The 144,179-nt window shown below is 31.3% G+C and overlaps 4 protein-coding genes across 6 annotated transcripts; 3 read left to right on the forward strand and 1 right to left on the reverse strand.

The window, feature by feature from the left end:
- Positions 1 to 2,977: 2,977 nt before the first annotated feature.
- On the forward strand, positions 2,978 to 6,743 carry LOC116768042 (cytochrome P450 6k1-like). Of its 2 annotated transcripts, none has more exons than XM_032658660.2 (10): positions 2,978 to 3,181; positions 4,240 to 4,402; positions 4,567 to 4,767; positions 4,848 to 4,994; positions 5,068 to 5,252; positions 5,325 to 5,479; positions 5,551 to 5,669; positions 5,746 to 5,845; positions 5,937 to 6,185; positions 6,267 to 6,743. In XM_032658660.2, the coding sequence occupies exons 2-10, from the start codon at positions 4,241 to 4,243 to the stop codon at positions 6,452 to 6,454; spliced, it is 1,506 nt and encodes a 501-aa protein (XP_032514551.2). In that variant the 5' UTR covers positions 2,978 to 3,181; position 4,240; the 3' UTR covers positions 6,455 to 6,743. The 2 variants fall into 2 exon arrangements, with proteins under 2 accessions (XP_032514551.2, XP_032514550.2); XM_032658659.2 differs by lacking the exon at positions 2,978 to 3,181 and adding an exon at positions 3,696 to 3,823.
- Positions 6,744 to 16,320: 9,577 nt separating this feature from the next.
- On the forward strand, positions 16,321 to 20,042 carry LOC116768043 (cytochrome P450 6k1-like). The gene is made up of 10 exons (XM_032658661.2): positions 16,321 to 16,453; positions 16,559 to 16,721; positions 17,588 to 17,788; positions 18,044 to 18,190; positions 18,494 to 18,678; positions 18,746 to 18,900; positions 19,025 to 19,143; positions 19,212 to 19,314; positions 19,392 to 19,640; positions 19,861 to 20,042. The coding sequence occupies exons 2-10, from the start codon at positions 16,560 to 16,562 to the stop codon at positions 20,037 to 20,039; spliced, it is 1,500 nt and encodes a 499-aa protein (XP_032514552.2). The 5' UTR covers positions 16,321 to 16,453; position 16,559; the 3' UTR covers positions 20,040 to 20,042.
- Positions 20,043 to 22,717: 2,675 nt separating this feature from the next.
- On the forward strand, positions 22,718 to 28,986 carry LOC116768237 (uncharacterized WD repeat-containing protein alr3466-like). Of its 2 annotated transcripts, XM_061523639.1 has the most exons (12): positions 22,719 to 23,460; positions 24,064 to 24,444; positions 24,666 to 24,775; positions 24,846 to 24,994; positions 25,070 to 25,244; positions 25,363 to 25,538; positions 25,844 to 25,995; positions 26,733 to 27,278; positions 27,808 to 27,936; positions 28,012 to 28,115; positions 28,411 to 28,540; positions 28,639 to 28,986. In XM_061523639.1, exons 1-12 carry the CDS (start codon positions 22,932 to 22,934, stop codon positions 28,743 to 28,745), a joined length of 2,688 nt encoding a protein of 895 aa, XP_061379623.1. In that variant the 5' UTR covers positions 22,719 to 22,931; the 3' UTR covers positions 28,746 to 28,986. The 2 variants fall into 2 exon arrangements, with proteins under 2 accessions (XP_061379622.1, XP_061379623.1); XM_061523638.1 differs by having other exon boundaries at positions 22,718 to 23,460; positions 24,846 to 25,244.
- A 3,007-nt stretch (positions 28,987 to 31,993) lies between these two features.
- On the reverse strand, positions 31,994 to 117,843 carry LOC116767976 (lachesin-like). The gene is made up of 9 exons (XM_032658580.2): positions 117,609 to 117,843; positions 89,155 to 89,238; positions 34,506 to 34,642; positions 34,033 to 34,173; positions 33,868 to 33,961; positions 33,407 to 33,600; positions 33,215 to 33,320; positions 32,939 to 33,122; positions 31,994 to 32,863 (listed from the first exon to the last, which is right to left on the reverse strand). The coding sequence occupies exons 2-9, from the start codon at positions 89,222 to 89,224 to the stop codon at positions 32,830 to 32,832; spliced, it is 960 nt and encodes a 319-aa protein (XP_032514471.1). The 5' UTR covers positions 89,225 to 89,238; positions 117,609 to 117,843; the 3' UTR covers positions 31,994 to 32,829.
- Positions 117,844 to 144,179: the final 26,336 nt, after the last annotated feature.

The raw sequence follows: 144,179 nt of genomic DNA on the forward strand, positions 1-144,179 counted from the left end.
AGTTGGCAAACGAGCAGATGGCCTACTTGATGGGCAGTTGTCACCGATGCCCATGGACGTCTTCAACGTAGATGTTACGGATGCGTTGCCAACCTTAGTTGTTTAGGAAAAGGGAGGGGTGGGAATAAGGAAATGACAGGAAAGGGTGGGAACAGGGAAAGGGCAACCGGCTCTCTCACTCATCGGACGAAACACAGCCATTAATGACTACTTCACGCCGGTCTTGTGTGAAAGGGTAGTACTTCCCCGGTCGAGCCGGCCCATGTTTCAGCTGTAGTTATTTGACCACAGCTAGGCTCTACCGCCTGTGATAAAGTTTAATTAACTTATAAACGTGTATTGTTTGTTAATGATAAATATTTTGGGTTATGTCCTCAATACACTTTATGTAATCGCGGTAAATGCATTTATGTTAACGTAACTTAACATTTCTTAAAATAAAGTTTTTAACTCCTCAAACATTTTTTTCCTTTTCAGACAAATTATTATCGGAAAGTAAACCGTATGTTGATAATATTTTAAGAAAATTATTTGCTTTTGTTTTTCTTGAGTTATTTGTATAGAATAATTAATATTTTCATCGCTATTTTGATAATTTTCAATTGACTCCGTATGTTTAAATATCAATCTAGTGACATTATTAATTGACGAGCGCCAATACATGGAGAATACAAATTCATATCATCTTTTTATAAGCGGGATGCATGGTCTACTTTCAATTCCTCAATCTTTGCTTCAAGTATATTTTTAACAAAAACTACGGCACCATTTTTTTCGAATAGTGATCGATAAATAAGCTGAGGTATAGGTTTCTTGAAACTAATAGTGTTTTCTGTTAGAATCATTATTTCTGTGCAAAATTTTAAACCACATAATGTCGGTAAGAAGTTTATGAATTTGTAGTAAACTATTTGTATCGCAATTAAATTTTAATTAACATAAAATTTTGTACATTTAATAGAATATGATATTGTAATAGAAGGTAATTTACTAACATAGTGAATAGAATAATTCTTTGGAATATTGGCGGTGTGAAGATATTTTTTTTATTCTTTTAATTAACTAGCATTCAAGATTTGATTGACGAGAGTGTGTTCTATTATAATGACACACCCTGTATTAAGAATTACACTGATAAAGACATCAACATATACTTGTTATAATTAATTTGTTTACCTTGATAAATAATTAGTCCAAACAATGTAACTACTTATAAACGGAAATCTTGTATTACATAGAACTAACAATATTCTTCATTTACGCAATGATATGTCAGTAATACTATTAATAAATAAATCATTTTCAGAACACTTTAAGTTTTTGAATGTACTTCTCACATTTTGTTGTTGTAGAGTCGAGTGTTTGCCCTTTTTCAAAAAGAACTTACCATGTACAGGCCAAAAAAACTAGTACAATTTAGTTCGGGCTTGGTCTCGACAAATGAAATGTATTTTAGAACGTTTCGGCTCCAAGCGCCTTCATAAAAAGTCTGGTCTATCTTATGTTATCATAATACCGAAATACTGGCTGAATAATGTAGACTTGTGTTTCATATTCAAAGTTCTCAGTATTTTAACACACTCATACCTACTTTATAAAGACTGTGCTAGTTGCCGCAATAATTGGTTTATATTTTTCTTCTGATCTCTTTCCAGGGACCCTGTATAAGTACTATATGTCAGATAGTGCATTCTGTTGTTCGAGGTCTGAGCAAGATATCTCCATTAACTTACTTTAGGTACATTCTTAATTAAAAAGTCAATGTATTGATAAATTTTTCTTCGATTTTACGAATATATATATAATTATTATTCCCTACGATTTGTTGTGTTACTCACTAAATTTATTTTTGATTCTTCTTTTTGTTACCAAATTTTTCAATTGAAATTTTTACCGTGCGATTCTATGGCTATAAAATTTTTCATCTGACGTCATTTCTTGAAATATTTTATTTTTTTTACTATAAAATGGATTGTCCGCCTCGGTAAAGGATTTTTTTTTATTGATAATTCTATTTTGGAGTATCGGATAACCATGCAACGATGTTTAATTTTTCTGCTCAGTATATGCGTATATGTAAATAGGAGTGGCTTGCTCATCACCCAACTCATCACCCAACTGCTTAGAAGTACGGTCAGAGATCACTAAAGTTGACATCGCCTTATCGCTTCTTAAAGTGACGTAACTGGAAGCAACGTAACTTTTCAAAATTTTGTTGTAACAATTATATTTCTGTTTATTGAATATTGTTTAATAAAAAAGACAAGATTTTCAATACATTGTCACTTTGTAATAATCTGTTGGCAAGAAAATTTGAAATATCACTTTATAATTTAAGTATTTCTTTAATGCGGACTACTGTTGCTAATATGTGGGTAGTTCAAAAATAACATACATACTGAATATTTCTAACAGGTTTATATTATTTTTTCTGCCAAAGTCAGTGAATTTCAATAACGCGATATATAGTGACCAGTGGATTATGTTAAGATAAGGAAGTAATTTAATGTGTTATTATTTCATATGTAAGTAATTCTTTAAAGACGTTAACTAGGAATAAAATATATTCGGTGTCATATTCCTCAAACAACTTTATTAGCTTCAGATATATTTTATCGTTTCAATATTATATTCAGTCAGAAACACTATTGTTGAATCAAATTGTTATCTTATAAATTATATAACAAATAGTAGCATTCCGGAAATACTGCTATAATAAACAATTGGCTGGTTTGGGACGAAATCATTTATAGTGATAACGCTTCTAATAAATATCAGAATATAAGAAAATCATTTGTTAGTAAACAAGATGACTGATACATTTGATACTTATGAAGAATATTATATATCTTAAACAACAACAACCGGTCTCACGATAATACGAACATGTAATGGAGTAATGATGTTTTATTTTATAACTTATTACTGCACTCACGAGGTCAGGAGTGACTATATAAAGATCAAATAACAAGTATTTAGATTTACTCCGCCGCTTACATTTAAAGACAGCATCAATCATACAAATGTGTACTAAAACATAAACTTTACTGAGTGCTGAAAATAATCTTGATTTCTGGATTTATTATTGTCAAAAAAGTGTATTTTCGTACTCAAAATTGATGGTTACAATTTAAATTGAATTTGCTTTTCTATAAAAAAACATAATATTACATTATAAAACGTAAGTTAACCAATTTTATATTATAACAAATATATTTACTGTTTATGAATGTTATTAAATGAAAAATAAATAATAGTTTAAAAAATTAAAAAACTTTTAAAACGCTTTTATAGCTAACCGAACTAAAAAATAGAAAATAATTATCAATTGCAAAGACATTTGCATTTACATTACAGTAGTAGGAGGTCAAACAATCATTCATAGTTAATCACCTCCAAATAAAATTATAATGAAATTTAAGTTATTAACAGAATAATTTAATTCATAGTAAAAAGCGTGGGGTGCATTTGACTACATTAAATATCTTTCCTCTCATGGATAGTTGCCACTGGAGTGATTGTAGCGTTCAATATCAAGCAGTAATATAATTTCTTTGTAATTGAAAATTATTTACCATTTTTTAGTTCGGTTAGCTAAATCATAAGACTAGTTTAAAAGAACCTATTTGTTTATTTTTGAATGTGTTTTGTAATCTCTTTATTAACAAATGACGTAAAAAGAGGTTTATAACTTTATAAGTAATGCGTCAATGTCTGTGTGTGACTGTCCGTGGAATCGTAGCTATCAAGTGGATGGATCGATTTTGGTGCGGCTCTTTCGGTTGAAAGCCATTTTTCTTGTGGTAGTTCTGTGCTGTGTTTGGTTAATATCGGCTCAATAGGGTAGTATCAGATCTTTCCCAAAATATAAGGCATATTTGGCGTTTTTTTAATCGATTGAGTTCTTAATGATTGCAAGTGCTATTAATAAATATATTTTTTAAATTTAATAAAATATAGTTATTTTTACTGTTTTTATTAAATTGGTTTTATATTACTATATATTTAAGATCAGAAACATCAAACCTAGACATTATCTTGATATTAAATTAATGGAGTGAAACAGACACACAGACAGACATTTAAAATAATGATAAAACTAATTTCAATTTTTTTAGATAATTATTTTTAATACAAATATCACATTATTTGACCGTTCAAATGGAAAAGTACTGACAATTTATATACAAAGTGTTTATCTGTGATCATAAATGTCTATTATTTGTTTCCCTCTTCTAGGATGTCGGTTCTGTTTTTGTTATTCTCGTTACTGACATGTTTTTTGGCATATCTTATTTTGAGATGGAATAAAGTAAAGAATTATTGGGCCCAGCGCGGAGTACCACACTCCCCACCAAACCCATTCCTCGGCAGCCTTACCTTCATTCAAAGAAAAAATGTGGTAAGTATACAAAAATTTCAAAAAATAAATTATATTGTTGCAAAGAAAATTTTCAATGTTGTCAAAACATTGTGTTAATCCTTTGCATTTGAGTTCTAAGACTTAAGAAAGTTTAATTTATTGAACTCTATAAAGTATAAAATCGTTAACTATAAAATTTGCAGGGTGTATGGATACGTGACATGTATGAACATTTCAAATCTCCGTACATAGGGATCTGGTTAATATGGAAACCAGCTTTAATTATAAACGACCCAGAAATCGCTCGGCGAATATTAGTTAAGGATAGTTCGATTTTTAGAGACAGGTATTTGAGTTCTGGAAGCAGCGATCCTATCGGAGCACTTAATATATTTACCATGAATGTAAGAAAACTTCAGTTACTAGTGGAGGTATTTTTTATTATTAATTTTATATTATATTGTTATTTTTTCAATATCCTAAGGACCCCGATTGGTCAAATATACGACGCAAACTGACCAATCTGTTCACTGCAGCTAAACTTAGATTTGTTCAAAGTTTTGCCTTAGTAAAAGCTAAAGAACTCGTGCAGAGAGTGGATAGAGATCGCAATAAAGGTTTAGAACTCAAGGTATGTAACCATAAACCGTACGTTTGCTGTGAGCTCTAAAATCCTTTTAGTAAGATGATGTTTAATTTTTCAGACTCTCTTTGTTGATTACACGACAGATGTGATTGGAACGTTTGCCTTCGGACTTGAGAGTAACGCAACGCTCACTTCCGAGGGTCCCCTAAGAAAAGTTACAGATGATTTCATGAGGTTTAGCGTATATAGAGGGCTTTGTTGGTTTAGTATTTTTTTTTGGCCAGGTTTGGTCGATATATTTAGGTAACTTAACGCTAAGCCAAAAAAAATGTTTGATTTTATTTGCAAATATTAAGATATTTTATATCTTTGTAGGTTTAGCCTCTTTCCAAGGGACACAACTGATTTCTTTAAAAAGATTTACCTAAATATAATGGATCAACGTCACAAACATCCAGACGGCAAACAATACAAGGATTTAGTAGATGCTCTTATAGAAATTAAAAAAGAGAGCGAAGAAAAAAATCAAAGTAAATAAAATCAGCTTCATTTATTCAACTGCGATCTTTCACAAAGCATTGACATTACTTTGCTTTTACAGACTACCCCGATGACCTTTATCTAGCCCAAGCGGCCATTGTCCTCCTTGGAGGTTTTGACTCTACTGCCTCAGCGCTAACGTACATGACATATGAACTTGCCCATGACAGCGAGAGTCAGGTGAAAATATACACTTTAACCAAAATAAAAATATATTATATAATAAAACCTTATCGCTTTAACTTTGTCATGTCAGGAAAAATTATACAGAGAATTGAAGGAAGCCGAAAGAAATGGAGCAAATTTCGATGCGCAGACCTTGACAGAGTTGACATATCTCAACTGTGTCTTCAAAGGTGGAAATTTTTGATACTTCTATGATAGTGTTCTACACCTTGAGATAATCGTGTTCTTTACTCTTCAAATTAATTTATGATGTTTCTTTAGAGGTTCTGCGAAAATATGCACCAATGGGTTGGCTTGACCGAATAGCAGCTACCGATTATAATATTGATGAGAACCTGACTATCGCAGCAGGAACAGTGATTTATGTGAATGCTATCGGTATGCACTATGATCCCAAATACTTTCCTGAACCTTACAAATTTAATCCTGATAGGTTTTTACCAGAAAACGAAAGTAACATTGAACCGTATACATTTATGCCGTTCGGAGATGGTCCGAGGGTATGTATAGGTATGTACATAAATATTACAATTATTTTAAATACTCTTCCCTTAGACGTTCACACTATGTGTAATCAATTATTTATTTCAGGTCAAAGATTTGCTTATATGTCCGCCCGAACGGCTGCATCTCAGTTGTTCCTAAAATACAAGGTCCAACCTATTCCTGGTTCACCAAAACCTAAAGACGTGAAGATTGAATCGAAAGGATTGTTTTTAGGACCAGGAGAGCCAGTGCACGTTGAATTCATCCCGAGAACGGAGAACGGGCATGATTAAAAACAATGTGTGTTCTAAAATAATTATTAAGATATATATTTTTAAGAGCATCATGTATTTAAAATATAAAATTTAAAATATAAAATAAAATTTTAAAATTAAAATATAAAAAGCATCATGTATTTAAAATATAAAATTCTCTCAGATTTATGAAATTGCTCAGCATTTCACACAAACTTATATTTTACTAAATCTTTAACAGTTCTTTTCTGTGGAGACATGTATGGAAGAATGTAGTTTATTTTTAACACACATATTATTTAAAGTATAACTATAAATATAAAGAACATTTAAGTGTTTAATTTCTATTTTAATATAAATATGTTCGAGTCAAAGATTAGTTACTTATACTGTACAAAAATAAGTAACAGTTTTTCAACATATTTGTCCGTCTTACTGTCAGTGTACAAAGAAGTCAGTATGGCTTGGTATAGACTGTACAAATTGCGCTCAAAGCAATTAGGGCTTCGCACGTTTTATGAGAACAACAACTGCAGGTAGTTAGTTATATGTTATTGTCTAATCAAGGCAAATTATTAGGTACAAAGGACAATACCGTCGCATTTGAATATGCAGAATCATGTTTACGAACGTCAGATAAAGTAATTTAGAAAAAATCAATACTCATAAATATTATAACAACCAAAATGATAATTAGTATATCAATTTAATTGACTATTTAGTGCAAGTTATAATATGTATGAAAGCTATGCTTTGTATTGTATAAAACGTTATTGTTGGTAATAAAACACGTATCTTTTTACTCATCAAGCTAAACTATTTAAGATACAAGGAACCTTAACAAATTACTCTATGAAGTAAAATGATAAGAGATCAAGGTCTATTAATCTATTCAAAAATAATAATGAATGCTGATCTAAAGCTCTTAATTTGTAGCTGTTGAATTTGTGTTTACTAATTTAGATTAAAGAGATCTAGATCAGCTGCCATTAGAGAGACTTATGTCCAATAGTGAGTGATTGGCTCATGATGAATGTCACTCTCATACTGTATTTAGTTCACTTGAGACGAGTAAGTAACCAGACCAGAAAAAAAGGAAGGTAAAGGGGAGAAAAGCGAAGAAAATTCTTAGCGTATATGGTGTCATATCAGACGAGACTTATTCCTTTGTCATTTCAACACAACACTGTCTAAAATAGTAATATAACCTGACCTTTAAATAGTTATAATATTCTTTATAAATTTTGTATGATGATGCTTTTGGTAATTATATTAATTCAAATTAGCCATTATTTTGTACTCACATGAAGCTATATTCTTTTATATAAGTAATATTGTTATGGATTAATTCTAAATCAAAACAAGGAATACTCACATTTAAATTATTCTTCTTATTGTTAGTTGTTAAGTTAATCTTTAAATAAAATCTCTGCATGGTTTTATATAGGGTGTGCATACCGTTACCGCTCATCTTATAATCCTAACTTAATGAAATAAACTGTTACGTTTTAGTAAAACGTCAGTTAATATAGGCACAAGGTTTAAGGATCCCGGAAAACTTTATAATTTAATTTTATTAACTAAAATGTTTTCATTAAAAAGCTAATTTAAATTCTCCAAGAAACTCTCCAACTTAAATAGTTTCGCTATAATTTTTTTTTTTATAGAATTTTATGAACTTTTTACAACTTTATATTTTAGTTTCATTTTCTTTGAAATCTTTTTAATTTACTACAATCAAAAATTTCTTTTGATATGAAAGGCTGCCGTTTAGATAAAAAAATCACTGCCTTTGTAAAAGAATTGTTTCCGAATATAAAGTAATGAGAAATTTCTCTAAGAAATTTGATAACATCATTATACTTGTATTATGTGATAATATTATTTCAAAATATATCATAAAAACGCGCGAGTAATATGTAGGAAGAGGTTTTTCTTAATATAAGAAATACAGAAGTTACGAGATCCTTTTATAATAACCGTGCGTTTCTTTTACCTTTTTATTTTAATGACTTTCATAAAAAATCAATATTATCACACATAAAACTTAATGCGAAATTTAAAAACTTATAATAATAATAAGGTAAAGAGTATCTTCTGTTATATTTTTTGCTATTATATATATCGGCTCATAACGATCAGTCTTTCTCTTCTCAGGTGATCAGAGAATCTTAACCAAGTACGTCACATACTAAACCAGGTCGGCTACAAACGCAATATTAAAAAAAAAAAGAAAAATAAAATTGATTTAGGAATGCAGGATGGTGCAGAGCGCTCACCAACCGTCAGAATGGCCGTATAATTAAGTTTCTTTTAAGATTGGTTTAGACAAATACAGCCATATGTAACAATCCCTTAATTAATAGTATGAACCAATTAGTCACTAACAGTTTAATAAGACTGGCGATACATTGTGATTCAAACATTTAATTAACTCGCTTAATTAGTATATAAACAGAAACAACATAATATCACTAAGGACTAGTTTAAGATCATTTAAATGACAAATATTTGTAAAGCCAGCACGGATAAGATTTTAACAAACCTAAGTAGATCTATTTTATACTTCGCAAAAAAATACAATTTACTTACTTATAGTACGGAGTAAAAATAGCAAAACCTTAATGTTATTGAAGGTAGATTATAAAACTGAATCTCATAGATTGGTTGATCGATGCAGAGAAATAACTTTTATAAATGAGTCTTACAAATATTTATTTCCTCCTCTAAGTATTGTGTTTACGAATTATTGACACAATCTATTTTTAATATAACATTTCTTTTCAATGCTATTCCTAATTTTTGCAATAACTACATGGTATATACTTTACAATGTGCCTTTGTATTGAATGTATTTGCTTTTTGTTACGAAGCTGTGTCATTTATGTTTTATTGATATGTGTTTTCAAACTTAATTTTTGTTGAAAACATAGAAAACTGTATTTGGAGTTAATGTAAGTAAACATTTTTTGGTAATTTTGATTTTAACCAAAATGTTTTTATATTAACTGATAATAGGTCACTTTGTTTTTATTTAAATTTCGTTGTCAATCGAAACAAAGATGTCGCCTTCATTGATCTCTCTTTATTACTATTTGTTATCTGATATTTCTTTAAGTGCAGAGAGAAATATTTAAAGTTTGCTAAAATAATGATAGTGATGTTCAAGATTTTTATGAGTACTCATTTATGACGAGATAAAAATGCCTGACCCTTTCACCTCTCGTGTTCGTAATCATGTTTGCTGTTAATTAACGTAAACTTTGGGTTAAATGTTAAATTATATCATAAATCGCTTAGCACATCCGAAAATATAATCAGCAATGACCTCTATGTACAGTCTGCGTCACGTGACAACATACACACTACATGTACATGCTCGATCCTGCTGTAAACACTCGGAATTGTATGATAAATCATAGCTTTGTCTTGTTATGATGTCTAAGCTGTGTTTCTGTAAAGATTCAGCCAAATTCGTAAAGAAGTTGTTGCGTCAAATAGCGGTAATCATCCAGGAATCCATAAGTCCTAACAAACTTTCGCCTTTAACATTAGTAGGATGTTTAAATACACAGTAAAAATTAATTTGAAATCTGATCGTATCTCCTGTATAATTTCACAAATTGACTCTTACAAGTTAACCAATGGTACAAGTGGCAACTCAGCGACAAGGTACTTAACAAATTTACTCACAAGAACAGCTTGGAGTTTGGGAAACATTTCTAATTACGAACAAATATCTCAAGTTCGCGATTAACTTGTGAGAGTAAATTAAACGACGTCTATTAACTTAATACTAAGCTCAGCCGAGATAAGTTTCTACTGATTATTTTAGAGATTATTTCTGTTAACTAAAGAATAATAAGAATGAATATCACAGATTCTACGTTACGCGATACTTTGCACGTCTCCTGCCTTCTGTTATATTAGTAATTCTATTAGTTTGTTGAATTGTTTTCTTCTTTGTTTCATTTCAATTTGATTAAATTTCCATATAATACATATTTAGATAGTATGTATTGTAAGTATAACAAAATTAATATATTTTTAAAATGTTTGACTGACTGTTAGTTTGTTGTCATAGGCATTGATGCCGTTAGAACTTGCGCTGGCCGACAGCTGATATAATAAGAAATAATATTAGGTTAAACGGTTAGTAATGGGAAAGAACGAAGACGAAGGTTTGGGAATAGATTGCGATAGTTTTATAATAAAAAGTAAAGTAAATTGGAAAAAAAGGTTTGGCAAAATCAAATCAACTATTAATTAAGTATTATGTGTATATACTAGGTTTTTCCCGCAACTTCGCTCAACAAATGCCTACAAAATGATTCATTCACATCGATCCAGCTGTTTAGGAGTTAATAACAATGTATATAAATAAATAAAATATGAGTATTAGTTTGTCATATTGAAATAAACGGTTTTCACTACATGTATATATATACACAGTACATATATCAAAATATTCTTTTTACAATATTTCTGTCTGTCTGTTCAATTTTCGTCCAATCTTATTGGCAGGTAGCTGATGTAAAAAGTATTAATTTAAGCAACTTTTTGTTCCGATCTTGAACCTTAATCCGTTATCACGCACGAGAGGGAAGTGGGGTGCATGCGACGTTCAAAAGTTTTTTCATTGTTTTTTTTAGGCCGACTGAGTCGCCGGTAACAGCTAGTATATATATTATTTTATTATTTGATATATCTATATCTATATATACATAGGTGAGTAATTATGTCAACAATACAATGCTATTTCTTTATTCAAAATAATTATTCTAATGACAGTAAAAATATGTTACGACAACAATATTTTTATAATGTAAAGGACCTTGAGAGTACGAACAAAGAACTAAATCAATATGATACCTAACTTGTCACATGCTCACTTTATTTTGTATTGATATATCTTTTTTATTTTATAAATTTTATCAAGTATACATAATTTCTTTCAATACTTGCTGAGTTTTACTCTTGTAGTTTAAAAAAATCGTTTTCGGAAGTTGTATTCCATTCAAACTAGTTTTGTTTTAGTATAGCAGATGAATTTTAAGCATAAAGTAATACAGAAATAAATATGAGAAAAAGTTAAAAATCTTTTTATTAATAGAAAATTATAATATCTATTTCTTTTTCATCAGGAAATTATAATGTTTCAGATAATTAAAGGAGAGATTTATCGACATCAGTTTAGTTGTCGACCATATGTCCAATAAATTTTATATTTATATGGGGTTTTCCAATAGGGACGCTTGAACTTTGACAGCTGATTGCGGCCATGTTGTTTGAGTGACAGCTGTCAAATGCAGTGTGTTATATTCATTCCGTCCTCCCAAACCACCATGGCAGGTTACAGTGTCGAGCAGCACGTGCAAATCATAAAATTGTTTTATGAAAATGGGTCTTCAGTTCGAGCAACGTTCCGCGCACTTCGCCCGTTTTACGGTCGCGATGATCGTCCTGCCGAGTCGACTATCCGTCGATTGGTGGACAAATTCGAGTCAACCGGGTCAGTTAACAATCAGCCGGTTCCCGTGCGTCAACGTAACGCGAGATCTGCCGAGAATATCGCCGCTGTGCGCGACAGTGTCCTCGAAAACCCGCGGCAGTCAATTCCGCGTCGCGCACAGGAACTCGGCCTTTCGCAGACGACAACTTGGTGAATTTTGCGTTGTGACTTGAGCCTGCACCCGTACAAGATCTAGCTGACCCAAGAGCTCAAGGTTAATGACCATAGACAGCGCCGTGTGTTCGCTGACTGGGCATTAGAGCAGTTGAAAGTTGACGCCGATTTTGGCAAAAAAATCATCTTCAGCGACGAGGCGCATTTTTGGATGAATGGCTATGTCAACAAGCAAAATTGCCGTATTTGGGACGAGACCAATCCACACGAGGTTCACCAAGTGGCAATGCACCCGCAGAAAGTGACTGTTTGGTGCGGATTTTGGGCCGGAGGCGTGATTGGTCCGTATTTTTTCGAAAACGATAATGGTGTGGCCGTCACCGTCAATGGTGAGCGATACCGGTCGATGATAACCAACTTCTTTTGGCCTGAAATCGAGAATATGGATCTGGACAACATGTGGTTTCAACAGGACGGCGCTACGTGCCACACAGCACACGCTACGATGGAAGTTCTGCACGAGCAATTTCTGGACATGGTCATCTCGCGCGGAGGCGACGTGAACTGGCCACCGAGATCGTGCGATTTGACCCCGCTGGACTTTTTCTTGTGGGGTTTTCTTAAGTCGCAGGTCTATGCCAACAAGCCGCAAACCACCGATGCCCTCAAAGTCAACATACGCCACGCCATCGATCAAATACAGCCCGATTTGTGCGCCAGAGTCATCGAAAATTGGACCTTTCGTGTGCGCGCCATCAACCGAAGCCGTGGCGGTCATTTGAATGATGTCATATTTCATACATAATGGGGTCAATAGACCTTCCAAATAAAAAAAAAATTTCGCAAATATCTTTCCTACATGTATTTTTTCTTGCATTTCAAAGATCAAACGCCCTTAATGGAAAACCCTATAATATTTGTATGAAAATCTGGTGATTGGACATATGGGAGACCTTTATCGTATGTGTAAAATAGTGTCTTGTGACCAAAATATACGAAGCCTTTTGACAATATATTTTTGGGAAGGCTCTGAAATTCACTAGTTATAATACCATTTTTTGTCATGACGTCCTTTCAAATATCAGAGTAGTTTCTGCAGGATGACTTTCTTTTTATTCAATTTGACTGTTACTTTTAGCTTGAACAGTTTCTTGCGGAGATTGGTTCCGATGGTGTCTAGCTTTGAAATACGGGTCTGAAGCATCTGGGTGTACCAGCTCCAAGGGCACCTCCAAGAGACAGGACCTCAGCTTAGGACTTCATTGAAAGGAGGGTAGTATTGAGAGGTATGAACGCATGACCTGCTTCCACGGAAGAACGCCTGAGCGACGTACACGAAGCACGACTCCGTATTCACCAGCGAAGGCGGTGTTTGTGTTTCTCTTGCAATGGTGCATTTTCGGGGCAACCATGTATGTGTTGTCAATTGTTATTTAATCTACACAGTCTAAGATGACGTAATTTATAAACCTCTTATCTACAAGGGAGTCTGGGGACGGGGACGAATCTGACTCTTTGATGACAAGCAGTTTGGGATGTAAAATCGGGGTCTAGATAAATCTCGAATAAAAATCGACTAACGATAGCGTTGGCATTTTTTTACCGCTGGTTATACAAAAAACATAGCTAAATTAATAAAAATTGCACATAACCCACTGACTTCATTAATAAAATTACCTACCTAGTGCCCACGTACAATAGATAAATCTATATAGTTTTTTTCTGCATTTTTCATGTGTTCTAAAGTTGTTTCTAATTTAAAATGTTTCACAGTCTGTTATTTTTAAGTATTTTAAAAGTATATTATATCATATTGGGCAGCTGTGCCACCTGTGTTTACTGTGTCACCTGTGTTTAAGTAGTGTCGAATAAGAGTTAATGACTAGTAATAATTTATTACTGTAATTTGTTAATTGCATAACTTTGAATAGATTTTGACGGTCGGTGAAAGCACTTGACCTCATATCATTGATTTGATCTATTTAACAGAGATTGAGGATTTGGACGGTTAGATATTATGATAAATTTAAGAATTTTGCTTTAGACGTTGTGGCAAAATAAAAATATAACTGTACTGTAATGTTGAGTTGCTATAGATAGCAAAAATGTCATGATAATATTAAATCCTTTTCTTATTATTAGATTTTTTTCAAAATTAATAATTAAAATAACATTGCTATATTCTTGAGATTTAGAGAAACTATCAACGAATAGTAACCACCACATCATAATAAGTGATATAATAATAACTGCAGATTAATTATAAAGAAAGCAATATTGATTTTTAGTTGTGAGTAAAACTTTTATGTGCAAAAGCACTCTTGAACGGGTGTCAGCGCGGGAGCCGTTACTGTGTAGGTTACTTTATTTGAGTAATTATAACATATTGTTGTCGCAGGTTAATATTCCTGTAGTTACCAAGATATTTCAATTTCATTGTAATTGATATAACATAAAGTTTGTTTAACTTGAATTACCGTGTTTGAATTTTTACAATTAACAGCAAATTTGGGAAGCAAATATTTTTTTTTAAATGAAACTAATATTTTTCGGATATCATACGCGGATTTTATTATTTTAAGAAACTTCATAATCCCGAAGTTTCGGATACTTTTCAGCAACCGTGATCACGGGCAGACGAGATGTTCATTTAAATGAATAAAACTCGCGAAAATCTTAGATCTCATTAAATATTTTTGTTACTTAAGGCAAAAATGATTACGTAATCGTAAAATTTTGATATGCATTATTTATATATAATTGTCCTATATCGATTTTTATACCATACGAAATCTTATAACAGAAATGATGTTTAACTATTAGCCAAAATATATATTATTGTATTATATTTGCGAGGTCAAGGAGACATGTCAGTTGATAACACCGGATAAAATTATAATGGCGAGCGCTATCGAACGCATTTTAGTAAAATGGAGTTATAATCAGAATTTTTATTTTAAATATTACGAACTTTACATTTCACTGTGCCGATTAAAAAATACAACTCTTAGAATTAGTGAATTTACACTGGTTTTTTTATTTATTTATGAAAATTTTGTGAAATACGGATATTATTACAATCATCATCATCACCATCATCATCAGCCTATAGGAGCCCACTGCTGAGCAAAGGCCTCTTCTCACATGGAGAAGGTTAGAGCATTAATCACCACGCTAGCTGAAGACGGGTTGGCGATTTCATACTATAATTTGAAATTAAAAGACCAGGTTTCCGCACAATTTTTTCCTTCACCGTCCGTCAGTGGTGTCTAAATACTCTTAGAAAGCACATATGACTCGGAAAAGATCACATTGGTGCCTGCCAGGTTTCGAACCCGCGCCCTCACGTATGAGAGGCGGGCCTTTAACCTCCAGGCCACCACAACTTACCATTACAAACCATAATAAAAAAAACTCTTCTATGAAAAAATACCATGACCCAGAATAAAAAAATGCATTTTTTTATTGTTGGAAAAGGTTTCAAATTTATTCTCCCACTTCGCAGAAAAATGAGCGATGTTTGATCTACCAAATGATAATACCGTGGAAACTGTTTCCATTTGCAACAAAGCATATCACGATCTCGTAGTAAAAAATGTTTAAGTTAAAAATAGTTGCAAAAATAACTGTTCCACGTCTTGTCCTGGTCCGTTTTTAAAAGCTCATCAATAGTTCCATATTAAGAGGTTTCTCGCCATAAGGCGAAATCAGCCTATCTCCATTCTCTCTGAGAGTCAAGAGGTTTAACGGAGACGAAGTTTGAGCAACCAAAATACATGACCATCCTATGGATCTCTATTACTTATTAAGATCAGAGATCATTGACTTGGTTGCCTTCTCTCTTGCTTTCTTGCAAGTAATTGAACAAGCCCAGTATAGTCGCGGCTCCGTGTGAACTTTCTGCGACAGTATGAAACTGTCAGGTTCCAATATCACAAAACATTACATTTACGAGTACACGTCACAGCTGTTATTTCATACAAATTAATTTCACATAGTGTTCTTGCGAATGCCAATTCATTATTGTGACTCAGATCTCTGTTATTAATATAATAAAAGATTGAAAATTAATACATATTTTATGTTATATGTCGTTGGATGGGTTTATTTATTGAAAAATTTTAATAACTTAAAAAAGTTTTTTCAATTGAGTAAAATGTTTGAGAGGTTTTTATTTTAGTCAATGAATGTAAATACAAATTGTTACATAATTGATTTAAAAATAAATAATTTAAAGTTTGTAATTTTAAGAACGTCAGTAGCGAAATTGCAGATAAGAATATATCATTATATTGAGGTTATCTTGTTAAAAAATCATTTCTAGTTTGTATTTTAACTGTGCACTTGGTGTACACGAAACGAAATAAGAGCTTGGGGTCGTTAAATTGAATAATGATCATATTATTTTAAAAGTAAGTTCATTAGTAATAAAAAAAGTGAAGAATTGCATGAGACAATTGCAATTTTTTGGAATTGACCGTATATTTTGTCATTTAACTATGTATTTTAATTTACAGAATGCTAGTCTTGTATTTATTGTGTTCTGTGGTGGTTTGCTACATTGGTTATTTACTTTTAAAATGGAATCAAAGAAAGAATTATTGGGCTCAACGCGGAGTACCGTTCATACCACCGAATATATTTTTAGGGAGCCTTACTTTTATTCAAAGGAAGAATGTGGTAAGTCATTTGTGATTACTTTATCTGAAATCCTTTGATGAGAATCTGCTAGGTTTCTTTTATTTATACATTTAATAATATTTTTATAATATATGTATGTGAGTGACTTGTCTTGACTATTCCTTTATTTCCTTCTTTGTATATTTTTTTTAATTTTAAAAGAAGATGTTAGAAACATTTTGAAAAATTATATAATCTTTATTACTTTTTCTAATTTTATTGAAACAGTGTATTAAGTTTGTTGACTTTGCTATGAAGAAAATGGTAGAGAAGTAAAGAATGGTTGACATCTTATAAATCTATCCAAAACTGTCTTAAGTACAAGCGCACTCTCAATTCTTATCTGGCTGATATAAGACCCGTGCTAAAGTTTTTTAAATATAAACATCATTTTAGTCACGAGTATTGATGAATAATTTAAGCAATAATTAAAGAATTCCGATCATCGAAAACAATAAACAAACTTCTGACTCTAAGTTACGACATCCCAAACCACAGCTCACCCAACCTCACACCTGTGACTTCCCCACTTGCTTTATATTTTTTAATAGTAAGAACAGCGGAAGAATCACTCCTGGGTTTTTCTATTCCACAACAAAAATTCAATAAAACTTATGTTTAATCAAACTGTAATATTAGGGAAGACTAAGATCCGTTGTTATTTAAATACAATTTTAATGAAATATTCTATTTTAGAAGTCCTATGACGAGACGTGACCTATATGATATGTTGTCAAGTTCTATATTCATATTCTAATATAAATTAAACGGATATTACACCGTGTATGTATACACATGTAGACAGGGAACGACAGGACAATAAAAATAGCCCTCAATGAAGATAATTATGATAATATCGATTGCAGGGTGTATGGATGCGTGAAATGTATGAACATTTCAAATCTCCGTACATAGGGATCTGGTTAATATGGAAACCAGCTTTAATTATAAACGACCCAGAAATCGCTCGGCGAATATTAGTTAAGGATAGTTTGATTTTTAGAGACAGGTATTTGAGTTCTGGAAGCAGCGACCCTATCGGAGCACTTAATTTGTTTACTGTTAATGTAAGTGAATTCCACTTTATTGAAATGAAATCTGAAAAACATTATTTTAAATTTTTTATTGATATTTCTACATATCCTTGCATCTCCTTGCCTCTTGTCTCTTCTCGAATTTGGTTTATTATTCATCAAATTCACGTTTTGGGATACTTTTTAGATTAAATATAAAAAGCTTGTTTAACATACAATAAAAAATCAGAAATAAGATAATCTGCTTAAAGAGAAATAAAAAGAAAAATGTATTAAATTATTTTTAAGGATCCTGTGTGGACCAGCATTCGTCGTAAATTATCTAATGTATTCACTGTAGCTAAGCTCAAGGCCCTCCACCATTATACTTTGAGTAAAGTTGAAGAGCTGATGAGAAGAATCGAAAGAGATTGTGAAAAAAGTTTAGAACTTAAGGTACATTTTTTTAATAATTATATTTTATACAGTACAGATAACTTTTTGTCGGAAGGGGGAAATGTATTACGCAATCCCACCCACCGGATAGAAGTTATAAGACAGGTTATGTGGGGTCTGCCGGTGTGATGGTCATACCCACCAAATGCACATGGTGACCTTTCTCAACAGTACAGGAGAACTCTAAAGACGCATTTAGAATTCCACCGTGCTACATATCCCTCAGATAGCTGGGGCGCTGTTCCCGGAGATCTTTTATCTGTAATTCTTTACTTTAGTTGTAACGTCAATTTCATATTGCAGAGACTTTTCGTTGATTACACAACAGATGTTACTGGAACATTTTCTTTCGGTATTGAAAGTAATGCAACTCTTACATCTAAGGGCCCTTTGAGGGAAATCACCGCTGACTTTGGAAAATTCAGTATATATAGAGGAATATGTTGGTTCAGTATATTCTTTTGGCCAGACCTAGTTGACATATTTAGGTAATGGGTGTTGAATTCAATGTTAATTTCAGTAGTTATGAATATAATTTTTTAATTTCAATTTTAGATTTACAATGTTCCCAAAGAAATCGATGCATAGCTTTAAAAGAATATTTGAAACCACTTTAAATCGGCATAGCAACGACATCGGAAGCAAAGATTTCAAAGATATAGTCGATGGTCTTATAGAGTTTAAAAAAGAAAAAGAACAGAAGCATCAAGGTATTATTTAGTTTTAAAAGTAAATTTAAGATATTTTGATATTTTAAATTATTTTATTTCTATATTTTAACGATTAGAAAATTATAACAAATATTATGTTATATAATTAAATCTTTTATTATAGAAGTGTCCGACGAGTTTTTGATTGCACAAGCAGCAATCTTGTTATTTGGTGGTTTTGATACAACTGCAAGTAACTTAACGTATATGACGTATGAACTAGCTTTTAACAGCGAGTGCCAGGTGAAGTATAGTAAAGTATTAATTTAATATATGTAAATAGTACTTATTTCTTTTTTAATTTATTAAAGGAAAAGTTATATAATGAACTCAAGGAAGCTGAAGAAAGAAATGGAGGAAATTTCGACGCCGACACCGTGTCTGAATTAACTTATCTGAATTGTGTTTTAAAAGGTTTATTACTGTTTGATGTAAAATTGTCTTAGGTGGCATTATTAAAAGTATTTTTATATGTCGTTATAAAATTTTAGAATGCCTCAGAAAATATCCGCCAATGGGCTGGCTCGATAGAATAGCCGCTACGGACTATAAGATTGACGCTAAATTGACCATCAAAGCTGGTACAGTAGTCTATGTGAACTCTATTGGTTTTCATTATGATCCAAAATACTTCCCCGAGCCTACAAAATTTAATCCTGATAGATTTTTACCAGAAAATATCAACAAAATTAAGCCATATACGTTTTTACCGTTTGGAGACGGACCAAGAGTGTGCATAGGTAATGACAACTATTAATTTTAACTTTATTTAGTTTTTTAAATTTGTTTCTTCTTATAAACTTAAATAAAAACAAAAAAAATTAAGGGAAGATAACTTATGTCCATTGTGACTACAGAATCTAATAATTTAGATCAAACAAGTAAAGTAATTTAACTTGTGATTGTAATTTTTCACTTAATATATTATTAAAAATAACTATTAATTATTATTTTTTTCAGGTCAAAGATTTGCCATAATGACTGCACGAACAGCTGCGTCACAGCTGTTTCTAAAATACAAGGTTCGACCGCTCCCCAATACTCCTGCACCTAATGACGCCAAAATCGACTGTAAAGGCCTTTTGTTGCATCCCGGAGAACCAATGCGTGTTGAGTTTATTCCGAGATCGATAAAGTAAAAGGTGGAAGTTTTTTTACTTTTATATTGAGGGAATATATTTTAATATTATTTGTTACAACTAATACAGTTTTAGAAAAAAAGTTTTATCATATTGTTCAACGGACTAATTAAGGTATATATAAAAATTTAGGAGTATAATAAATGGGCTAGTAACAAAATTAAATTAACAAAAGAGGTTTCATTGACTTACAAACAGTGTACTTTATATTTGTATATTTTTTGTATCAAACACATGCACAAGTGCACATTCCCATTCACATAGTGAAATCAGTGCAAAAGATCATTGATATTTGGAAGTAATATAGAAATAACAATAACACGATTTGACACAATACTACATGAGAGTTGTGCATAAATTTGTTAGTTTTTAGGGTGCGGTTCACGACCAGCCACAGGTTCCTAAAAAACTACGAAATTTATTGAGAGATAAATTGTTTATAATAAAATTTGAGCGGTATAAGGAATCTTCTGGTTCACCCGACCAGGTAATCCGCCGTTTTGTAAACAGCGTGACTCGTGACATTATATTCTATGGATGCAACGGCGCTGTCCCGGCGTTTTTATTTCAATTTTTAATATATGTTTCGCTTACGTAAGAGTTTTCAAAAATAAAATATTATTAATAAAAAAATAAGATACTTTATTTCACAGTAATAATTACGTATCAAGCGGCATTACGCAGATATAATATTTGCTTTCGAAATGTAAATATTCGATGAAAATTTTCACATAGGTGTGGTTTATGATGTATGTATGTATGAATAAAATTTAAGGATGTTTTTTCAGTAACGATATTTGGTCATTTGCTCATTATTATGAACATGGTGTTGAAACATAACTTTTTATAAGATATTATGAAAGGAATATTAATACGTTCTTAATATTTAAAGTTTATATAAAAGTTTAACGTGTATTATGTGATGGAATAATCTTCAAAATGATATGAAACAATCACACATACACTTCAAAATACAAAAACACTAAAATTAAAATTTAGATCCGAAGTATTAAACTATTCAAGTGAGTTAAATCCTGTGTAAAAGTAGTTTATGCACTATTAATCTTTCGGGTAGATAGTAGAGAGATATGCTACAGGGATCTTTATCGCTTGGAAAATAACTTTATACTTTAAAACATGATATAATGGTAACTTACGGTGTACACTTATTATACACCAATATATCTACCTGTTAGTTACTGCAAATAGATTATGAAACGCGAATCAAATTATAGCAATGCAGGATAAAATAAACAAGCAAATACACAAGAAATAAATAAATTAACAATATGTGAAATCAAGCATTATTAACATTTAACGTGGAAAGACTAGTTATTTCTAGAATTTTAAGTGGTGTGTGATCTGAGCACCTTGAAGCTTTAACCGCTGTACAATCTTCTGCGATATACAGTTTTGTTATTTGGAAAATTTTGTAGCAACTAAAAGCATTTGAGATAGTGGGCTAAGTCGTCGTAAACTCGTCGTAGGACGAGGATATTTATGTTTATACAAAAAGATTTACTGACAAAATAGTTAATATTTTGAAGGCATTTTCATTCAAACTTTCTTTAAAACGTAATTTTTTTTAATAGTATAAAATGGACTACGGATGGCTTTTACATTTACTTAACAGAAAAGTAAAACGGTTCTCAAAATAATAATTTATGTAGAATTTTAAAAATAGAAATGGCAATAGTAATCAGTGGCAAGTAATTTAGTATAAAATATATCAGAATTAAATCGCTTTTGCTAATGAAATGTAAAGCAACTCCCTTATTGAACTGACGATATGGATTACAATCATCTAACCCCTGGAATCTTTGAAGAAAAATATTATATTCAATATATACGATAATGAAACCTGAAATTCAAAATGAATCCTAAACCTCAATGTCTAAAGTAAGGGTGTATCTGGCGTAATACCCGAGGAACCGTTGGCAGTACAGGACAATTAATATTACAGGACGACATGCTACAGTACAGTACAGACATCTTCATCTCGTCTCCCGGGAAAATGATTGCTGTATCATTCGGGAATTTCGATGTGTTTGCGTTGTTTTTTATTAATTTATCTTAAAATTTAATTTAAGAAGATATAAGTGTCTGCCAAGGATAAAGGCCTATTAAAAATCAAAGTTTCAACAAATACACCCCTAAATACTACATACATAAATATGATCAAGTAATTGTTTAGAATCACCCTCACTATAAATTATTTCATTTCAATTGGAGTCATCAATCATTAATAGCTTATATTGTGCAAAATATACATGTACTTATAACATGTATATACAGTCACGTCTTTACAAAAAATGGGGCATAAAACACAGTTCGACTTTAGTCCGACTTTGTATAGCTAGTTTAAATTAATATATCTGTATATTTGGATTTTATGGCTTTTGAAAAAAAAGATTTAACTTTTAAATATATACACTATATATGTATATATATTATAAAATAAAATATTGGTACATCATGGTTACATTTCCTTTAAAAACTATTTACTTTATTGTTTTTTATTTATGGACTCTCCAAATACCTTCTTTGGTTATAATTGTTGGATTTTACTAGGTGTTAGCTTTCACCACAATCATATTAGCATGTCAATAAAAATGTAATTACCCTTCGTCCCTAATGTGTTTGTCGTTGTATTGGAGGTCGAATCTGCAATCGATATCCATACGTCAACTGACCATCATTTCGAACTGCCACAACTAACGCAACCGCACGTTTTATTATTAATGTCATAATATTTTTTAATATTTATTTTTAAAGACACCATAAAAAATAAAACGCGCAAATTCCAAATGCAACTTAGGAAAACATAGTGATATTTGTATAATAACATTATGAATTGAGAGATACGAATAGGCTTTTAGTTCGAAAGTTGAAATGGAGGCGATGATTGACCCAGTGTTGGTGACGTCACTGCAAGTAGGTCGCCGCGAGGTGACCTGTTTGGACACTACTTGTGGGCGTCTGGTTGCGGGCATAGGAGATGGAACGCTAAAACTCTGGCGATGGAACCGATCCTCAGGCTGGTTACTGCTCGCTGAACAAAAGCGTGCACATCGATATGGTGTCACAGGAACACGCTTTGCCACTTCCGGAGTTCTACTTGCAACAGTTGGAATTGATGGTGCTGCAAGAATATGGTCTGCATATGATGGTCTGCTTGAGAAACGTACCTTGGCTGGTCCGGATACGGCAGCAGCGAGATCTTTGCAGTGGGCGTCGAGCGAACAATTGGCTGTTGGACACGATGACGGAGGGGTTCGGGTATGGGATGTCCGCGGTGGAGCGTTGCTAGCATACATACGACCTCATGAAGGGGCAGTTTACGCGCTAGCAACATTGGCTTATAATGCTCTCTTACTTACTTCTTGTTCTGATGGTGTTTTAAAAGTTTTTGATTTTCAAGGTAAATGAAACAGTTTAGGTATATTATTTCACAACCGAACAGATCTATTAGTCTATCTAATATAATATATAAATATTTCTTCAAGAAGATTGAAAGATAATTAGATAAGGTAATATCATTAAGTACAATTTTAGCTAAATGATAACTAGTAGTAAATTCCTCAAAGTGAATTCGTTTGTGGTCTTGAACGAGGACAATTTGTTACTATTTTTATAAAATGTGGTATATTTTATATTTATGTCGTAGAAAAACCATTAAAGTGGAACTTCTGTTTGATACATTATGAAGGTAAAAATTTAACTTTGTGTACTTGTTATTTTCTTGCAAGGAACAATAAAATTAAAATGTATCGCAGTAATCTTTTGTTCGTTTTAATAAACAAATAGTTATTTAGACTTTCTCTTCACATATATTTTATTTCACATTATTATTTCTGTTAGAAAATCACATCAAACAACAATATTTTTTGACTTTATTTGTGAAATATGATTACCTATTATTATTTGTACTAATGATTATGAAATCATTATCACAAACTAATTTTAATTGAGTTATATTTTCCGACTTTTAACTTTTATTCGTCTTCTGAATTTAATGTTTAAGAAGTAACTGCGCATGGAAACGACGGCACTGCAGGACCAACACCACTTTTTTGGGAAGATGGAGCTCATGATCTGGGAGCACAATGTAGTACGGAATGTGGTAGCGATGCAGCTACTGGCGGACACGACGGACGCGTGCGTATTTGGCGGGTTTTGGGTGTAGGACGACAGAGACGAGTCGAAGCAGATGTAACTTTGACTGGTCACACAGCTGCTGTCACATCCTTGAGATGGAAACGTGACCTTCTGACATCTGCGTCACTAGATCGCACTGCGAGGTTATGGTCTGTCAGCTCAACCGTTTGTCTCCGAGTTTTACATGCACATTCACGTTACCTTACATGTATTGCTTTATCAATGGATCTGAGATATATAATAACGGGTAACTTGATAGTTCTGTAAAATTGTATATAGTAAATAAGCTGAACTTACAGATATTTTTTATGGATATGATGCATGAAAGTGCATACATATTTTTTTGAGCTTATCACTTTTTTATAGTGAATACATATCATCCATTTACTGTTGCTTCCTAAATTCAAAACGAGCATTTTCATAAACAAGATGCATAGCTCGTTTCTTTATATTGAATGTATTTTTTAGGTTCAAACGATAAAACAATACGGACATGGTCTTTGGGCGTCTTCTCTATAGATGATGACATTCAACCGGAATGTAATCATATTGTACATTTCGGACTTGGTGACCTGGAGGTAAATTTAAATATAACAATCAATAAATCAATACTTTTTCTATGGGTTTTTTATTCACTTAAATATTTAGGGAATCGGTCCAGTAGATGACGATATTGAAGATGCTAATGACACAGTGGTATGTACTAGTATAGGAACACATCGCATCGACCGCGTGCATCATGCCTCAGCCATTAATTGCATTGCTGCTTCCCAGTCTTTAATCGCAACTGCCTCCAGGTATCCACGATTTTTAGTTATTAAAATAGTACAAAATCTCCAATATGTGCACTTATATACTGTGACATTTCTTAGTGATGGATCCGTAAAAATATTCAGATGGTTTTGGAAAGATGAAGGTTTTAAACTTAATCTAGAGTTGGAACTATCTGCTCACACTTATCCAGCTTTAGCCGTCGATTTTGGAGCAAATGATGCACTTTTACTAAGTGCTGGGCTTGATGGCTGTGCGCGGCTTTGGGATATTATGGTAAGTAATTACACAAAAAATACAAGACTGTTTTCCAACGAGAAGAGTATAATCACATAAGTGATCAAACCATTTTTTAATCACTTCATATATTAAATATAATTCGTTTTATTGACAGTCAGGCTGTGAGTTGCTTGTTTTGACGGCGGACAGCAGTCAGTGGCGCGGGGATGGCGGTGGTGGTGTAAGAGACGCTCGAGTGTCTCCTCACCGTCCACCGCTGATGCTGCTATCCAGTGATGATGGGTTCACAGCATTGTGGGGCATAGAACAAACAAGCCCGGACCCGATACAGTACTATAGCAATTCATAATATAGCAATCGATAAAAGGCATTGGGGGGATAATATATGACGCTAACTATATAAAAAATATATAATGGAGGCCACAAATAAATGGAATAAGAAATGATAGGAAGTTGACGATATGTTTTCGAAAAGTACAAATCCTATTGTTGGAATAATTAAGATCCTTACGAAAATCTTTGCAAGTATACTATAAAAAATGACAGCAGTGTCCTTTGGCATATTTAATTTTATTTTTTTAGGAACGGAAGAAAGGAAAAGAAAAGAAGTTTAAAGGGTTGTTGTTTTATTACAGAGTATATCCAGGTCTTGTAGAAGCAGCGTTATGTTGTGCATGGTCTGCAGACGGTGCACTCGCGGTTGCAGGAGGAGCAGCTGGTGAATTACAGCTGCTCGCTCCTCCGCGTCCAGACTGTTTGTATCAACAAAGTGACGCACATGATCTTGGTAAATTTGTATTCTAAATCATCCTTATGTTTCTCACGGCACAGTACTTTGCCTATAATGTCGTCACCACATTTTAAAACTCTTAAATGAAACTAAATTGTGATCTGTGTGTTGCATCTTAAATGTTGTGTGTTGAATCTTGAATGCAGCAACCGTGATCAGATCTCGTCTGTCCGTGATAACGGTTGCTGCAAAGGAACCTAGACGTCGGGAGTGTGTAGTTTTTTAAAATAATAAAATACACGTAGTAATCCGAAAAATATTAGTTATATTTAAATGAATACTCGCGAAAGTCTTAGATCTCAGTATTACAACTCTTTTCTTTAATTTTGTTTTATTGGAAAGTATAATAAATTACCAATAATTTATATGTTGTAAGGATTCTTTTATACGTGATGGGAAAGTCTAACAATGCTTACATCATCACCAGGGAGTGTTACATAATAACTCCTTAGAAATTTATCTGATTTTGAACATACATCTTGTATTCGATATCATTTAAATCCTAAGAATCACATATGGTAACTTAAATGTTCAATTTTTTTTTAAATGCCTTATGATTGTAATTTTCAATGGATTAGGGAACTTCACATGCATTGAGTATACTAAAAAAATAACATGTGATGAAAATATATGTTTTTTATGCCAAGGTATAGAGTACGTTATTTGTTATGATTGAATATCTTTTTAATCTTTGTAATGCTTTACTTTATATGATGTTGTAATATCTATTGCAGGAGTTCTTAGTTGTGATTTTGCACCCATTTCCCACAATCATGCGTCCGAAAGTGAAAATAAAACGTACCTTCTCGCAACGGGAGGCCGAGATGCTCTAATAAAATTGTGGCAAATAACTTCGGAAGTTGAAAACGAGCACATTGAATGTGTATCATTGAAGCTCGCAAGAGCTCTAGCAGCGCATGGCAGTGCAGTGCAATGTGTCCGTTGGGGTCAGTTTGGTCGATATGAGAATGAGTTGGCACTAGCCACAGGTGGTGCAGATCGTTGGGTTCGCGTGTGGCGTGTAACTGAAACTAAATCGGGTCTGGAAGCTATAGCGACAGTGTCAGTGCCTGCGGGAGCTGCAGGAGGCGCGCCAGCTGTGCGTCTTTTAGCCTACGAACGTACGTCACTGCTAGCCGTTGGATCATTATCCGGTACACTTGCTTTGTGGCAACTTCCAAATACCGATCTCATGGAAGAATGTGAGGGAGCAGAACCACGATTTTGGAGCATAAATGGTGTCTTGAGATGGTTATATGAATATATTACAAGGTCAAACGGTGAGTTTTTAGTGAGATTTATTACCGTTTATTCAAAATACTCATAGACCCTGCCTTATTAGTAAGTGTAAGTCTATTGAATATTTTAGAATCTGAATTATAAAGTAATTTACCTAAAAATATGTCAACTCATCCAATTTATGAATCTGTATACAGATATTATCACGATAGAAAAAAGATAACAAATTTTTAATTCAGTTTTACCAAAGTCATTATCATGATAGAACAAAATGTTAAAAAGTTGCCTCAGCGTTCTTTTATTTTGCAAAATAAAATAAAAACCAATTCATTAAGTTTTCTGTGTTCTCATTTAGCAAAACGCTTAGATCAACGAATTATTTTTGTGTAAGAATGGATGTCATAAGAAGAAATTTTTTTATAATTTATATAAGCTATAACTTAACTCTAGATTTATGAATGAATTCAGCCTCTATATATAAATATAATATTTTTTATTTCTATCTCAACATCTTAATGGAAATCGTGATTAACAATAAAACCTTATTATAATAAATAAACTATGTTACAGAGGATACAGATAATGTAGAAGTCATAGAAAAGCGTCTGACTGAAGCAGCACGAACCTCACAAATGACAGGCGCTCGACTACTGGATGACCCTCTTGAAGAGTTAATGAAGGCTTTTGGTTACGAAGATGGTTAGTTTTACATATATTATGTCATAACATATGTTAGAAAAACTCTATGACAATTAAATTTTTTTCTTTTATAAGAAAATGACGAAGAAAACACCGCAAACGATGAAAACACCGTCATACGTGACAGGCTAATTGATGAAATACTTTGGTTACGCAGGGAGCCCATGAACCTCGAGCTGGTAAGTTAAAGTAGATTTTGCACGTGGAAATTAAATACGACGAGTGGATTTTTATATGTATGTGACATGAATCATGCTAAATGTGACCAACAATGAATGAGTTTGATCTATGGAATAAATTTTTTACTCACTAAATTGTAAGCTTATTTAGAAAAAAAGCGCAAACCCTAATAGTGTTGTTTTTTTGGAACAGAATAGAGTAATTTGTAGTTTGTAAACTTTTATATTGCTAAAGTTTCTAAATATTGAATGAAGGTTAAGAGAAGAAAAATATTTCTAATTTAAATTTCTTCAGGAGTCATCGATCCCGCACGCACTACGATGTCCGATATCGCACGAAGTGATGACAGAACCAGCGCGAGCTGCTGATGGTTTCACCTACGAACGACAGACCTTCCTTGACTGGTGCCTGGCTACCGGACCAGGTATAGTAACTTGAAACATAGTACATTAATAACAGTGTATGAAGAGTCAAATATAATTTACTATTAAATAATATTTATGAGAAATTTTCTTTAAACAGAGGCGGTACGGTCACCGGTAACCGGTCGTCGCCTACGTAGTTCGGTTGTGGCCCCAAACAGAAAGTTGCGCGAGCGACTTCGAGAACACTGCGCTTGGAAACGGTAGTCATATTATTAAAAAATTATGTCGGATGAATATTTAAAAAAAAAAAATTTTTTTTGTGAATTTGTAAATTCAGATAATGCATATTTGTGTTTTATATAATGTTACAACTTTTCTCTTCTATATCTTTTTTGGAACACTCATTGATATTTAATATTTTCAAGCAAGGCTACTTATAATTTACGTATATAAATACAAGTGGCGGTTACTCTTGTAACACAAATATACCGTACAAATTGTTGTCGTCCTTTTATTTCTAAACATTCCTATAACAGAAGTAATAGTGGTGAATTTATGTTACTTAGACTTAAGTTCCTGGAAAAATAAAATAACACAGCTGTCTAATTCTGAAACAAAGTTGCACTAATATTATCTATTACGGAAGACTTTATTGAAGACAACATTATTTCAGTCCCACAGCGCTTTAAACACTGAGCATATTGATATGCAAATAAAAATGAATGAGTCATTTGCGTTGTACTTACCGAATACAAAATGATTTCATCTTATGTTGGACGACAAAGCAATATATTGTCGAAGGCATTTGGACCAAGATAATAGACTATTTGTGAAATCATGAATATATGATAGACTTGGTTCGGTTAAAAAAGCACGGTTTTTCTTAGCAAGAGACGAAAGCTTTTAGCATTCAATGGATTCACCGTGCGGGTGTCGGGTCCATTGCGTTGAAGGGTGAGGAGCTTCAACAGCACCTGGGACTTGTGACCTAGATGTAGGTTTAAGGGGCAACTATCTTAGGCACGTTAAAGGTTCCCCCACCCCCAATGGGTGGCAAAAAGGGGATGTCCCCTCCACCATCCAAGGTCCTCTTTCTAACTAACCAAATTTGAAAAGAACCTATTAGGGCTGCCTTCGCAGTACGTTCCAAAAATGATTTGATATTAGTTCTGGACAGGCCCAAGTCTTTAAGCAGCTTGTAGAGAGATTTGGCTGTTATACCTCTCGCTCCTACTTCTACCGCGTACAAATTTACAACGTATATATTCTCTCTAGTTCTAGCTACTGAAAGACTAACCATTCAGGTATGATTTCAAGAAACCTATCGTGACGAAGCGAGTATTGACCACTATCCAGGAGTACTTTACATCCCACCAGCAAATGCTTAGCAGTTCCAATTGCCTTTCCACAGATATAGCAAGTTTTTTCGTTACCTTTACCCCATCTTAATAAATTACTCTGACCTGAGAGAGTCATCTGGAACTCAATGGGATAAAATTTAGCAATGCTGGTGACTAATCATGAATTAAGGTTCGCCATTTCAGTGCTAATGGGATGCAAAAAACTCCTATGTCTAACCACTCTGCATCTCTAAACTTATTGCATAGATTTTATATTTAGCGTTCTCATCTTGCCGAATAAAGGACTTCAATATATCCGTATCTTGGGCTTTCTTACTTGATCCTAACCCGACTCTGTTCTTTTGTGCTCCTATCTTTATCTTTTTGGGAGCGATGTAATGAAGTCATCATGGGAACTGACCAGGATATATCTCTTGGAAACTCTTAGGTGCTTATAGAGCTCCGATGGCCTTTTCAGACTCATCCTAAAACTATTGCGATCCTTGAATAAAGCTGATGAATCAGCCGATTGCTCGAGCCCGAGCCACAATTTCAACACCTTTATAACGCTTGCATCTAACTTTGACAAAAGGGTTTTATTAAAATCATAGACGAGGAAAGACTAATACAAACGTGATATTTGATAATTATCGTAGATCCAAGCTTCACTAAAGTTACGAATCGTCTGGTTATCGACCTTGTTAAGATCGTTCAAAAAGCTATCACCTATTTTTTCTAACGATGGACGACGTCTATTATCTATCTTACGATCGAGAAATTTAAAAGAACATTTTCCGTATCAGTAGAAACGCATTTACCGCCTACCGATAATCCCGGATCGTATGGGGTATATTTTGTATTTCGCCTACCAAGACACAGACAGTGATTTTTATTTGGTTTTATCCTGAACCCATCCGTCCACTCACAAAATTTATCCACTTCATCTAATAAATAGTACTAAACAGTGTTTGGGGTTACGTGTCCGTATCGCGAGATCGTCAGCAGAGGCAAGAATGGATTCTGTGTATCTATTGTTAAAATGTAACCGATACCTCAATTTTTTCTCGTTGCTGATTAGTTTATCTACTAAGATATTAATTACAATATTAAATACTATTGGAGATAAATAACAACCTTGAAATAGTCCTACATTGTAACTAAAAGTTTTTGAAGGGCCTTCTTTAGTTATTATGGAAAAGTTTAATTTAAGTAATATGACGCGATCATATCATTAACTAGGGCTCCTTATCCTTAGTATGAAATTCAAACTTCCAGTCTTATCCTTTGTATGAAATCCAAACGAGTAAATCAGAGCAAACAAGTCGTCATGTTTAAAGGTCTCGAAAGAAAATTACATTTTTGAACTTACTATATAATATCATACTTCATATTGTTTAGATCACATAAATTGTAGCTTTCTTGTCTGTGAATTAAAAAGTAAAATAAATCTTTCGTCTTTCTGCATGTTTTTTTTAAGGAGGAAAATCGTCGAATGACCCCTCTTGTCCTGGGTGGACCAGGAGGGAGTGTCACACTCCTGCTGACTAAAAACCCCCCGTACCTTCTCCTGCTCCGAGCCAGATCTCTGCATGGTTAGAGTCCCAATGACAAGTTTAGAAAAGTTCACAGGCTAAGGTTGTGATGGTAATCCATAACTTATGGTTCGATATATTTGTTTGAATTTTTGCTCACAGATACAATTTTTCTATCCAAGAAAAGTTCCAAGGTATCTTTGTCCATCGATCACACCTCGTCTAATTTGTTAATTATTCATAATCACAATATTCAGATAACAAAATTTCAATAAATTCTCTGTATGAATTTTTTTATTTGATCTTAAGTTTCTGTTCTTTTAATCTGTTTTTCTTCATGTTTTTAAATATTTGAAAAATAAACTTTATATAAAAATATTTATCTTCACTTCATTGATATAATAAAGGAGAATATTCATTTGTTTAACTATTATATATATTGCATAACTCTTAAAATATGAGAACTATATAAAGTCCAACACATTTTATAAAAAAAAAAATATCTGTTTAATACTAATTGGACCTAATTATATAAAATATACAACACAATGACAATTAAATGTACAGATATCTATAAAAAATATAATATTCCATTTCATTTTAAACTGATATAGAAGTAAAAAAGGAAAATAATAGGCCATTTTAAATGTTTCAACGATCTCATTTTTATTTATGTTACTTACATAAATATATTTACAAGTGAGGCAGTAACAGTGTCAACGAATGAAACTTACTTTAACTCCGTCTCACTGCTCTTAACATAAAGTAACAAACACCGAGTTTAGTTCAGGCTCGCAACGTTCTTTGACGTCAAACGATCCTGTTATAGGTCGGTTAAAAAAATCTGAGGGCAAAGATTAATACTAATTTTATCGCTTGGCGATAAAATACATGAAAGCCCAGGACCGCAATAAAACGATTTCGATGTCAATTTAGTGCGTGACCGACTATGAGGGGCGGCCGTCGTGGGCTGGCGTTCCGGGATTTCAATATTACATGAAATTATACTTATGTTATAAAAAAAATCTATCACTAACGTAACGCTTCGATATAATGAACGGCACCGAATTTAAAACACCCATCCCGGAAAGAGCTCACTCGCCCTGGACTATTATTAGAGATTTATATAATATTTATTATTTATAATAATATTTACAAACTTTACAGAGGATCCCGAGACATGTCGGGAAATTATTATAGTTCAGAGAGCGCACTGTTGTCCGTTTATGGGACAAAGCACGCCTCTTCAATTAATCTATTCGACTGAACCACTCTCCCACGGTTATCAAAGTTCCTAGTGGACGAACACTTCAGTTTATACTCATTTACATCTGGAGTGATACACAATAATAAGATTATTTTCATATGATGTGAGTGAGAACCGAGGCTATCCAACTGTCATGGCTTCTGAGTATTGCTTTTTGTGTGGAGGATATCGGTCTCTCCGTGATGCGAGCCCGAGGGTCCGCCGCCTCGCTATTTTGGTGTATCATCATCATGGCACTGCAGTCTGAAACAAGTTAATATTTTTTAGAACACACCCATTACGTACCTATATTTAATATAACAATTAGTTTGTACTTACTGTATGAGCAAGGCAAGTGCGAACAGTGTTAGTACGCGTTCAGGACGAGGTGCAGCGCGGAACACCACCGACATCGTGCCCAATGTGGGCAGAGTATTCAGCAACAAAGGCAGCGCTACTAGCAAGGGCAGCGCTGACGGGGCAGGTGCGCTATTGCCGTGTTGCATCGCTGCGGGCTGTTCACCTGCAAAGTTGAGAACTCCTAGTTTATAAAACCATAACGGCTACTCACCACGAACGAGAAGTCGATGTCACAGTAAACATAAAGTTGCTGACCGCTCAGAACATGAAGTACAACGGAAGCGGAATCCAAGTTGGAAGGTGAACACGAGTAGTTGCCAGAATCCTCGCGCCGCGGATTGTAGATGATCAGATTTCCGATCTGCAATTATTAAAGTCTCTTAGTCTTCAATTCTTTAAGGTATTAAACAAAATTTATACAGGCATTATAATTTTCAAAATAATTACAGTAGTATCTGGTGCCAAACGTTCCATTCGAATTTCCACTAGGCTTCTATCATAATTTAGCACTCTCTCATCGTTGTGGTACCAGAAGATGTAAGCTGGCTCCTCGAGCGCCTGGGTGATGACGCACTTAAGGCTGACAGTGCTTCCGGCCTTTACATACAGGTCGGATTCACCGACAATCTCAATTTTTGGCACTGGAAATAAGAGCGAGTTGTGAGATTTTTTTAATTTTATTTGAAATTAACAAATATACAATTCAACAAATCGAACTGCAATTTAAGGTACTTTGTATAGTTATGGTGGAAAAAGTTATTGTTATAATACTGAAAGTACTGTTCTGATTTCGAATTCGTTAACTTTTAAGATGAAGAATATTTTATGACATGTAAGACATCACTGAATATGAATTCATGTGAACCACAAATGGCCAGAACGTTTCAGAATATCTAATGAGTCCTCACCGACGACGTTGAGTTGCACGAAGTGACTCATCTTGGGCTCGGTGCCAACCTGACACTCATATACTCCGGCGTCCCGCGCTTGCACGTATTTAACCTGCGATTGTTAGAAATTTTAATATCTATATTTTAAGTAACAGCTTAACTGGTATTGTAACATCTCTAAACCTGAAGTGTCCAAGTGTCCGTGGCCTCTACGAGGAAGGCCTGGAACCTCTCATCTGCGATGAAGGTGAACCGGTCCACGGTGAGGATGTGAGCATCACGACGTCTTATCCAGGATACAGATTTATTACTCAGTTGACGGACCTGAAACAGAAATACAGCAGGCCATAAAGACGAGTTTAACTATATGATGATTTTTGGTAAATGAAATATATTTATTTGTTCCCAAAATAAAAGTAATAAAGTTATTTTTCCTCCTCATAAAAAAGTTTTTAGAAATAATTGATGTGCCTTAAAAGATTTTTAGCTTAATTCTATATTTTTTTAAGTATTATTGCATTCTTATAGAATATAGATGATGCTTTAAATATAAATAACATGTTCCATGAAACTTAGCATTTCTTTAAAGAAGATTATTTACATATTTAGTAAATAATGTTATGGATTATATGTGTGTAATGTGAACTCTAGATTACCTTGCATGGTAGATATGCGTGGGTGCCAAGCTGAGCAGTAATGTTGTTCGGAGCTGCGGGGTCGAAGTAAGGTCCGGTATAGAGGCCCACATAGCGACGTGAGCGAGCTCCGCCGCCGGTCTCTCCACAAGATAGTACTGAAACAAGAGAAATGTCAACATATATGTTACTTTATACAGAATTTGATAACACTAGCCATATTAAAGTAATTCATCACAAACAACTAAGCACAGCTAGTTTAATTTATTGTCACTCTGGACAAATATAAATAATTTGTATGTGCTTAATATCGACTTAGTATTAAATAATGCTATATCAATACTGTAACGAGTACCATTCGACTGGATAGTTAAGAAATACAATGATAATCATTTATATTTTATTTATGTTAAAATATATTGATTAAGATCCGAGGATAGCAGAACTTGCGGCGCCCTGGGTGATTTACTTCAGCGGTTGTTGGCTTCATAAATTACAACCGCACTGGAGCTCGTACTTCTTGATAACTTTATGTTGCGATATACTATATATCATATCGGTGCTCCCAAGAGATGTCGGCTTATCTTAATGTTTTATGATTCATATTGTTAAATTGATAAAACTTCTATTTTGGAAATTACTTATTATTTAACTCGATAAAAGAACCTATAATCCAGAACCCCCTTAAAAGGGAACCAATATCATCATTATATTGCGTCACCAATCATGCATTTCATCAAAGCTAAAATTGTATAGAACTATTGCTTGGCTAATTATTTATATTTTTTCATCAATTGTTAATCAATTAAAGTAACATTAAAAACTTCAGATCGTGGTTTACATAGTTTTTTGTTAAATCAATTTTAAATGTTTGCTAGTTATCCAACTGTTAGCGCAGCACGCTAACTCCCAGCACAAAGTTTATGAAAACGTTCGCCCTTAGTATTCCGCGGATTATCCTCAGACGACGTATTCTTATAACTTTTAATATCGGCTGTATGCATAAAGTATCACTTCGCACCCTCGGGAGGCAGTCACGAAGCAATGCGGAGTTTACAACCACTTACCGAGTTCAGTAAAAAGTCGGAACTCATTTGCGTTTATTTCCCTTCGGCACTGTTGTTGTCTGCTGAGACCGAGATTTATGACGGTAAGAAGCAGTACTAGCTGTCTGTGTAGTTGGTGGTCGTTAATTAATTACGATAACAACTGACTCAGATGTTGTACGGATCCTTTACTTCATATACGATTCACGAGTGTTACCCAATGGTGAAAATATGTCAACCCAATGGTTGTCCTGAGAATATGGTGACTTAAAAAATCAAGTAGCTTTGAAGTAAAGTAACATTCGTGTATAAAACGATGCTACTTCTGCAACTCAGTTTTGTACTATAAAATAAACAATAATACACAACGTTTGAAGTATCTTAAATTATAGTTTCATGAGTGTTATAGCGTGTATGATTGCTGAGTCGCAGAGCGAGTGCTCGTTCCCCTTGGATTGAGTCTCGTTTATTTTGTATGTAATCTGTTTTCCAATTAATATTCCATGCAGAATACAAAAACACAGAATATAAAATAACGGGCTTAAGCGATAATTTTGGACCAAATTCTTCCATTATATTTAAAAAATTCTCTTGTAAAAATATTGGTGTATACCAACAGATTTTTAAACATATTTTTTATAATTAAATATAAAATGAAATATATGATTTAAATCCGCAAATAATGTATAAAATATTGTTGAAGTTGTAAAGTACAAAGTCTTAATTTGGTATAATAAGTGATGATAATTTAAAATTTATTGTAGCTTAAAAAATCTCTCAATCAGAACTTTGAAATGATGTCGTATATGTTGCCATGGCAATAAAATCTCTATATAAATATTGTCGGAAAAGAACACTTAAGATTGATTAGTTTTGAACAACATTGTCTAAAAATTTTAAGAAAAAGTTACTTGTCGATGTAAAATTTTGGTTTTAAAGTTATGTTAAGTTTAATGTTCTTTCTACAAAAACTGCCAGTAACTTAATAACCGATAAGTATTTTTGGAAGATATACAATAAATTTATTTATATAATTTTCAGTTCTTTATATAACCTTTTCCAATTTCCTTTTAATATATGTAATCTTACACACAAAATTATTTGTATTAAAATAAAACTAATATTTTTCGGATTTACTACACGATTATTATTATTATAAAAACTACATAATCCAAATATTTCGGTTACTTTTTAGCAACCGTGATCACGGGCAGACGAGATGTGAATGTCTGCCAGTCGGTCCTGTTATTTATCAACTACCAAGATAGATTTCTTAATTTTCTGGCGTACCGCTCTTGACGCCGGCTGAATGCGCTTACGATGTCATGAGGTCCTGCGGTGTGGTGACTGACATGGGATTTTATATTTTTAAGGAAGGGGTCCCAGGTGTTGGATAGATTCCAGCCATCTTCTCTATTGATATTAGGAGGTTTATTTAATAGCCTTAGTTCTCATTATTTTTTTCTAAGATTTTCTTTTGTACACTTTTAAATTAAACTAAGTTAATCGGATACTACAACTTTTTTATTATTTTTTAACATCATAAACCCGACGAGAAATCGTGATCAATCTCTATTGCCCCTGATCACAACAAAATAATTAAAAACTCGTAGTATACGAAAAACTAAGTTTCATTGACTCTATTTGAATGAAGCAGGTTTCTTCAATAATAGGTTAAGAGTTCACGTCAAAACTCAAAATACAAGCTATAGAAAGAATATTAGTATTAGTGGACAAAGTATATCAAAAAGCATCCCTTTTTGCTGTGAACACATCATCCAAAAGCTTAATTTTTGTGATTTCTGGAATCTTTTTTTAAGTCAAAATGACTTCATATGACACTGCGAACTCATCACCGCAAATGTTCTCACTAAACATATTCATGTCGGATAAAATGACGAACTTATATATTTTTTTATAATATGTATCCGATTTCATCTCTATTCATATATTAAAATTATTTGTATTTTGCTTAAGGTTTATAAAATATACACACCTATATATTTATTAATAAGAAATAAAGTCACTTATTCTGAGATATTCTTTGTTCAAAAGTGCATTTATGGCGCAATATTTAAAGGAGAATCGCAATTTGAGTGTCTAGAAGCTGCTTAATGAACTTAAAATATATATGAAACGCATTGCTCATTTAAATGAACTGTTTATATTATAGATATGGAGAATGAATTTCGCACTTCTGAGATATATGTGATGTAGCGAATGCAACTTATAAGTGCACCAAAAGACCGTATCGAAAGTCGACAAAGACCATAATCTAAGCACTTTATTTTACAACGTTAACCTCGTATGGCTTCATACAACTTTTATCATTCCACCTGTATTTATATGAGTGATATAACAATTTAGAGTGTTGGGTGTGTTATTGCTGGTTGGCTGGCCGACTGGCGGACTGGCCGACTGGCTGGCCCGCCGCCAGTGACCCACAAACCCGAGAATGGCGTGTAATAGGTACACTCCATTTCACTCTATAATGACCTCAATGATTACGTGTTTTGCTTATTTAATGGCTTTTCGCAGAACAAGACTCGTATATCTGTTCTTATAATATCATATTGTACCGTATTTTAATCTCGACGTTTAGCGCTATAATAAAAGTTAAAGTTATTAAACTTACGGAGTTGGTCGGAAGTATTTCGTGGTGAAATTTCAACATTTATAAAAGCGAGTTTAATTTCAGAGCTAAGTCGCGGCTTTTAAACTATGACGCTAACTTTCAAGTGGCATCCCGTATGCACGGAAGTGATTTATGCTCTTTAATTTTCTGAACACACATTAAAGATCCACGTCGGTCAATTCCTTTGAGAGAATATGTTTCAGTCATTTAAGTTATATATTTTTTTTATTTGATTTAAATTTATAAACTTTAAGGAAGTCATTGAAATTGTTAACGTGTTTCTATTTATCCCATAAAACAGAGAACAAAAAAGAGTATTTAAAAATACACCATTAAGTAAATGTATATCTAAACAACTTAACTAACAGCCGTGCCTACATAGAAACTCAAAATTTATACATTAAATATAAAAAATACAAAGTGTGATAATATGCAAGAACCCTATGATAAACTGTGAACTAAATTATATCTTAATTCTTCAATAATTGTCCAAGTAAACTTGTAACAGCGTGAAGATACGCAAGAAAAAATAAATAAACGGTCTTTCTGTATCGGAAAATTTTATCAGTCATTATGATTTGAAGGCTGGATATAATGATGAGGATGACGAAGCCGATCAACACGTACTGATCCCGTTATATGTATGGAACATTCACTTTCTTATACCAGTCACTCGGGATCCTAAACTATGTCAGTCGGGTTCAAGCTAATAGCATCCTTACTTGTAACCAGTTAAGAACTGCAATTCTGTGCTCCTCGATGGCCTACTATACGCCAACATGGACTCTGGCTACACGCCAACCCTGAATAGAGGTCCTACTTAGCATGTTCCATCAAAATCTATACACATTCATTTACTTACATTCTGTGCTCACATTAAGCTAGAATAATGGACTCGATGAATAACGTTATTGTTATTTATTACAATACTTAGAGAGTTTTTTTTTTTTTACAAACAAGTCAACAATATGTAAAAATGTAGTCATGATGGCGTTGAAAACGGCATATGTCATAATTGAGTAATGACTAACATTTCCTTACTCACAGAGAATATATAAAATGACTGTATTTTTATTGAAAACACGTTTCTTTTTAAATTTAAAGGCGGTATTTTGCTTCATATCCCGTATTTGATTACAACGTCAATACATTAACATTTGATTGACGGGGATAGCATAAAAATTGAGTACTCCGGGATGAGGGAGCTGGTATCTTTCCATCCATCACCGACATCCGGCGAGAGGTGAGTCGGTGGGGGGAGGGGGAGGAAGAGGAAGGCGGAAAAGGGAGAATTTGGGGGTGGTTATACCGGACACGATAAAAAGCAAATTTATCCGAATTCGAAGCTTTCTCTGACCTGCCCTTGATGCTAGCACCATTCAAAAATATTCGGGGCACTAAACAAACTTAATGTGTTCGTATAAACAGGAAAAAGCGAATATCGATGTAAATAGAACAAGCTGAAAAAAGAAACTAACGCCTGTTACAGTTTTAACGATAAATAATGAATTATTCAAGAGGTTGTCTACTATCGTATTTGTGTTTTTTATTCAATTCATAGAACGTTAACGGTCGGTCTCTATACCTATTACACCAGTGAGAATATTGTTTCATTTTAATTCTTATTTACCTTTTTTTGTAAAAGAATAAACGAAATTAAAGCTCTTTAAAGTATTGATAAAGAAATAACCTATTTTCTAAGGTAAATATAAGTTATACTCCAATGAGAATAAGCTAGTTGGGAAAGACCTGACATGATCTTCTGGCGAGGGTCCAACGATGATGGATGAGAGGCGACTTCACCGAGCTAATAGAATTGTATTAAAACATGTCTAACGTTTTTAAAATTGCTTCAAGAATATTAAGATACAAATATTTTTCTTATTCTTTGAGTATTAATGATTCATTATTAGTATTGAAAGCTATATTTAAATCGATAGATCAATTTTAAGTTGTGTTAAGAGTTACGAGACACAAAAAAGTTCTAAAATCTATGTTAATTTACTTTTAAATATAATAACACAGCGCAGTATATTAAACGTTTGTTATAGTTTTATATTGCGGCGAGAAACGCTGGGTCGTTGTTTAATACAAATAATACTCAATATTATTTGTACCTCAGACACTGTCCGTAATAAAAGAGGAAGTATTCCAGGAAATAGCGTGATTTGTTCTACCGCAGTCGTTTTATTAAGATGGCCGCCGCTATATTGTAGGAATCTGTTGATATATGGCACATTTATATTAATGGAAACAGCGTATAATATTTATAATACGATTTCACCTCTGCTACCTCTCATCCGTGAGATACAACTGGCAGCGAATAAAACATTCATATTGAATGCTTACATTTCCTAATTCTATTTAATATACAGTGGTGATATTTGTACGGTGAACTTTTTGATTGCATGTATGAGCATTCATTTGCGTTTATACAGACGAAATCATAGAATACAAATAAAAGTTGTTTAACCCTTATCAAAATTGAAAGCAATCTAACCTAAACTAGATAGATATTGTGCTTTTAAGAATTAAAATAACCGTCTGAAACTCAACCTCCATTGAAGTGGATGCAGAAATGGGGCAGAATAATGACTGTGAAATTGACCGAGAGTGTATCGAGGTAACGACAGCACTTACACGGCTCGTGGAACAGCGCCGCGTTCAAGATAATGTCCCAACACTAGCAGTTTGTTAACTCAATATAAATATATACATATGTATGTATGTTCTTGTTGTTTTCGAAAGCAACACAATATCTTATTCTGTATTCCTAGAAGCGTATTTCTATTTAAACTGTGAAAGAAGAAACTGACATTAAATGTCTTAAGTGTTTTTTTTCTTTTCGCTCGACTATTCTTCGTTCATTTCTTATTGACATTAGTTGAATGACTTAGATATTAAAAACTGCTTTAAGATTCAACTGTGTTAGAGGAAATATGATTTTTTTGTAGTTCTATTTCAATGGTAATATTACTTTAAAGCCTTCCATCCTTAATGGTTTCTCACAAATTAAAACCAGGTCTTTCGAAAAACACTATATCAGTTTATGTGTTGTATATTGTTTTATAAAATATTTATTTCTAACATCCCAGTAAATGGCAGGTGCATTTAACGAGGGGGTAGGGTCGCTGGCGGACAACACTGTAATAAACCGTAGAGTGCCTTCATTAAACACTCGCCACCGTGTATTTGATTACTTGGAGTGTTCTGAAGTATTTATGCTTTGCATTTTCATGAGCAAGCAATAACTCTACGATAATGGAGGCGCGCTAATGAATTGTGCTCGGTTCGACTGCGCCTGTTACCCGTTTCTCGTCAATCTTTGATTCAGTGTTTTAGACTTTCTTTCTTGACGTTGGAGAAATCACTGCCTATTTAACGTTTTAAAATAGTTTGTGGTAAAAATTTAACGTTTTCAGATTTCTAGAATTACAAGCTTAGGGGAAAACTTTTAAATCACCAGTCCTTTAACAGACTAAACAAACGTACTATATTGAAATACTTTGAAAAAATATTATCTGATGATTTATAAAGCTAATGTTTTCTTAAATAATTTTCTACAAATAAACTAGTAAAATATTCTGAGAGTCTGAGGCTGACGCTAAATTAGTTTATGATCATTAATTATAAATTCATATGTAACCTACATGTGTTCTCCGATCTAAACCGACGGCTGTATTATCTGCTCGTAATTAATCACTAGCAAAACGACTGATCGCAGATTTATCTCGACGAGTTATTGTTAGAGAATATCATACAACGATTGGTCTTCCATTTATAATAACTTTCGAGTGATAATATTAAAATCGATTGTACAAATTAATTTCAAACACAGCTCACAAACACATAGCTCTGTTAATTTTTAATTTCAAATAATTACTTTTTTATTTAACAATGTTTGCTTCCTACAAAGTTTTCGTTGCGATCTGAGGAAATGGAGTTACAATTTATATTGCATTACTATCATGATACAATCTGAATCAATCAAATACTTCATGCGTTCACCTTCGTATGTACCGATGTCACAATAATGTACCTTTCGTAACACGATACGTTTTCACACTAACTTGTTATTACAATGGTAAAGTTCAAAGCGAATAAAACGGATTTGCTTGGACCATAAATTGTCCCGAGTATCGCGTTGTGTTTCCCGCGACTCACAGCTGCGCAATATTTACTAATATTTGCTTGAATGCACTTCGGCCTCGTCTTCCCTTATTTATGAGTACAAATAACATACTTATGTATAAAAAAGCATATATTGCGACATATTGCAAATAAAAATCTAATTATAAAATAAAAAGATATTAAATAAAAAATACTACATACACTTCTTTTAAAATATAAGATACAATTTAATTTCTTCCAAAGGCTTTCACTATTGAGATAAGTATTATAACTCGGAATTTGATTGAATAGTTATTGATTTTGTTATAATGAAAACATTTATAAAATACATATCTGTTTGCTTTGTCCTAATCTGTATATTTATTTTAACAATAACAATTTTAATACAAGTCTGATGTAATAAATAAAGTCAGAATCGTTTATTCAGTATGTAATTAAGTCTTTAGAAAATTAAGGAACAATAAAAGTCTGGTATGTTATTTAATTAGCGAGGCCCGTCTAACTGAGTTTACTTGTTTGATATAAAAGCTAACAATAAAGAAAAAGGAAAATCGTACGTTTATCAAACACAACCCTTCACCCAGCCTCCTCGACCCCCGGGGTTCAGACGGAGCAAACATAGGAGAGAAACAAGAAGTGGACACCACTCAATTATAATGAGATTCTATTGGTATAATCTAAATAAAACAAAACACGAGGAACGTGGAATGAACATTTCATAAACAAACATATATAAAACGAATTGCAAAAAAAAAATTACCAAAATGACAATAACTTACAAATGTTAATGGCAAAATTTATTTTAAGCATTTTCCATTCTAAAACTAACTATAAAGAGTCAATTAAAAGCCTTCATAGAATCACAGTATAAATAAAATAAATTGTACTAAAAATGGTGATTATTAATTTTATTAAAATATATTATTCGATCTTCTATAAATATCTTGGATATTACATTACACGGATCGAAAGAACAAGCTACTTCAAAGGAAATTAAGAATATTGTTTGAAGCGATTATTAAATATATACCATAATACGGACGCTTCTTAAAGAACGCTAACAATAAAGCCTTCACGAAGAAAGAAAGTCTGTAACATTGAGAAAGGATTTTATTATCATGTTGTAAAAACGCCAGCGACACTTCTTGAAGATATTAAAGTGCTTTGGACAGATGAAAATCAATCAGTTGGAGGTTTCTTACGACATCGCTTGTTCAAAATAATGCAAATAATGAATAAAAAAAAATATATATAAGATTCTGCAATCGTTAAAAAATATTAAGTCATCAATAGACTTAAATGTAAATTAAGAAAATATATTTCATAATTTTTAAATAATTCCAACCGAGTGATTTCGATAAAGAGATTCATTTGTTGAGTTACTTCGACCAAATAAAATAGATAAATTTCTGTTTCAATTGAAAGCGTGTTCATTAAGAGACTGTTCAAAAACAATTTGGAAGTGATCTCGATCCGTAGCACGTAGTCTCGTAGCGTCGTAGCTCATAGCGACGTAGCAGATCTCGTAGCGGCCGTATGTGATCGGAGCGCAATAGCAATTTGATGTTTATACACCATAATTCATAATTATAATATTGTAATAAGTATTTACTATTCTCAAATAATATCATAATATAAAAGATTTGTATTAAAAAGAAATATATGTACGAGTAAGCTTCAAACAATTGTATTAGTAGAAAATGATTACATGACGGAATATAGACATATATATTGCTATAATCGAAAGACACTACTATATAATATGGAAGCAACCAAAACAAATTCTTTTATTCAAACAATTGTGTACGAAAATACAATAAAAATTTGTCACGAGGTGTCAGGACCGGAGTAAGCCGGGATTACGTGCGTCTTATATTAGTTAGTACGACCGGCGTGTTGTGCGACTATCGCGCGACAATAGCACGACTGTCGCAGGATTATCGCTCGAGAGTGACGTCACTAATGGACCTGTCACTGAGAGAAACAACATCAGCCCAACATTTCATATGAAACCACAAACCAACTGTCTTGAGGCATTCCTTCACAGGTACTGAATTAGGTAAGAATATGTAAGTCATTATTTGTGTAGCATCTCTTTCACATTTCTTAATCTTCCTATTCATTCATTCACATATTTATTTCATCACTAAAAAGATTTATTACATAGAGAAAACGTTTGTGATAAAGTTATAAATATTATTTAAAGAGATTGCTCAAAGAATTTGAAAAAGAAGCAAATTCAGCAAGACTGCAAAAAGGCAATTCCATATTATGTGGGAGCCGGGAACATGCACAAATCATTTGAAATTGAAAATTTCTCATCTCCAGTACAAGACCGTGCGCTCGAAGCGATTGTGTCGTGAGGCACGTGGATTGTGTCGGAGAGCTGTGTCGTGAGGCACATGGAGTGTATCGGAGAGCTGTGTCGTGAGGTTATGTCGTAAATTTTACAACGAGCACGTTATGGAGATCGAATCAGAGCGAGTGTAAAATTCACCCCGCCTTGATGTTCCCACTCCTAACTCGTCGCATGTTCATATTGATTTCGCTATTAGACTAATTTTACGTCTTGTTTATTTTGGGGCTTCTCGTATTTTGCACGGCGTTCGTTCCATAGTCTTTCTATATTAGTATTATCAAAACTTCTCCTTTATAATACTTGTCTTTATTCTCGTAGCGATTCTTATATCAGATTTGGTATTCCTATCAAATATATTTTTTTACTTCAATTAAATGAGAAAAGTTTTAAGAAATGCTTATACATTATTTCATATCAGGTTTTTAGTTTTAATCAACTTATGATTTGTTTCAATTAATATTACAACACGATTTCATTCTTACAACACGATATTTAACGGTATCTGCCATACGGTCATCTGTTATAAAAATAATTTCATACAAATAAAGGTCATATTTGTTATTAGTTCATAAGATTGGTTATAAAAATTTCGATAAAATTTAATTTAATTTTATTTTTTATTTGCCAATTCGGTCATACATAAGCATGGGAATTAAAAATATTTACGATCTTATACAAAAGCATAAATATATGCGTCGTAAATAAAATTCCAACCGAAAGCAATGTTAAAAGTATATTAATGCACCCTTTTGTTTGTCGAGGTTGCTATTTATTTCGAACCTAACTATAATTATCTTGTGTAATATATAACGACTCAATTATTAAAGAGGGTTATTTATTTATGAATATAAATCAGAAATCCCAATTGCTGGCTGTATTTAATTATCTAATATAATAAAAATTAATTTGTAAGCTCCACTTAACACAATAACCTTTAATTGCTGTCACAATAATTCATTTTGTAAACGATAAGCAGACATTTAGGAAATTCCAAAATCTGCTTCGGACGCTCCGTAGATGAGCAATTAAGGCGCAATATGAGAACACGACACGGTACTAGAAACAGATAAATCTACCAAAATTATGACGTAGCACGTTGTGATAAAGATTATTTTTGTATGAGCAAGAATATACGAAGGAGAGCAATTGTGCAGACTCCGCCACAGCTGTTCCAGCAGATCAACATGTCTTCTGACGATAACACATGCAGTGATTAAAATGTCCCATCATCTAGCACTACATACGTATATTCCTATCTATCTACACACATACATACTGTTAGCAAATAAATATTTATGCGCAGTAATGGTTCGAACAGTAATTATATCCTATTAGTGTAATTGGTGGCTATAGGATAACTATAAAATATTTGTTTCCGATACAAATGGTTGCTATTCATAAATTATAAATAAATCCAGCAATCTAAAACCTTGGCGCAAATATTTGCTTTAAATTAAACCGGTTCGAATTTGTCGAATTAACGCTAATCAAAAGTAATTAATTAACATAATTGGCGAGAAATTGCGGCATTGAAATGCTAAACAGTGTAACAGAAGTGGGCCGCCATTTGCATAGCGAAGAGATTCATCAAGACTGGCCGCGAGCCCTCCATAAAGCACATCGTTGGTATAAATTGTTCAGAATTACCTTACGGGTACAAAGACATTGTTGGCCAAAGAATACAATAACCTTGTTATTGTTTTATCATAGGACTTTTTGTTACGAAGTAAATCAAAAATAAAGAAAAATAACGCACACCGTGTCGGTACAGAATTTTAAAAAGCAGCATAGATGTTTAATAGAACGTTATTTTTTGGACGGGTTACCCTAACAGATAGGAAGGAGGCCAAGTTAAATGATTTACGTGAGATATCTTTTCGTGCATGACGTATCTATTGCTTCTAAGCCAATCTTTCATCCGCAGAACTGATCAATATTAAAGCAAAATAGCTTCTAGTTTAACTGGTTAAGGGTGATATCGGGTTGTTATATATTGTTAGCATTGCCTAGGTGTACTGGGAGCGCAAGGTTCTTCGAAACTTATAATACATACAAGAGCGTTTCTAGTCTCAGAACTGACGAGGCAAGGAAATTGTGTCGTATTTCAAACAGGTGCTATTGCACATTTGATCAGGGAAGCGAAACTGTGTTTTATATCTGTATCAAATTTCAAATGTTTCATTTTTGTACTTCTACTAGTTTCGTGACTGTGGAAAATTTATAAAGTACGAGTTTATAAACGTTAATCAAAATTTCATAAAAATCATTTATTGTTTAACGTCACTGCATTATAAAGCGTTAGATTTCAGATTGAATTGCACCAGTTCAAGCTCTAGATGTCGGCGGTAGTTTACTGTTGATGAATTGATGACCCTGTTAGGTGATTTCATTTTGTTCTGCCTTTTTAGTTCACACCTTTTACATTTCCATTAAATTCGTTTAAATTCAAATTGTTCCTTGTAATATAAATATTATTAACATTTTGTACATAAAATTGTGTTCTAAAAACAATACATTTTAATTTAATTTTAAATTAACTTTTTCCAGGCGGTAATAGAACGTCTCAACTCCCGTGCGGTTCAACTTTTCCAACTTCCTCTAGCTCCGAGTCGTGATAACACTCGCATATAGCGTTTTGAACATAACTATATAACACAACTATACAGAATCTCGTTCAACTTTAAGAATATCTTGCCAAAGAAGCTTCTTTTCGAATTATAACAAAATTTCACTTAATTGCAACCTGTAGTATGATAATTAACACTTAATATTTTTAAAGTACTGTAAATAATGATGTTCCTTATCCTAGTCGAGTTCTAAACACGATACTAAAAAAATTCAAACGTTACAATTTTATGCGGTAGTGGAATTTAATTAATTTTAATTGATTGCAATAAGAGCAAAAGAGAAAGAGTTAGATTTAATAAAAGTTGGGACAATAATTTTAGGAAATTTGTAGACACAATATAGAGTGGAGTAGCAAATGTTAAATTACAGTGCAGAAGCTTTGAGAAGCCTTTTGAAAACAAGAAAAAGGACTAGCTTTGAAATTTGAAAAAGTACTCAGTACCAGACATTTATAAAAGTTTAAGAAACGTGTATAATAAATGTTTCCCTTACAGAAAACTTTATTATAAGGTATTTATTAATTGCAAATGTAGACAAGTATTGGAAGAATTATGAGGTGAAATATTTTTGCAATTTATTATCTTTTTAACCTACTTATAACTTTATATTGTTTGATGTTGTTGATCTTTGGTCGAGTTGCTTGTTATTTAAGACCATCTAGATACCAAACACCTATTCTAATACATCCATTGTTCGGGCGACTGTGGTTTATAAGTTCAGGAATGAAATCTGATTGCTATATCTGTGAATATAAAAATTATCTCAATTGAAACCGTAACTGTGATGTTCATATTTATGAATAAATGAATAGAGGAATAAAAAAAGTCATAAAAGCCTCTTATTTTTACCAAAGATTAGATTAATATGTGCTAATTTTCATTGTGAGAGTAATAGACAGATTTATTTGGTTAGATATGATAGAAACAGATTTGTTTAAAATTTTCACTTCAACAAAGAAAAATAAGGAACAAGTGTTTTTAAATCAAGGATTTGTCGTGAATAAAAATATTCTCCGATATCTGATCTCTATAGAAAATCTGTTTTCTGTGTTCTCTTAGTAATTAATCCTCTGAGATGCTGTGATTATTGAGTTTGTTCAGTTCTCGCCTCAGAGCTTTCGATATTCCGATAATCCCGTTTGTACTTTTCAACTTTCCTCCTGATCTTTATTAATGTTGGGACAATTTTGGATTGCATTTGTCAATGCGATGTATATTGTATTCCAAGGCCAAAGAATTTTATTCAATTAATATTTGTTTTAAGAAACAGTTGCTATAATTGTTGCTGTGACAGATTTACAATTACAAATATTCATAAAATAGTTAGTTATCAAGTAATGAATAGCAGTTGGCAAGGAAGATATTATTTTTTAAAGTCATTGTGATTTTAAAGGAGTATTCAATAGAAAGAAGCTTGGAAGCCGAAGTTTTCTTATACTTATTTTAAAGGGAATTCGCTTAAAGATAAGTTTCAAAAGATTTTTTCCTTTAAGTGTCACACAGAATCAATTGATGAATTTGGACAAATGCTTTTGAATTTGTATTGTTTTGATGACAAAATACTCACAGCATAACTGAAACTGATTCCACTAGCAGCGATTAGGGTTAAAGTAAAAATAAAATATCATAACAGTTTAAAATAACAGACTGCTACCATAAATTATGTTCCGTTTCGCCTTTGTTATTAAACGGCTTGTTTGCAAATGTACCGCGTCGCATGCCAACAACTAATATTGTTAAGTATGACGAGGATAATTTTTAATTTGTGAAACTTTCTTTCCGTGACGATAATAGCACAGTTAGGCTAGGTACGGTTTAAGCGGGACTCCAAAATGATATTTCATTTAATTATTATAAGTGACGGTTTATTCGTACACCAATATATGTTGAATGTGAATTGTTTCGTCGTGCAATTTAAGCACAATTTTTGTATTTTAATGTTTAGAATTTATTTGCATATCACAATCATAATACACAACGCTAAAGGCTTCTATTCACATATATGTAAAATGTTTATGATATAAATGAAGGAATAAATAAAAAAAGGTAACTTTTAATTTAAATGTTCAGTTTATTTGTACATATATGTGTCGACTTATATAAAAGCTATGTAATGAATCTGCGAGCCATCGCACTGTATAAATTATATTGTCCCTTATCAAGTTAAACTGTTGTCTTATCATCAATAATAATTGATATCGAATGGATAACCATTAAACATTAAAATCCAATCGGAATAAATTGGAGCAAGCAAATAATAAGAGCATCGTTCATGCACCGGCTTGGACTCATGGCGATTTAATGCGCCATCAGATTGATGACTTATATTTTTACTGGACTCCAACTGTCCGTCGCTTTATATTCAACTAATATTAAGTTATTTTAATGTTCGAAATTAATTATATATTTATTGCTATTATATATTACGTATATACATGAACTAATTTGTATTCGAGGAGACATAAAATAGTTTTCAATAGTCTGAATATATACTGACATATATGTTAACATGTTTCCGAAATCGGAAATCAGATGTTTCGTTAAGTAAAATTTTAATAATAAATACTGTACGGCTCGCCGCGTCTCATAAAGAATGCCGTCCGACGGTGGCTGGTAATGGAGTTTAGCCGAGCGCGGTGAACTAATAACATAAATAATGCGAACTTAATCGCCGATGCGCTGCACCGATTATAAATACTTGCTGTAATTTACATTCCCCCGATACAGCTTAGTTACATCGAGTTCACGGCATTAGTTTTGATTAAGAACGCTGACAATGAAATTACTGAGTGTTCTGGGATATTTATATTCAACCTTTCCAGAGGCGGAGATATAAAACGAGCGCTTCAGCTATTCAACTTATCTCATCCGACACTCCGATGCTGTACAATTTAAAAATGCATTCCATAAATCTGTTGCAATTAATAAAAATAAAAGCACAGCGCATAATTATGATGAATGTAACGGCTGTGTTCTGTGAACGCGAATGTTATATTCCCCGTCCGCTTTACTTAAGTAAACAGTGAGTGGCGTCGTCGACGTTTTTGCCCGAGTATTAATAGCGGACTCTAGTTCTTGTAGTTTACATAGCATTAACAGCACTACAGCTAAATATTTTAATGTTGACACAAGATACGTCCACTGAAATTCTCATTTTAAAACCGCGACTGAATTTAATATTCGCTAGAGTGACTTGTTTTAGAAATGGCCATGTCGGCTTTCATACAAATATGACTGTGTTTTTGGTCACAATTTCTTAAATGAAATTCCTAATTATATACATTTTGTAACGTTTGTATAGTTTTCTCATAATATGAAAGTTGGCTTTGATTATATGTCCCATGTTCATCTTAATTACTATCGTCAAATACGACTTCTAAAATCTAAATTAATTCTGTATTCAAATGTTTATTTTACAGTTAATGTTAAAAAACAGAATTTTGAAGAAGACTATTGATTGTGATGTAAAAAAGAGATTATTAGGTATTTCACGTGTGCCACACATTTAAATGTAGCAATTTTATTGGATATGATTTGCGTAAATTTTAGCATGTTAATATTTAAGATTTTTTGCGTATACTCATTTAAATGAAATTAAAGTTTTCGGATGCTACGCGATATTTATTGTTCTATAACTACCTTATCCCGACTTTAGATTCCTTCTCAGCAACCATGATCATGGGCCGACAAGATAAAAGGGTTTATCAGTTAGTTGGTCTTGTTATTTGTCATCGCCAAGTATTTCTAATTTTCTCGCGTACTGCTCTGAATGCACGCAGAATACGCCTCTTGTATTTTCAGCTCTGGTACAGTGATCAAGCAAATGTTTCAATTTTTTTTTAGTATTTTCCAGGTGTTAAAAATAAAAGTAACATACTCACTAGTTATATTTGTTAAAGAACTCTTTTTGATGAAATGTTTGAAATCTGTTGACTTTTGAAAGCGATTTTAAGTGGTTATGAAGTATGTACAATCTTAAGCCAATAAAGAGATTTTTATTCTCGTTTAACTGATTATAACAATTTTAAACGGTATTAATTTCACAAAAGGCTTACGTACGGTTCTTAAAAAATAAAACTCAGTATAATTATTATGAGAAGTTCTTCCTCAAAAAGTAAGTAAATTCGTAACAACGCATATTATTCATAGCATTCATATAAAATGTCATATGAAATTCAGAAATCGTTTCAGATTCCGTAAACAAAGGATTGCATTTTTAATAAAAACGACCAAACACAAACAACAGCAAACAAGCGTGCAGTCGCCGTCGCTCGTTATCAAAATAAAAAACGAGTTAAGTATTAAAAAAAAAAAATAGTTTTTACGAAGCACGAAAAGTCCAGCAATGTGGCGCTGTTGATGACATCGTTATAGGTCAGTAATTTGAAGTCCAAATGAAATTACATCCCAAAAAGTTCCGCACGGTTAAAATCAATTTGGCGGCGCGAGGTAATTGCAGTCGTAGCGATTACTATCAGATATGCAAACCCAGCAAGACTTTTAATTTGCCGTTCTAATTAAAGACGCGGACACAGAAGCAAATTTTGTTAGAATGTTCCGTTATGCGGGGATTTTAACTGCAAGGGTAGTTAATGAGCGCCGACTTGCAGGAATCTGGTTGTTTCATCTTTTTCGTACAATTTTGTCCTTAGATTTTGTTCTAGGCATAATTTTTGTAAGCCCCTTTTGATGAAATCTTAGTAAGTTAAAAATTTTATTCAAGCACATTCTGTCTGACTTCAGAATGTAGAAAAATATCATAATGAGATCTAAAAGTAAATAAAATAGGTTTTTTTCTGTCATTGTGTTTCTGCATGAATATTTAGCGTACTAGAATGTACGTACAATTCAGAATGGTTAAGTTCAAAAGGCTTTTGTATTTACAAAATTTATTGAAGAGTTGTTGCGGCTCTTAAATGAGATTGTAATATTTAATGATATCTCAAAGCGAATCAAATCTGGAGACTAATCCTGTGGGATGTTTGAATTAACAATCATCTATTTCAATTGAAACTTCCAAAGCGTTTTGTAAAATTTATGTTTAATATGCTAATTAATCCCGAGTGTCGCTGGCCTCCGTCACTAATTAAATATAAAGTTATAACAAAAGCAGATCAGAAGTGATAATTTGAAAACATGGCTGACAAAACAATGTTCGGGACTCGTTTAAACGTATAATTATTTCATTTAAGAGTATGTTCCTTGAAATTCATTCATTGTAATGTAAGTGAAATCTAATTATAATATCGATGAACATACAACGCATTAACAGAAACCAAATTTATATATATCTATGTTATATCTATTGATATGAATGTTTACTCCACAATGGAAGTTAATTCATCAACCGAATTCAGCGAAAATTTGACATGAAAGTACTGGGATTTAGTAAAACAAGCCATAAACAGATTGACGTCAGGGAAATATTTATGGGTGGGTCTCGCGGCTGGCGGCGTGTCATACATCGACCAGGCGAAGGGTCAAAATGATGTTATAACGGCATTAACAACGTGTGAAAAATATTCAGTTTATAAAAGACGAATCTTGATTTAGCCCACTCATTAGCATTTCAATAGAACCTATTCTTCAATCCCTCTCCATTCGCAAACTGATGTTTTTTACTTTTTCTAGCATTTGGTAGTTTGTTTTTAAATTGATTTTAAAATATCGTTGAAAAACTTTATCCAACGAGTTAGTAACAAAGAAAAAATCCAATATAAATCTTAACAAAAATTTTATATTTTTAAGAAGCTCCGTCAAAGTTTTATAAAATCTAGACATTTATCTTGTTTCATAGTATTCCAGAAGTTTTTTAACCTAAATTCGTTTTCTATTTTTTATATTATTCAACCAAGGAGCCAAATACCTATAATCAAACGTTATTTTATATTCGTATAATTCATTCAGATAATTCTAAAGTTTTACAGTTTTCAAAAGTCTATTACTTCAAACTGGAACTTCATATTTTGCTAAGTGTATACAAAACTAATAAGTTATTACACAGTGATGGTAATAGTGGTATTATTATTAGATTATAATTATAAACTCCACCAATTTTTTTGTTTTTTCGTCACACTAACTCCGATCACTAACTCTTCAATATTACTAAGTATCCGATTTGCATATTTTTATATTAAAATAAAATTCACACTTGTATAGTTTCCTTAAGCGCCGTAACATCCACCGAGTGGGTCAGGGTGAAGTAGCTTGACTGCTGGCGATCTGTGGCGCTATAAAATGTCGATTCATTTACTAATTCAATATAAATTAAGCAGAAATTATATGGCGCCGTCTAGACAATTATTTCTGGTCAATAATAATTGTAAAACAGTAGTTAGCTTTCGAGAAATAAATAAAAATATAAAACAAGCGCTTTATTAAGTTCAATAAGTAGCCTGAGTTCTATGAATTTGCATTGATATGGAGCTGGATTAGTCTTGAGAGAATATCTAGGATTCCCCAACTGCTATAAAATTGAATTTGCTATGAAAAATGTCTTCCAATTCTCTAGTATTCAAAGGATCAAGTAAATAGTTTTGACGAGCTTGTTGCTTCAGCACTCCTATACACTGTGTTATTATAGCTACACACACTGTAACCGTTTCACTGCAAATCTCAATTGAAATTTACTATTCCAGTCCCCTTTAAGTTTCTTGAGTTGTAACTAAACATTACACTATTCCTAACAGTTTCTTTACATTTTGTAAAATAGAATAGATTTTTTAAGACGACGTGAACCCAATTACTTTATTTCCAATTTGAAATATAAGCGGAATATCCACAATCACACTCGTATAGAATTTGTGTCAATTTGAGCCTTTAGATGTTACGTAAACGGAGACTGCAGTGCGCTCTGGTTCAGGGGAGACGGAAACCGTAGCGTTAAGGAAATAAGGGTTGAAATCGCGTGGCATCGTGTCCGCTCAAACGGATTTTCTTTACAATATATTTCCACCGGTTGCGATCTCCCCACGGCCCACGAAACGGGAATGTACCGCGTGAAGGTAAATATTCCTAAGAAATATATATACTGGTAGAAAAAATCTCTCGTATCATAACAAGGATATGCCTTCAAATTGCGCTCAAGCTAATTACATTTAGATATTAACTTTCTGTTAGTTTTGATTTATATTATAAACAATCTGCCCCGATGAGCCCGGTTTGTGAGACAACGCTTCATGAACTTCCTTTTAATTGGTTTATTAATCAGCATAATAATCATATTTTTGTTTCACAGACAGTTCACAAATTATTCTAAATATGATTTAATATAAACTACAAACTCTGAGATGGAAACAAATGTAACATTTGTGAGGCAATTGTCATTATTTCTATATTAAATTCAGTGTATTGTATATATAATGAGTGTTGTCCACTCGTATGATCAAAGTGCTGTAACGCTGCCTCAATGTAACATGTCCACTACGAGTCCTCGGGCACTCGCTTCGTTAGAAGACCGCCCAAGGACTGAAAACTGCGCACTGTTTCAAAATACAAATTATAAACTTCACAAAGCTATAAAATTCAGACACAATATATTTGAATGTACGCTATTAAATTGTGCGACAAATTTAATGTCTATTGTGATGGGAACAATGTATTGTATGATTAAACTTATCTTCAATATTTTATTATCAAATGATATCAAGCGCTTTAAGAAACATTATTCGTTGTTTCGTTGAATCGTAAATTTAAAGTATACTATGTAATGAAGGAAATTGGTATTGACGAAGTCATATATAGTTCCTGGAAAGATATCCTTCGATACAGCCGAAGTGTTGAAACATTTTAAAGTTATTAGGTTGCATTACAGAGATTGCTATCGATACGTAAATCGTGGTAACATCTATTTCAAGGGTAATTTAGAATGTTAGAAGCATCGGGTTTTCTCCGACGCTAGGCCATTACGAGAACGGAGTTTATGTCCCGAATGCGATAATCGGCACAGCGCGGGAATTGATGCAAGTTTACCTAAATAGAAAAGGTCTGTGACTTTAAATTATATTACCGCTTACTTGTATTTGTGGTTTGATTATATACAATTTATTTATTATAAAGTTTTATACTCAATAAAAACTTTATAAATGGCAGTTTAAAAAAAAATTATTTAACCGCTGATACAAATTCTCAGTCATATTATTAAGATCACATATAATAGATTTAATCTCATAGATTGGTTCGATCTCATCAAGTTGGGGATATCACAAGGAAACTGACGTGTACAATTCACACTAAGCCCTGTTTGATTGATAAGCAGACGAGCGCCGATGAAGTGTGTAGAGTAGAGTAGAGTGTAGGAAGCGAAGTGTACGCTCTCTCAACATATAAATATTCTAAATCATGCACTTGACATCACTCCACATATAGTCAAGTGTAATTTATTTAAAATTATTCACCATTAGAACGCTCCGTCGCTCTTGTTATAGTCGTATGTAATGAATTGAAATTTACTATCAAAAGAATTTTATATTTTCGTATTTCATTTTAAATAATGACAGACAGACACACTGTAATGTATTCTTTTGCTTTTTTCTATGGCGTGATCCGATCGCGAGCGACTCCAGCGACCGCTATGAATATTTACGAATATTTTTTAACAAATGTTCAGTCAAAGGAAAATTTTTACGGGTTGTTGTTTATTCATCTTTCAAATTCGCAGCAAAAAGGAGCGCTCTTCGGATTGACGCTCGAATTACTTAGATTATTATGAGATCGCTGATTCCCTTTTGTTCTTATGCCCGAGAGCGAAGCGCAACACTCCTGTTTTACTGGGAAATTCCTTTTTTCATTATTTCGAAATAGCAAAAGTCTCATTCGTTTAATGGGTATTCAATTGTAAATGGTAATTTTGTTTTAAATGCTCTTTGTAATTGGACTGTCAGTAATTAAGAGCCACCAGCTTGCAAATGTTCATACGTTTCTGTTTTTTTTTTTCGATGACCAATTTTCGTCCGCGTTAACTTTTTGACGAAGTTACTTCAGCGATTGAAATTCAATGTAGATCGATTAATATTAATAGAACATATATATATTCGTATATTTTCTAAACTGTCTTATATTTGACAAGGGTACTTATTTTATTTTAATAGAAACATTAAAAATGAAACAACTGAAGTGAATGTGAAAGTAATCGATAAATTCTTAGGTCATAAAACCCGACGGTATAGTGTACAATACAATTAACAAGGCCATCACAGTAGTGTATATAAGTGGCGCCATTAGAATTAATGAAACATGTGGGGCGTGTCACTGTAAAGCAATTATACAATTATGTTCAAGCAGTACTGGCGGCTTATGGCTATGTGTGGAAGTGTTAGCTCATTCACTCCTCCAGCACTATACAAATATACGTCCTGAGAGGATTCAGTATTCAGTACACGTAAAACATATAAAAGTTATAAAGTAAACATTTGTCTGTTGGTAAACAAATACGAGGCTACATATAAAGAATTTACTTTAATTTATAGAGCCACAATTGTTACCTTTTTTAATTCTGTTTCATTAATATTTTTCTGTTCGTCATAAGCACAAAACTTTACAAAGTATCACAATCATACTATAATTTGGCTTTTTATAAAAAAAAAATTGTCTTTATAAATTATATTTCCTTTATTATTCCATCGTTCGAATACAAAAATATTTATCGACGGTTTATACTCTTCCGGTGTTCAAATTAAATTTTATAAAACAATCATAAAACAACAGAACAATATTTTTATTTCAATGAAATTACCAGGTGTATTGGAGTTGGAAGTGGTATTCTTGATTGAATAACAATATTGGAGCGGACTCTCTGACGGTGAGAGTGTACTCCTGTAATTCTGTTATATCTCTAAGCCGAGCTCCACGGTTTTTAACTATTCTTAAAACGTTCGACTGAAGAATAACACTGAAATATCAATAGTATAAAATAATATAAAATAGTATATTGGAAGTCAATTGAAACATATTCCATTCTAATCGGGTCAGTATATTGTAGCGTCACTATTGACAATCCAATTTTTTGTGTTAAACCCGTCCGCTTAGTCACGAAATAGTATGAAGTGCACTTTTATATCAACGTTGTAATATTCGCTGACGTTGGTAGGATTTTTTTTTATTAATTGCTCTAAACGTTGTATCTAAGAGGATATTGATTTATCAAAGTCGAACGTATGATAGATGTTGGTGAGTTGAGTACTTATTTATTAAACACCATTTTGAATCACATCCTCTTTGAAAACATTTAAAGCACTTGTATTCAGAACTATATTCACAATTTTAATTCGGATTCTAAAAGTACTGGTGTCTCTTTCGGGAATAAAATTCAAGTGAAAGATCAATTATGTTCTCTATTACGTGATATGCGAAACAATATACGTTGTGAGGCTTAGCACGAGAGTTCAAAAGAATTGAAACGTGTCTAATAACTAGCTTAAACAATTATTAGAATTAATCATATTAATAAAATGATTCGAGAATTTATTATAAATTCACCTGATGATAAATTTTGTTTCATTTAAAACTTACGACAGAAGGAAAAATCTTTAAAAATTCATGCAAACACCGCAATCAACAGATTGGTTTTACCAAAAAAGGATTTTTTTTAAAGTATAGTACTTTCCAGTGAAAAGCTGGAAGTACATTAAATATAAAATATTTGTTTATTGTCTGATTCTCGCCATATAATTATGAAAATATATCAATATACTAAGTCCTACAGATATTAAAAATAGAAAAATCTGATTACAATGAAACTTGGTTAGTGTATAAACTGAATAAATTAGCTATCAACATTCCCATAATAATTAATTGGTTTCTGTGTGAAATGATTGAATCTGAAATCAATGGCGAAGCTAGTCGATAATTATATTTGCGGTTTAATGTGATCCTAAATAGATTAGTATTGAACCCGGATAGTTAAAAATGAAACACAATCGCATCACTCTAGTGTTGTGATAGTTTATTCTGTTGTAAATATGTTTACTTTATATATCAATCAAATAATGGCAGACCTAAACTATGTTAGTGTTTAATTAATTCAATATAATACTTTATATAACACTTGAACGATGAGTATTATCGTTAAAATCTTACATTATTTTTTACGTAGTATTGCCTTTTAAATACATTTTAATATTATATATATTTTGAGTTAAAATAACGAGTAAGGTGATTATTTAGCCAGCTATAAAATTCGATAAGTAGTTATGTTACTAAGATTTGGATGATTTCCCAAATTGTTACTAGATCATAAACTTTTATGGATTTTTAGAAAGTTCTTAACCAACTTTTACCATTTTCTTGAACGCCACTAATATTATTTTAAATATTCACAACTCAGGTATTTATAAAGAGAATGTATTACATTTTTCAACGATTTGACAAGAGTGAGTATCTATAATATAACTGAAATTTTATTTTATTTTAACTAAATTTATCTGTTCATAACTTAATCAGCAAGTATGAAAGCATTTCAACGTCTGTTTGTCTTGTTTGTTATAGTCATAGAAGAAGTAAATAAGATTTATATCGAAGTCTCTATCGAAATTTAAGAAAGTAATTATGTGAAATATGTATGTTTGATAAATTGTAAACAGCTGAAAGATAAATTTCTATCTTTTCGAATAATTTTTCGAAGGTTTTGACTAACAACAAGCGATGGACCCGGCATCCATGGAATACTGAGAGGCCTCGTCTCTTTAATATTAATTTATGTTCAGACTACATGTAGTAGCTTCAGTATACACTGGATTAGCTAAACTCGAAGGCGTTCCTAAAAAACAAAAATTATAGACACGAATAGACTTTTACATATTTTAATCGGAATTAATATGAAATTTGTTTGTACAGAATGGTTTTCTATTTTAAGAATCATGTTTATAAAGCCGATTGAAATAATCTTAAACCTGGAAAAGTAATCCAGGGCTTACACAATGATACTCAAAACATTTATGAAATATTCAATGAAAAGGTTTTCATAACAATAGACTTGAAGGTCAAGTTATTTTTATATATTTCCCTCAGTTTTTCTCTTCTTTTAATACAACGTTTGAAACAAGTCCTTTTCGCCATTTTGACTATTATATGTAAGAAAGTATCATCAAATTTGACCTAGATTGTCTGTTATACCGCATTCTCCTTAAATTCAAAATTTGAAATCGCAATTTTAATTAATATTTTAACATGAAATTTTTCTTTCATAATTGTAAGTAGAAACAAACCTCCCCTATTCACTTGAACGCAAAGTTCTGGGTTATAAGTTAAGAGGAGCGCTGAGTTATTAAGTTTGCTAAATAAATGGTATAGCGACTTGCGGAGTTAGATTTGTATGTTAGAACAATCTTGACCGGTATTGTTTGCTACGCGCTACGGGTAAGCTACGCCGTAGTGCTGCGGGCTACAAGCTTGTTAGACTTTAGTTTCAGCAATTTCTCGTCTTTAATAAAGCGTGGAAATTAAAATCAAGTCAGCGCTAAAGTTTTATTATTATTTAAGACATTTTAAAATATAAGAAAGATTTGGTTTTATAGAAACTTATACAAGATATCGACAATCTAAACGTTACCTTACTAAGAGATCTTAACATTTTTTAAACTTCTGCCAGTGACTCATAATTACCTGAAACAGAAAAGTAAACGTCATTATATTATTTTATTTTACAATTACTGCGTTGTTTTTCGAAGTTCTAGATATTATATGAAGTGCGTGTCAGTGTGTTTATGACGGCTACGCTTGGCTACGCTTGGTCACGCTTAGGCACGCTCATACGCCTTCAAATAACCATCCAGCACTTGTCTACATATACAAACCCCTCGCCTTCCTCGCCCCCTGGTCTGTTATATTAAATTCAACCAGACTTTGAATGATATTGATTTTGTTAAAACTCTCACTCTATACGCCCATTCAATTCGATACTAGGAAAAGTCGGTTAAAAGGATAGTTTTGTACATTGTTTCATTGAAGAAAATAATTATTAATGATATTATAGTCGGTCAAGCTAACACTAAAACCTTCGTACCATGGATAATCGAATGCTAAATTTATCAGTGAAGTAATAAATCTAACTGCGAGTTTGATTAATTATTATAAACGAGGTATTACAATTTTTAATGATTAATGTTTGTAACCATCAATAAGTGTTTCAGTCATTTAATATGAAACGATATGGTAATAAGTCTGTAATGAATGCCACTATGGTAATTAATCGACACTCTGGAGTCTCGAACGTTACAATGAATCCCAATGACAACGACGTATGATGAATAATTAACGTGCTGAGGAAATTATTTGTTAAGTGATAATTGAGAAGAGAAATATTATGGCATTTTAATGATTCAGATCTTAAACGGCTGTGAACTGGCGTGTAACCTGCTTTTAGACCGATGAGGCACAAATTGTATCAAAAAATATAAAATTTTTGTAACGTGTCGTTTTCAAACATATACTCTTTTATATGAAACAGTTACATAAAAAAAAAATTGCTTATTGTAACAGTTTTTTTCGTGTTTTCATTTACGAGTAATTGAATGTTAATCCGATTTACGTTTTTTTTTTTTCAATTATATATTTTTTGTTGCGAAAAAAATATAAATAAAAGGCAAACGTAATGCTTAAAGCATTCTCCACCAATTATCTTTAAAGGAAACAACAGTGGTACAAAACAATTGGGTGGTATTTGAGAGATACAATTGAACTTAACTAAATCAAATTATTAACTTAATAAAAATATAACTTCGAATATACACACACATACTTAATTTAAATAAAAATACATTAATATAAAGAAACTATCTGTTGAACGTTTCTTGAACGTTTATCTGTTAGGAAAATGTCTGGTCAATTCTGGAAAGTCATTTCACTGAATTCCAGTGAACTGTGACGGTAACTGAGAGGTAACCAGTTCAAAATATGAGTCTTTATGAATATCGAATTCTAGATCGTGGGATTGTTCCTGTAACTGAGAATTTGTTTTGAAATACCGAGGAGAAAGTGTATTGTTTAGAATATAGAATAATTGACACAAATATATAGATAATTTTCGTTCAAGCATAAGCAGCCATTTAAGCTGAGAACAATATCCGGATAAATGTATGATCGTATTTCTGAAACCCAAAACTAAAGTGTCTAAAAGAATAAAGAACGTAATCCAACTTATTTAGATTATTTTTAGAAATATGTATTAGAGCAACAAACGTCAGCACAATCACTGACAGGTAGGATCAGTGATTGTACAGTGTACAATGTATTATAGTTTTGACACTAATGTATGAAAAATGCTTGTGTTGGTATAAATCACTAAGCAACCCTGTTTCCTTATTGCACATCTCATCCACATGAACTTCCCAATAACGGTCAATAAAAAGTCCGAGAGTTTTAACTGACAACGCATAAGAGATCTATGTGTTTTGTGAACTAACACTGCTATATCCATCTTCGCTGTCCCTGTCCCTGGCTTCCAATGAGAATAATCTGGCATTTATTAGAATTCACTGTAACCTCAAACTTACTACACTAATTGTGGATTTGCCGCAGATTTTAATTGGTGTCGTAATTTTAACATCAATACGGTCAGAGAAGTGTGTACGTCAATTTGGAGGTGAGCAGCAAAAAGTAATGAAATTGATAAATAGAGAGAAAAGGAGACGTGAAAGTATACCGACTTGAGGAACTCGTCACTCGAACCAGTAAAATTCTTTGGAACAAATATTTATATGAGGCAAAAGAGCGATTAGAATATCGTGGTCAGCTACGTTAAAAGCATTGTAAAAATCTATAAAAATTAACATAGTTGGCCGATTAGAAAAGGATAATAAGGGAGATTGTTGTATGTGGATCTGAGAGTATGGGAAGATGAGGAATCTTTTTAAAATGTTAGTGTTCAAGTCTCCCATTACTATGTAAGATACATGTTCTGATCTAAAACCCTCGAGAGGTTATCCTAAGTCATAGAAATAATCAGTGCTAGGAGGAAAGTTAGTGGCACTGGCTTAAGTTCCCTTAAAATCTTCTTCAAAAAATAAGTATTCCACTCCGACCAAAAACTGGATATTGATAAATTTGTAAAAGGATTGTTATGGCTTAAATAAATGGCAACGCCTCCTGCACCTTTAATAGTACGAACACAGCGGCTCCAGATAAAGTCAGTTTATAATAGTAGATGTTAAATGAGCTTTAATTCAAATTTCAGAAAGAGATTAGCATGAAACTTGTCAAAGAATCTTGATAGTGACGGGAAAAGCGTAAAAAATAATTATAGAAAAATATTAAAATGATCAGCATGAGATGATCTAAGCTCACTATGCATGTACTCACGAGGGGAGGGAGCTAGAGTATCTGAAGTATTAATGGAACAAAAGGAATAGGGACGGCATTCATTAGACATAAGATATGTATGAATTTAACAACTATTATATACTCGTTCATAAATATGACATAATAATAACACAGAAAAATAAAATAAAAATATAATAATATCAATTTAGAATTTAATTGTATAGTAGTTGACAATACAGAATTACAAAACCTATTCAGCTGTCTAGCTGTATTTTAATGAATTAATATGATATGCTTTGATATTCCTTGTTTTTATTTTGTAACGAGTAAATTCAATAATTTTCTGTTTCAATGAGAACTCATAGCAAATCATACTTGAGTGTTTGTGACTTGCTTATGGCGCTGGCATTGTTCTTTCACTTTCTTTTATTGTATTACGCGTGTCAGTCATTTATAAAGCGGATGGATAAGATATATAGGAATAGGATGGAAAAATTATTAATTAAAAAAAAGGTTGTATAGGAATACTACCCGAAGGTTTATTGTCTTATAATTTTATTATTCAAATGAAGTACGTACAACAACAGCAACATTTAATGAAATAAAATAGAAAGAAAAACAACAGCAGTTTTGTAATTCAAAAACCTAAACATTTAACTACAACTTTTATATGAATTTTATTAGACTCGGGGTTATTTTGGGATTCCATAAAACGTAACACAAAGCACCCAAAATATTTTATTTTATGATCTAGATTCTAGACATGTGTGCCAATTTCTTTGTGTGGAGTTTCTCAAATGGTGTACAAAACACTTTTATATGCGCCGCACCGAAAATAAACTTTCTTTTATCTTTTCATCATTTAATGTTTTCTTACTTTAGAATACTTTCATAGATACAACTATATCCTTATTTATAATCTACTTTGCTCTAAAATTGCTGATTAATATCAAATATATTAAAAAAATCTTTACACAGATGTAAATTGTAAAAATCATCAACGTTTTAACATGGATTGTAATTATTGTCATCATTTATGTTGGCTTTGTTATAAGAAGCGTGGTTTAAATAGATTTCCAGCGAGGATGCAAGTGACAGACAGACGGCTTCGCGGAAAAACATTTAAGCTTAGTGCACTTGACATGAGTAGTGGTTGTTGCAGCGAACTACCTTATTGTATCTCATTTATAAAACACTATGTCTCCTTTATTAATGGCTTTGTACATTACAGCGCGCTTAAATAATATGTCGCTCCGATTTGATCACAAATGTATATTGCGAATGTAATAATACAAATTCATTTTAATAAAAACTCCTTACGTCTCTTATCAGTAGATCAAATCTAGGAAAGTTTTGCTATTAAATCTAATCTTTCATTTGATGCCATAAAATAAATTAGATTTACACTCATTTTTACATGGCATTTATATGTAAAAAACATCGCTGGCTAAAATGGTTCTTTATAATTGAAAAAATGTATCACGAAAACTAAACCGCTCCAATAGATGTATCGGTTCAGGGAAAAATGCTAAATCCTTGGAATACGGAACGTAAAATGTTCCGTACATAAAAGCGGTACTTTAAGTCCAAGTATAATGCCGGAAGTCGATAGCAATCGTGCCGTAACTTCGAAGCCTAGTGCGGTCTATTTTAGAGTCTTTAGCTGCTACTTTGACGGATGTGGCCTATTTACGTCTGTCTTGCCTTATACTGGATAAGAAACTTTAACCTTACTCTTGAAGAACGAAAAATAAACAATAATTAAAGTTAGAATTACATAACCACACCTTAATATAACCTTCATATCATCAGATCCGATTAACAAATAAGAATTTCGTAGACCACCTAGACGTGTCATTATGAGAAATTGATTGCGAATTTAATTTCCAGTAATGTCCATTAATATCCAATTGGTCCATCATAATATTAGACTATCGAAACTGAGTGCCCCATAGAGCTTGAACGGTTCATACAAACGACGTAATTGCATCTAATAGCGTTGTAACCATTACAAAGAACGACGCAACTTGCACCATTACCGTGCTCCCGATATTAGATATTAATACTCGCAGACCGGCGATTAGGACACAAAGGTGGCCCGTCTCCAAATTAAATTCAAACGATAATATTTTAACCCAACATTACCTGTCGTTCATATCTGTGTTTGATTTTACTTTCCAACTTGTTGACTCGCTGGGATTCGCGTTTAACCGTACTATTTGTGTTGCTTTCATCAACGTTGCTTGTATTTTTTGTAAGCTTTATTATTTAATGAATTTCTAACCATATTATAATTTTTTGTTTCTCGGATAAAGCAATAAAAATTTCGTATTACATAAAAAATATTAGAGACAGTGAACAATTAAAAACATTTTTCATTAGAACTGTTTAAGTATTTCTTTATTATTTATATATAATATGTTGAATAAGATAAGTAATATTTTTTTTTCATATTATGTAAGTCAAATTGGAAAATTCCTAAAATATAAAATTTTGAGATTTGATAAAAAAGTTCTATGTTCCTTCATTTTATAATCAACGGTAATTTATCACTTAATGAAGCGATTAAATCTTTGCTATTGGAATTGGGCTCTTAAGTAGACCTTAGGAATAGTTCGGCTTAATTTTGACACTTTAAACTTGTTTTGAAACAAAACAATATTAGAATTATTATAAAGATTTTACACAATGTATTTATATTTATAAACATAAATACTATTAAGTTCACAACGCCTGTGCTTTTTATGGCAATTTGATTAATGCAAAAGTCGACAGGTGGGGAGTGATCGCCTTACTGATTTAAATAATACATTGATAGCATGCTGTTCCTTACAGTTGGAATAAGTACAGTTCAGTAACGCGATTTGTTGGATAAACATGAAATCACAAAAATATACTTACTCGTATATATGTACATAGAATGAAATCGGGTTATCTGTTTGTATTCTTGAAATGACTGTTTTTTACTAAATGTATATAATAAACATGCACGTCATGCATTGTCAAATAATATTATTTTAACTGTTGATTGTATGTCTGTGTGTTTGTTCCGAGTAATATCTTAAACCGGTAGACAGATTTTCAAAGAGCTCTCATTCGATAGTTTATGGAGTAGAAAGTACTATGCTACTTAAACTAAGAAAAATTAATACTCGTAGTAGGCTCTTACTAAGTCTTGAGCTCAGTTGGATTCGTAATAATACAAATATATTAATTTTAAATATACAAATACTTATTTCGTCACCATATTGTGATTATCATGTAAATATTTGTATAACATTAGATTGTAAGTGTCGGATTAAAGTTTTACCAACACTCACAAACGTCACATTTTTGGTTGGAATTTAAAATATCATTTCGATAATTTCATTCACTCCTTAGTGAGTATGAATAAAATGTGTACAGAGTATAATTATAAAAGCTGCCAGTCCTTGCTACATTAGCTTATAACAATGTACTTATTATTTATAAGAAACATCGCGATGTTATTGTCATATACATATTGTTCGGGCTCCGCTCTGATATTGACTGAGGTCAGACACAGCAGGCAAACAAAACCTTCTGTTTCACGAAGCTCAAACAATATCTGCGAGTGTACACTGCGGTGCTTGTTATGACTTACGACATCGGTTCACATTGTTTGGCTGTCAATAACGTACTGATTGCTATAAAATTAATAATAAAAACCACATCAAACTTGTATTTTATTAGCCAGTTGACTTTATTCTTAATTTTCATAGTCATATAGTTGATTTTAGTAATGTCACTACGACATAATATAATGGACAGTTAATAATTTAGGAATTTATCAGTATATTTAAAACATTGAAATTATTTTTGGTTTGGTATAAATATGAATTATTAAAACGATTCCTTGATATCACAGAAGCTTTCATATTTAATGAGGACTTAATGTATAGTTTTATGTTAGAGAACTACACATCTTATTCTTTTTTAATTATTACCTGTTTTTATAATAACCATAATTATGAACCTTTTTGTTTTCTTTTCATATAATGAAAGCAATTAAAGATTGGTGATGTAAGTATAATTTCTTCTATGTTTTAGCGATTCTCGGAAGCTCGTCTGAGTGGCCCTTTTAACCTCTCGCTACAGAAATCTTTGTTAATGAAAAAGTATTTCTTAATACTTTATAATTAATATAACCTTCAAACATTTTTCCATTCTGTAATTTTTGAATTTGAATGAAATAAATAAAATTTTTAATGAATAAATAAACTTTTATTAAATAATAATTATTATAAAGTTTGATTTAGTAGCTCGTTATGAGAGAAGAATGTGTTTTGAGAAGTATTATGAGGAATGAAAAAGTTACTGAGATTTAAATCGACGTGCCAGAGAAACAGGATTTTTTAACTTTTTAATGATCTTCATAAAATATGATGATGAGTGAGACCGCTTCCCTCACTAGCATGTAACTAGAGCAATTAAAACAGAACCGTTATCTCAGTCTGCAATATTATATAAAAGTAAGTCTGGAGTTTGCAAACCTGGTAATATAGTATACAGCTTTAACTAATTATAATTAGACGTATAGGTTATTGTAAAATTTGATTACACAAGGTTCAGTGATTCCAATGATTTACATGACTTAATAAACTCCAGCTGTCACAGATGTTTGTTATTAACGAATTGTTTTAACGCATAGATGTGAATGATGTAGAAACTGCAATTAAACGTAGGTGTAATAAGTCCGCTCGATTAAACTTGACTCTGGATGGACGGACGAATTGTTTGCTTAACGCATTAGTAGCGAGCTGGCGGCCCTCGTGTCTAATGACAATTAGGGAGGACAAAGAAAATAGAGAGAGTCAGGAAATTGCCTTCTTTTATGCCCGGGGACTCGGTACCGAGCCGGGATAAATGCTTTATAAACCCTGTATTTATAATTTTGTTTTATGTGAGTAATGGAAGCAAAACCTCCTTTACTAGCCCGGCATTAAACAATTTTTATGATGTTATATACGAAATTCTAAATGAAGCCTTATTGAATTCATGTAATTTAGAATACAGAATGAAACATTAAACGTCACCAGCAAGATTTGAACCTACGATCCTCGGAATATCGCCATCCACTTGTTTTGTAACATCATTTAAATAAAATAGGAAACCATTTTTTTTTAGTATTGTCTTCCATATGTTAGTTATAAATGTTAATTTAAAAAATCACCTTAGAAAACTCTCAGTTCATTTACTTTAAGATAATTTCAAACAAATTGACCGACGCGTACTGACGCGCTAAAAGCTTTGAGTAAAAAATCTGTTCTTTTTAGATTATTTATCCTTCTGTTTTCACTTTAAAATATATTTATAAAAATGTTTAATGGGTTCTATAAGAGTGAATGATAATTATTTGTAGGATTTATTTTAAAAGCCAGTGAAAATAGAGATTAATACTTTTAAGATCACTTCATAACGTCTGAATGTTAAAATTCCAAAGAATATTTGAAAGGCAACGACGTTTTTGGAAGCTTGAAAGGCAATAAACTGTAGCGTCCTTGACTCGTCTCATGTGGCACCCAAACAGGGCCTACAGCTTCTATAGTGTGATACTGTTTTCAGTTTCAATAACTTAATTTCCAAAGAAAGAGAAATTAAATGGAATTTGCATTTATATGTTTTTATTCACATGCTATAAGAGAGCACACAATAATTGAATGAACATACAACTTAACAGATTCTAATACAACAACGAATGTAAATCAAATTAGACTTAAATATCTTTAATATCTCTTCTTTCATTTCCTTATTTAAATCCCTTAAAAATTTTTTTTATGCATTTATCTCATAAATTTTATAAACAAAAGATATATACTTCAGTGGAATACTATGAGAAAAAATACAAATTTCAACTACATTGTAAGATAATAAAACATCTCACGGATGAAAACGCTGACTAAAGGTTCAAAGAAGGAATATCGAACTTTCATTGCAAATAAAGTGTCAAAAGAGAAACTTCTCAGAACGATCTGCTGTAAATAGGACACGTTTATCGAAGGTTAAATAAAGATTTGCAGACGGAAGCGTGGAAATTCACACATCAACACAATTCTACGGGAATGGCTACAATTTAAAGAATTTCATGTTTCACAGTTCTCGCTACATAACAACTTGAACGTTGAGATGTTTTTACGTTGAGGGGCGAGTAGGGAAAAATTACAAGCGAACGTTAGAAGAAATAAAATTGTCGACAATTCGTATAGTCGTGGAGAAACTTGGAAAACAATTCCGAATGCTATTTACCGTTTCTTGGTTGGCTTTGTTTTTATTCTTTGATATTAATTTACTCATAATAAGTTCCAGTTATTATGGTTAACTCAACATTATTATACATGAATATGAATATACAAGAATTTATTATAAATTACTAAGTAAACTTGTTACATCTAATTCAACATATACATATATGTATGTATATTCAATGTTTTGTAATCTGGATCAATTCCAATGTCAATTATAACAATTCAAACAGCTGAATTAATTGAAATAGGTTATCGAATTCTGTATTATTAACAAAGGAGGCATGATACGAGAGAGTCGGGGAACAGTATCTTCGAAGAGAATTCGGTCCTGCAATGCGGAACGCAGCTGCGTGTGAAAATGTCAACGAACGTTGTGTACATAAAACGACGTGAAAGGGCGTAATCCTTCGCCGCTGTAAAAGGTGACATGCACGAGCCAAACAAACCTTTCAAAAGTGAAACCAATTTCGAACGGTTACACTCGCAGCACATTGCGGCTTTGTACTGTATTGAATACGAAGGTAAGCCAGTGATCCGCTTGCGGTCCGTTTAAAAAGCGAACATCGAATTCATAATTGTTTTACTATAGTGCTTATATTGAAAGTATCAAAAAAATATCAACGATAGAGTGAGCACCCGCCTTTATAAAAAAAAAGTTATCAAAAACTCTAGATAATTTGAAGTATGTATAACTTTGATGTGACTCTTTAGGTATGTAATTAATGTATATACATTCCTCTTTAACAAATCACGTGTTTTATGTTAAGTCGATATTTGTGATAAGTTCACAAGAAAAAAGTTCAATCAAATAATAGATTAATTGATGTGATCGTTTAAACTGATCGACTATTAAAAACAATGATTTTTCAGACATTTTTTTAAAAAGTCTCAAGGTACATTTAAATAAATAACAAACCACTCAATAAATGCTTTATCCCAGTCTGGAAAGAGCATGAAACGGCTAATAAAGGAAAAAGAACTTGCACGCTCATTCAACTGCGCTTTGATCCTCAATTGCCATGAATAGTATTTCTAGTTGTTTGTTATCGATGATTTATCCATTAGGGAAAATAAAAATATGCATTTTATATCGTAACATATATTATAAGTGTGTCAAAAACTTAAAATATACTGTGTAATAAGCCCTTTGCTGATGATGGTTGAAATATTAACGTGAAATTATAATTTATACGTACTATGAATACAGAAATAAACTACCGATGTTTTGACTACTTATATATACTCATAGTATATATCAGTAGTCAGAAGATACATACAAAAGACACATTATATATTCGTAGTATATTTTTTGTTAAAATATTAATTGCGCAAAATTTCTCGCTGTGAGTTCTTTTAATTAATAATTGCCAAAGAAGAAGAGCTTTATAAGTTACTCCAAAAAACTGGGATACAAATATTTTATATTTAATTAATTAAGCAAGTGAGACGTCAAAAAAAGTTTCATAATACTTTGAAGTTTAATTAATACGAACCAATTTGGAACAGTTGAAAAAAATTCGATTTATCATTCTTATTTTCAATGATTAAAGTATTACAAAAAGAAATTATTTTTTTTAACTGTTGTAGTATAGTGGAAAAAACTTTCACATATAAAAAAATTAAATTAGTTTGGATTAAATTTCAACAAGTCCTTTTATGTCATATAATGATAACGAAAGAGACCATAGAGATTAACAAAGTGAAAGATAAGAATAACTTAAGTAGGTAAGTACCTACTATAGATACTTTACCTTCAAATAAAGTTATTTCAATACAAAAACGGACATTTCACCATTTTAATATAACACAATTGTTATAAGGTTTTACATCATTATGTTTTCTGTAGAAGCCACTTCTATCAAACACTAATTCTTGTACGTGGCGAAGTTCAGTAAACAACAACCAAAGCCAATTAAAACATACTATTTGATATAATTTTTTTTTATTATTTAAAGACTAAAAATTTTACCTTGCAGTCGGTGTTATTAAAAGTAAGCACCGAACAAGCTAGTTAGGATCTTGTCTCGACTTTAAAGGACCGTATCTTGAAGGCTCGCGGCCCTTCAACTGTAGTTAAGTTTTTCTTTTGTCTTTTTCCTTTTGCAATGTCTCATTTGAGATAAAAGAATCTCACCACGAAGCGATATTAAATGTGCTGCAAAGTCGTAACTGCCACAAGACTCTATCATTGTAATGGTCCCAACGAATGCGATTCTTAATTTTTGCCAGTCAATAATAAGGCTGCTGCTTTCATACTCGTTGAATATATGCAAATTAATAACGCGCGACATCTTTATGAGCTATCTTGCAAATAACACACTTGTAAGTTACAGACCCTGTATAAGATACAGTCGGAGAACATTCCTCAACAAATGTGATGCCTTGCAATAGCAAAACTAAGATATCTCATTCCTTGCAACTGGACCGTGTGAGGCGATAGGACAAACGACCGCCCCGAGCTCTTAATTCAGATCGGATGTTACGGTTACTGCCGTCTCGTCCACCCTCCCCCCTAGCTATACAAACCCCTCTCTCACCCCCTCCGGCGCCCATTACACAGAGAATCCCTAGTTATCTCGGCTTAGCTCGAGGCACTGACTATTGTGGACACGATCAAGATTCAAGATTCTATTTCTTGTACCGCAAGGCCTTTACTTTGAAGTTGTTCTCGTTTTCCATCTTTAATATTATTTTAATAATAATATTTTTCTGGTATCTCCTGTAGTATTTCAAGCGTATAAAAATGTGATGAAATATTCAATATATCGATATGATCCATTCACAGATCAGAGAACATCTGTTTCGAGATCCGGATATAAATTGAGTGAAAGCATTTATCGTGAACACATCTAAGGGAGCTCTTAAACGTTCCAATGTTCTTTGGTGAACAATATTCATGATTTTTTCATAGGGAGATGTAATAGAATAAAACATGAAATGTCACAGAAACCTTCAGTTTTATGATTGTGTAATTAATATATATACGTGTTTACACATATATATCCTTTATGAAATCCTTTCATGTTTATATTATTAATAAAAAAGGCTAACTGTCATTTGTTTGAGAGTATAAATTCCACAACGGATCGTCATTTCAGGTGTGCGGACAGCCTAAACCAATAAAACCGAAATGAACCCAATATACAAGCCGCTACATTCTGCTACGTGAGGACAATGGCAGGTTTTCGTTACGTGACGCCACATAATATAATAATAACTTCATGATATACGTATAACATGACATTACATAATACTAGCCCTTTATAAACTATGTATGCATAATAATTGATTGCATACTATACATAATAGAGATCAAAGAAAGAGTAAAACATATCTCAAATTACGGTATGATATTCGTAATATGTTAGTTAGATTAAGTAAACAAAAATATTTTTTTATTATCAGTGTGTTGAAAGAAAACAATCAACGACCATCATTAAAGGCGAGTGGAATTCTTATGAAAGTGATGAATCGTTGTCATGTAATGCAGTGTAAGCTTCTAGCTCTGCACGCACGGAATAAAGGCGACCGTTCATTGTATACGTGTTCCATGTTTGTCGTTAAGGCCAGTGGAGTTACTACCGCCCGCGCCGTCCAAGTTACGTCACAAACACCGCATTATTGTTTTATTCAGGATTTTATTCACCTGTGTATATCGCTCTATAGATTGCATGAATAACACACATCCCGGCTAACTGCGCCCTATAATAAATTCGCTTTTATTGCTCGATATATTTTATTCTTTATTTAGTGATTGTGACGCCATTTGAACCGTCCCTTCGATACTGTTTGATCGTTCCTGTTTGGCGCTGATTGAAGTGAGTGTTTTATGTCGTTTGAATACAATCAAATTTTATCATGATAAATCATAATACTCTTTATGAATTAATGTGATTTTGATTGCTGGCTTCAGGTTCAGTTGAATATCAATTTGATGTTCGTTCATTGATTTTCATTAGATATACTTTATATAGTAAATTAATATATATATGTGGAGGAACAATTTTTCTATTTACACTAAAAAGTTCAAAACAAACGATTAAAGACACGCTTCAAGTGACAGCAAGAGATTAATTCTTTCATTCTGTAAGGATCAGATTTTTTTATCAAAATGTAATATTGTCTGGTATTGACTAGTAACGAATTTAATAAATAATCAAATGTTTTGAAATTTTTTGCGTACTATTTAGTATTGTACAAAGAATATGTTATTCGTTCAGTCTTGACTATGGTATTTTATTATAAAGATGAATAGTAATCCTAATAATAACTTATATTGATATAATCATATCTAAGATTTTCAAGTGCCCACATTTAAATGAAAATATAATTAGGGCACGGCCAAAAACAAATCGAAACGTCGGAAAAATGTAGAACTCATTTAAAATCCGAATAATTGAGTTTTATTTACTAATCTTCATGTTTGAAAATAAGATGTTACTGCATTAAATATCTGAATACGTCATATAGAGTGAGAGTCGCGGCCTGCCAGCGGGTGAACGAAAACTAGGAAACTTACATAGACTTATAGCTTAATAAGAATTTTTATCTATTCCAAAGGCAACATGGTAGCCATGATTTTTTGTTAGCTGTATCTGCTGGAGTGGTGTGAGGAATCCTCTGGTTCTTGCTGCCAGTTGTTCGTCTCACGGAGTCGGCAGTTCCACTCGTTATATGATATTCTATCCATACGCCAGTGCTGCCTTAGCGATTTTTCTTCAATTTTTCATGTATGTTTCGCGTACGTGACATAATAATATTCGTTTGATATCTTCAAAAACGAACGTTATTTTTCTAAGAAATATTTCTTCTCTTAAGTAACACTGAAAAATTTGCATACTTTATTATAACTCGGTTATTTACGACCCTTTTCTGTTGCCTTTTATTTGATCGCTTGTTTTATAGTTGTCAATATTTTAAGATTTGTTTCATAATATTTTTTTAACTCTTTTTATGTAGCTCTACAGCGCCTGTAATAAAATGGGATATAACTTGTACAGAAAATAAAAAAACATGGAAAATTTATGTAGTTCCTGACGTATATAACACTTTTTCTATGGACAAATATACATATATGCCCACATTTAATTTTTTAATTTATTTATATAAATTGTACCAGTTTTTTTTCAATTCCCATAATTAAAACATTTACAGTTTGTGTTCTAAGTGATTGCGTCGTAAAAAAAAGTTATAAAAATGCAACATTTAATAAGCGTGCATAAATAACATGCACGAAATGCAAGTTCACACATGCTCAAAGTTCGCCCACTTTGTTTGACAGCTCGTTTTTTATTTTTATGCAAACTACAGAATACATGCTCATTAATATCAAAGATCTAACACACTTGTACTTCTAGTATTAACACATTTGAGGCATGTGCCGGATGATTTTATTAGTTCATTATTAGTTTTAAATCTCATTTCATAATATTTTAGAAAAGTAACATTTTTTGTTGATGCAAACTACAAAATAGGCTGTATATATTGTGATGAGGATTAATTTTTATTCAATAAAAAATTAAACAAGCATAATAAAAATAAACAGTTCGAATTCAACTTCAAAATTAAAATATCACTGAAAAGAATCGGTAAATATCTCCCCGAGGGCCATCGAGCTGGCAATCTTCCACCAATTCTAGAAGATCGAGTCATTAGTGCATTTGTCGGTGTATAACTCAATGGCGACAAGAAAGAGACTAATTAATGTTCATGATAGCGAGCTTCATATCTGATGTAAAGATATTAAATGCTTCTGTTTCATTAGCTTAAAATAACGAGAACTGTATGAAAATCTTCTTATTCCATACATCTATTAGGTTGCAATTTTCCTCGACATAGTCTTTATTTAGTTGTCACATATTTTGTTAAGGTAAAAATGACATATTGAATTAAAGTAAAAAAACTTAATTATATATTTCCCTCTACGTTTTAAACGTCCGCTTGTTCAGAACAGAAGACTTACCAGAATTATATTCACAAGTTAAGCTCTGGTTGGTGGTTGAATTTTAAAACAGATGAGATTTACCATTTAGGAGCGACATGCGACACTTTTAAATAATTTTATTGAAGTCAACTTTGGAATTAACTTTACCTAACTATACGGATTTGCCGGATACATTTTTATTTATATCCGACATTTGAAATGATGTTAAGTATCCGTGTTAAGTTTAAATAGAACCGTTAATTTATTTTATTAATACATTTAGAAGAAAATTAAAAACATCAATTTACCGCGTTGTGTTTGGTTCAATTATATTGAAATGAAATTTGTTTAAAATGAAATCTAAACAGAATTTCAATAAAATAAACGTTTTAATAAATAAAGCTCTCTTGAAAATAAGGTCGATTTGAATCTTCAACATGTTCTTATTTAAATATGATTTGTAGGTCAAAATTGTTTACGGTTTCATTTGTTTGTATCGGATTAATATTGCAGGATGTTTGTAAGTTTACAGGCGGCTGACTTAAATTGAATATTATCTGAATTCGAGTCACGCCCCCGCGGATTCATTCCGCCGACCTTTTTATAATTTAATCTTACGCCTTGTTACAATCAAAATGATAAAACTGCGCTCACTCTGAACGCTTTTAATCCCCTTCACGTAAGAGCCCTGTCACGAATTGAAGTAACGAGAAAACAGACGTGCGTTTAGCATAAAAATAATTAAACTCTGTACAATTTTTTTTATTCAAAAAAATAAATATTTACTGAATGAAATATGCGACAAAATTTGTTTTCTGTTATTAATTCTGGCGTTATATTAAAAATATAATATTTTTATTTACACCGTATAAAAAATACAAGTTATGAACTAGTTGATAGTTCGCTGGACGTTTTAATTTCAAACAAGCGCGCTTCAGACGTCCCAGACGATGATAAGGACACTAGCTCGACACCTTTTCACTGAACTAATTCAAAGGAAACTAAACGACGATCTGAGAACGTCTAAAGAGGCATTTGACTACAAATATCAATGAAAGTAGATTTCGAGCAGATTTTAAGAGAACATCATTTGTTAAAAATGCTTTCTAACGTTTTTATTACACTCTGAAAAGACACGAACTTGTCTAAATAGATTAAACAAATAAGGCTACAGGAAAGCAAGATAAAGTAGGGGTCAATCTAATTATTGACGTATTCGGAACGGCAAGAGCCGCTGTGGCTCCCACTACTGTAATAACTGTAACTATATTGTGTAAAGTTTGGATTACGTGCAGGGCTTAGGAAGTTAGTTTGAAAGTTGTGAGTGTGTGGCGACAGGTGTTTCACAAAGTTAACCGTTAATAGCTTTGAATAGTTCCAACACATTGTACTGTTGCAGAGATTTATAATAAAAGAATGCTCTATTAAAGAGACTGTGTTTTTTTTAATTTAAATAACTTGTCCGTTGCCGTATCTTCTTCCGGCAGAAATCTGACAAGTAGCTCCTAATAGTTTTGAACTTTTTGTCCGAACTACGTGGTATTAAAAACCTTTTTGTCAATAAATCTATAATTTTCCAAGCGAGACAGTAACTGCTCTTACATAACGAAATAGGTTAATGAAAACGATGATTTATAAAGTCATTACTTACGGTGCTTAAATATTATAAGCAAGCAAAGATATAGATACCAAATAGGCCTATAAAGGAGAGGACAATATTAATAAACATAAATTTGATTACGGCCATCATTGATAAGTCATGCCTATTTGGCGAGACTCAGATGAATAAATATGCATAATTCATTATGAATTTGGAACTAAATATATGATAGTATTTATATCAGTAGTCGTAACATTATATTAATTCTAGCTGACCAAGAACCGAAAACAATACAAACTCAATAAATTAAAGTGTATCCTATAGATAAAACTGGTGCTTATTATAAAATTGTATTAGTGGGTCGGTTGTGGTTTACAAAGCTAACCTCATATAATATAGATCAAAACGAGTTAACATCATGGAAAGAGCATTAGCGGGGATTGATGAGTGTATTGATAATGCATGAGATGAAAGCCGGAAGCTCTTTCTAATTTACATAAATCGTAGTATGCGTTCTCAATAGTGTGTTTATGCCAATATTACTTATATTCATCATATCTATATAATGATTAAATATATGAGTCTTTGTTTTTAATAATATATTATATATAATGTGGTTAATATCGGTTGGAAATATAAATAGTTCCAGGTGTATTCATTAACATTAATTCTGGATTATCTGGATCGTTATTAATTTTCTTTTCAAACTTCGAGTGTAATTTGAAGCGGTTTATATTAAATAAATATTTAACAGTTATAAACGACGGATGCATGCCAATTCTTAAAATATATAGGATCACGTTAATTAAAATATTTCACTCAGTTACTTTAATGGATAATACGATTTATTTCCGACAAATTTTGAATACGAAATCTTTCATTCTGTTATAGGAAAAAACTCTTTATGACTAAAATAACATGAGAATAAAAAGCCCGGAGTTACCTTCGAGGGTCAGAGGGCTAACGAAGGGTAACACGGGAGTTGATTTCATTATGTAATTGCCAGCTCGCAATGATTCACGAATAATGTAAATGTGCTAAGAAACTGCTACAGACATTCCAACGTGAAGTCTTTTGTGCCTTTTTGGATATATTTTTGCTATATTTATATAAAAATATTGTATCACATTAATATTAGTTTGGTACAATTAATAAAACATGTCTATTTTTAGTATGTGTATTGATAAAAACTCTGTAGACTCCTGAATGAGAAAAATCAATACGTCTGTTCGTATTTATACTATACATAGAATGACATTATATGTAACGAGATATTCCCAATACACGAGCGGTATCTTTATTTCCATTACCATAATCACAAACAGGTATTCAATATTTTTTGTATGAAAAATGTTTGTATCAAAGAGTCGCGGTGCATGTTAACATTGAATCAGAATTTTCTGAACGGAGGGCTGTGTAAAACATACATTATGCGGTAAAACACGAAACGATGTTTGCTAGACTTTTGACATATCTGAGTTCAACGTGAGTTATGCGAATATAAAAGTAGTTGGGACGATGTTTAAAACAGAATTAGATAGCGGTTCATATCTTGAGAAAATTCTTACTTAGATTTCGTTCCTAATAATAAATCTTTTCCGTAGCTACTGCTGATACTATACCGCCAACGTTAATTTAATATGTACAAAGGCAGTTTATATAGAATAAATAAGAAACATATTTACGAATTTAAAATAAACTTAGGAAAAATTACCTTGAACTTCTCGCACATATATGATACGAAAATTCATTAAGATTTGTCACTGTGTGTATTATCACTAAATGTCAAACACAAGTATATTCTACAGATGAACTCGAAATAATCAATTAATAATTATTGGCGAGCATTGACCTGTCGTGGGTTTGGAGTAAGTTATACATTTTATTTATTCTTTTTAATTGTAAAGAGAATGTTGTTAAGATGAATATTTGTTACTCAAACACGCTGAGTAAATTGATCATAAATAATCTTCACTTACCTACCCTTAACTTTCAACTTCGAGTAACTATTATGAATTAAATATTACTTAAGTCGGATTATATATAAACACATAAAAGGGGGTGAAATTAATTTGTGTTAATGTTTAATTTAAAATTACATAAAGGTTAATCATATTACACAAACAAAGAACCGGTTTTATAAATGATTAAAAAAAAACAGTAATAAAGTCTTCAATAAACAAACACAGGTTAAAAAATGATATCATAAATTCTAAACAAATAATTAATATCCAAATTGTCAACCGTATTGAATCCAAAAATGATAATATGAAAAAACCAATTTGATTGAAAAATAACTACTTTACCAAATCAATTTAGTAGCGTTACTCTAGAAGAAATATTGTATTATATATTATCTTATAAAATTTAATTATACAATATGTAATGTCTTTACATATATCGAATCATCAAAAGAATTTTAAACCAAATGTCACACTGTATCAACGATGGGTGTGATTTAAGGGTACGGTATAAATATCATTAATAGCATCAATGAAGCGCTGGAAGTCTATATAACTTCAGACTCTTTTTCATATTTGATCTAAATAGACTAAAAAATCATTGTCATTTATCACGGTGTGAACTAGGAGACCTCTTGCACACCTCGCTGTCCATGACCCCGCACGAACAGTAAAAAAAGATCAGTTGACTGATCAAAGAAAAGTTCCGAATCGAAAATATGTTCATCCTGTTATGTATCTAAGGAATAATGTTTATAGTTTCTAATGGAGCGAAGGTCGAAGGTGAAACTATTAAATCGTGTTACGGAACCCTTTTAAACTGTTTTTTACAAAGGTGAAGGACAAATCCTTGGAATTACTTTTGATCGCATTAAATAAAGTTTTTATTGGGTATAAGAGAGTTTCAAAGGGTTCCAAGGTAACATTAACATTATTAACTTCGTTTCACTTTTCACTTTTTACTTTAATATCGTTTTCTTAAATAAATAATATGAATGAGGAAAAATGTTTCTGATGTTTTTAAAAAGGAGATTACAGCTATCATATTTTTATAATATATTACTGTAAAGAGAATTAACTTCGACGCTTTATTTCATTGCTATTTATTATTCTTGGTAAATCATGGTTTTTCTTTATATCAAATAAATCTATGTTTGCACAAGCAAATACCTCAGTGTATCCAAACACCCTACATTTGATACTTACGCTGATAAGTTATCAAGCGAGAGTATTGAATTTTTCCCGCGAGCTAATCGCGCTTGGCCGCGCTCCAGAGAGTAAATCTGCAGTCGTGATTAAATGTGCCGTCACAATGCACTCGATTGCATTATCAAGGAAGGTTCGATGCTCAAAGGCGAGCTTAGCTCGACTTTTGTGTAATAACTTGTTGAGAAATTCTTCCACTCTTTCTTACTTTTAAGGAGAGTAAAAATGTATGTCAGATAATTTTATATATAAATATTACACTAATATGTTATAACTTTATTGAGATATTCACTTAATGTTTTAGTTAGGAAGCACAACTGATTCATTTCCCTAATAAGTTTTTTTTTGTTATTGAACAAAATTTAATATTACTTTCCGAAATAATTGAAAATAATAAAATAAAATGAATGAGGACGAGTAATGAGTTTTTCGAATAAATACGCATTTATAATTACCTTTGCTACAAAATCAAATTAAAGAACAGAGAATTGAGAGCGAAAAGGTTTTCCTCAGGGACTATTACTCCACGAAACTCGAAAAAACTGTCAAAAGACTATTAGAACGACCAGAGCCTGAGGCATTAAGTAGCTACCTCCTAACTACCTTTGAAGCTGCAGTTCGTTTCTTGAAGTATCTCTCTTGTAATTAAAGTTACAAGGTTCAACTTTTCAATTAATTTTGCACCGTCTTTTAGAAGAATGTCACATAATGGTGGAAGTTTCTGATATATATTCTTTAAAGGAAAAATAAAATACATACCGATTATTAATTTTGAAATTGTTATTAATGTTAAGTATGTCTCAGTATTTCTGTCACTACCAGAGGTGTTGTATGTTTATAGTACTACTCTATTTAAATTCACTCAACCATTACTGAGTTGACTCTCACACACGAAGGCAAACACTTTGGCTAAAAATAATAAACAAACACTGGTCATATTAAACCAGAATTTACAGGTCAGCAACCAGAAGAATGTGAGAATAAACTGAGGTGAAATCATATAAATATGTTAACTGCGTATATATCATTATTATACACAACGGTGTAGCTCATGACACTCAGAAGGTCCTCGTTATACAATAAGAGACATTTTTTGTATTTTATTTTACTGGTATACGTGTTCATTTATTATGAACGGTTCTTATATTACAGACAAACCTTACTTTTACATGGCGCTCTTCACTAGATACTTCGATTGAAAAAATATTCAGCAATTCTATTTATTAAAATGTCTAAATTTATCTCCAAATTAATCATAACATCATCATCATCATCATCATCAGCCTATCGGAGCCCACTGCTAAGCAAAGGCCTCTTCTCACATGGAGAAGGTTAGAGCATTAATCACCACGCTTGCTCAAGACGGGTTGGCGATTTCAATCTTATAATTAGAAATTATAGACCAGGTTTCCTCACGATGTTTTCCTTCACCGTCCGTCAGTGGTGTGTAAATACTCTTAGAAAACATATGCTTCGGAAAAGATCACATTGGTACTTGCCAGGTTTCGAACCCGCGCCCTCACGTTTGAGAGGTGGGCCTTTAACCTCCAGGCCACCACGGCTATAATTTGGATTAATATTAATTATAACGTACAGATCTAATTACTATTAATCAAAATTATATAAAAATCATTGAATTTACTTAGAAATGAAAATACATTTTACTTAGTGGTTTTTACTACGGAAAATTTTAAATTAATTTATGAATTATCAAGAGATTTCTCACTAGCTAGATTATGGAATACAAGATCTGAGAATTGTACTATCAACACATAAATTTCCTTTGTAAAGAATAAATTATTTTATATAGAATTTGATATAGAGAATATTAAATTCCTACAGACTTTCTAATAATATGACTTTTATTTTTACTTAAATTAAATATATGTAATTTGTACGTTTAGGTTTTACAAAGTATTATATAATTCTATTAAGCAGTGGCTGAAAATTGGATATTTTTAGCTAAAACAATTGGAAGCTCTGCGACTAAACGTATTAGTGCCGCGGTTGGTCGTGACTCGCGATGATTGAGTTATCATCAACCAAATACTGACCTTATGAGGTTATTGCATTAAAAACTGTACTTCTCTCATATTTTTTTACGATAATCCATAATTTTCGTAATAATAAATTTCATGTATTATTTTAAGTCTCCATGAAATAGATAGAAATCAAATAAAGTAATCATATATGTGTTCCAAAAATTTTTCTTCTGTTGCTATTTCGATAATTTATTATATTGACTATTCAATGAAGTTTTTAATTAGAAGTCAGGAAAATCTCTTTTAACGATTTCGTTAATTCTACTATTTGAATATCATGAAATATTTTTTAACAAATTAGTTAAATAAATTAAGTTTTTATTTTTGTTACATTAATTAAACTATGTTTTAAGGATTTAGTACACGATTAATTATATTATTATTTATTATTTACACATTTTCCCAACGTGTCAATTACTTTACAGCGGCCGTGATCATGACAGACGAGATGAAAGTGTCTTCGATAAAATTTTTGTCATGTCTCAAAAAATATAAAGTTTATTTTAACGCAGAAAATATTCTCAAATCGTTCCCTTTTGTTTCTTCTTTTCAAAAAGAAAATATTAGGCACTTCAAAAAAAAAAGTTTCTGTGACAAATCGGGATAATTATGGTTTTTTCCCTGGCCGAAAAAGTGTTCAAAAGTTTGGTTTTTAAAACTGCATTCTTCATTTATAGTATAGGCTCAAAAATTCACTTATTGATAATATATGTTTTTTAATGTATTATGACAAAAAAATAGGACAGAATCCACTTCCAAGCATTTACTACGGCTCTTATTCTTTTTCAGTATATTATAAGAAATTTACAAGAGAAAATTTAACTTTGAACATTTTGTATTTAGGATGCTGGGTGCGTGAACACTTCGTTAATAATAAATGATTATTTCATTATATTTACATAATATTGATATTGTTTGATAAGGGTTTCAACTAGAAGGGTAGGGATATCGCCTACACAGGAGTACTTGACAAAACAGAAGGTTTGAAAGCCAGGGCCCTGGAAATACAATTTATCTGATCAAAATCTATCTCATGTCATTGGAGTTGATTGAAGTACACGATATTGTACCTTATCATGATTTATCAAAATATCAGACAACTAATTCAGTACTGTCATGTTTATTAGATGTCAAATACAATTCTACATAAACAGAGTATTAGACGAACTTAGATATTCCAAATCTGATTATAAATTGGAGCAAATTTCGTGATATTTCACGGAATAAAGGCTACTGTTGAATTATTAATATGACATTTCCACAATATTTTGATGCTGCCCCGAAGATTAATTAAGCGATTGACATTAATTTTAACAAATATCTGTTTCTTTATGAATATTCATGTCGTAGTTGGAGAGAGTGAACGTGGGTTATTTCACTTATTACAAATTTTCCAAATTCTTAATTATCATGATGAAATCCGGCGCCGGTTCAACGAGCGTATAATGTAATGAAACCGGCGAATAAGCTAACAAAATGGTGGAATTTGAAAATTAACTCATTCAATTTAAAGAGCACATTCGTGATGTAGATTGAAATAACCAAATATAATTCGTCGGAACTCAGCGCTCGTGATCTCGTCTCGAGGCGTTTTAATTTAATTAAAAAAGACGGATTTTAACTAATTTCGTCGATACGGGGATCTGTTAGGGAAATTGTTTGATTGGTACTCACTAAACTCGAATATAGACTTAAATAATGGACTCTATGGTGTGTTTTTAAAGAATATATTTCTATACAACATAATACAGCACTGTTAATACACTATATAATAATTTAAATGTTTAAAGTAACATATCAATCCATAACAAAGAAACAAACCATCAAGGCTGTACAATGGTAACGTACTAATAATGTTCAGCTTTTAAAGTGATTGATGACCTTAACGTGCTTTTTGTATGAAGTCTTTAAGTTGAATTTTCTAATGAAACGAATCGACGCGAATAGTGAAATGGTAATGAAAGAAATAAATGTTATATCTATAAACTTAATAAAATCGTATAACGTTAATTCTGTTACCATTAATTGTTTTATTACATTTAGATCTCATAAAGTTACACGCGTACTATGAAATTACTGAATAATCCTCACTCTGAAATAATGCTTGGGAAAATCATTATGAATAAAGCAATTATTACTATTGGCAAAATTTTTAACAACAATGCTTTATACAAAGCTTTTAGCGTGGAAACGAAAAATTGTCTGAATGTTGATTAAATTTAAATTATGTTTTATTGTCATATTAGAAAATATGTAAAAACGTATCGCTAACTTCTAGGAAATATATTAAAGGCGAAAAATAGTTATGAATTTGAACTTCTTACATTGTTCCTATGGAATGCGGATCTTATCTCACGAAATAAATGGAGCAAACTTGTGGATGCTGTTGTAAAAGAAATTATTCTTCAGTTTTTTCTTACAATAGCTGTTATTCAGATAGAGTATCAAAAGGTATAATATTAAGTAAATATTTGTTTTTTTATATCAGTAAATTATTCTAACATCAGAGTCTTCTCTTAGATCTTGTACGAGTCGCAAGTGTTGCTACAAATGCAAAAGAATAGTAATGAAAAAGTTTCATTATGCAGGTCGAACTTACGTTGACTTGTTTTCCATATAATTTTTTTTTATATTTATACGGATTATTAAAATATAAAATTTTACTTTACACTAAATCTCAGCATATATATATATATAGCTGAAATTAGATTTAAAAAGTCGAAACATCTGATTTGGTATAGTACTGAAAGTAGACGTGACTTAACATCAAAAATCGTCATATTTTTAATAAAGCTATATTTATGAAATAAAATGCAAAAACGATAAGATATTCCGTCAGCTTTACCAATCCACAGTTATATTCATGATCCGCTGTAACGTAATTTGCCATTTAATAAAAAACATAGTCTGTGATGGCGTGGCGTGTTCTACTTCAATTCGGATGTAGTTGTTTCGGCAATTTACAATCTCTACTGTATTAGACCACGCCTTTCGTATTAGCACTCGCCAAATGGGTGTCGGCTTTCACTCGAATAACAGACTGAATTATTATACAAGTGATTGCTTACAATTTTCCCTAAAATAACATTCATACTGACCTTTAATAACTATAGTATAGGTTCATTTATCTAATATGTATGGTAACGTAACTAATCATACAAGGGCAAATCATTTTATATTAGAAAAAACGGAGCAATAGTTATACCACACTGACCACCGAAACAATAATAGTCCTCCGGGACTACACGCTGGCAATAAGTTATGACATTTGGTGTCTTATCTTAGAATAAGTTCAGCAACATCTTCGTCTTTTTGATTTAAATGAACTTAAAATAAATTTCGAATATTTCGATCTATATACTATAAATGTCCAATTGTTATTAAAACTCTGTTGCTTTAAAAATCTCCGTCCATCCATTTTTAAGTGAAAAGACATAGTTTAGAGTATTACGGTTGAATACTCGCGTCGTCCGCGAACAACGGAATTTAAGAAACGAAATAGTTATAAACTTGGAAGACTTTTATTTTTTAAGGTTGATTTAAATTCGTCTCAGTTCATTGTGTATGGCCGCGTTCTTTTCTTGACGGCTACAAAACGTATCTGATTCTATTTGAAAGACGTCGAAATGACCTTTGTTCCATTCTTTTATGTCAGCATTTCCTACCCGGGGGCTGGTGGGTGAGAGGGCTATAGACAGAAATAACGAATGCCCTCAGCGAGCCTCTTGACCAAGTTTGTAGTTTGACGCGAATGTTACAATGAATCGTAAAATATAAATACATTTCACTGCCAAATGTTGTATCAATTTTGTCATAAAATTCTCAATCACTACACTCTAAAACCGTAACCCAAAGCAATCATATTAAAATAATTTCTCAATTTTTTAAACACTTTCAATTTCCGGTTTATATATTAATTTTATATTAAAACTGACATGACTATAGACACCTCCCACCAAATTGGTCCGCTGTAAACAAATTACCGTTGCTGAGGAACGAGCTGCGTCAAAATTTCGTCGCGGCGAGTTAGTGCAGTCATTGCAACACGTCTTTAACTAAAACTTCCTGATTGTTCTTAGTTGTATGTGCATAAGAACTTGAATATTCGGTTAAACTATTAAGTAAATGGATGGAGTAGAACAAAACTATAAACTGTATGTGAATTATTCGAACAGTAATTCTATATATTACGTTAACGGACTTTTAATACGTACGTGAATATTTAATGAATGTATTAATGTATTTCGATTAATTATTTTTGTACACGTTTTTAAAATTTAAATATTTTTATATATTCACTCAAAAATCTCTGGCGTAGATTCCAAGCAATGCCCGGAGCTACAGAACTTAGAACGTTTGTGACAGTTCTGTTTCTTCTATTCAATAATTTAACTCTATTCAATATTTAATAATATGATATAAATTTCTTACAGAAATTATCCATTATATAATAATATAAGAAATATTAATGCAATCTCTTTAATTTGAAAACAATAACAACCAAAAATTATTATTAGTAATACTTATTACATTGTTTTAATTCAAATACATATTTTTCAACGTGTTTCAAACTCTTTACCTTTGAACGAAAAATATATTGAACTTAAAATATTAATTTTTTACATATCAAAATATATAAAACGAAATAATTAGGAGGAGGAGTATTATAACATATTCTAAAATAATTTAAATTAATCAATCGTCAGGTGCTTTGTCACATTGACCAAACCAATTCCAATTTGTAGCTTTCACATAATGAAATCGTTTATGTTTTAGTTATTTTATTTATTGTACTACAACAAACATTTAACGAAACTCGTTTTCCAAAATGAATTATATTTCCATGATGAACGATGTAAATAGCGACATCACAACCTCTTAAGAAGACGAGATAAAATTTTGGAATTCTTAAAGTTGTGATGAGTTTGATGAACAAAGTTTCATGTCAGATCCAACTCTTTAAGCGAATGTGCCAAGTTGAAGTGCTCGCATACGCATTACGACGTATATTTAACTTTCCTAAAATGACTCCTTTATAATGATAAGATAATTTTGTTGAATTTTAATGACTACTGAAATGAAATATAACATTTGTGTAAACAATTAATGGTCTCTGTGACATTGAGTGTTCATCTTGACTTACGAATTCATGTCGAAGGAGAAAAATTAAGACGATAGAGAAAGTAAAGTCGTGCTATTATTAAGGTAGAATATTGTTCATACAGCAAAATACAAATGTCCCATTACGTATTCCGTGATAGAAATCAGGCGGCAACTGTGATTTATAAATCTAAAAAGTTTGTGAGCGAGGGTTAGCATCGACCCTTTTAGGCTGGTACCTATTACGATATAGATTAGAAAACTTTTTTGCTCAAAGGTTAATATTTATCAAAACAACAATATAGCTTGGGGGTATCAAGAAAACTATGGCACGCTAAATTTTTCTTTCGTATTGTCATTTAAATATTTTTTTTACACGTTTCAAACAAATGGTTTAATATTTCAATATTAAATCGTCTTAGAACCTGATTCTGTAATAATTTTTTAACAAGTTAACGAATACCTAATGAATATTTATAGTAAAATTACAAAATAAAAGTAAAGTGATCACATTTTTGCGTAAATTTATAGGATTTATTAAGTTTGCTATATTTTGTTGTACATATGAGATAAAATGTTGCACGTATATTTTCGTGAATATAAAAATTAAATCAGTTTGATATTCTGAATATTTGAAAAAAAAGAACAATCCTGGGGTAAGTAGTAGCATATATCTTTTTATTTTTATTCATATATTTATTTGATTATTTCATCACATGACCCACAGAAATAGATTCATTTTAAAATAATAAGAAGACATATCGACTCTATTCATAAATCAATAATCCCAACATTATATATACTTACCAATAATATTGACTTAGCTGAGTTCATTAGTATATACGCTGGAAGCTGATTTTATTTATTAAATCCAACCATTAATCAGAAAAGAAAATAAAACCATATAACTATCAGCACCAAGCGAGCGCATCACATATTGAAAAGAATAAATATGAGGCAATAAGCCGGTGACGAGGGACGACTGCTGGCGACGCGACTTACAGAAATTGATCGCCGCCCAAAACGTAATCACACACAAAACAATCTTGAGAGTTCTGTTACGGACAGTGCAGTTATCTGCCGGCTGTTTGATTATATCGAAGCTCACTATGGACAGAAAATATTAACTAAAAGAAATCACGGTAGACTCGCAACTGTCGGATAACTCTCTGAATGTGACAGTGGTTTAGTTCAAAATTATGAAGGTAACTTACTGACTGCCAATTCATTCAGTTCATTCCTTTTGCTAAAGGTATTTTTTTAACTGTATAATTTTTGCAAGATAATATATCATACAAATTCGTATCAGTATCTCCTTTATAATTTGTGCACATTGCATATTCTAAAATGTTAAATAAAAATTAACTTTTCCTTTTATAATAACAAGCAGGTCTATTCAAATGTAACGCATTAATAAAAAAAAACACCAGCTAGACTTTCTTTTTCTTATCTTTAGTTGACTTTAAAAGTATATAAAAGAAAATCTTTAAAACAATAAGGAAGGATAAATAAATATAATTTATATTTTCTCAGCGAATCCTTGGGATATGAAAAATGAGACTATACCTATATTTGTAACAAAATTTTAAGTGTACAATTTAAGCAGACGCCGCCACAGTTGCTTAACAGAACAAGCGAAACATTGTTACCAATGTTGTCTTATCTGGAGAGATTTACAACTTCGCGAACTTTACTCAGCGTGGACTTACCAGCAGATGTAATTAATACAGGACACAGTTCTTAACAACAAAATAGTTTGTTTTATTCCTAGTCTTTATAAAAGTGACGAAATAGTTTTCTTCAAACGATTAGTTGAGTGGTAAAAAGTGTTTTGCTTAAACTATCGGCCTGCGAGTTAACATAGTGAGGCTTTATGTACTTCATATATTATTTTTTAAATAAATGTTCTTATTATATTATACTTTAATATATTGTTGATATTATGGATATTTTTTTATGACACAGTTGCTACTAATATCACAAATCTTAGTTATTTAATATAGCAATCAATTAATCACATACTTTTTATTAAATTGAATCGTAAATAATACTATTTTATGATAAGTCTAGATTATTAAAATAATAAAGAATATTGTATGAAATGATTCTCTGCCACAAGAAAATATGGAATATTTTCCTTTTTAATAATATATTGTAAATTGGTTCAAGGAGACCATTTCTTTTATTCAAAGAAGACCTGTTTTGTACTTCGAAATAAAATATATAATGATTTATTACTCGTAACGTCCTTGGTAAACCAAAAAAGTACAAAAGAGACATTACAATTCAAATTACGTGACATTAAAGACTTCGGATAGTGAACGTTATATAGAATATGTAAATATTATTGATTGAGACGGGTTTTACTTTAGAATATTTTAAAGTTTGTTTAAATATAGGTAACTTCTACTAGGACAAAGAAATCATCTCCAAATTATTTAGGTGAATCTCAAAACTACATAATCTTTACCTTCATTGTTCATTATGTTCCAATTTTTTTCTCTATTTTTATCAACACGTACCTTTGATGAGATGCGCAGCAAGAACGAGCGCGGCAGTGAACGCATGCAGTCGCCACGCGCACGCGCACATGATGCATGCACCGCCTAGAAAAATATAAAACGAATACATAAGTATACGAGTGAATTACACAAGGAACAGACCTCAAAAAATTTATTGGACATCAAATGACATAGGTTCTTTTTTGTTAGCAATCATTAATCACAGCTTCTATCAAGCTATTGAATATAATCTTGAGGTGATGAAGAAGAAATGTAAGAAGTACTTATATATGTACATATAGCAAATTCAGTGCACAGAGTTCGTGTCTTCTCAAGGCTAACAACTTTGTTCAGGTGTAGCTTTTGAACGACCCATTAACTATGAAACGAGGCAATAATACACTAAGACATTACCATCTATTAGCAATAGAGCATTAGGATCCAGCTTTTGAATTAAACTGTGATTTAGTAATAATTAACTTTGCCATAAAACTCAAGATATTATTTTCATCATAAAGACGATAAATAATCACTTGCAGTAATACATATAAATCATAATCTTCATCTATATCAAGCACATACTTCTGTAACAATAAACACGATATTTTAACCGTAATATTATTATTTGTTTGTAAATAAAATACTTCAAGTTAGAGGGAAAGAAAGCCTTCTTATCTCCATTTCATGAAATGAAATGCAGCTTAACTCCGGAGCCCATATTCAAATAGCAGCCGATACACTTTATCTAGTCTAAGAAATAAAACCAAAATCTTAGAATAATACATATATGAAAATATACATATTTAAGCTTACCAGATGGAGATTGTAATAGGAAACTTTCTTTGTTGTACACATTTTCTGTCTTAGTAATAATTACACGTTGTGTTACTGATAAATAAAGTGATAATCAAAATCTAGAAACGGCATTGTTTTGTAACACCATACAAGGATAGCATTACGCACTGTAAGCCTAACAAAATAGTATTTTCCCAAAAATGTTTATCCTTAATTTGTTTCTATTATTTCCTATACTCTGTAACAAATTATAATAGTTGTAATTGTTTAAAAAATTAATATTATTTCAGAAATGAATCGTTGAAGTTTTAACATAAAAAGTGCTGCTGTCGTTCTTGTATATAATGTTGCTTGTGTGATTCCATAACGAGTCCAGCTATATGTCAACTGAAATATATCCACGAGTAAAGACAAAAGTATCCAAGGTCGGTGTCGTGACCGGCGACAGTTATGGTACCTCGCTGTAAATAACAGCTCCTGGGTAATCTGTATCGACAACTATCAACATCTATTGAGACACGCCATCGCTTGCTTGACAGAGATTTATGTGATTTTTATCTCCTAAGAACTTTTAGATTATTTTATCATTGATTAATTGGAGAACATTTTTATTAGTAAGCATTGAAAGAATGAGCAACTACATAAAAATTTATTTTATAATAAATATAAAAATTTACTTTTTAGCACAGCGTTAACATTAAACGTAGTCATAGACGAGCACAAAGTTTAGTCTTATCGTCTTACAAAATTCATCATTGCCCTTAGTGAAGTATTTTAACTATATATAACGGTGGACATATAAGTTTACAGCTGAAGTAAAAAACACTGGAATTTTATAAAGTAAGATATATATAAGCCTCGACTTTGTTATATGTATTGCGGTGACATTTGCCCAATGCGTCACTCCTATAGGGCGATAATAGCGTTACTGGGGTTTATATATAACACTTATCTGGGTGTTGTAGATAAGAAATTAATTTGTGACACTGTTCCAAATCGACTTATTTAATAGTTTTTGTTAGTAAAATTATAACGTTTTTCTAATATAATTTAAGAACATTCCAGCGCCTGAGTAAAAACAAGATAACACAATCGTGTATTGGATATAGAAGTTTGCAAACGTAAATATCGAAAATAATATCTGGCCTGCTCTAGCTACCATCTGATACGGAGTGAGCAATTTTATAAATACCGCAACTTTGCTACGAACGATTTCAAAACTACTAATCTGATATGGAAATGCACTTTGGAAGTTCTGATTCCTGAAACTGATATCATGTTGGAAGATTATTAGAAAACGTGAAATTTACATAACAGAGAGTTACGAGGTATTGAAGAACTTTTGTCTGTCCAAAACAAAAGTTTTATACCTTTCACTGCTTTGAAAGACTTGCTATAGAAATTATTATACAGTTTTGAGAGCGTTCAGTTTATGTTGAACCATTAATTAGTGAGTTTAAAACATATTTATAATTCAAATGAATATAAAATGAAACTAAGCACACGATTCATTTAATGAATATAAGACTTGTATACAATCCAGAACACTTCAAGCGGCGACTGTAGGAGACATCGGGATACCTGGGTTAATGAATGTATAAAACCCGGCGCATTCTTTTATAAATTTTAATTAAAACAAAATAATAAAACAGCGCAAGAAAAGGCAACAGAAGCGAGAGCAATAAAAGGAGTCCATAAACTTTACTGGGAATATCTTGTTATAAGATGTCCGTGATGTCTGGAGCGAGTTCAAGACGAGTGCGTCTCGTGCAACAACAACTACCAAATTATGTACGCAGAAGTTTGTTTACGAGTGTGAGCAGTTACAGCGATTTTATATATTCTTTACTGGATTTTGAAAGCGCTTTTATTTTGTTTTCTTAAGTGCCCCATAATATGTAATAATCGTCTAAACCATAAAGTATGAATTTGTAAATACGAGTATATATTGTTAATAGTATTGAAGGTTATTATTTATATTAGATCAATGTTTTTTCGATCTCTTTTACGTATGTACACAGCATAATAATAACTTCTTAAGCATAACTTATTTCATTAAAGGACGGATGCTTTTAATTTTGACTAAATAATTATCTTTATGAAGTATTTTATCAAATTTATGAATTTTAGTTCTTGATTCACATTCTTGTATCGAAAAAGCTAAAGATAAAATAAGGAAAGAAACAAATTATTCAGAGGGGCATAAAAGGGGACTGTAGTTTTTTTAATAAAACTAATATTTTTCGGATTATATTACGCGTATTTTATCATTTTTACGTTTCGGTTACTTTGCAGCAACAGCAGTTATTTGATCACGAGACGAGATCTCGTCTGCCCGTGTTCACGGTCGCGTAGTATAATCCGAAAAATATTAGTTTCATTTAAATGACTACTCGCGAAAGTCTTAGATCTCATACTGTAGTTTTTGTTGATACTAATATTTAATATATTAATATTTTCCAATATATTTTTCCAACGAAAATTTAGTTACATAGATTTTTAACGATTTTATTTATACAAATCTCTTGAAAAGAAAAGCAAGGTTATTTATATTAGTCCTTAATGTAAATACTTCATTAATTTTTACCATATTATGATTTATGTTAGACAAACGGAGTTTAATAAATTTACATTAAATGAACGTTTTGTCCTTATTAACTTTTACTTAAATAGTAAATTAAACTAAACCTCTTATATATTTCCAACCTTAAGTCCAAAATCAAAATTTAAGCATATTTATTATAAGATAAAAAAATTCATTAACCGACAAGTCTTACATTGACTTTTTACTTTTTTACGTTTTTTTAAGAATCACTATTCCCGAGATGTAGAGATTTGTAAAGTACAAAAACCTGTCTTCTTTCAAATATATGTAAGTTAAATATATTGACTGAGATAAGACATGTATTCACCGGTTCCAAGAATGGAAACTACTCTCGACGATCCCAAAGACTTGTAAGAAGTTCTTCCAACTATAAGAAGTAAGGAATGGGTCAATTGATTATAGGCCAATTGGAAAAACATGATTTTCGGATTCATTTAAAAATATTAATTGCGTTATGAGAGGTGATTTTGTAGTAATTTACAAAATTTTTATAGTGTAATTTACATATTTTTTCTAATCTTTTTTTAAATGTCATAAATTTTTTCGTACGTTTGTAGAAAGTAAACACGCTGTTAATGTTAATGATAGACAGTATAATACGCTTATTTTCATCGCAGTGAGACCAACATATATAGAGATAGGATGTTTTTCGTACACAAGTAGAGAAATTCATTTAGCATGGAGATGGGTTGATTCAGATTTATGATGTGTTTGTGTATTAAAATAATTATTTTATAAGTATTTAGAATATCACTAGTCGTTACCCGGACACCCTGTCTACATAACAACCACAAACATACATGTGCCAGATGCTAAAAATAATATAATATAGGTATGAAATTTATCATAAAATAAGAAAAAACACATTATCCAAAACAAGTGACTCATAATTTTCAAGTTTAAACCTTAGCAGGCCGAGTACATAAATTCCAAAGAATTTCCAAAAGACGAGGAGTGCTTAATTATTCTGCTATAACTTACCGAGTAACCGCTACACTTGTAATATTGTTAAAGATATTTTCTTGCCGAGTTACGAACTGATCGTAAAATATAAAAGCTCAGTAAATCCAAGGCAGAACTCGTTTATTCGAGGTTATAACCGCTCCCGTCTTCTGACTCGTCTGACGGTTCACTTCTTTTATGATCTCCGCGTGTTCATATGAATTTTTAATATTCATTAATTTTAAATAAATCGCTAATATGTCTTTTATGTTTCTATTTAGAGCTGTATTATGTCATACTGTTTTATGAGTGTCTTTTGTGTACAGCTAACAGCCTTCATTACCTTATTTTATATGTATTTTATTTCTAAATGTATTAGTTGCAGAAATTCTTGATTTTAATAGACAAAAAACTAAATTAAAAAATACGGTTATTTTGAGTATTAGAATAGAATTGTGATTTCTTACTGGCAACACAATTATTAATATAATTACATTACCAAACAATGACTGACAAAATTTAAAAAAAGATTTTGCTGAAATATAAATAGTGACAAAAAATTTTCATATATGTACGTACTTATATTATGTATTTATTAAAGATAAAGACATATATTAAACCCCAAATATTGTTTCAACATCATTAAAATTTTGAGTATAATTTAAGTCATTAACATTAATTATCCGAGGAACTTCCGCTTGTCAATAGGTAATTAGCATAAAGGAGAAATTCGTTGGAAACTTTCTCTCTAAATAGATATTTTTAATGTTATTTTTAAAACGAATTATTGCTATTACTGTATAGAACCAAAACTAAATCAATCAAAATTCTTTAATGTTTACTACATCTCTCTTAAGGTCGAAAAAAATATGTTGAAACAATTATCTTAGAATATTATCCCTCAACGTTAACTTTAATATAGAGAAATAAATAATAGTCTTTATTTTCTTACAATTATGAATATTACATGTTAGCAGATAGCACCAGCCTGAGCTGAATAAATACTCGCATTTGAAGACACACAAGACCCACGCACGTTCCTCAGAAGCCTCTTCATTGAATTTCTGTACGCGAATGCAAGTAACAAATGAAAATACAAAATATTTATATCATCAATTTCGTTTCATTCGATAAAGTTTAGGAGTTTTGAAAAAGGAAAGTAATATCTAGTTTTTATTCCTAATTTTGTATTAAAAGTGAACAGTAAAACTTTCTCAATTATACGCTAAAATACTTTATTATAAATTCAAGTTCAAATCGCATTTACAATTTATTTTAAACACCAACAAGCACCAAACAAACAACAGTTGAGAGCCGAACAGGATTAACTGGAAGCCCTTTTTTTATACCGAAAAGGCCTTTGTTGTAATGTTTGTATTATTTAAATGGGGTAAGATAAATGTCCAGGAGGTGTGTTACAAAGGACTGACGAGTGAAAAGGATAGATTTGATTCGGAAGGATCACCCACTCAGCGTATTACCGCAAAATTAATATGTGGAAAACTACACCGAGTACTCTTGTACTCAATTTTAAATAGATATGTATATGCGGTATGTCATGAAGTATTCTAATCTATCTAACTGAAAGATTGATTGTTTGTGTAATTAAAAGGAAGTGTCACTGAAAAGTTTAGTATCAGTTTTACAGAAGTTTGAAACGATTATATATTTCTACATCAAGTTCTACCTAAAGCCTTCTAACCACTATTCATAGCAAAGATGCACACATACAGATTTTCCTTATTTCAGGATAACATAAGAGAATTACTTTTCCATGTTAACAGAAATAAATATGATTTATTTTTGTCCTTGCACGTTATATCATATGGCTGTATACAATTGTTTGAGAAACTTTATTACAATAGTATATTATTGTTTCCTCTATTACAGTAACAGTGCACGTTATTATAAATATTTCACATTGTGCTATAACCTGCTACATGAAAACGATCGTAAACATACATTGAAGTGTTAGAAATTTTAAAGAATCAATAGAGTGATAAAACGTTATCGTCATAGCAAAGATCTCACGGGAGTTGAGTAACAAGGTTTTATGATTTGTTACATAGAAAAATCGTTCACTAAGATGATAAGTGTATATAGTGTGTCAGATACATATACCTACAGTCATTACACACGTAACATAGTAAAAGTTCCAATACTAAAAAACTTTATTATTAAGTTAAGTGACACATTAATTTCAATACAGGTAAAAATCAATCATTTAGATATGAAAATAACGAAACAAATATCTCAAATAGTCAAACTTTTTGAGCGATATTAATATTGAGTAAATTCTAATAGTTTAATTTCCGTTATCAACAAAGGAAGGCGTGTAATTACATTAATGGAATTACGACGATGTAAGACACGAAACTCAAAACAAAACCCTTAAAAATGAATATATGTTTAATATTTTGAGTTCATTAAATTATTGGCGAATTTAAAATAACATTTTGCAATTCTAGTACTGCAGTAGATTATTATTATTCAGCTGTTGGATTAAACTTACTCAACACAGATTAAACCTGTAGTAGTGACAAGCAAACAGTCATAAAGATGAATTTTGCTAGTTGTTCGTGTCAATAATCTAGGCGAGTGTCCTCCACATATGGAGCAAACTCATGAGGAAATTGGACCTTATTGACGATTCGTATATTATAGATTCAATATTCTGATAGAGCACGTTCAGCCTCCATTCATTGAATAAGCAACAAAGTGGTAGAAATCTATACTTATAATAAAGTCTTAACAAGTTAGGTTATTTACTTATATTGTGTTATAAATTACTTTGTCTCATCACAAAATATTATTAAAGTAGAAACTTTATTAACATAGTTTCGTGAATCTGTATTTTCTCAATTAACTTAAGTATAACGACATTTTATTGAATCTTGCCATGATAATAGTATTGAAAATACATAACGATTGTAAATTAAAAATGTTCAAAGTCGAAATCACTTCAGAAAGAAATATTAAATTATAAATAAATGTATAAACTTTGTGAGCTTGTGCAAGAGAACAAATGAAACTATGTTTGTACAAAACAGTGATGTACATGCGCTGAATATATTAAAAATACGGTTCTGTTAACAATGTCCTAGTAAATAACGGTCTTTGTTATCACTATTACAAGCAGCTGGCAACTTGACAAAACCTTAGAATTGATTTTCCTTGAGCTTAAAGTTGTAAGTAAATTTTATAAATTTGTCATAAATAAAAATGAAAAAAAAAAACATTTTTACTAAAATGAAACCATTCCGAAACAGCTAACCTACATCACAGCTAGAACGTCACATGCGAGATGGGACATCCATTAATCAGGTCTTGATAATTACTCAGAGCTTTAAGAAAACAATGAGTCCATCATGTAGAAGAGGATTTTACAGAGATTCTATTCTTTTCGCGAAAACCAAGTAAACCTTGATGGATTAAATTATTTTGATATATTTTATAATATTATAGATATAATAACAACAAACGTATTATGTGTTTAAAGCAGCGTAATTAAAGCCATACGTTGGGTCTGTTACCACACGTTAACAACCAAAGCCGTTTTAAATGTGAATAAAACAAATTTTCCATCTGAATGTAAATTTAAAATTACCCTGACAAATTACACGTACGAAAAAGGTCGGAATTAGGCCATATTTTCAAATAAAACAAAGAACAAAACGGAACTGAAAAGCACTTACATATTTTGTGAATGTTAATTTTATTCGCTACTTATCCGAAGCGTCCCGTCACGGCAGTTCTGTTAATTAACTTTTCTGCTTAATTTATTATGATCAGTATCATTAATAAAGTTCACTTTCACTCGAATTTATTGCATTCGAACGCTTGGGTTTTATTCTCAACGACTGTCTATATAAATTTGAAATCATTTTGCCATAAATTGGATAATAGTTTTAATATAAGTAAAGCGAATTTGAAATATATATATATATATATATTGAATCGATCGATAAAGTCATTACTTGATTAGTATATTATATAATTAGAACGGTTTTAGAGCCTTGTAGCTTGTACCTTGTAGCTTCATGCATAAAAAGTATCACTCTTCCTCAATAATCATAGTAATTTGTGAACCCAAGACAAACATTTCGGACGTCCTTACAGAATGCTATAATTAAAGTTATAATTGCTTGGATAATTAAAGGGTATTAAGAATTTACAATGTGATATATCAATTTTGAGAATATTTCGGCAACAGATTTATATACTTTCTCATTTGATGGTGATCATTATGGGTATTGTATTGTATTGCAGTACTTAATAGAAATTGTTATTATATCTAACAATCGATTCATATAATATAGCTATCGTTTGCCTTGCAATACAATAACAATAAACGGGTCAGTAACACCGATAATATCCAATGTGGGCATGAGATACGAGTTAATTGTACTGTCACATCACACGAAGGCAGTTATAGGGTGCAAGGTGAAATCAGTAAGTAGTTTTAAAATGTTAGTTAAAAATAAATTATTTCTTTAAACCTAAGATTTTTCATAATCCAGATGTGTCGGAAAGTTAGCAGTTTTAAAACAATTGTTTCAAGCACTCTAGCGTTGGTTCTTGCGAACTTATATCAAGAAAAGAATGCATTTGAATTATTCTGCAAATGTTTATGAATAAAGTTTACAGCACGTAATATGAATAACTTGATCTATACTATATATTCGAGATAGGTTTCTATGGAGCTAGAAAGACCCTGGAGATTTTCATACATTTCATAGTCCCATCCACATTCGTTATTTTTTCGTAATTTATTCCAATGCTGTATGTTTCCATGGAGAGTATTATTTTAGAATATATTTGGCTTTGTTTTGAATCCCCTCACGAAACAGTCATTCATTTTTTCTTTAATACCTTTTTTATGGTATAAACAAATTTCAAGTACCCAAGTAGTTCTACATTTTCTATTGATTGAATTCTTACTCAGATCATTAAAAATATCTCTCTGAGTTCACTTTTTAACCGTAACTTTTGTCTTGTACACATTAACATGATTCCGTTATCTTCAACTGCAATTCTCTTTGTCAAATTTCTAACATCCAGAAACTAAAAACGATGTATGTTTCAAAGTGAACTGAGACCTAACAGGCAAGTGGCAGCTATTGTGTTTTGGACCAACTCTCTGTGTTGTATGTATTAAAATTATATCGCACTTTATTAATAAAACTGATATAACCAAAACCAAAAAGTAAAGTTATCTTACATTTCATGTCTACGCAAAATTTCGCAATTTGTTGTCTTACAAAACACGCTAATAAATGTTTTTAAGAATTTGAAAACATATCACTAAATTGGATCACCTTTCAGAAATAATATCCTCGGCAATGAAGGCAAATGTTATTGAATTTATGTGAGAACCTTACATACGTTAGATAAAAGATAAGACAGGTGTATGATGTTTAAACTGCTTGATGACTGTGTTTGAGTTTCCTGTTAGTTAGTAAGTTAGTCACAGGTTTATAGACTCTTGTCAATATATATATATATATATTTATGAGGTGGAAGACTGCTGTTTGTATTACTTACTGAACGAGCTCAGAGTCACTGGACAATAAAAGTTAAGAAGTTTATTTAATTTCTGGGATTTTAAAATACCAGTTAATAAAACAAAAACTAATTAATGTTTATCATAATTTTTCATTTCGACGAAAAAGTTGCTCCGATTTTTAAATTGGAAATATTATAATGTTGTTGTTTCCAAACGCTTTTACGTAAAATGTTGTTTTGCTGAAACGGTTGTATATCGCAAGATTGTAACAACTCATTATCAATATATGTTATGTGTTAAGGTAGCTTGAATGATTTTACCGAAATAATATTTTGGAAAGCATGTCATAAAATGTCAAAGAATATGTGTTATTTTAAAATTGAATTGAATTTATGAGCAAAGTGAAAATACTTTCTTAACAAAATCGATGGACTTCAATGTAAAGTCGTTAAATTTTCTTCTCAACAATTGTATGACGTAATAACTAATTTGTCACGTTAGCTGGAAGCGCATTGATTTCATTTCCACGTCAGTAGTAATTTGATGTTGTGTACTTTTATTTCTAAATTTCTCTTAATTTTGAAAGAGCCTATAATAGCCCGTTAAATATTTAGACCAGATTTAGAATAGTGAAAAATACAGTGCGTGCATGTTAAGTTGCTCTAACTTTTAGGTATTTTTTTGGAAGTTACATAAAAAAGCGTTTACTTAGCGCTTTCCAAATTTAAGTGTGGAAAACAAGTAGCCTTAACTATCACACAAAATGATGAAGTATCACTGTATTTGATTACTGACATCCATTAGAAGAAACTTTATTGATTTTCGTCTGTAGAATGGAACTCATTAAGTTGTAGAGACGGAAAAGTCCATTTGAATTATAATCCACAGGAATTAGTTTAAGATGTTTTGGCTCAATAATGATTAAGGTGAGTGCTGATAGCTGAAGTTCTAATGTGCTTTAAGCGGTTCAGAGTTTACAAACATTGTAAGATCATTGAACGACGTTCCTAGTTTTTTTTAGTTATGTTTCTGTAGTATTGCAAATTACGAATATATTTTAAATTATATAAGAGTAATATTATTATATTTAATTAGACAGTTTCTAATCGGTTTTTGTTATCTTGGCTTACCTATAAATATAAAAAGTTATATTCTCATTTGTTTTCTACAAACATAGTATTTTTTTACGTTTAAATGCAATAAACACACGCACTTCATATACCTTATCGCCAGTACGTTTCATCGTTTACGACTCCTGAAGCAAGCGAGGAAAATAAGATTTTGAATTAAGTTAATTTTTTTTTCTGCAGAAAATTCTAACTAAATAAAAGATTTATATTTTTTTTATCCAAGTCTGGCTAATTACATTTGTTTCGATTAATATTTAATTATGGTTGCATAAAAAAATTACACAGTTAAATATACAAAGCATTATTAAATATCATCTCGTTTAAAATTTATATTAATAAATAAAAAGGTTTGATACTGAAAAACTTGAAAACTAAGAATGTTAGGATGAACACTTTTCATGAATAAACCATTCGCAGATACTATCACATTAAATATTTACACAAACTAAGAATATTTAGAATTAATAAAGTTCAGACTCGTGTGTTCTTGCATGAATTAGTAAGCTTTGCATATTTTGCATATAATAAAATATTCTTTAAATATATTCGGATCTCAAAAACACAACACGTTATATTTGCATGTCGCTGGTTGGAAAGATCTCGTCATATATGTTGTGTATTATCATAAGTCTATTACATTTATACAATCGCCGAATTTATTCAAATGTATTGTACAGGCTAAAATATAAATTAAATATACATCGCGTGAGCTTATTTGCTGTAACTTAATTTTATTTTAGTTATTTACATGGCTCTTAAGAATTTTATAAGCATAATGTGAAGTAATAAGTAGTGGTCCTTAGAAAGCTCTGAAGTATGTTTTAGGTTTCTGAATATTGAAAAGAGCCTGAGGCAGAATCTATCTGGTGCTAGAATTTTGTCTGGTCGAATTTATCTTAATATCTGATTATATTTGTTTTCATTTAATCCACTAAATTTACACAACCATCAAAAGTATTTGTCCTTAACGTTAAAAAACAAGTTGGTTCTAATATAGTATTTTATAGATAAATGTCTCCAAAATAAAAAATAATACAATCTCTTCAATATTATTTAAATAGTATAATTTCTACTAGTAACATAATATGTAAAAATAAAATACAAGTATAAGGAACTTTTAAGACCTGCAATTACTTAAAGGTTCGAAAGACGACAAACCAATATTCATATTTTGAATCATTATTTTCTGATTTTTCATGTGCTAAGGTAATGTATTTCCTTCATGTTTGTGTCCAGTTCAATGATATATGTTTAATAACTTGAAAAGTAGTATATACTTATTTAATAAATGAATATAATACACTTAAATATTCACAACAAATTAATGTAGCTAAAATGAGTGGTAACCCAACTTAACCCAACTTCCAACAATCTTACTTTCACTTTATTTTTCATCATCAGCTATTTAACTATCATTTCGACATCACCACTATCAGTGATTATTCGATGTTTAATTTTTAAAGCTATTTGTTTATGTGAGTTAGTAAATTCTGCACACGAATATTTTGGATAAAATGGTCAAGATTTGGGTAACCGTACATTCAGGTTATGTCTTAGCATTTAATGAAGAAGAGAAAAAACCTCCAACTATTAATATTCACCGATGGTTTCACGAACGTAGACAGCACATGTCAAATATTCTTTAAACAGCGGAGTTGTGAAACGCACGTCTTCTCTTGGGGGTTTAACTAACTAAGTTTTCTTTTGAATTTTTAATATCTGTACATGTAACGGTGAACGGCCTAAAGAACTTTCACGTTATATTTGATACATGACGATGACGCTAAATGATAGGAGATATGTAAAGTTATAAGTAGCCTGAAATATGTGAAGAAAGTGGAAGAACCGTGACCGCGCATAAACACCTCCACGTTCTACTTAGCTCGTGTGTTTAATAACATGCGGCTCAGTTGGAAACCGGGACAGTTATAAGTTTGAGCTAATATTATACCAAGTTTATTAATTCGCTCTTAAAAGTATACAAGAGTGTAATCAAAACTTATAGTATTTATATGAAATCAATATCTCTAACATAGATAAATTTGTTTTAATCACATTTGCACTTAACTTCTTAACATATATATATATATATAAGACAGAAATGTTTTGTAGCTTGATATTATTAAATCAGCCATGTATGTTATAAGATGCTACAATTAATTTCTCATGCGGAGTCTGATACAGTGTATCTCCTCTAGCGCTCGAGTGCTTTAATAGCGGAGTCGTTTAATCCGCCACTGGAAAGTTTATTAACATAATATAATATTAAGCGCTTCAGTAACATTGCTTTATCCTGACGGAAAGACGGTGACTTGTACTATAAATACGGGAGTATGAAAAATATATTCAATCATATTAATGAAAAAATCTTTTGCTTTTAGTTGGAAATATGTTTGCTGCTAATAATATTAGCTTGGATTGCTTGCTTGTTCACTACATGTCTTTGAATATCTGTGATGAAATATGTTCAGTTTTAAAAAGTAGTGTTTTAGGAAGTTGAGTAGAAAGCCCAATCACAGAATGCAATGAAAATTTTTTTAACTCATGAGCACTAGCTGAAAATTTTGGGTAAATTAATTATTCATCATATTTAAAGTTTCGTCTTATTTAATGATTGAAAAACAGGAATTATAATGGGAAATCAACAGTGGAAAATATATGTAACAGGAAATTTTAATTTTGAAGGCTTCTATTAGAACTAGTCCGCTTAGGTCGGCTAACCATGCCAAACTCTACTTAGCGCGTTTCACTTTACTTCCACTCTGCAGTCGACTGTAATGAAACACAATAAGAAGGACGAAAAAATTAGAGTGGTGAACTAAAAGTTCCACTGTAAAAACGACATTATATTCTCATAGTTATTTTTTCCTAATTTCTTTTATGTTTATTATATTCTTACATTTTATTTTAAAATATGTTCGTTAAGAATGAGTTTAACCATTGAAAATAAAATATTTAAAAACATTTCAAAATCAATCGAAAAAATGTCTTTGCCATTGATGACGTCATTCAAGTTTTCGATCGTAAATATTGTATCAAAGTAATAGAACAAAGAAAATATTTGTGAGCCCTTTGTACATTTATTGGAAACAATAGAAATACTTTTGAAGTTCTAATACAACTTCCACGCGGCTCGTGATTGTAGTCGGATGATTCTCATAAAAGAAAATAACCACTAAGCATACTTAATGTCCAAGTTTTTTTGAACCAAAAGTTTTCGCGTAATAACTATACATCTTATTAAGTTTGATGGTTTAAATTGTTTTTTTTGGGTTTTTTATTTATCGCCCCCCTAAGGTATTTTGGTCGACATTACGAAACCCGACGAAAATGTATGGATGTAAATAGGTCACAAGTTCCGAACGCTATAACTAATCTTTAATGGTTAGGCGATAAAATTAAGAATTATAGCAAATTACATGATATTAGACAAACTTTGGAAGCACCTAAAATTTTCCAGGTTTTGGATTGCAAGGAATGAGAACAATCATGGCGGCTTGAAAAATAATTGTGCGATACATCAGGACGGCCATTTTACGCCTCATTACCTAATGGATCGCGGATAAATGAACCACACGCTTCATTTTAAACCTTACTGCCCTAAGTTACGGACTATTATTTGAACACCTCTAAATAAGGCGTAATTTAAATGAGAGAAGTTATTTTAGCTAAATCTCTTTTTGCTTTGTATAGCGCTTTTAATGTTTTTCGCGTTTAATTTTCCGAGGTACATATGTATTGCATGAAATGATGGATTCAAAAACAGCTCCTCAATGAATATCATATATGTACATATAGCAATCACCTTTAATTTGCTGGCTATGAATACGTAATGTCCTAATCATCAAAACCACGACAAGTCAACGTTTTAAAATTAGAAAATGACTCATCAACCAACTTCAGACTTAAAATATAAGAGGAAACAATAAATTGCCACTTTTTAAAGTCACAGAAACGCAAAAAGGACAAACATCAAACGATCCGCACGTCCGCTCAATTAGCAATTCGAGTTTTGTCTTTGAACAAAAATTCATTTTGAAATCCGTCATCGATTCTTGTAATAAACGGCGCAAAGTCTACTTGTTCAAGTCCGGGAGAATACTTGAAAATATTTTAAGAAAAGAATCTTTAAATAGACAGCGTCACCGTTAGACGTCCGGGAACAACTTTGAAAATAATATTTACCTAATTAATATTTTACTTTCTAACTCGAGCGTATAAATAAGGTTATACGCTAAAGTTATTATCTTGGAAGTACCACTTAAATAATATTAAAATAATGAGGCAATGTTTTTCTCTAGCATTTATTTATGTGTATATTTACTGGACACTGAGATGTAGAAGCTGTATTACTTATATTATTTTACTTAAATCTTGTTTCAGTGGAAATAGGTAAGAAACAAAAATATGTTAAAAGTGAGGGTAACACATAAATCAAGTTGCAGTTTATTATAAAATAAGGTTAGTACATAAAGGAACAATGCTATCTTTATAGAAGGACATCACAAAGGCGGAGGATAGGATTAACCATGATCCAATTTGCAACAACAAAGATAGTGACATCTGTGTAAAGACTAAACTAATAGCTTGATTCTGAAAAGGTATAGTCGATGTCATACTAAGTTTGGACTTAAATAATAACTACAATGTATGCCATGGCATGTATGAACATGTATAAACCTATAGAACTCATAGTTGTTTATCAAATTAGATTTCATACTTTTTGATATTTCTTTCATCAGTTATACATTATAAATATCATTATATCACAATGTTTCAATAAACCGTCTCAGAAATTGCGGTCCCGTGATCCCTTATAAATCATTCGGAGTAAGAAAAAGTAGGTTCAATAAACATCAATAACCGTAATCCTTTTAAATCACTTAAACGATTTAACTCAACTAAGATTATAAAGGCTTTAAGAATTTTTATTTGCTTTATAATATTATGTTAAATTATTTTTGATTATAACGTTGACAATATCTACATTCAGCCTGTGTGTGAAGTCATTTGAATCAACTACTAGCAGTAGACGTCTTGGATAAATGTTTGTACATATATTTGGTTAGTGCAGATTAATTTCTGATTAATATCTAGATAATCTTTGTCAAAGAAGCAGGTAATTTGAATATAATTCTTCTTAAATTAGTCGTAAACTAAACTTCGTTATACACACAATAACAATACAACGGTCATTTTATGATCTACTTCCAATGTTACATTCGCATTAATTTCGTTAAAAACATTAAGTAAGTTTTATTTTCAACAATTTTTAATAATGCTATGTTCATGAAAATACTATAAATTTTAATGTATTAATACGATAAGAGCATCGGAAAAGTTAAGACAACGTAATAACCGTAACTGTAATGTGGCGTATGTGCTATTATAATTATATATTCATTATATTTGTGACAAAACATTATTAATATCGCTTATTTTCGACGCGAGGTGTACACAAAGTACAATTCAGCGGTTCATACTTTTCCAGTTATTGGTACCCACAAAGGACTATTACGTTATAAGATACAATTTTGAAAGGGAAAATAATCCCTTTATTATTATTTCAATTTAAAAAGTAAATTGTGCTATCTAAGGATACAATTACTAATAGAGGTTATACAGCGTGTCTTTTAACCAGATAGATATCAACGTTGTTTGTTGCTAAGCTATTATTTATGAAATTTTTGAAACTTTTCTGCTGGCCCACTATATTGTCTTTAAATTTCGATGATGACCGAAAGCAAAACAAAAATCAAAGCAAAATGGTACCTAATCGATCCAAAGCTAAAGCCTCGCTCGTACAACAGTATGAGGTTGCTGTCATTGTGCGGACCTGACCTCTCAAGTGTCGCATTGTGCGTTCAATAGAAACCTTCCTATTATCCGGAAGCTTGTGAAGCATAGGTATTATTGTAGGTTTTATATTTTCAAGGATTTGCGGAGCAGCGTTTTGACGGGCTGTTCCTTATAATAAAATAGGGATCGGTACAGTGTTCTAAAAATATTCCATTGTTTTTTATTTCCACAGAATTTGAATTCGATTTCCCGATCAGATGATATATAGCCGTTTTATTCACTAGCGGGAGGTTTTAAAGGACTATGAGAGAAATATCATATTTATATCATATATTTGCTTGAGAGATATTCAAGCGTCGTCTAGGGAATACATTGGACTTAAAATACGTGTCCTTTGACAGAACGTAAAGCGGGAAACCTTATAATTTACGATGTATGGATGTTGATATTGGACGCGGACATTTTTGTACAATTTATTACTGTTCGCGTCGTAAATTATAAATTACGCTGGGTATTGTTCGTTTGTGTGTTTTTAGGAAACGAAAGGGTAAAACGTTAATGCAATGATTTATATTTCATCACGCTCTATGGGAATTTTACAATGAGATTAATTTATTATTCAGCTACCACCGAATTTGAATAATTTTTACTACAAAGTTTGTATGGGCAATTGAGACAATATTTCATAATAATTTCAGTGATTTTTTTTCAGACATCAATCGTGACTCGAAATATTATTTACAAAACCATTTAATTTTTATAATGTCTTCATTTGTATTATCTGATGAATTTCATGGGTAAATAAAAAAAAATATTAACCTAATATTCAAGTTACCAAATCATTAAAATATTATAGATAAATGAAAACATAGAAAGGACTATAAATACTATACTTACTCAAAATTAGGTACAAATATGGTTTTATTAAAAAGATATATGCCAGACGTATTTTTACGAAACACTACTCTGTATTCTGATTCAATATCTATGCGTCGAATATTTCTTGTTTTGATTTGACAACGAATTGAAAATTGTATTTTAACATGAAAAGTTACACGAGAGAGAACTGTATGAACCATCCTGAATAGAGTCGTTATGAACTGAGAATTAATGTAGAGAATAACTTCATATTAATTTAATTTTACATTAAATGTTCTGCTTCAGATAATATATGCATATCATCGTTTATCTAAAGGATAAATTCGAACATTTCTTTAAAGTAAAATTGATCAATCAAGAATAATATGCGTTTGCTTGGCAACCCTAACAGTTGGCGGTACCGAAAACCCTTGTAAGGATAATCCTCGAATATACGTATAAATACTTGCGGCTCTTAATACAGATGTGAAGCCATCAAATATATTAGAAGAAAGTTAAATTATTCCGAGCAAGCGACGCACATTAAAACTTTGGATTGTAAACGGCCCCATTGCATAAATTATAGAGAAGTTGTTCAGGATCAAACAATCAGCGGGGACGTGACGTGAACGGAATGTCGACGACAACGATACGACATGCGCTTTAGAATAACACAACCCCATACTTGATTCCCCACCAGTCTTTGTTCGTCTCCCCGTTCAAAGATAGTCCTAGTGTTTTCATTTAGCACTTGATATCAAGCTGTCTGGCTTCCATAGCTTTAAATCTGTGAACATTTTTAATACTCTTACTTTGCTGCCTTTGTATCATCAGAATGGATGGATTTTGTGATTACTTGAGTACGTGGAATGTATTCAAGAGGAAGGGTAAATACAAATACATAAAACTATAGAGTGCCTACAGAAGCGGTATAATTTTAACAAATGTAAGTACATTCTCAAAGTTACAACCTAAGGAATTGAGCGTCGGCAAACAAGGTTATAAATTTAAGTACGCACTTGAAAAATACGTAGAAATTTTTAAAAGTTTCATAAAACTTCAATTCATTTATTATATCATAATGATTCTTATAGATTTTGCAATGTTACTCATCGATTACAACTTGAATCTTTGAAGGAAGTTTACAACTTATATGAAGAAACAAACAGTGCCTAAAATATAAGACGAACAAATAATCGATATTATGTTCGCAATGACTGAAAACAAATACTTCGTAATAATTTCAATAACGAAAATGAGAACAACAGGAACATACTCGTATGTATAAGACGTTGACAACACAGCGGGATACAACACAGAGGTATAATTATTATTGAAGATAGGAAAATTGTACACAGATGTATATTAATAGGTATTCTGGAACATCTTAATGTAATCCACAAGTAGGATAATAATCATAAAAATGACGATATATAGTTCCCTGGGCGTAGATGTTCAGCTTTTGGCACACAAATACTTTTGGCAGCAGACAGAGGAAACATCGTCAGATCGTACGCTAAAGCATACATTACGTTCCGAATTACTCTCTAGTAAGTACAACTTTCGGTACTGACAATTGAAAACTTGACTTGAATTCAAAATCGAGCCTTGTTTAATATTCTGAAAATATTCAATTCCTTTTCAGTGTCGCGACGCCGCGTGAAAATCGTTGTAAATTTTGTCGACTGGCAAATACTTCTTAATTCTTTGCTCGTCGAATCAAGATGAAACTAAATATTTTACTTTTAGTTTGTTTAAGTTTTTAACTTTTGTAGATAGATTGGTTATGTAGAATTAAAGTTAGTTTCGAATTAGCTTGTACATTACAATAGTAGTACATCTAACGAAGATATAATTAGGTGAAGTCTTTGGGGTATTGGTGGTATCGACTCACTGCCGCTACATCACTCTAACACTAATTAAGTATTTTGTTGAATCGTAAATCTTGAGATGTGTAAAACAATAGCCCTAAATCCGTCGGAGCCAGCAAGTGGGCTACCTAATTATTTTCAAAAGACACCTGTGCGTGAACGTCAAAATTGTTAAGAGTGTCTCTCCACTCGTCCCCAGCCTCCTCACGATAAAGTGTTGCTACGTGACTAGAAAACTTCGATAAAATTACTTGAAGCTGCGTTACACATTTTAAACATGTCAGAATACACCTCAGTAATGATCCTGGTTTGAGAAAACGCTGCGGTGTCCCATTGAACATTTATTATAATATGAAATAATGTCTTCAATGACGTCTCGATTTATAAAAAGATTGCTTGTGTCTTTATATAACCCTACAAATATAAAATTTTACTTTATTCAGAATCAATTTTTTGACTAGAATCTAAACTAAAAAAAATATCATACTTTTAATTATATATATAGTCTTTCTCAACGAATAAAAACATTAATACAAAACAAACTTTCTAAATTAATATTAAACAAGTTTGTGGGACATACGATATGAATAATAAGTTAATAACAAAGTAATATTGTGGTTTAAAACACTGAAATCTTTCAAATATAAAGTCTTTGAACGTACATGAATGTACAAGCGTATAATATCACTTTAATTATTTTATAATTTTTTGAGACTCAATTTTCGTTTTATAAAACATGGTTATTTCAATACAATGAGATGACTGTGAAGTGAATATGAATGTCGCAATAACTGAAGAAAACATTCGCAAATAAAAATATTTATTAGAAAATATTTTTCTTACATTTAAAATATTCACCTTTTATCCTTAACGGTATATATTTATATATTATCTTATAACAAAGTTATATCTTTGCTTTTGCTTACTTAATATGAATTCTAAATATTAAAATAATATGGAAATGTATAGAGTTTTGCAGTGATTCAGACAGATAACATTTTTTATATACACGTATATAAATAACTCAGACAATATAGAATTAACTTCAGAAAAAATATATAGTTTAGTTTTATATAAATAAAAGTATTATTTGTCTCTGTTTTATTATAACGCCTTTACTGTTATTATGATTCAGAATATAACAATAGCCATTTACAACTTACCATGAAATGTTTGATAAGATTATTGCCTAATTTTCCCTTCATGAGATTCGTTATATATCTCAGACCTCTGCGGTTGCTTACATTACTAGATTAAATTCCTTAAAAAATACTTCTGTGAAATTTATATAATTTTTTTTTAAATTTATTTAAAAAATAAATGATATAGTTTGATTATCGACGCGAATATGGAAAAAATGTTTACCAGCGATTCGGATAAATTTTGTCATAAATTTATTTATTTTCCACTGTTTGATATACGTTTTCGGATATTCAAATACATTTTTTTTGTAGAAATTTTTACCTTGATAACTCTCGATTAACTTAAACATCGGAATATTTCACCTATAGTTCGAGGAATATTAAACAATCAATGAAACGGAATAAGAAAAAAAAAATATGAAAATATGTTGTGTCCTCAATTCGTAATAATTTAAATCAAAAGTTATATTTTATAAAACACTGAGAATGATAGCTTTTTCTTGTATTGATTTAAGATATTAGATATGTTTCTGTGAAATGGGTCCGACAGCTATCAAATATCGAATTAAGCCTACAGATGATAAAAAATAAATATTTTTATTATAATACAACGTTTCAGACGGTCCTTTTACGAAAAATAATAAATATCCGCGATGAAAAAACACCAGAGAATGAAAAATGTTTACGTAGAAATAATTTTAACACCCAGATATAATTATCCCTATTGAAACAACAACATATCCAATGTTTGGGATTATATGTTTAAAGCAATAATAACTCGCACGAGAAGTATCATTACATTATAACAGAAATCTATTTAATTTATCCAATACAAAGATAAAACAATACGAATAGCAAATATAAAAGCGTTGCTTATTGTGAAACATATAATACATGAGATAATGCAAACACAGCCTGCACTTAGACAAACATACAGTATTGCATGCTGTTAACGTTGTATTTATGTTATAGACTCGTTATAGGCAAAGCTTAATGGTCTATTCCTTCAATCCCGATAATATGCTGCTAAGAATTTAAACAGGAAGGTTTGTATGGATGGATTTTATTCGTAGATGTGTTACAAATACACAGATTTAAATAAAATTTTGTCTCATGGATGTTTCAGAAACTGAATTAAAATATAGACTATAATTTTTACCGAAACTTCTTGCAGTTCCGACGGAATGACGTCATAACTTGTCCTAACTTGTATTTTGAATGAAGTCTCGTATTATAAACTATAGGTGGCGCTACTGAAAGTAAATATACATTCAAGTACCTATATACTTTTTAAAAGACCATATTTATCTCTGAAACAAATTTTAATGTTCTCGGGAGCCAGGTATTTGGGACAGTAGTAATAATTTAATAAAACACTATTGTATATGTTTAAATAATAATTGTAATCATAATGTATATATAATAAAAGTTAACGCACCTTCTTCAATACTATAAGTTTTTACTTAAGTTCTTATTATGTATATCTGTTACGCTCAAAGGTCGAAAACGCTCAATGTGCGGAAAAATAGCTCACAACACGTTGTGGCTACAGTGAAACATCCATATGGCGAAATTCGTAGTTGATTCTAATGACAACGCACACGACGTGTTGGAGCAATCACAGAAAGACCAAATAGCGATATCCGTGTCATGGCTGACATGCTATTCGATCTCATCGCGAAGTGGCAAAGAAGAAAAGCCATGATGCGTATGGAATATTAGTTGATTACGACGCATGCTAGTTTCTTCATCAATATGGATACTACTAGACACTAGACTTAGGCTGGAAACGTTTTGGTAGATGTCCTTGGGAAATATTTTTTATTTTATAAAATCACTGCATAACGTGTTTGTTTGTACCATACATTATTGAACACAAAATATTAATTATTTGTAAATTATTTATGATCCATTTAAAATAACCAAAGATATATATTTTTTATGATAATTAATTCTCTTAATTAATAAAAATATTTAACACAAACAAAAAATAGTTGTGCAAAATAAGTATTTGATTGCTATTTAATTTTACAGGAACTATTGCTGTGGCATTGTGAGTTGCATTTTCGTCAGTCTTTTAGTCAGCCACGACACGAATATCGCTATTTGGTCTTTCTGTGATTGCCCCAACACGTCGTGTGCGTGGTCATTAGAAGCAAAACACGAATTTCGCCATATGGATGTTTTACTGTGGCCACAACGCGTTGTGAGCTATTTTTTCGCTCATTGAGCGTTTTCGATCTTTGAGCGTAATATATACAATGTTTTTATGCTCAGGATACAACTGATACATGTGCATCTGAGTTCTAAAACAGTTATCCTTCTTGTAATAATCACACAAATCATATTTTTGGTTTACAAAGCAACATTAAGTGGTTTCACTTTCAATATAAAATAAATTACAGGTTGAGATGATGAATAATAGGCATAATAAAAATTACCACATCAACAAAATAAAAATGTAAATTTGTATAAAAAAAGTTAGTTTATTAATAATAATAATAATATTTTAGTTCCATCTAGTTATTACAAGTATAAATGATATCCAAAAGAAACTATGTTAAATTGTCTCCTATGAATTCATTATTGTCGAGTTTACTTGTGTCAGCGGGCGGGGAGTTTTGGGAGGATTAAGTGACGTCACACGAGATAAATGACGTCACAAGGGATGAGCCAGGAGTGCTTCCACTAATGAGTACCTGCGTGGTTAAACGATATGCCGAACAAAACATAACAGCGTGTCTCAACAAACGTAGCGGCTTTGAGGATTTGATTTAATGCGCTTTATTACAAAACTATTAAAATAAATTTATTAGTATAGAAGTAGTGATGATGATGAGTTTGATGAGGGCTAAAATTTGACCTCATACGAAAGTATTTATAGTGTATCTATAAAAAATATTACGTGTATATGCTAGTTGGATCTTATTTAAAAAGATACTCTTTTATTTATAAATCTTACGTTGGGTTGCGGTTCGCAAAGCTTGTGTGGGATATTCAATTTGGAATCGGTAATGTCTATACTTCCGTGAAAATAGAATAAAGTTTTAATTTTCATCAGGTTTATTGTGAAAATACCGATTTAAAGTCATAATGAACTTATTATTTTAATAAAATATAAAGCAAAAAATAAAATATTGCGGGATAATGTGCTATTAAACGAATAAATTTTATGAACCATTTATAAAAAAACTAATAAGGGTTTTCATTCGGAGCTTTCCAGAAAATCATTTTATAGTTGAAATAATAATAAATGGTAGTCGTATTTTTAAAAGAGAAATAGTAATTAAATTTCTGTAATTCCCTTTCCCGATAATGATATAAAACCGACGAGATGTTCAGGTTATGTAGCTATTATTTTGTTTAATACAGTAATATTTAGATATTGTCGGCAGAAAATAATCTTAGCGGGAATAGTAATTCTACAGGTTTATTGATGATAATTTTACGTTTACGGCAAGTGGATATATTCTATTGGTTTCCGGTAATTGTTAATCGCTTTTGATCCCTTAGCAGAAATTTGGTATATTACAGATATTTTGAAGCAATTTCGACAAATTCTAATAATTTTATACAATACAAAATATAATGACCAAAGAACTTTGAAACTTTAATGCTTTCTTGAAAGTCATGTATTCACTATATATTGAACAAAACAATGCCTTTACAGTCTCGTTATGTATTTAATTGCTTCAAATCTGCAGCATCTTTCAAAATTACAAATAAATAAAGCTTACTGGAAAATGCTCCGAAACCAGATTAAGTGAAATGTTGGCCATTCTGTATCTAGCCGGGTTCGCTCGAATGAAATAAGAAGACCGTCTGAGATGAGCGCAAATGCATCCAATTGACACAGATAAACTTCTGACACAATTTTCCTTTATACAAACGCATTTAAATCTGAAATTGAGACAGTAGTGAGATATGCCAGAAGATTAAGTGTTTTTACCACTCTGGGACCGATAGTCGAACAAATTGGAGCCAAATGATCGATTCCATGGCGAGAAATAAACACTATTTGTTGCTCATCTAACTTATATTATCAATTAAATCACTTCACAAAGGAAAAACTCTATTTAATATAATAAATGAGTCGTAAATCAAACTTTGATTCAATGATATATCAATAACAAAGTAGTTGTAGAAAGTTGGAAGAAATCAATGGGGCAAGAACAATGGACTAACGAGGGCCTATTATAATAAGTGTAATCTATCAAAAGCAAAACAAAGTGTTCTTTAATTGCCACGAACAATATTAATAGTTTTGATTTTATCAATAAACTGAGCTTTGATGGGCGATTTATTTTTAATGGATGTTTCGAAGTGGAACTGTAGTAATAAATATTGAGATCATTCATCATGTCGCATTGTTTGACCGATATACATCTATGGACAACATTTATTTCGCAATTCACCTTTATTGCTGATTCCTAAAACACGTGTGCTTCAATAATCAGTTAAACTAAGGAAATGTGGGTTAACTTGGTGTTTCAATTATTATATCGGTTTAAATCTGTATTTAATTAAATTGGAATACTGAATAAGAAAATATTGCAATATGTCAAACTATTTGTATTTGATACTATGACATTTTTAGAAGAATATTAGTTTAAATACTTGAAAGCAATAGATATAATGGGGCTGTTCTCTCTACTGTAAAAAGAGTCGTTGTTCCTATACAGTTCCTATCTTGTTGTGGTTTTATTTGTAAATAAACAAATATTAAATCACTGACAGTGTTATTTATTAAAGTGATATTAAATCAAATGTTCTTCTTTTCAAAATGTTATAAATTTATAAGGAGTCAATATTTAATGAAAGTACAAACTATATTCAGAATTCTCCCTTATTCAGCGATGTTAGTGGCCTCCGACCACCAACATTATGGCTGCTATATAGTTAGCTCTCAATAAAGTAACGGATATTGAATTTGAGCAGCATCTGAGCTTTATATATTAAATGTGAGTCTACTCAAGAATATTTGCACAGTCTGTAACAACTTAATTTTCTGACCCAATTTCATAAACTACACAGAAATGGCAAAATTTAAACGGACAAATTTTGCGTCTACAATGAAACAAAATTTGTAGCACTCTCTGAATTATTAAGGAGACTTAGGGTCCCGAGGAGTGGGGCTCCATCGACGACCGACGCCATTGTAACACGCGTAATTATTCCACAACGTCTGACGATTCATCAAATGCCATTAAATATTGAACCGATTTTCGATAGCTAGTGAATCGTCGTTTTTTTCCGACAATGACAGTGGGATCTTGACGACTATAATCTTGTGCAAGTCCGTCGGGATTCAAGAAATCTGAAACGTCACCATGAATTGTATATTTTTTGCAAAAAAGGGAAAGATAGATTTACTTAAGATAAAGTAACGAGGGTTCAAAGATATTGCTTTTATTTCACCTCATTAGAACAGATATAAGTTCTTGCTTCCATTTGACTTTATTCGATAATTTCTTGCCATTTCGAACGTATTCTCCATTAACAAAGTGATGTGACATTTAAAGTTTTAATGAATAATTCAGTATTATGAATATTTCATAAGTAAATTCAAATTTGAATATATCATAATGAACATAGATTTATTATATTGAGATATATATAACGTTCATTTAATATCAGTTGAAGATTAAAGAGATTTAAAAGTGTCTATGAAAGTATTAGTACCGCTTATGTAAGCTAACACCAGTTTACGATGCACAAAATCTGTTAATTTAACGATCACAAAGTGTTGAAAATATTAGGGTTGGCTACAATACGTTTATCAAGACTAAATAGTGTCATAAAGTGGGCTGGACCTTATCGGGTCTCGGGGGAGCGATCGGCTATCACATGAATATGTTAGTGACACCCCTACGGATGTTGGAGACCAAAATTATTAATTTCCCTCGCTGAGTTCAATTGTTGGAATTATAAGATAAATTATTTTAGTATCTTCGGAAAATAATCATCTTCAATTCTCTTACAAGGTTCATTTTAATGTGTTTTATTCGCGATTTGTCTTGCAATAATATATTCATTATAAAGTATACCCAACACCTTAATTAACCCTTCGTTTTATATATTACGTAACTATTGTTTCGTGAACGTAAAAAATGTACTCCCAGCTTTTCTGTAATACACCAATCTCTGTTCTCCGCATTTTCAGATCCCTAGTTCACAATAAACCTTTTCTTAGTAAATGGTTTATAAAAAGAACTGCCAAATATAATATTACTCGGGATTTCACTGATACAAAGGATACGTTGTTTTTAATAAAATTAATAATAATATAAGCAATATAACTCTTTGCAAATTAAACATCGGTAGTAATAAAATTAAAATAAGTAATGTATTTATAAAAGATGAAAATTTTTGCTATGAGACTTGCTCGTTAGCTGGTTACTGTATATTGGAAATTATGAAACATTAAAATAGCATTCATCATATATCAATCAATGTAGTGTTGTAAGAATGAGTTTTAATAGTTGGAAGATAAACTGAAAATTAATCGAAAACAAAAATGTTATTTTAGTAAAAGTAAGTTGAGTTAGAAAACATTTATAAAACAAATTAACCTGGAATTTGTAACTTTTCTTTATAAAATAATAGAAATTAAATTTGAACGTTCATAACGGCAGGCTACAATATTATTTTATAATTTCTCAAGAAGTAAAGCTTTTAGCTCTGAATGGATGCAGCCTGTAATTAATTAAGCTCTCTAGTTAATTATTCATAAAATTGATATTATTTTATAACAAATAAACGTGTCACGAACAATTGATCGAGTATTCTCTCCACATCGTAGTCATAAATCCGACCACATTTTTAACGAATGGAACACTTTCGGCGCTTTCACATCGAACCGATACATTAGCTTTTAAATCGGGCCGCCGTCTAAGAGGGTTGGCTATGAAATGCTAGTAGAAATAGTCTCCGTCAAAGAGCCTAGTCGTAATAGGGCTATTTGAAAGCTATTTCACTCCGCATATTAGTTTACGCGGCCCTCGGTAAGGGCTAATCCCATTCGGGTGACGGTAAAATGATCGTGTCGCTTCAACTGACCTTTCGATATTACTTACACTCGAAGTTCAGTTATTAAAGTTGTTAAATTTGATTCATAGTCACTTAGTATAATGCAATAGTAATGGTCATCGTAAATTTATTAATCGGAATATTAATATTAACATTAAATTTAATATGAACTTAGAATATAATAAAAATTTAATGGTGGTACGTGAAGTGATGTCTTGATCTCATTACTTTCGAAGGAACTGCTAACGATTACGACGTTAATCAAATAGAGTAGGTTTCCCCGGGATTGGATGTTTTATTCAGACTGTTATCTGAGCGCAGCGTCTAATACCCGCCGACCGTAAACTTGTCCTCGCTCCACGACACCGGAGAGATTTAAGAAGGAAGCCATTACAATACAAACTACTATAAATAATACAATACTGCAATCTATAACAGATTAATTATATCTTTGCGAAAACTTTCTGTTCGATATAAACATTCAGTAAACCAAATGTTACATATTGATTTTAAATATCGAAAATAATTAAATCATAAAATTTATGAAGTTATAAACGTTCATAATTTTACTATTTACAAGCGATCAACCTACCTCAGTATTATAAATACAATAACAAAGTGATTTCGATCGACAAAAGTTTATAAATCCGATCTCATCGGCTGTTTCAGACTTTGACTTCAAAGGCTCCAAAGTCTTCGAACTCAACAGATATCAGACCGGTACCCCAAACTTATTTTTAAACACTGTCACTTTTAATACAACACTAATATGATCACAAATATTAATTCGAAACTTACTTATTTAACGAGTACGATCCTCAGAGGGGGGACAACCGCATCCCTTCACTTCTCAATTAGTTTCGGAAAACGATGAAATTTTATGAGTGATTTGTGTCAATGACTCCGATCATTTGCGGAGTTGCGCGGGCGGCACGCCTCGCGCGCTTTTCGTATTCCACATAAAGCACTGCGGCACAACACGATCACGCGCGAGTTCAGAGGACGAGCAGGCACGTGCGCGGCGCGCGTTCGGCCCGGGACACTGCCGCCGCCGCCGCCGCCACCCCGCGGCGCGCGCACACCCCTCACCTCTCACCCCTCACCCTCACACCTCTCACCCCGCAGCGCGCGCACCAACAAACGATCTTCCTCAAACCTCCGATCATTTTTACATCTGCACTGTTGTGACATTGAAATTCAATTTTCCAGCGAGCCCTCGCCGACCCGACTCCAGCAATGAGTTCCGGGATCGTTCCGCTCCCATACATAACCTCGGGGTCCGATTACGGAAATCGTAGTTTTCGTACGCAAAATTGACGGTATCGAAAAGCAATCCGGTCAATTGGCTATGCAACTTAAAGTTTTACGACTGCGTTTATATAAAAAATTAGAACATTAATTACAAAAGTAGAATAAACTTTTTGCTTTTATGAGAATTAATCAAAACGTATAATATCATTCTTCCTTATTCGGTTTTCTTTCGTTTTGCACGCAACTTATAATTAGAAGGTTGTAATTTAAGCACAATATGAAACAGGCGACGATGAAGGCATTACGATGATGGTGCAAAAATAGCACGACAGAAAATGGGCTCACTAATCCGGCACTCGCTCTGCGGTTCTCCACCGTTCCCCTTTACAAATGGCTACGGTTCGGAATTTAATTTTGCACATTTCTTTTACGCTATTGGATATTGTAAGGATTTGCAGATTCCATTTATATAGGTCTGAACGAATACACGGTTTCTTGCTTAAATCTTCGGTGCTTAAATTTAGGATATCTTACGTCGGTAAGGACATGTTACACTGTTGTAATGTGTTTTCCCCTCACGGCCATTACGGAAAGTTGAAGGGCCGAGAAGGGTAATCTAGTTTGCAATTAATGCCCTCACAAGTATTCGCAGTCTTAACAAGTTTTCGTAGGGTTGGAGTCTGCTTAATAAATCGACGCCTTTATTTATGCGAGCTGTCACGTTCACCGTAATTTCATTTTGTCAAATGACATAATTTAATTCTAATATTGGGGATGTTATTGTTAAAATTTAAACTTCCTTAGTCATTTGTGTCTCAACGAATAGATTCAAAGTAAACAAATAAAGACTCCTTAATGAAAGATTAAGCAAATCGTTGAGATGTTCGCGGATAACCAAATAAAAGCTCTTCAAGAAACGTTGCCGCGAGATGCCCTCCATCCTGTTCCTCAGAGGCCCTTCCGAGAAGAATACTTTAAAAAACAATCCTACAACAATTGGAACTTTACTCAAGTTTGAACTCCGAGGAAATCACGCTTTCGCAACTTTTTCTTTTATTGGTCAATTTGTTAGCGGAACATTTCGTGATTCCCTTTGTTGAGTTTGGACGATGACATTTAATTTTAAACTTTTTTACGGATATAATTAGACTAGGAAGACTAATGGAGATTCAAAAATAAAATTTACTCTCAAAGTCATACTACCGGCGTTTATATACGATTGTCGTCACTATGACGCTTGTTAATGTCTAAGTAATAATTGTTGTTGTTGAAAGTCAGTAACATTGATCACATATATTATATTCTAAACGGTGCTTTAATATATTTTTAATCGTCGGTTTAGCGGCGGTATAAAACGTAACACAAAGCCTGCTCCGCTATAATAACAATCAAAAGCAATTTCACCATTTGTAAAGCACAATTAATGAATCGAAGTAGACCTAATTTAATATTATATAATGGAGTTCCTTATCAATTCCGGGCGAAGTTAATGTCAACGGCACAATGCCGTCTTACAGCGAATAGACCTAGCGTATGAATGAGTAAACGCCGAACCAATTACTAAGACGCTGTGAACTTAAATTAACTGGATCGACTCACTGAGGATAGACGGCTACTAAGGAATATGAACCACTGCCAACTGAACTTTTCAAACTGATGAACACTATTGGAACCATATTTTACACATGTTATGAGATTTATATATCAACAACATATTAAAATCGCTTCTCCACTTTGATCAAAGTTGACTTCTAAGATTCCCTTGACATAAAAGCTTCTTTTTCTTCTTCACATAAAATTTGTCTTTTATGTTATTCCAACACTATAATAGCAACGATAAAATTTTATCGATATCTGTCAAATAAATTTTGTGTAATGGAATTACAAATACACACGTATATAAACTCACACATTTAAAATATGATGTACGTTTTGAAGGAATTTATTTACTAGCAATATAATTTCTAAATCACTAATTAATTATATTTTAGCTATCTGACACATCATTTAATTTAACTAAATTGTGATTTTGTGCATCATGATAGCTTCCAGTGGAAGAAAGCCTAGAAGTCAGCGGAGTTAACCGGTGTTCCGTATAGAAGTGGGAGAACGGCTCCTACAGCCCCCGGCGACAGTTTAGAACAATTCGGAACGCCGGACGTGCTGCCATTGTCATTTAAATGAAGACGAAAGCAAAACTTGTGCTACCTTAATGACATTCTATGGAGGTCTGATCTCCTAATACTATACTATTTATACAGCCAAGAAATAATAGTTAAGATGTTCTTCAGTACACATTAATATCTCACGCTTTCACCTTGAACGTCTGCGTACTCATTTTCTCTCCAAATCTACTAAAAGCTCAAAACGTGAATAAATCGCTGGTATTCGTTGACCTGGTAACTTGTAATAAATTATGAAAACGCGAAGAATTCCTTCGCGAGAGAGTATGCAGCTCGGTATGACATGTTGGTAAAGTTCTGAATTTCAACTCTTGAGCCTTCACATAGCTATGTATTTCTACATTCCCTCTGAGGTATGCTGTGTTTATATATTATGAACAAAGCGCTCACAAATTTTCTTTTCATTTAATTAGTTTTGAGTTTGTTTTGCTTTTACAAACATAGTATAAAATTTTGTAACCGTGAACGTTCCCATGGATTTTTCAGTTTTAAGACCAAAATGAACTTGATGTTTTTTTTATATTTTATATCTGTTTCCAATTATCGAAGTTTTGTTTCATTAGATTACCATACAATTATTATTAAAGATTTGATATTTGCTTTGTAAGTTGACTAGTGTATGATTTAAAACCTTTATATTTATATATTTAGAGCTTGAAAATTATTACCGTTTTATTTTGATTACTAAGTATAGAAAAAATGAAAACAAACAAAAATATATTGTTGATAAAAATGTTCCCAAAACACAAGCAAAAGATTACTCTATCTACTAAGTAAAGTAAGATTTGAGAATTCTACATTAAAAGGAAACGAAACGAGTGGAAAAATCTGAACAATCGAAACAAAACAATAGAGGTTTTTATGATAATCTATTAAAACACATATAGAGCGATACAAAAAGAAATAATACAGTTAACAATTTCAATTTGCACGCGAAAGCCCGAAGCGTGTCTGTAAAGGGATTGCGAGCTCGGTATTGCGAATAAGATTTCCATCTGGATGACGCCGTCGCTTATACTTACGATAACGGCTTATTTTATTTAACAATTCTGAATATCATTAAACAACATAAAATCAAGCGTAAAACACAGTTTATAAATGAACTTATAAGAGGCGGCTCGTATAACGTAAACCGATACCAATTATTAAACTTGTATATCATGACAAAAATTTTCCAAAGCCTCATTAACAGTGAACAAAAGTGAAATATATTTTAAGTAAGTAAACTCGATACATGCTCGAGTCCTTTAAGTAACTCGACACGTCACAAATACTTTAAAGACTATTTCGTTACAAAGCATACCCTTACTTCAAATGTTTGACCGCTGACCCTCGAACCGCGTAATAGTTATCTAGATTTGCTCGAGTGATTCCTATTTATTGACCCGTGCGGTCTAGTCCATAGACTGTAGAAGGTAAAAAATACAATTTAGTCAAGTTTATCAAGTATTAAATTAACTTATACAGCAAAAAAGTTATAAAATTTAAAAAGGAGGTGTTATTTTCATTACATAGCTTCCACATCGAATTTGGCTGGACTGATATTTAAAATAAATCTAATTGTTCCTCCCGTTTTCACAATCAACGTCTTAGTTTCGTTTTAAAAATCAAATCATTATTTTCGGAAACGAAACATCTTAGCATTTAATGAATTCACCGTTCGGGTGCCGGGTCCATCGCGCTGCAGGGAACAGATATCATATGCCTTAATTTTATTATATTTATCATATAATAAAATTAATATATTTCACCATTACGTACATTTCGCTTACTTTGCAGGAACTTGTTTACTTGATTACGGGCTGACGAGACGAAAGTGTCTGTCAGTTAGTCTTGTTATTCCTCATCTACCACCGACAATTTCTTAATCATTAGCGTACTGGTATGAAGGCACGCCGAATTGGGTAACTGTAAGGTATTGCGGTGTAGTTCTGAGTATGGGATATTTTTGATGAGGTTTCCCAGGTGTCAGATAGTTACCAGTCATTTTCTTTTTTGTAATTAAAATGTTTTTAAAGTCAAAAGCCTCGTGGATTAACCTCGGTATCTCTTTACGAGTTAGAATCTGTGATTTGTCTGACCGGATGTAATGGCCTGGTTTGTCCACTGTGTTCACACATTGCTCACTTCGAAACAAAGCTTTTGTTAGGGATTCCCACTAGTTTTTTTAATGAAATTAAACATCTAAAATTGACAAACAATTTGTGGTACACTGTACAGTGAGTTTAGACGTACATTCAGCTTGTACTAATTAACCTTTTGTTGACGGCGTCAAAATTTGAAAATTGATTTTAAAGGTTAAAGCATAGTGATAAGTGAATAGGATATGAATAGTAACCTAAGAATTGCCTAACATCTGGCTACCTTAAAGGAATGGAATTCTATGCAAGTTTATGGAGTTGTAATGGGTTATTCGATCTAAGTCTATTATATATATATATATATTTCTCTTTAACAATAATATAAAAAATGTGGGTAGTGTATTCGAAAATCCTTGTTTCATTTAATTGTGTGTCTGCGAGAATATTACAACATTTCGTTCTATATTTTTATATTTATAGCCACTTGAGCGGCGGTGAACCACCTGGTATAATATCTTAAGATGCCTGTGGGCAGTCGTAGCACTCTTACTATTGGGAGAGCCATCTAGTTGTTTGTTATCCTTCAACATTAAAAAAGATTCTATTCTTAATAATAAGAGTATCGATTTTTTATGAATATAATTCTATTTGAATTTTTTTTGCTATGAAATAATCTAAATAATAACATTTACACGTGTTTGTATAAAAGAATTCGTCTAAGGGATGTTGTGTGTTATACGTGATATTATGAAGGAAAAATATTAATTATAAAATTTAACGAGAAAACATCCCTACCAAAAATTGACGTTTTTTACAAAAGACTTTTTTGTCAAGGTGTGGTTTATGAAATGATGGTTTTCATATATTTGCAGTTAAATATGAAAGTTATATTATTATTATATTTATGTATATTAACATTATGTAAACGCTTTGTCAGACTAATCTTAATGTAAACATAAATAACAACATCTGCTGCTTCACAAATGAACAAAGTCACAATCGACCTCTTTATATACTCACCTAGATAAATCAAGTTAGGTTTATTAATAAAGGCAATATATATTTTTTATTTTTTATAACTCATTTTATAATGAAGGGAAAAGCAAGGCTAGATATTAGAAGACACTGTAAAAACAAAGGAATCGCATTGTGAAATGCAATAAAGACGTCTGAATGCATTGGTACCAAATGAAATGACTTAAGACGGAATAAAATCGCTTGCTACGTTATAAATACGCATCGTTTGCTATTTTTGAAGAATAAAATCCTCGCTATTTTAAGACTCATTGCATTTATTAATGTTATTGCGGTTAGAGATAAAATTTATTTGTTGACATAAGACTTTTAAACTTTATTTAATTTTCCGTCTTCAATAGAAATGTTTGATAGAGATATTTCAATTTATTACATTTATATTATTAATATGTAGCCTTCAAAGCTTCATTTTTTTATGTAGCTTGTTGTCAAATTGGTTTTGATAAAGTAGACAAAAACGAAATATATTTTTACCAGTTATTTGAACTTAATTTCTCTATGAAACTTAAATACTTCATAGTTATTTGAAATTTCTAGAGATTACAGATATAATTTTATGTGATAATTACTACTACTATTACCGAAAGAAATCTTTATTATGAAAGTGGTAGTGGTAGTACCAGTTATTTAAGTGTCTTTTTTCTATTTTTTTAGTGTTTAAAATATAAATATTTATCCTGTATACATATTTCAGAATAGCAGCTTTGCAAAAAAATCGATCAGATTTTGCTTTTCATTTGATTATGATAAAAAATAAAGTATATTGAAAATCAGGAGCTTTGATGAACATGACGAATGGTCGGTCTATAGTAAAAACAACTCTAGAACGTCAATTCAGTACGCAAAGAGGCGAACAAAGGGAAAACTATTTAGTGGTCTGAAAAACCGCATGTTGGTAGTTAGTGGCTATTTTTTATTACACACGGCCGTTGCTATTTGTTCTTTGGGACAAATGTTCCGTTTAAATGAAATAGAGAACACATCACAGACAAGTTCAAGCTCGACGTTTAAATTTATTTAGACCTATTAAATATTAGTTTTTGTAATTCATAAAAGCGGCAAACGAGAGGACGATCTTTTTGATATTAATTGGCTGTCATTGCCATGTATATCTTCGACATAAGGAAGTTAAATATCAATCGTCGACTTATGTGAAAGTAAATAAACCTCGATTTGAGAAAGTTTCATAGCCGTATCTTTAAGAGAACCTGAGAGAGATCGAACGGACGGCCTACCTGATGGTAAGTAGTTACCGTCGCCCATGGACATCTGCAATGTAAGAGGTGTTGCCGTCTTTCCACGGTCGAGGCGATACATATGATGCTTATGCCTGGAAAAACTGACTGTTGTAGCTAATATTGATGAACCCCGGAACAACAATAAGAAATGATCCTGTGGTTTGTAAAGTATAAATAAATGTCAAGGTATAAACACTGTTTTACCACACTCACGTACCAACATTTTTTTATTACTTTTTATAACTTAATATTCCAAATGGCTCTAAAACAATATTTCCCTGATAGAAGCAACTCAAATAAGATCTGTAGTCTAAACAGAACATAATTTATAACACGTTACTGCATCTGTAATAAGGACCGGTTTAAAAAAATATTATTATAATTTTAATAACGAGAGCTAATGAAAATTAATCCTAAAGGGATATTTATAGAGCAATCAAGTTTTCTTGTTTATTCATATGAAGCGATTTTGTTCATCTAATAAATGCTAGTAAGAATTACGTATCAGAAATTGAAATGTGGTCTTATAATACGCATTTTGTATCAATCTTTTTGCAGCTCAAATGCGTGACCCAATTTTATACAATAAATAGATAAAAAGGCCTTTATGTAAAAATATATTCATATAAATATGCCAAAAATAAGACAACACACACATTTTAGGGTTTTCTGTGACGAAAACTTTAGAGGTGGTAGAACCTAGCTGTGGTGAAACTACCTCGACAATGGGCTGGCTCAACCAGAAGATCGGCGTGAAGTAGTCTTTAATGGCTGCGTTTCGTCCTATAAGTTAGAGAGCCGGTTGCCATTTCCCTGTTCCCACCCTTTTCCGTCATTTCTTTATTCCCACCCCTCCCTCTTTCTCATAAAAAAGGTTGGTAACGCATCCGCAACATCTCTTATAACGCGAATGTCCATGGGCGACGGTGACTACTGCTGATCCAGTCAGCCGTCTACTCGTTTGTCACATTTCTCATAAAAAAAAACTTCATTGCAAGTAAGATGCCTCTGTGTATATTTTTTACAATACGATTTTATTTAAAGAATCATGTAACAGCATTTTAAATATGCATAGTAATTAATTGTGCAATCTAGTTAATTATTATGTTAATTTTTCATGCAATATCTATTGAATGAGATAATAATATGAATGAGATCAAGTTCGGAAAGATTTTGACGCCTCTTCCTGTGACTTGACTTTAAATATATTATTTTTAAGAGTATAAAAATATAAGGTGAGTAAGAATTAATTAATGAATGTGACAAAAAGGTTGTAAATCCCAGTATTTTCACTGCCATGTAATTCCAGCAACAAAATAAGCATTATGGACGCTGTTTCATTAACGCGTTACGTCTCTAACCTGTGTTCTCATCATCCCTAACGCATGCAAGTGACATAACGCTAAGTGACAGCACCCCAGACCCCAATGAAGTAGCCATTTATTTGCGTCAGTCGTAAACACGGGCAAGGGTCGCTCATTCTTTAATACCTCTGGGCACAGTTTGCAGTTTGGGGAATCTTACAAAATCAAGTTAAATTATTATCAGGGATCGTTAACTTGAGTTTGTGGTTTTACGATTTTTTGCTTAACGTTCGTAATTATATGATAAAATTTTAATTGAATTCCGGTTTGATACGTTTTTAGTATGCGTACTGATATTATTGAATAAAAATTCGAGGTTTTTGGTAACAACTTGTTTATGTAGTACAATTATTTATTAATACTTCATGTGCCAGATAATTAATATGTCCTTCATCATATTTGCGTAAGAGGTACCACTAATTTCCTCGCCATGTTTTTGACTCTGCTTCCTTCGTACCTTAAAGATAACCTAAGTGCATGATTTATATTTATTTTCCTAAGTTTAAACAAACCCGTTTTGCATTCAAACTGATGAAGAAAATATATTTTTTTAATATTTCTGAGGCTAAACAATACTCTCGGAGAAATTAACGGATTTCCAACAATATTTTGCTGAAAATATTTTGAATTATGACACAGTTTTTTTAATATTATGCGGCAATTGTATATAAACAAACAAACACGGAACTTAAATTATTAAGGAAACTTATAGGTAAATTGACTTGGGCCATAATTGAGGTATAGCGTATCAAGGGCAATGACAGGTTAGTGTTTATTGTTTTGTATTTAGATGTTATTGGAAATTTCATTATTGTGAATTACAAGGGGAATGCACTACTGTGTAGTCGTCACTATAGTATTATAAATTCTATGTTTTTATAGAGTCGTCTCCACTCAAGTAACTTATCAACTTCTAATTTTATTGTGCATTTCTGTAAAAATATAATTATACTATTTTTTTAAATAATCTACGAACATTTTATAGAAAATGTTATTATTACATATTATAAAAAATAAACTGCGTAGTTCAGAACCTTCACCAATTTATTAAATCAATAGGATAATAAAATGTCGAAAAATATATTTTATATTATTATATAGATTACTTAAGCTATTTATTTTAAAATAGTTTGTATTGAAATACAATATAAAAACAGTGCTCTTTCGTTTCCAAAATCGAACTTAAGCTTTGAATCGGATTGAAAAATAGCGTATTCTTATTTAAAGGTAATAGGGGTCATTTTACGAATTCAGCCTATTCAGATTGTATATCCCCCGTTCCCAAGGGCTTAGGTATTTCGGGGGAACAAAGTTCATTTGAGCCAACTCCCAATTCTGCGTTACAGCTTTAGACAGGGGAATTACATCTTGATTACACAAGTCGCCTGGAGAATTGATATCTATCATTGCACAGCGTGGTAAGTGAACTAAGCAGAAACTTTAAAATAAAAAAAAATAAGTTGTATTTGAAAACAAATTATAATATATTCAAAATATTTTTGAATTTTATAAAACGAGGAGATTTGGATTTCCTTTTGTTACCATTTCTTCCTGTGTTCAAGTTCACCTGGTTGCTATGTTTTTTTGTATTAAGTATATCAACAATAGAGACGGTTTTCTTTCAATACTGATTCAATACTGATTCAACATATTTTGTATCAAATGTTTTAAGCTACTGAACTCGTTGTTATAGCGGTCAGTTTTTGTGTGTACTCGTTAGAATAAAATATATAAGGATCGCCCGCTCGAGACGTTTAACTAGTTCTAATAGAATAGTATTAATTGACGGCATAAAAAGATTACTACAGGACTCTATTCTATTTTTGCACAATGGACTCTTCTGACGAGAGGTATGTGACATAACTGGATGAAATGTACACAAAGGAAAATAAATCTCATTAAATATACGTCGGCTAAGCTCTCTAATTATTTTGGATAATAAAAGCAAGTTTTGGCTTATGTTAATAACTTATATCACATAATTTTTATATTATTTACTTTGATATTTATTTTATAAAAACACTATTTTTCCAAACGTTTCAGGTATAACCGGACGGAAATAATTATTACGTTTTTAATGTGTCTTCACACAGATAGTCCACAGTAAATATTAGTATTTTTTATGTTAACAATAGTCAAAATAAGACATATTATCCTGAGGGATTTCCAAAATTGACTAGATGGATTATATCGAATATTATTTTTAGTAGACGTTAGAACTCTTTATCTGAAATTATAGAACAAATATCTGTCTCGGACAAAAAATTCTTAAATTCCAACACAAGCAATCAATTATTCAGGTACGTTTCTACTAGTAACGTATATTCCTGTTGACACATCTAAATATTTAAATTAAGCACTGAAATATAGAAAAAATTACAAAAATATTGTCTTTTAAAAAGTACTTGGTAGGTTAATAACTCAACGAAATGATCTTAATATAAATTTTGGTACAACAAGCACTTCAGTCTGAGCCTGTTAAAAAGTACTCTGTTGCTATAGTTTACAAGTTTAACAGAAACAGGTATTGTATATACTTGATGAAAGTACTTTTTATTAAAGAATAAGGAATTTGTAATAATTAGGGAACTAAACAATTCGTTAAATTATAAAAAAAATATTAATGAATAACTATTCCTTATTTTATTTTCCTTCATACAAAGCAAACTAATTTAAACACAAATATAATTAAATATTAAGGTTAAAATTAAGATTTAAAAACAGTTTTTTGTCATTTTAAGGACATTAATAAGAAAAAGGCCTGCCTATTAATTATACAAGCTAGTCTTTTGAGTTATCATTTGTTATTTATAATATTATCTTAATATTACTCGATAAATCATAACATTGACTTGCCGGTATTGTAATGTTAGATATTAGATCTTGGATTGAAAAATAATAAGAAGTAGACACTTACAATATTTCAATTAGTCGTCAGCGATATGAAGCCGTAAATTAAATATATTAAATTGCAATAAATATGAGTTAAACTGTTAGGGATAATATAAATAGGTCATCAGTTTTGATATTATTTCTTTTAAACATATATATTTTCATGTATAAACTTTTTACTATAGATAAGTTGGACGCTTTATGCAAGCTGAAATCCATTTAAAAATTACCAGAGCTTTTTACTCAAATTAAAATCTATGCCTTTATTTTGCACGAGCGTATGTTGATACCAGTAAAAGTTTTTTGAGACTTCATTAGAAGCCATTTATTTTGCATGTATCAATGATTAAACTATCTTTAATTGAAAATTTCATTGAGTATACGCGTGTGCACTGAAAGCCAAAAAAATGCACAAAAATTTCTTAATATTGTTGCAAAATTTAACCAAATCATTATTCTTTATGTATTGCTCTTGCGTATGTTCTTGTGAAGGACCTTCTTATGTATTATATTTAAACTTGCTTGTGAGGAAAGGTCAAATTAATTAGCTTCTTCCATATAAATTAGAAATGTTGTTGTTGCAATTGGTAATTTTGTAATTTTATACCAACGTTTTAAATCAGATTGAATTTCAAACTTATTTTCTTATTACGTCTAGAATATTGTTTTCCTTATACAACAAAAAAAGCAATTTTATTTTTAATTTAAATCGCATATTTTTAATGATATCTAAGACTTTCGCGAATATCATTAAAATTAAACTAATATTTTTCAGATTACTACGTGTTTTTATTATTTTAAAAACTACATACTCCCGACGTTACGGTTACTTTAAAGCAACTGTGATCACGGGCAGACGAGATGTGAATGGTTGCTGCAAAGTAACCGGAATGTCGGGAATATGTAGTTTTTAAAATAAAAATATACGCGTAGTAATCCGAAAAATATTAGTTTCATGTAGCATATTTTTTACTATTAAATCACTATGGATTCACAACGACATTAAAGACAGAATTTATAATATTCCGGAAAAAGAGAATAATTTTGATAAACGGGGGAATAAATTGAGCTAAAATTAATTTTCAGTAAATTTGAACTGTAAATAATATTAATATGCGCGCCTGAGTGGTTAAAGTACCCCAGTCGACACACGACGCACGCTAAATTAACTCGTCGTTTCTTAGTAACGCCACTCATCGCTAACGACAGTAAGTTATAAGTAAATATTATTTACCTCAAACACTTTAGACTATGTACGAGCAGTGTAATTAGTTTTAATAACAAAGTTTTAATATTTTTATATATTTATATCTGTATGAATAAATAAATATATTTTGTATTTAAATTGTTAAATAACTTTATTCAATCATCGCATCTGCGCCAGCAACATCTCGCGATGCACCGAGACTTGAAAACAAAATTAGAGCGCAGTCAATACGTCTTCATTAGCTCCCGACACGACTTCATCTGCAACCTAACACGTATATTTAATTTTAAACAGCGTTTTATGTTCAAATACAAACATTCAAATGATTTACGATTCCTTTTATGGGAACTGTAGAGAAATCCCCAGACCATTTAATTGACACCACTCTTTTGGATTCGATTCTCTAAACGACTTTGGAAATTATTTTCGAAAAAATAGAAGCATATCTTCTCATAGCGGAGATTTGCGAAAAGCTGCTCATGTAAACTATGAAGCAACCGTCATAAGGCAGTTTGGATTTAATATTTAATCATTTTCTAACCCCGTTTTGGTATTCCCTAAAGTTATCCAATATTTAATGGATAGGAATGTAGTTGTTTCTTTAATGACAAAAACAAGTGAAGCCGGAAATAACTGAATTGTTTGTTTTCGCTTTTGCTTGAGAAATGCCCGAAATGTAGTCTGATTTATGATAATGGCGTTTTTATGTATAGGTAAGTGTAATAAATTGATCGTTTGTTTGTTACTTGTTGAATTTTTTTGTAATAAAAAGTTGAAAATAAGTTATTCAGCCTTCATTATTGTTGTTAGGGAAATTGTTGCTATAGATCTATGAATAATGTTCATATTCTGTTGAATAAATGCATTTAATGTAACTTGTTACATTCAAGAGATATAAAGAAAAAAAATACGAGGTAAAATAACTATTATTTTAAGAGGAACTTCAAAATAAATCTCCATGATATCAAATATAGTGTATTCAAAAAGGAATTTTCGAAAGATTTTTAAAATTACAGTTATAAAATTTAAACTATAAGTAGTATTTAATTACAAAGAAAGGAGAAAATAAAGTACTATTCTATTCTTTGTTGTGATTAGTCACTAACCGGAGTTACAAAGATTCATAGTTTTTTATATAAACATTATTTAATAAGGCTTTTGAGAGAGACATTTATACAGAGACATGTTTTAATAAATCGAAATACAAGAAATATAAAGTATTATGATTTTATTTTATTTATGAAAACTTGGTATGAAACAATCCCTTTTTGTATTTTGTCTATATTATTTCAATAAATATTTACATGAATTCTTCATCCTCATCTTACTGTTATTCGGAAGGTTCATATAAAATAAACAACATGACTTAAGTTATATCAACATGTGATGCGCAAAACCTTTCAAAACAACAAGATAATTTCGCGAGCCATCCGAAGGCTTTGATTGTGTAGAACCGAAGAAAAAACAAAAAGAGGGAAAATAAGAAAACCATTCGGAATGGTCTTTGTCTGATGCCTCATCGTCCTATTGATTCAGAAAGGCTTCAATAATCTATTATTTGGTTTAATGGCAGCTCGCCTTCGTCACCATCCGCCATCCACGAGCACCATATTTATTATTTAGGATCCGCTCTGACAATAACTCGTTAGCGGATTTAATTCGAAGGGTCCGGCCCCACTGTGTCGTTACCAACTGATTTACGTTCCCTTCAACAAGGGCACTCTTATTCCCTCAGAGCAAAGGTAACTTTCGAAATACCGAATCGCAATTTGTGCGTACATTTAACTGCCATTTTATTTTGTAGTTAATTATAAGATCGTGTGCTGTATTCCCGTGTGATAAGGATGAATTTTGATATAATGATAGCAACTTAAATTGTGAAAGAGGTGCGTTTAACGCAGCGATGGGAGCGACGCATCTGATGAGACGTCGTGATTTATCGTTTTGTCAGTATTTGTTTCACCTTTGGGAAATAAACGTGTATTTGTATATATTTATATTTTGCTATTAATTCAATTGTACTACGCTGATAGCTGGATGAATTATTATGAGTCTTAATTTTCCTTCCCTTCAATTGTCTTTAGACTCATGGTACTTATTTTTTATTTGCACATTTTTAAAACTGATAGAACTTCTAAAATTACAGTATGAGGTATACAAATTAAGTTACATACTTAATATAAATTGTTATATCTTTCCCAAAAAGAGAAATATTTTGATAATGTTATATAAAATAGCAACATCTTTCACAATACGAAAACTCAACTCTTGTTAGGCCACTTCTATTAATGTTCTTATGAGTATAAACGTCTATATGAACTTTGCGCTCGTCAAGAAAATTCATTAGGTAAGTTTGGGGAAAACTATTATATTCTTTGAGATTTACCGGATTTCTAATATTTTTTATAACCCTCATTCATATTTCCTACTAAATTAGGCGTATTATTGTCAAGTACAGTATTCGACACAGATATTACACTAAAATAATTATAAATATAAAAAATGTGTTTATTATTAAAATCCCTAGTGTGTTTCTTCCTGTCATTAATTTATATTATAACCAAACCCAAAATTTATATATAAATACTTTAATATTATTCGTTATATATTTTATTACGAATACTATAATAAAAACAGTACACGTCTCAACTATGAAGCGACATGCATTACCTTTGTCGCTAGCTGTTTCCATCTATCCATTAACATAATACACTAGTATGTCAGGCTGCCCACAGTCAAGCGTACAGTAGACCTAATAGCAAGCAATAAGCGCTGAACCGAGTGATTTATTATTATTGTAATCTGAGGATTTATGTGTCGTGTTAACAATCGTGGGCTGTATTAAGTGTGTGTCCTAATATGAGGTAAGATATTAGCTGAAGTACAAATGTGTCCGTATACAAGTAGGATTTTACTTACAGATTATGCAATAAATAGCAAGGAACAATGTAACGTCTGTGTGAAAGACATACTTACACACGTACAGTATTATAGCTATTAAGGATTCTGTGATGATAAAAATTTTTATATATCCTGAAATGCAAGACAAAATTCTTGTAAAAAATGTTCAAAATAAAACCTTCGAGTTAAATTTTAAGTGTCGAAAAGTTTTAAATAATTTATTATGGAATATATTATTTAACATTTTTAAGAGAACACAAAAACAATGAAGTTTGAATACAGCGCGGGTCAATATAAACTGGTGACAACAATTCGTTCGACACAGTTTATTAATACTGCATCGATGTGATAATGTATGAGACTCGTGTTTCACGACCGCACATTTATTATCATTTTTAATTATCGTTATTAAAACATGTGTGCGGAATATTTAACGAATATATTAATAGTAACATTAATAACAGGTCTGAGATAACATTTTGATGAAATATGTATTTAAGATGACCCCAAATTTAATACTATTCGACTCTTTAAATATGAAAATAGTAATTTTGTTTAAGAATCTGAACCAATAAAAGCAGTATATCGATCCGGTTATAAACTTTTCCCCTTTTTGCTGAATGAGTTTTTTATATTATGGGGCCTCTCACGGATTCTGTAATTTCTACTGATTTACTTAGATTACCAACTGAGTGTTGTCAGGAGAAGAGAAATTAATCAGGGACATTAATAGTTCCTCTAAGAAAATTCAGCTCTTTGGAAGACTTTTTTAGGAGGCTTTGGGGCTAAACATTAAACATCTCTACAACACTTTCCTTAATATTAACGTCATATTATTTTGTTTTTGATCTTTTTCTAATAAACAGACAAAAACATTTTTTACAATTTCGTGCTTTATTATCATTCTCTAAAATTTCTATTTCTTAGCAAAAAAAGGAAATTAAAATTATGTGATGTCGTAGGCGGAGAGGATGTAATAGGTTAAGTTAAGATGAAGAGTTTTCTCACAGGTAATGTAATAAGCAAAAGCAAGCACTACCAAAATATTTCACTAGTTCTATCAAAATAAATCAATGCAGATGGTATCAGGGCTTCGAACGACGCACTATTAATCCTCCCATTTATAGGTTATTTCTTTGGCTTCCCCTATTACTGACCACATTAGCGCCCTTGCATACTATGACTACTTTGGAAAAATATAAAATGTAAACTACTTTTTCAATAATACAACATATAGTTTTGAAACTGTTACATAAAACCATGATGACTTTTGAATTCCTAAATGTATATGATTAAATAAAATATAATATTAATTATTACATTTAATAATTTATCTTTTTATTTAATACTATGCTGATATAATAAAAATGAGAACGACGTTAAAAGTTATATATTGTTTGATAATGTATCAGCCTTATAATATAATGCTTCAGTGTGAACCCACCCTTAATACTATAGTGACATACATTGCTGCAAAGGGCATTAATAGAAATGAATATTTTAATGAAGCCTCACAAAACTTCACACTGGATTACTTTATCAGATTTATTTATAATCTATTTCTCATTATTAGCTTAATTAATTTAGGCCATTCATGTTATTCCTTAACATTATATAATACATAAGTTTTCCTTTTACACATAATCCGTTTATATCCGTGAGGTTTGATGTTGGAACGTTTAACTTCATTAATATTTCAAAGTTTTATTGTAACGTTATATAACGAATCTTTGGTCGAACATAGCTTAAGTATTCGAACGTGAAAGCTCTTGAGGGAATATTGTATAAACATAAACTAGAACCGACCTCGCCTTTGTACAGCATCACATATCTCTTTAATTCAATTAAAGTACAAAGATCAGACCTAACGCTTTATCGACTTAAATAGTTTTTTACACAAAATATCACTTAACCTCTTTCAATAATCATTTTGATTTTAATTAAGTCAAAACACGTACATGAAAAATTTGTCTACATAACTTCAATTTCTATTTATCAAAAGTAAAATATCGATACAGTATTGTAAATATTGAAATAGCGAGCGTATAAAATACAATTATGATTGTGCAAATAAATGCTTATCGATGTAATTTTAGTACAATTCTACGTAGAAGCCTCTGAGTGGGTTTAATTGGACCTTTATAGTTATCTGTCGGAATAAAGCTAACGAAATATAATAATATAATCTCAATTGTATATAAAGGAAAATATTTTTGTTTTCTATCAAAACTACACTTTGTACAATCAATGGTCACGTTATAAAGGTCTGTGTATTTGATTTGTATCAGTTCGTTATCTTCGCACGTTCCAACAAAATTTATTTTGACAGTCGACAGACAGACGAATTGGTACGAAACTGCTCAGATGATCATATATAAAAGTCTTCTCATATCTTAGACATCAGTTTTTCAACATTGAAGTTAAATATTTCATTTCAAGCACATATAGACATATTTTTATACTAATTCAAACTAAACAAAATTTCTATTTTATTTTAATTTTTACGAATGTTGTCAATTTTTGTAGACGTTTATACTTATATTATATTACATGTTTGTAAATAAATTAATATCTGCCGAAAAAACAGTTTTGCAACACTAAATATATTTGAAAATAAAATTAAAATGGCAAAACTTTTTAAATAACAATGAAGAGTTTCAATAATAAAGTATTTCCTTAAAATGCAAATTGAATTGAGAAAATAGTGACCAGTTAGTGCAGAGTAAATTATGCTAAGTCTACCTTTAATTGACTGCCGATGTCTGCGAGCTACTGATGCATTCAAAAGAACTAGGTGTGATAGATTGAGGGATCAAAAGTCTTTCAGGTGGCTTTGTTCCGGCTTCTTGTTTTTATACGGAGGATATTCTTTGGAATTTAAATTTGTAAGATTGATTAACGATATGTTAATGGTGTGATGAAATGTGTAGTATCTTTTTAATTTTTCTTAGCCATAACTAATACCTAATTAATTAAAAATATAAATAATAAATAAGGGTTGAAGCAAATTTAAACAATGTTTGATAAAACTTAAGATTAAGATTATTAAATACTAGACTTAGAGTGGTCGATAAATAACATAATTATCACAAATTATTATCTCCATTTTTTTTTTGTAATCTGAGATTAATTATGAGGTCGATTTAATAAAAAAACAGAGTATTTATAATTCAAGCTATTTAACAAAATTCAATACTATTTTGTTTTATCTCAAACTGCCTGTGAATGTATGGGTCTAGATTATTGAACGTAAAGCAGCCTTCAAAACTTGACGACTCAGTTTACTTGTATAGAATAAAAACCAACTTGATTTAGCAAATAGAAAGCAATTATAATAGAAATGTTTTACCAATGTTTTGGTAGTGGCGTTGTAACAGCGTGGTTTCTGGGATAAATTAATTCTTAATACATATAATTGATACAATATAAATAATTTTAGTTCATACGGAATATAACTTAACCTACAGTGAACAAGCCTAGCCATTTGTGGTTTTAAGAAGCCATTGATCCTGACGCTAACACTGGTCATACCAAAAATAATCCACGAGACTGAATCCGCTCATCAAAAACATAAAATCCCATGTCCGTAATCACCTTATTAGACCTCAAGACACAGCTCGTTCTGCTCGCATCCAGAGCAGTATGAGAAAAAATTAAGAAATCGTTGTGGGTAGATGACAAAAAACAAGACTAACTGACAGACGCTCACAGCTTATCCGCCCGTGATCACGGTTATAGTAAAAATAATAGAAACGTCATCTAAAATGTAGATTAATATAAACACGAAGTAAATCCTCTAAATATAACATATTTCTGTTTATTACTTACTTCTTTAAATTTGGAGATATTATTGGATATATGAGTTAGTAGTTTTAAGTACTCAATTTTACTTTAATATTAATCACCGAAAATACGTACTTCATTAGGTTCGTAACCAAATAACAAACTTCGTGGAGCTTTTATTTCTAGTCACATGTATTGTTAATGTAAGTAATGAATTCCAAATTATTGTTAATACTATAATAAATACATTGAACGAACAAGAAATACATTTAAGTTTTTTATATAACATTATAATATTCTCTCATCACGGTTGTTAGTATTAAAGGATATGAAGAAAGCTATCCAGGCCGGATAAGTAAATTTATCGTTAGTTACTGAATTATATTGTGTATATTTTTTTAAATTGAGAATAGTATAAAATAATAATGAAATTTCTAAAGATTTTTGTATTCAGCTTTTAATGGACTTGATGAAATATTTAAATGAGACACAAAAAGTAACATCACAGCAAGCATCTAAAGGTTGGTTAAAAATTAACTAGCATTTATTCCGCTTCAAAAAGATATTACACCAACCTAACAAGTGTTATAGAAGTCACACTAAAGCGACAAATTTATAGTTGTGGTCGGCTAACAGTTCTACGATTTGCCGTTTCGTAGAGATTAAAATTTTTATTTTTTGCTTCGTTAGAGAAAGAATTGGCAAGGAACCTTGAATTATTCTCCCCGATAATATAATAGAATGAAGTAGCGGGGCACTCCACCGTCTAATCACATTCGACCGCACGCTGCTGGAGTCTTAAGGTAACTGCTTTTATCACTAAAATAGCGAACTAACATGACATGAATTGAAGCGGACTGTGTCTGTATGATGTAATATACGAGTATGTATATTGTATGTGTATGAATAGTCTATTGATCTGGGTCCAACTAATTGATTATTGTTTCAAGTCAATACCTGTACCTAATAACTTGGAGGACCTCAAGCAGTCTCACAACTGCTTTAATATTAATAATGACTTGTCATTTCTTCATGGGATACTGCTATTTGTTTTCGTTGCTAATTTATCAATCATACTTTGTATCCACGACTTCTTTATTATCTATTAAATCGAGTTTTGTTTATGTGAAATTCTTGGGATGAATTAAAATCGTGACATTCATTAATATTTTTTATTCCTTACCACTGATAGTAATACGACCATAATAATATTGTGAGGTTATTTTTTTTTAAAGAGTTTGAATAAAAGCTAAACAGAATTATGTACAATTTATTTTCATAAATACTTTGTCTCTGTGGAAGACATAACAGAATAAAGAGTTTAATACTAGTTGAGACAGTCTTTTGAAAGCGTATGATTGCTTTTATTTTGAATTCAACAACGATAAGGCTTAACAATAACATTATTTGTTTATGTGACACAGCCACATTATCTTATTTTATACGTACAATTGTTTAAATCCTATCTTTCATTTCAACAATATGGCTTTTTGCTTGTTTGGCTCAGCAAATAAATTTTATATTGCATTTAAATATGAAACTTAGTGATGAACCTTTTCTGAGTTAGTAAATGTTTTTAAAAGGCTAACAATATTATATGATTGTTCCTTTAGCTTTACACATCAAAGTCGTTTTAAGAAATTTACTAGAAATTAAATCTTCTTTTTACATGATTGCGGTAAGCAATTAAAAAGATATATTTTTAATGTATGTGTATAGAGATGCTTTGTACAGATGTACATATTATCAGTTATTTAAATGTTTTTTCATGGCCAGAAAACGGATAAAAATTGTAGATTATTACGTTTTTTGGTGGACGAAGAATTAAAAGACCAAAAATAATTAAAAGTTTTGTGAAATTAACAATAATGTAGTGTAACCGTAATTTTGTTGTCATGAGAATCATTTGTAGCGATGTGTAGAAAATAATTCTTTCAAAAATTATAGTAAGTGACGTATATTAAGAAAAGTCAATGTGAAACGTTCTAAAAACATGAATATAATATTATTGTAAAGCAATTAATTGTCTTCAAATTATTTATTTCCAGAATTTCTTTTGATTCAGCACATATAATTTCAATTCTGAGTAAACATACTCTTGAGTGATAATCGCTGATTCAACAAAATAAGCCTCTTTCATATTATTTATAAAATTGCTACAAAAAGTTTTCATATTCAGAAATAAGAAATTTTATTGAAAAGACAAAATAAAAACCCGAGAAAGTGTTAGTAATCTCGTTATGATTTTCTTTTTCTTTACCGAGAATTTGTTTCTTCGAGTGAAAGTGAAAAAATCTTAAGACTTGTAGCAATTTTCTTTATTTTCTTTCGACGCTTGAAAACAAAATTTCTTTATAAATTTATAACTGTGATTTTCATTTAACGTGTGTAAGTGTTAAGTCGATTTCATTTGAAAATTATAACTATTTAATTTAACAACGAAATAATAAAATTTCGCGGTAGCCTTTATCAATGTTGAATTTCTTTTACCTATTATTATTCTTATTAAATGTTATTATATATACTATTCTTATTAAATATCTTAAACAATATACAAATTTGTAGGTATTAAATATGTTGTAAATACAAACAATATCAAAATATTATTAAATCGATATTTAAAGATGCAATGTCAACCTTCCTATTATGTCTTCGCTAAGTTTCATCTAAAAAAATGTTCATATCCCCTTATCGAATCCTGATAATGACACATCATGTCTGAAACAATGTATACAATAATATATGAATATTGTTTTGACAGTTTAGACATAGTTTATTTGGCTCCAAATATTTATCAAAAGCGGGCAATTGATTCCATTTCATCGCTGTCTTTTGGTGTAGGCTAGATAAGTAAGATAATAATTTCAAGTGATGTTTACATGTTCCTAGAATCGAGATTATATCTTTTATCGAAGAAAATACTTATTCTGAAATCTCAAGAGCCGAAAGTAACAGTAAAAATACAACCTTAGGACATAAAAAGAGGGAAGGAATGATTTCTCTGAATTCATCCTAACTGTTTTTCGTTACGTGACGATTTCGTATAGTTTTTTCTACAGTATTTAATAAAATATATTTGCAGTGAACACGTCTTATTCATAACTACGATAAGTTACTACCAGAACAACAGCCCTTGACTGAATTTACAAGATATGATTAAAAATGAATCCATTAGAACTATTTGTAGCTAAACTCTATTCTTGTATATTTTACCGGACGGTAGTACACATTTATCTTACGAAACTGTTTCGATCACTTGTATTGATCCTTTTTTTTATTTAATTTAGTAGCTGCTGGTGATAGTTTCAACATTTTGATTCTTTCTATTAATAATGACTTACTTTTGAATGTATCATTTAGATGATAAACAATTAGTAAAAATATAGTTTGTCGTGTATCAAAATTAGCCAAAAAACTTGAGCCGTTTATTCGTCTTGTCTTGTCTTGTCTAACCTCAAATATCTATCAGAATTATGGCCACTTTGTATTTCATTTGCATGATTTGACCCTAAAATTTAGAGATAATTGATTAATTAAATCAAAATCAATTGTTAAACTAAACGGGATCGGTCTAATTCCGTTATAATTGTTCCTGATGTGTACGTATCTTATTTCTTACTCTAGTATATTCTTTCTGGCTCATTTTGTCAGGGTTTTTAATTGTTTTATTATTTCTTAACCACTTTACCTGAAATAAAATGAAAATAACTTCTAAGTTTGGTGATTGTTTAAAATAAGAAGTATCACATTTTATTTGCTTTGTTCCGATAACGATTGCTTACGGTGACAATTGACTAATGTCATCGTTCGTTTTCAGCCTCAAGCCTCGAGCGCTTTCTCGAGATAACTCGGGCGATATAATATAACATTGAAATATTAATAGTATAACATAAAATATGCTTGAAAACATTTCCTCATATCTTGCGTCGTCCAAAAATCTTTTCGTCATAAAAATAAAAGTTCATATTTGAATTCAAACAATTCAATTATTTTAGCCTACAGCTTATTTTTACAATTCTACAGTAATATCCAAATGATAAAAAATCAATATAAAAATGGATCATCATCATTAAGGAGTATGATTTGGTGTAATTTCAATTTATAAATAACTTAATTTACACAGAAATTTATTTTTTAGGTCACGCAGATATAACAATATACATATTATATTTATAAATATATGTACATATGTTGTTTCTTTCTCAGTTAAATATTTTTCTGATAATTAAAATGTACTTTGAATAAAATGTTCAGCAATATTTCGAACAGATTCCTTTAACTTTGTTTATGAATTCATTCCGGACATTAAAATAAATTTGCATCAGAAAGAAATATTTAAAATATAGCAATTTTTTCCAGCATATTAAATATCTCTCATACTAAAACCGAAGTGGTTCAAGTATCGAAATATGTATATGAAATAAAATAAACACATATAAACACATTTATATTAAAGTTTTTCTCGTGTTTTATAAACATACTTTCAGTTACCTTGACATTAGAGAGGAAAGGATCAAAAAACAAAATGAAATTATAGCATCACACAAATCCTAAAGGTGTTTTCAAAACCTGCACTGTCTTTATATATCATAAGACCTACAGTGTAAGAACCGGCTAAGGACGATTTAGTTTATATGTGTTTTATAATATGTTTTAGGATATAATTAATACGTTACTCATTATAGTGATTGGCTTGTAAGCATTTAATATAATTCCTGTGGAAATAATAAAAGATGACGCTCAGTTTGCGGAAGTTTCGCGGTTTGTGGAAAATATCATTTGAATGATAAAAATTGCACCATAATTGACTAAACCGAATTTGAACCGAATTTGAAGGTTGAATATTATTAGATTTGCTCAGAGAACATTGGATAGATTTTTTATTGTGAAAGTTGAGTTAGCGAGTTTACGTTTTAGTTTTGCAAATAAACAAATATTTCTTTATTTTTGTAAAATCTTAAAGCGTTGGCTATCCCATATGAACAGTGTTAGAAGTAGTAAACATCTCTAGTACCCGTCACCACTAAACTAAAGTAATGTAGAGGATCAGAATATGAAATCTAAAGTCACTTAAATAGATATTTAAATGGGAAATGTTTATTTTTGCTATGACAGAATTTATTTTATAAATTTTGAAAGAGTCGTCTGTATAATGTAATAATGTGTCTATTAAATGTGAAAAAACATCAATATGGAAATGTACACTTAATATTAAATACTTAATAATAATTTTTTAACTCCAAATTTTTAGCTAGTTCGTGTAATTAAATAATTCAAAAAAGTTTTATGCAAAAACGTTTAAAGATCATTACTAAATAACAAATATCACTACAAACAAAAATGAAAAAAAAAACACTCTTTAAAAAGTGGAAAGTTCAACTTTTTGGTATTCAACAAATAGTATTTATGTGACAATGGACACATACAAATTTAAAATATAAACTAAATATATTAATAAGTAATAGTATATAATGAAAAAAATTATGACGTTCCAACATTTTCCTTAAAAAGAGTAATTTTTCAGATAAGTCTGGTCAAGGCTATTGATCATCTTAATACTGTATAGATCTGTTGGCAAGGAGCCAGTTAAAAGTTTCAGCGATTTTTAATGGATAAATGTAACTTAACATTTTAATAAAGAAGTTTTTACCAAATGGCAACAGTAAATCCGTGAATTTGGTTAGTTCAGACTATAGAAATCATCACCTTTAAGCTGAAAAATTAATGTCGCGGTACAAATCAGTACATTAGGATGAGAAGCATGTCTTTTTCATCTTATCTAAGGTGGCAGGTTTGATTTTCTACGAGAGATCTGTCCAGATAAATGTATGGTATTACTGATGTAAAATGTCAGGTGAAAGTATACTTTATCCCCTCCCTAACGTACCCATTACATCCATCTTGACCATGCTTCACGGCCGAATGTGGTCAAGCTAACAAGCACAAGCTTTTCAGATCAGATCAAATAGAATTTTGAAAACAAGCCTTAAAGGATTGTTAATTTCATACTACAAATAGTCTCTGTATGAAGTGATGCTAATATTGTAAAATTTAAAGCTACAAAAACAAAAGCCCGTTTTTTCATCGCCAAGAGTCCGTTGACTATGACCCATCTCTACATGAAGCATTATCGAACTATACTAACCACCATAAGCTAAATAGCAATGAGATATTCCCGAACTTTTTGAGTTTTTTTGAGTCCAAAACAAAGGCAGCTGCAAGGGTGCTTGGTGTTTATGTAAAAATAAACCAGTTCTTCTCTCCCAGATAGGGTTTTTCTCTTTAAGTCACAAGTCGGGTCCTGTGTGAAATTATGCTAACACGTTGAGGCAGGTTTAGTAAATTTCACATTGTGGCTTTCCATTCTGGGAAGAGATGTTTTTTATACATATCTTAATTATAAAAAAAATGCTAAAACGTATCTTAATAGTCTTAAATACAGATTAGAATAGTCTGCCTATATAAAAAATTAAAAGCAACAAATACATTTGCTTATTTTCACAAGTCTTTTTCTATACTTATGACAAATCCTTGAATTCAATTGACCGGAATAGCTCGTCCGGTCAATTTTAAAGTGAGTGAAATTTCACCATTGTAAATAAAGATTCTGTGTGCTACAAATGTTTTTCAGAGTCAAAGGTCAAAATTGAGGGTTAAATTTTTTTTCCAAAACGATAAATTTTGTGAAAACGAAAACTGTAAACTAAAATCGTAGATTATAAAATTTTCAAAAAAAATATAATGATTAAAAATAAATTGCGTATGAATGGTTTCCTAAAACTTACCATTATGGAGACATCGCAGTTTTAAGAGTCACATTATACTTGGTATGCACATATAGCACATAAAAATGACATAAAAATATAAATTTTCATATTCAATCATTTTACTTTATTTTATTATATATTACTCTGTCTTACTCGTTTATATTTATTGCTATTATTATTTTGAAAACATTTATTTAAAAGATAGCCAGTTCCAAACCAAATCTCCCTTACCCCCGTGGCTTTGAAAATATCTGGCTATAAACAAAATTTTAAACGAGAATCCTATACCTATTTCTTTTAGTGCAGTTTAAGTAAATATATGATAAGATATTACAAAGGCAAATCTCAGCAATTGATCATTTTTTGAGCATCCAACAAGGTGAAGAAGAAGAAGAAATGGAAGAAGACATGATTGTTGAAGTAGATTTCCAAGATAATGAATCTGATTAACATTAAGAAGTGAAACAAAAAGCACCGAATACCCCGCCTCACAGGTGGCGTGAAACAGTGTGCATAACATGTATAAATGTTAGAATCGCGATATCTCAGGAATGGTAACTTTTAGAAAAAAAACATAAGGACAATTTCTATACAACATTTTAAAAAGTACAACTTTGGTTTCAATAATATCGATGGGGATTTTAAAATCTTATTTATAATAGCAAGC

Source organism: Danaus plexippus, chromosome 19 (genome assembly GCF_018135715.1).
Source record: "Danaus plexippus chromosome 19, MEX_DaPlex, whole genome shotgun sequence".
NCBI lineage: Eukaryota > Metazoa > Arthropoda > Insecta > Lepidoptera > Nymphalidae > Danaus > Danaus plexippus.

Bases quoted from the DNA above. Each gene is read 5' to 3' on its own strand.
- LOC116767976 (XM_032658580.2), bottom strand. From the start codon at position 89,224: ATGTGCGCGTGCGCGTGGCGACTGCATGCGTTCACTGCCGCGCTCGTT. The intron at 34,643-89,154 runs GTACGTGTTGAT...CTCTTGTTTCAG, and splicing joins TGCTGCGCATCTCATCAAAG to TACTATCTTGTGGAGAGACC. The intron at 33,962-34,032 runs GTTTAGAGATGT...TAACAATCGCAG, and splicing joins CGGACACTTGGACACTTCAG to GTTAAATACGTGCAAGCGCG.
- LOC116768237 (XM_061523638.1), top strand. From the start codon at position 22,932: ATGGAGGCGATGATTGACCCAGTGTTGGTGACGTCACTGCAAGTAGGT. The intron at 24,776-24,845 runs GTAAATTTAAAT...TTAAATATTTAG, and splicing joins TCGGACTTGGTGACCTGGAG to GGAATCGGTCCAGTAGATGA. The intron at 25,539-25,843 runs GTACTATAGCAA...GTTTTATTACAG, and splicing joins ACAAGCCCGGACCCGATACA to AGTATATCCAGGTCTTGTAG.
- LOC116768042 (XM_032658659.2), top strand. From the start codon at position 3,711: ATGTCTGTGTGTGACTGTCCGTGGAATCGTAGCTATCAAGTGGATGGA. The intron at 4,995-5,067 runs GTATGTAACCAT...TTAATTTTTCAG, and splicing joins ATAAAGGTTTAGAACTCAAG to ACTCTCTTTGTTGATTACAC. The intron at 5,846-5,936 runs GTGGAAATTTTT...ATGTTTCTTTAG, and splicing joins TCTCAACTGTGTCTTCAAAG to AGGTTCTGCGAAAATATGCA.
- LOC116768043 (XM_032658661.2), top strand. From the start codon at position 16,560: ATGCTAGTCTTGTATTTATTGTGTTCTGTGGTGGTTTGCTACATTGGT. The intron at 16,722-17,587 runs GTAAGTCATTTG...TATCGATTGCAG, and splicing joins TTATTCAAAGGAAGAATGTG to GGTGTATGGATGCGTGAAAT. The intron at 18,191-18,493 runs GTACATTTTTTT...TTCATATTGCAG, and splicing joins AAAAAAGTTTAGAACTTAAG to AGACTTTTCGTTGATTACAC.